The following is a 119501-nucleotide window of genomic DNA, read 5'->3' as shown; positions in this document are numbered from 1 at the left end:
GACTTGTGTGCAAATGTTTAATTCTAGAGAAGAACCTGAACTTTCTATGACCTCTGGAAAATGGTAATTATTTTTTCTGTGCTTGATTTGTTGAGCTTTGGTTTCTGCACTGTGAAGATCAAAAAGCTGTCCCAAGAAGTAAATTTAACATATGGTCTGGAGCCCGAGGTAATTGTGCAACAGTTCATCCCTCTCCTGGTCAGCTCAGAGTCCAGTCTGACAGTACTGTAACACAGTGGAGATTCAGCCCTGATTTCATTAAACTGGATCCGTTTTACAGGGAAATTGGAAAATCCAACATCGCCATCTATTGGATTTCTATTGCGCAGGAAAGTCACAAATACTCTAATCCAGCAAAAAGTTCCCTGGATTTTACGCACCACAAATCCAACTTCTTAAGCAGTAAGACTTTTCCCTAAGGTAGCAAGAGAACTTGGATCTCCTGGGATTTCTACTGTCTCTTCCAGAAGTGACGAGTCCCCAAAGCTCTGTTTGCTTTGTCAAAACATCAGTTTTTCATAGTAAAGCCAACTGGCAAGTTTACAGAAAAGCAGGTTAAGTAACTGTATTCTGCTGTTGCCTTTAAAAATCCCCTCCATAAACTTGTAAATGCTTAAAGTGGCAATTTGATTTCCACTGAAATTCATGTGTCTTGAAGTTTTGTTCTGCTTTATTTTTAAAAAAGAAGAGAGAAAATGCTGTTCAGGCAACTCAGGACTAGAATCTGTTAAAAAAAGCTCCTTCTTTGACTGAGAGCTTCCAGATATAACACATATTCTTTAAGTAGAAACTCTTTCACCTGGTCTTCATTTCTAAAATAATTCATCTCTTCTGCAAAATATGAGTTTAATAATAACAATAATAATAATAATAATAATAATAATAATAATAATAATAGAAGCTATTTTCCAGAATGCTGAGTTTTAGCAATACAAATTGTTACATGGCTCAGTCCGTGGGCCTCACGGTGGCTGTACCTCATGAATTTTCTGTTGTAAATATTTAAATGTTTTATTTTAGTATTTAAGAACATCTAAAGTGCAAAACTCAAGTGTATAACCTCCTAAGTCTCTGGCCATTTGAATCCAAGAGTTTTATTCCATCTTCTAGCAAAATTTAAGCCTCCCTTCGTGGTTTGATTTGAAACAAAGAAATTAACGTTCACGGGTTATAAGTTACACAATTCTCACAATTTAATTAATAATTTAATAATTCATCTAATTAATTTAATTGCTCCATTCTTTACTGATTATTCTGGTCCCCATTCTTTGGTTCTCTTATCATTCTTCCATAGACAGAGAGTGTCCAACTCTCAGGCTGTCAATCCCCTCTGCATCTTCTGGTTATGTCTTTGAAGAACTGTACATTTAAGATCCCAGCGGTTCAACATTCCTCTTCCTCAAACTTCGTTTACCGAAGCTCATCAGAGTCAGTCCAGAGAAATTCAAAGCTTCGGTGGCTTAAAGATCAAACTGACAAGGGAAACCCAGCCACCTGTTGCTATTAATTAAAAACACAGGCAAGTTATATCACTTCCGTCACCCCCTCCTGCGCTCCACTCACGCCCCCTCAGCCCGTTCCCGCCCTCCGCCTGAGGCAGTTGCGGGTCCCGCTCCGCCGGACTACAATTCCCGACAGCCCCCGCGCGCCACCTCCTCGCCCATTGGTTGTTCCGGCCGGAAGCGACGCCCGCGGGCGCAGGGGGCGGGGCGGATGCCGGAAGCCGGAAGCGCGGCCGGCGCAGGTGAGTGCGGGGCTGGGGGCTTGGGGGTATCGGGGGGTGTTCGGGGGGCCTGGCGGGGTCGTGGGCGATGGCTGCGGGTCCGCCCCGTGTCCCAGCGCCAGGACAGCGCTGCGGTGCGCCTGGGAGCCGCGCACGGCACCTCCCGGGGGGTGGTGGTACGGCGGAGGGGCCGTGGGGCGGGCGGCGGGCAGAGTGGGCGAGGAGCGCTGGGGGCTGTGTGTGAGCTCAGCCTCTCGGTGCTGGGCCAGGCTTGGGAGTCTGAGCTCGGGAATTCACTTACTCATGGCTGCAGTGTCCCTCCCGGACGCGTGTCGCTGCAGTGCGTAGAGTCGCGGATAAGTTGTTCTCTCCCTGAAGGGTCACAGTTTCCCTCAGGGGATGCCAAAAGTATTTTTTAAGTACTTTAGAGGCTTATAAACTTGTATAAAATAAATAATTGTGTTAAATAAGTTTATATGTGTATAAATATCTAAAGGGGAGGTGTCAGGATGGACCAGGCTCTGCGCGGGGGTGCCCAACAATGGGACAAGAGGCAACGGGCAGGAACTGATGCCCAGGAAGTTCCACCTGAACATGAGGAAGAGCTTCTTTACTGTGCAGTGACCGAGCACTGGAACAGATTGTCCAGAGAGGGTGTGGGGTCTCCCCCACTGGAGATATTCCAGAACCCTTTGGATGCAATCCCGTGCCATGTGCTCTGGGATGGCCTTGCTTGAGCAGGGAGGTGGGACCAGATGAGCCTCTGTGGTCCCTTCCAACCTGACCCACACTGTGATTTGTTTGCTGACAAGTGTTTTATATGATCCTTATTGAGGGTTATTTCTTTCTCATTTCTAAACCCCTCCCAGGAGTCCAGCATGGAAGAATTTAAAGATGCAAGTCCACCTGAAGAGTTGCTCAGTCACTTAAAGCTTTCTGACCAGAAATCTGCAGAGACTGGCCCCAGAGATGCCCAGAACCCCCAGACCACTGGGAGTGGATGTGCCCCATCCCCAGGCCAAGATCCCACAACAGATGAGTGTTTCCATGACTGTCAGGACTCCTTTGAGGCAAAGGAAGCTGTGCTGGATGATGAAGGGAATGTACAGAACGGTGGGAGTAGCTCGAGGAAGCAGACAGAACTAGATGAAGAATACTTACTAGAACTAGAGAAAGATATGCCAGAGGAAGAGAAACAGGTAATCCAAAGCACCAGTGCTGAATGTAAACAGAGAGATTTTCAGTGGAGAGTTTTCGAATGGTCTGTGACTGACACGAAAACAGACCTTTAGAGCCCTCGTGGGTTTGCTTTTACTGTTCTTAATTTCCTCTTTTAGGTAACAAATATTTCTGTAGCTTTCCTTGCTGCTCTTAATCATCACATTCCTTTGCAGATTTTTGTCTGCTTTGAGCAGTGAGTGAAGTGACTGTGACTCAGAGATTACAAGAAACAAAAATCTCCCTGTTCCATGTTACTTAGTGTGTGTGCATCCATTGTTTCCCCCGATCAGCTGCAAGGTGCTTTTCCAAAACTCACAGCAGGTTTGAGGATAGTTTTCCTGGAAGGCTGGTTTATATAATCCAGCTAACTGGGATTAAATTTGAATGTATCCCTATGGATTACTTGAGCTTTAATCAAACAAAACACATTAAATGTGTGGGTTTGTTTACTTTCAGTGCAGTTACATTGGACAAAATGTTTGGGTAATATGGATAATGTTGTGGGGAGTAAGGAATTGGGTCTTAGGAGAAGTCCAACAGCCTTTGCAATGGTGTTTGCTCTCCTGTGAGTCTGTGTGAACCAATTTTTTGACTCTCAATCAGTGGTGTCACTTGACAGCAGTTGGTTTTCAGGGTTCTAAGATATTATGGTCATCAAGTAGTTAGAAAAAAGAACTTTTTTTGTTCTGACTTTGATAAAACTCATTAAATCACTTTCAGGATTAGACTGTTCACGTGAGTAATCCAGTGAATTTCTCCTGGTTATTATTCTTGTGGCAGATGGTGGAAGGCTTTCTACTGATTTATGGATTTTTTTCTGGGTTTTTTTTCAACTTTAGTTGACAAATATTGGGAGAGTAAAGATGCTGCATTAAAACCTGCCTCCCAACATAAAACTCCCCTCTGGCTCCCTGTCCTGGTGTTTAACTACACTCATACTGGAAACATTTGTCCTGTATTTGATTAGAATTTCTTTTATTGCAGCTCCAGGGTCCTGACCATCTTGGGACCCTCTGGGAAGTCAGTGTCTTCTTGTTGTTGTTGTTGTAGGAGGGAGTTTGTTTAATTTGGGAATTTTTTTTGCACAGGGGGGACACACCAAAGCAAGGCACTCTCCACATGCAGCTCTCAGGTGCTGAACAGGGGGCAATAATCACTGTCTTTGACCTGCTCATCGCACAAAAGCATCTCCTTGCCCTTGTGTCTTTTCCAGTTTAGACTGAACAGTCCCTTTTTTCTCCTTGTATTTATTGCTCGCACAAGGAGCACTGTCATCATGAGTCATGCTGAGGCTGCTGCAGTAGCCTGGAACTTGAAGGCAACTTGAGAGTTTCAAGAAAAAATGCTAAAAACCGGAGGGAAATTATGTCATAGAATTAAACCCCAGAAATTCTAGAGCAGCAGGCCTGGAAATTGGGTGTCCTTATTTTCATGTTGCTCTTGTTTCCATTGTATTGTTGCATAATCATTTAATTTTGCACCTTGATCTTTGCCTTCTGTCAAATGAGCAAAAGAATTGGGACTGTTGAATCTTTGCATTCAGCTTTGTGGAACTCCGCTTAAAAGTGCTATGAGAGTGCAAAATAGTAACTGATGAAAGCTGGAAAGATTTCTTTAGAGAAAGTATTGAGGCAGCTGCAGCTCTCATCTTTCTGTAGGTTTATTTCCAGTGGTATTGAGCAATTCTGCCCTTCAGCTTGGCTTGTGATTATATCTGACCAAACAGAGGGATTCTGTCTCTCACTATCACCATAAGTATTAGATTGGCAATTCTTTGTTTATGTTCCATAAAGAGCTTTCTGATTATATGAACAGTCTTTCAAATGTAGCTATTTTTTACAACAAAATATTGTTGGTATCTCTTACAAGCAGAGCTTGAGAAATCCTGAATCCAGAGAAGAATTAGAAGCTTACACAGCTGTTACAATTATCTTGCCCTGCACCACCTTGCATCTCTGTAGTAAAACCATGGGGATGGGCCATCCCTGAATTGCTGCTCCAGCTCTTCTCACTGTACTTGGTATTGATGGCTCCAAATTTATTTTTAAAAGTGAAACATTCTGATTATTAAAAGAATCTGTTAAATGATGCAGCTTTTAAGAAAAAATACTGCAGTCACAGTCTGAAAACAGTGCTGTACATTCATTTATTCAGAGCTTTTAAAACTCCTTCCAAGTTACTCAAAAGATTTTTTTTTTTTGAGAAAAAGGGCAACGTGATTGTTTTCTTTAAATTGGAGCTGCAGAAAATGAGGCAGAAATATTCAGGAGTGTTTATTTGGCTGCTGAGGTTGTGAGCAGACACTCAGCAGTGCTGTGTTTGCTCCTCAGGCAGTCCTTGATGGGTTATTCTCATCCCTCCACAGCCTCCTGTGTTGTGCTGGCCCACCTCTGTGTGAATGTGCACTGAACCACTCAGGGGAGTGATTCACATGAAAAATAAAGCTGTATTTTTAGATCAAGGGCAGTGCTGGTAAAAGCAGACATCAAACAGCAGCCTCGTGTTGGCACAGGGGGAGATGGATTCCATTAGAGTGCTTGTCTAAATAAGAAAAACTCCCTATGAACTGTTGTTGCAGCCCCAGCCATAAACTGTGGGCTTTGGTCATAAGGAGAGCTGGATGTTGGCCCTGCTCTGATCAAATTTATGGAGCTACACCTTAATAGATTGTTGGGCTTTTTATAAACTAAGACCAATGCTGTGTTTCAGCAGCTTTAATAAACGAGTTCTATCGAGTGTTGTTCCCCAGTAATAGGCTGTAGAAAAAGTCTCTAATTTATGCTGGAAGTGCAAAGGCAGATTCTAGTCCTTGTTCTGTGTATTTATGTGTATCCTGGTGTGTAAACTTCCACAGCAGCAGCTCTGAGTAGAAATACTCACTTGTGCAGAAGCTGTTGCAGAGGGAAGGAACAATTGTTTGTGTATTTTCTCCAGTTATATTTCAGGAGCCCCTTACAGTGAGATTTCTAATTTTAAGCACCGAGAATTCCTCCCAGGGAAACAGTACCGATACCATAAGAGATCTTCTCTGCACAATGAAGCAAAGTAAGAGCTTGAAATGATATTAAGACACAAACCTGCAAGAAATATTCTGAAAAACAGATGCAGCATTGAGCCTGGTTAGTTGGCTGGGCTTGCAACTCTGAGCTTTTTAAGAATTAAAACTAAAATTGACTTTTATAAGGTTTTGTTGCTGTTTCCAAAGCATTCTGATTGCTGCCTCAGCAGAGGCACTGAGCAGTAAATTGCTTTTGATGCATTACAAACAGATTTTTCTGGTTAGTTGTCACTGACAGTGATGGCTTTGACGTTGGTCTGGTCTGCAGGATTAATCCAAGGACACCCAACAGCTGTTCCATGGTAATTGTTCCAGCCTGCCCCATCCTCTTCTGGAGGGACACCCATTAATTAGGAGTTTATCCATGCAACATTCTGAATCCTTCATTCTGAATCCCTCGTGCTCTTCCATCGTGACAGATGTTGTCTTGTTCTTTGGGCCTTGTCTGGCAAGGACTTATGCACCTGGCCTAGGAAGCTCTTTTTTTTGGATGTAATACACTGCAATAAATATCTAATATTCCTCCAAAGCAGTTCCCTTCTCTGGGCTGTTCCATGTCCATTGACATACAGCTGGCTGGAATCACAGTCCATGTCTGTTCTGACAGCGGGAAATGTGTCAGCAGGACAAGGAACACAGCTCTGGTAGAGGAGATTCTTCATTAGTGTTTTGTCAGCCACTGTGTTCGAATTAAGTAAAACTGATTTTGAGAAGTAGCATTTTTGAGTTAACCCTGAGATTCTTTCTGAGCTAAGCAGTAAAATCTCTTTCTTTTTTTTCCCTATTTTGTGCAGAAGCTCAAGGATATGTAAGAGAATATTGTCTTAAGAAATTTCCTTTAAGCTGCCCCCGTCCTCACCCTTCCTTTCTTCGCTGTGCCTTCAGGTTGATCCCATTGTTCTCCATAAATAAAAGCTTATCTATAGAATTGGCTTTTCCAGGGGTTGAACAACTGCCCTGGGATTTCTTCTCCAATATAGGTGTAGTCATTCATTTCAGCATTTGGTGTTTTCCTAGTTTCATCTGTCCAATATAATATGTTTGATTGTGTTAGAGTTGCTGTTTTTTTCTGTAGTGTTTACAAAATAAAAGCCAAGGTTGCAAGCAAAGCTCTGCAGTTGGAACAGTCTTTAGGTGTTGATCACCTGGAGATGGTCTCAGAGCTCTTTCCAGGAAGAATTATGTGGCTGGACCAAAAAAAACCCCAGATTATTAATACATAAAATAATCCAAGTGACTATGTAAAACTTATTACATAAATTAATGATAAATAACAATTAGGAATATATATTTTGTTAACAATTCTCATCGGCACTCACAATGATTTTGTATAGCAATAAAACTTGCAAGACAGGTTTCAAAGGTGTCACAGTGCAATCTTCTGAAATATAATAAAAGGTGATCCCCTTATTCAAATTACCTGCTTTAATAACCTGAATCCAGTAGACAGTACAGCACCTACACTAAATATTTATTGTTTTGGTCAAATTGGAAGAAAAGGTGGATTGCTGGACTAAACCTGCCTTGTCCTATGGCTTGCAAAATAGAATAAAACATCCTGTTATATTTTCTGAGTTAATCCAAGCTTGGAGAAGAACATTTGAGAAGTATATCTGTATCTGCTAGAGTAATTAATTCCAAGAGCTGGTAAGAAGAATTTTAATAAAATCTGGAAATATAATCTCCCCATATGATTTATAACTCTTTGAATTACGTTGTTAAGCAAACATAGAAGTCTTTTGCTGGATGGCAATTTAATACAAAGAGTGAAAAAGTATATAATTATCTTCCTTTGAGTGCTGCTATCTGATTTAAGTGCTATATTCAGTTTTGCATTTTCCTGTCAAATTGAGCCCTTTTCCACTTGAGGTGATGGATTCAGTGGTCAGCTCCACTTTTTCTCCCTGAGGCTGTTGCCTCTGGAGCAGGATGAGTGAACAGCACATATTGTCACTCAGGAATAGTCAGCTAGTCTGGCATGTTAACTTAAGCTGTCAGTGAGGGCTGTGACCTCCTTCCTTGTGTCTGGAAGTGCTGGTTCCAATTTTGGGAAAAGATGGTGATTTGGCAGTAGAAAGGCTGATGTGTCTTTCCCACGGATTACAGGGAGCAGGGATAGGCCAGGTCTTGTCAGGGCTCGTTGCTCTGTGACCTCTGAAGTGTCCAGGGCAGGTCTGGCTCTTTTCAAGATGTGAAAAAACGAGGTTTTTTGGGGGACTCCAACCTTAAATTGAAATTCAAATCCTTGAATGCAGGATACAGCAGTAGCTTCATAAAACTGCAGGGGGAAGCAGATGACTGCTAATGAATGACTTAGAATTGGTATTTGAAGCTGAAAAGTATATTCCTTATCTGCTTAAATTCCTTGTTTCTATGCCCCACTTGAACTCCAGTAATTTTAAATTCACTGTTTCTTGGCGACCTTCCAGAGGGGAGCGTGAGGGGCAGGTGTGCATTGTCACTGTGGAAATAGAGGAGAGAGAGCACAGTTTGCTGCTCCTGCCAGATTTGGAGCCAAGAACGGTTGCCTGGCAAAGGTGAATCAATTGATCAAACAAAATGCATAGGAACAGCCAGAGGAAGGATAGTTGGAATCGTTACAACCTGAGGGTGTTTGTCCTTCAGCTCCCACTGGCTCTGTTTAAGGATTTCACTTCCAGCACTTCTATTGTATTGGTTATTTCTCATCCAAACAGGGAAAATGTGTAGGTTGCTCTCTTCTCTCATAGCAGAATAATGCTTTAAATGCTTTTATTTTTAACCCTGTCAGAGTAGCTGAGGTGCAGGGACTGTATGGGATGGCCTTACTTTGGAATTGCACTTTATTGTCACTAGGCCAAGGTGTCCTTTGTCATGACTTCAGATCAGACCTTTCTTCAGTACCACTGACTTGCCAGGCAGGTTTGTGTTAAAATACTAATTTCTTCTGAGTCTGGGATTGTAATTCAGTATCCAAATCTAAACATTTCTAATAGTTACATGTAGTTAATTCCTTCTGGACTTAAAAAAAATATTTTTTTTTACTTTGTACTAACTGCCACTTGGAATTTGTCATCTTGGCATTAACAAAATATGAAAAAAACTCCAAACCTTAAGATTTTACTGATTTTGAATAGCAGAAAATCATAGAATGGAGTGTAAATTGGGGAAGTTGTGCCTGACCCCAGTGTTTTACATGACCAGCCTCAGGGAATGGAATAGGGAGATGGCTTTTCCTTAGGCAGAGCATTCCAGGAGTTCAGGCTGACCTACTTCCCTGCTGAGGAAAGGGCAGCCTGCCCTGCAGCTACTGAAATCTTCTCCTGAAAAATGAGTGGGTGGGGACACTGAAGTGACATTGTGCAAAATTTGTCCCAGGGACAAGTCACTTGCAATATTTTTCCCTCTGGACTGATGTGATCACAGTAAACTGATGACCAGTCACTCTGCAGTTGTCCATGGAAGCTGGAAATTTAACATCCTGAGTGAAGAGTTGTGTCTTCTCACAGTGGTTAAGTTGTTTGGGGTTTTTACCCTGAATTTAAATAGAACACAAGTTCCCCCCTGAGCAGCCCTTTCAGCTTAAATGTAAATTCAGCAGAATAATTGACTTTCTACTGTTTTATGTTAGGATTTTCTGTAAAAGAAATGTATATGTGGAGGAATAAATAATGTATTTATTTCACAATCACACAGCCTGCCTTTGAGGGCAGTGCCTTTAGGATGTGGGGGGCTGATATATGTTTTATGCTTTTACATTTTGTGGAAAAGCCAGAGAAATTTGCTTTTATATATTGCTTATTGGTCAGTCATACTTTAAACGCAAACCCAGAGTGGTGCATGAGGTACTCTAGAGACGTCACCTTTTTTAAAAATACTTTGAAAACTTAAACAGTTTGGAACTGAAACTCATAATACAGGAATATCTTGAAAATGTTGGTCAGGCTCTAACAGAAATACAGGTTTTGAGCTAGGACTGCAGTGCTGCTTTGCAGGGAGCTGAGTAGGTTGCAAAACCATACAGGGTGCTCTTAAAAATGCTGCTTTATTTCTTTGTTGTTGTTCCTTTTACTCTTCTTTTTTTATATAAAGCTTATTCTTCTGAATCTTTCTTGTTGCAAATCAGTGTTTATATTAGCATTTAATACATAACTAGGGTGAAAATTTTGTAATAATTTTGATAAAAAGAAACAAAATAATGATAATACAGGTAAAACTTTTCATCCAGTATTCCTTGGTTTTAGGCTTTCTGCCTCAGGAATAGCGTGACCATGCTGTAGTTCTGTTTATAAAAAAAATTCTTTCGTTCCTGTAGAGCTGTAACTCAACCCTGTGCAGCAGTGAATCAGCTAATGGCACTGAAAGGCCACTTCTAAATAGGTCATGAGCAATGAAGTCAGTAGGGCTTGTGTTTCAGGCATTTCTTTTCTTGAATGAGGGTTGTCTATGGAGATCTTTCCAGTAGGATCATCATCTCCAGACCTGTTCTGTGCTGGGATCTGGCTGCTTTGTTCACTGGTATGAAAATGTTGTGCCAACTTTCACTTTGTGTGCACTGAGGATGTTTTAAAAACCCCTTTCTGTGCAGGCCCAGCTGTGTGTGACAGTGACTTTGCTGGAGCTCTTCTGTCTGTTCTTTGAAAATTTAGATGTAGCAGTTCCATATTCCCTTTGCTGAACAGCAGAGTCCTGCATATATACAAAGAATTTGGGATTTTAATGCAGCCTGAGCCTGAAGTGTTGAATTTGTATGCTCATATTTAGAAAACCCATGGACATTAGTGCATTGTGGAAGGGTTTGGGTGGATTTGTCGGCCCACCCCAAGGAAAGGCATTTTCTAAATAGTGGGGCATGTTTTTGTCTGCTCTTTGTTTTGTGGTTGTTTTTTTTTTAAATGCGAGGAGCAATGAGTATTAGAAAACATATTTAGTGGGCAATAGGAACAAATCTCATGATCTGGGCACCTATGGAAAGGGTGAGATGAGATTTTGCTGTTAATTTTGTGTGTCACAACTGAGTGCTCTTCCACTGAGCCTGGTTTGCAGAGCATTGTGAACTGTTACTACCAAGGTGGTGACAATGGTCAGGTGAATTAATTCCCCAAACCAATAAAAGCTGGAGGAGAGAAGCTCTGCTTTTGCATTGTTTGTCAGCTCCTTGGCATAGCTGTGAGTGGTGCAGTGCTCCACACACAGGACTATATTTAGCTGTTTCCAAGGAGATGTTCTGTGCGATATTGATAATTGCATTAATCCTTGATTCACACAATCTGCAGGAAAGGAAACTGCTCCTTTCCCTAGTGCTGGCTTTTTAATTGCTCAGTGATCTGTAATTTACAGACACCTTGATTTAAGTCCTTTGTGTGTTGGGAGGAAAATCAGTGGTCAAATGATCAGTTTTCTACCATAGAAACGACTCACAAACTCAAGCACTGCTTTTTGATGTTCCTGAGTCTTACACTGCTTTGTTTTCACTGATGAGAGGAATGTCTGCCTGTGAAACACTTCCACTGTCAGTAGGTTGAAGGGGTGGCTCGATGACATCCTGTGTTTTCTGTGTCAAAGGCAAAGAGCCCCCATGTCAACTCCACTTGTGCCAAGATATTCATGGTTGAAAACACAGCTCTGCTCAGCATGTGCAGTTCTCACTGTACAACAGAACAATCTTCCTATCTCTGGTTCTGATGGGTCAGTTACTCTCTGCCTAAGAAATCTTTCAGGGCAGTATCAACCATGGACCTTTTCCAATGCAGTCAGCTCAACGTGCTTTGTACATCCCTGAAAGTAACTGAGGATTGCTGAGGTGGAATTATTTCAAGCAAAACTTTACATTTAAAAGATATTCTATATAGTTGACCTGCAGTGACTGAATTAAATTCAGTTGCAAAGGAGAAGCAAACAGTCAGCTAAAATGCTAACAGATTGGTTTAAACCATGTAATTCACTGTGGATGCTCTTCCTGCACACTGGTGTCCATGAACTGGAGCTTTTTAATTGCGTTGTTGTTACACTCCAGTGTAACAGTGGCTACAAGCAAGCAAGCAAGCTTGGTAGTACTTAAAATTCTTCAGGTTATGTTTTATTCTGATTTCCATTCATACTTTATTTGGAACTACAGCTGACCTACTTGTTCATTTCAATTAAATACTTTGAGACATTGTCTTTTCTTTTGTAGAGAAGAAGAAAGGAGAGCACAATGCTGAAGGAGAAAGGAAATGAGCAGTTCAAGAAAGGAGGTGGGTTGATAATCTTTTAACACCTCATGGATGTTAGAGAAGCTTAGATTAATAGTCAGCCATCATAGTGATGTTGCAGGAAACCCATAGGAAGATTTCACACCTATCCTTGTTCAATTTTATCACATAATTCATTTTTCATCCAGCTCTAGAGAAAAGAAAGAGATACCAGACCTCCTTTAGAGTTGCTTAAATCACAAAGACTTGGATTACTAAAGGAGGATTCCCATGAAAGCTGAGTGTTTAATCCAGGAACATGGTACAGAACTGCCTTCCACGTGCTAGGGTTTCTTACACTAATCAGAAAAGGCTTCCCCTGGGCTCTGAGTTCAGCTAATGCATGTGCTTGGAAATGATGCCAGACTTGGGGGTCTGTAGTTCTCTTGCACCTTTGTACATTGCTTTTTATTAAAAAACATAATGGGGGGAGTGGTTCTGACACCAGCCTTTCATTTAATGTTCCATGGGTGGAGGATTCACAAAGAAACCGGGAAATGCAGATTCCTATTTTCCTCAGTCAGCAGGGATACAACCAAGGAACTGTTGTACCCTGATAACCAGACAGTGGCCTTCCTGCTGGAGGTCTCTTATTGTGTGCTGAGAGAAAAGGATTCCTGGGGAATGATTTACCAGTTCCGGGAAGCACCGGAGCAGCAGAAGGAAACTGCCCAGCCCATGAAGGCCACAAGCCTGCACTGCTGGCTGAGTCATCTCGTGAAGGCTCATCCACAGCCTCTGCTTGATAAATTCTTTGGCAGATCTTTTCAGTGTGCCTGTGCCTGCCAAAGTGCTTCCTCATCACAAACACACAGCCTTTGAAGCACCTGTGTGGCAGTAAAATCTCTCTGCAGTTGCTTTGAACAGGTTTCAGTGCAGTGACATTTTTCAGCACACGCTTCCCTTCGGATCAAGGATACACTTAATGTAAGGAGATTCTGCCTGTAAGGCTGGTACTCAAATAGAAGGAAACAATTTCAGGGATGAGAATTACACACACATCATGCTGCACTTGTCATACTGAGCTCAGGACTATATTACTGCTTTTATAAGGGTGTGAATTTCAAAATAATTGTGTTTGATCTATGTACTACTTAGTAATGTACTTAGAGAGCTGCTGCTGATTCTGGTTTAATACTGCATCATACATGGAGAAATGTTTCCAAAGAAATCTCAGCCATGTGGTTCATGGATTTGAAATAAATGGTTTGGTTTGGGTTTTGTTTTTTTTTTCTATTGCATCTGCAGATTATGGAGAGGCAGAAGACTCTTACACAAAGGCTCTGCAGATTTGTCCAGCCTGCTTCCAGAAAGACAGGGCTGTTCTGTTTTCAAACAGAGCTGCTGCAAAAATGAAACAGGTGAGTGTTCTTTTTATTCTGTGCAACACTGTGTATTGATTCTATGACAAATGCAATAATGAAGTGATTAGGGGTGCAGAAAGGAGGGCAAAGGATAAAGCTGTTTGCAGGTTTTGCTCAGTCCGTCCTCCTCCCAGTAGAATTCCTGGTACACTTGTTTTTACTGCAGATGAATACAAACCTGGAGGTTGCACTTGAAACAGAAAAATAGCACAGTAACTCCTGTTCTCAGTTTACCCTCCTGGAAAAGGAACTTTCTTGCAGTGTTCCTCCAGGACTGAGAGATGTAGCTCTGTTTAGAAATGTACCTTGCAGCCATACTTAGGCATAAATAAATAAATTCTTACTCAGCATAAGAGTATTCCTGTTTGGCTGGAATTATCTGATTTGCTGTTGGGATACTGAGCTGTTTGAGCAGGCAAGAAAAAAATAGAATAGAATCTGCATTAAAAGATGCGGGTGTATATTTCAAACATGAAAACTGTAAACTGAAAAACTGATCCAAATGTTAACTAGTTGTATCCATGGGAAGCTAATCCAGTGGTCCCCAAAGGAGCTCAAGATGATACAAGGACTAGTGTATCTCACCAGTATAGATTGGTGGGACCCAACGGACCAACACATTACTCTGAAAACTGATTCATATTTTTAATAACTTCCCCATAAATTTGTTCTTCCATACCTGCTGCTCCCATTTTAGTTTGTGAGGCATTCTTCCCTGAGACAGCTTCTGGTCATGGAGGAGAAAATATTGAGAGTAGAAAGATTCCTACTACTCAGATCAACAGTCCAAGCTCAGAACAGCCTGATTTATTTTCTTTAAAACCTTTTAGTTTAGATGAAAACAGGATCCCTGATTACACAAATATCCCAGTTCCTTGGAATGCCACACAAACCTGTTTATTTGCAGTTGTAAATAATCTGTTTCCCAAGAATCAGAGAATCACTGAGGTTGGAAAAGACCTCCAAGATCATCGAGTCCAACCTGTGACCCATCACCAAGTTGCCAACCAGCCCAGAGCACTGAGTGCCACGTCCAGTCATTCCTTGAACACCTCCAGGGATGGGGACTCCACCACCATCATGAAGAAATATGACTTAAATCTAACAAAACTATGTTGTGTTCTTCGTAGGACAAGACAGAAGCTGCTCTGAGTGACTGCACCAAAGGTACCACTTTTTTTTCCTCTGTGTGCTGCACTTCTGCCAGATCTCTCCTGCATAAATTATGCCAGTTAGTGCTTTATTGCAGAGCTGTAATTTTGGGCACAAGGGTGTTTAAAGAATTTAATGGAAAGCTGTGATGGAACACACCTGATTTGTATTATTTCTTTTGTAAATGTCTATCAATTTTTTCCTGTCTGGAATAATTCTCTTGTACCAATAATGCTGCTCTTTGTACTTCTTTTTAAGAGGAAAGTCTTTTTACTATGGAAACTGTTTCCTTACACCTACTATTTTAAACCCACTTCCACCTGCCATTCCCTGCCAAATCTTGGTTTAATCCCAGATTCCAAAAAACTGTGAGGCCTTATAGAGTTAAAAGCATTATCAAGTCCCTTTTCTGCACAGCTTTTGCTTTGTCACAAGGGCTTGTGCTCTCCCGTTCTTGCCCTGCATAGTTTTCTCTCTGCACCTTCTGGTGGAATCATTTCAGCTGTGCTTTGCTTTATTGCTCCCACCCACTCACCCACACTCGAATATTTGTTAAACTCCCCATGACAGCTGGGGAAAAAAGCCCCAATTACCAATCAGAAAACTAATCCAGTGGCTGTGTGCCAGTACTGCTTGTACAGTAAATATGAGTTTGTACATGCTAAAAGTACTCTTGAAGGTACCAAATCCCAGCTGGCCTCTGTCACTGGGGGGTTTGACTTGCTTTGGTGGTGGTGCAGTTTGAAAAACACTTCTAATTTTGTAGTGGCTGAAGGGGAATCAATCTGCTCTGCAGCAGAGAGACTTAAAACTGCCAGTGCCTGACACTCCCCAGGGACTGACAGACTGCAGTGCAACACTTAGAGCACAGCAGAGCAATTCACACTAACCTGCACTTGCTGACTGTAGCATTGCCTTTGTCCTTCCAGAGGAAATAAGCTAGAATGTTTAGTTAGATAATCCTGGATTTAATTGTCCCTAGAACCATTTTAATGGGCAGTAATCACAAAATGGACAGACCTTTCATATTCCCTCTTTCTGTGATGAAAAATCTTTCATACGCCCTCTTTTTCATGATGAAGAATGGATTAAGCAGTTCTTGAGGAATTACCATTTGGAGGTTCCTGTTAAGTTTAGCATTCAGTCTAAACTGCTACTGGAAACAGTCATGGCTGCCAAGGGAACGAGGAGAGGAAGAGCTTAAATGCAGTTAGGATGCCCCTCTGCTGACTTGTAAAGCTAAAATAACTGTTTGTGGATTCCCAACCCAATTTTGACAGTTTGATACTAAATTCAGAACAGCACCAGTAATTCTCCCGGAGTTTGTCTCAACTTGAACTGAGATAAGCATGGAAATGCTTATTTTCCCTGCTGTGTGTATCTTTAGGTATATTTAACTTTATCTGTGATCAAATAATATACACTTGTTAAATACACAGAAGCTGAAATATCTTACAGGTCCTTAAACTTTCTGAAGCGTCACTTAGAATCTCTGCATATATAGTATTGCAAAATTAAATGTTTGTACATTATAAATCACCTCCATCTGTGATAGATTATGGACATTAAGTGAAACATGATCATTTGCATGAGACTTTCCCAGGCAGCTGTTTGCCTTTCTGAATTCTGACTTAGCTTTTAAGCTCTGCTTGATTCTAAGTTACATTATAAAGGTAACTTAAGAATTTAATACGCACTTAAGAATTCATTTAAGGGGTGTAGAAATGTCTCAAGTAAAATTCTGTGCTTTGGTTTTGTTTTCCAGCTGTGGAATTAGACCCTCACTATATTAGAGCTTTGCTGAGGAGAGCAGAACTATATGAAAAAACAGAAAAACTAGATGAAGCTCTGGAAGATTATAAGGCAATCCTAGAAAAAGACCCATCAGTTCATCAAGCCAGAGAAGCTTGCATGGTAAGCCTTTTGTACTTTGGCCTAACTTTAAATGTAATTTTGACTTCCTTTCCTATTCTAAATATTCAATGCTGTTTGTTTAAGCAGCTTCCTATGCAGTGGCATAACTGTTTTTTCAAGTCTTAACGAGTAGTGGTTTTCTCATCTGGTTTTACATAAGGAAGATTGAATGATCTGCCACAAATTCCATGACAAGTCTCTGGTCCATAAAGCAGAATCCTCCTTTTACCTTTGTAAAATGAGTGAAAGTAAATGTGTGCTCTGAGCTCTGAGCATCTGATGACCTGTTGGGCTGTTGAACAGCTCACACACACACACACTTTCCAGTTCTCTGATCAAGGCTGTTAATTGTATTTCTACATGTGCTAGAAGAGGTTGCCTGAACCTGCTGCATATTAGTGCCATCATTTCAATACAGATCTGCAATTTGGAGGTCAGAGTAGAAGTACCCTGTAATGCAGCTCTTACTGGCTGGTTCATAACTGAGTGTTTGTCTTTCAGGAGAATTATTTTCCTGACTAGTTAATTTGCATAACTTTTTTTTTGATTATTTGATTGTATAATTTTGAGAATGGAAAAAAGACAGGATTCTCTCAGTCTGTATGTTTGTACCTACTTTAAAATGTTGATATTTTGTTTCTCGATTTAGCTGTTCTCCCTTCTTGTTCTCTGCTGTGCCTTCTGTGTGGATTGGGCAGTTTGAGTTATTTTACTAATGGTGACTGAAGTCTGCCATTTATCTTCAAAACCTCAGCCTTTTCCTGCAGGGAAAGGCATTTTGTGACTAACAAACAGCCTCTTCTGATTCAGTTACTTTCTTCTAATATAAAAAATATCTGCAGCTTAGTAATTTTTCAGCGCAGTCCTGTGTTCCAGTGTCCACTTTCACCACTTTCAATCAAATTACAAATACTTCAGAATGAAACATTTCTTGCAAAATCTTGGCCATATCTTTGTACGTGTAAGGAAGTGCTTTAAAAAGCTTCCTTGGCTTTTAGGATGTGTCAGCTTGGATGAAAAAAGATAAACCCCTAGCACTTCCTGAAACCCCAGCCTAACATGTAAATAATCCCTCCTCTGTGGGGATTTGAAGTCACTGCCACAACCTGCTGATTTGAGCTTTAAGTAACTCTTTGTGCAAAGCACCGGCAGGAAGTGATTTTTCTGGTGATATTTAGTGTGTTAATGCTCAGTGTGGAAGTAGCTCTGGATTTGACAAGTTCAGAGAGGCTTTTCACAAAGGTAGCAAGAAGAGAAGTCTGTTTTCTGCAAACTCCTCTTAGAGGCTGCTGTTCTTGTTTTTGGAAAGAGGTTATGGAGGTTGTGTTGAAAGAACAAATGTGGTACAGGGGCAGCCAGACAGGTGTGGTTTTGAAGGAACATGTGCTGATGAAAGGCAGCCACTCTAAAAAATGCAGGGGTTGCCACTTTTATGCAAGTGGGAGCTGCAAGGCATGGCAGGGGAATGGTTTGTGGACACCAGAGAACCTGGGAAGAGCTGAGCACGGAAAACAACCACCAAACTATTCCTTACGTATGTAAATGTAAATGTAAAAAAAGAAAAAAAAAACCAGTAAAGATAAATGGCTGCAATTTGAAAATGTAATTCTTAGTTGGGCACCCAAATCTGTGCCAATACTTTATTTATAGCTGGTTAAATTTTCAAAAGGCACCATTATTTTAGTTCAGCTTCACATTAGTGAACCTGCAATGGATTCTACTCCAGAAAGAAAAAAAACGATATGCATCACCTACAAATTTGACTCTAAAACCCCTTTGAATGTGTTGTTACAAAAATATTTTTGAAAGGCTTAATTGTTTTAACTCTCCAATTGGGAAAATAAATCATTAGTAGTGATTCTCCCTCACCCTTTCCCCATACTGTGGTGGTGTAAGTGACAGATTAGAAACGGCCTTTATGGCATATTAGGCAAGAAATCTTGCCTGAAATTATTTCCTCTGGGACTGGATCAGTTGCACTGATGGTGGAAAAATATGCTGCTTAACTGTGTAACTCCTGTTATTGGTAAGGGTGTGATTCCACAGAGCAGCTGAGCTGACCTGCAAACCTTTGCTGCCTGCAGGGCTGTGCAGGGGCTTCCCTTGTGCCAGGGCAGGACCAGCTCAAGGCTGGACAGGCTCCCCAGGGCAGTGGGCACGGCCCCAAGGCTGCCAGAGCTCAAGGAGTGTTTGGACAACGCTCTCAGGCTCCTGGTGGGATTGCTGGGTTGTCCTGTGCCAGGCCAGGAGTTGGACTTGATCCCTGTGGATCCCTTCCAGCTCAGGATACTCTGTCTGACCCTCAGAAATGGCTGGATCTGTTTAGGCTGGTTGGAACCCCCTCAAAGTACAGACACTGCCCTTTATACCTCAAGCAAAACCATCGTTTTCTCTCAGAGACTGTGCCTCTGATAATCTCACAAAAGAGCCCTTGCTCAGTCCCTAGTGAATCATAAGTGCTGCTGTTCCTCTTGGCCATCTTCCAGGAATATTTTAGAATAATCAGTGATTTATTCTTAATTTTTGTGGTTGGAAGTGCAGAGGTTGACTGATACACGTACCTTCTGCTCCTTGACCTCATTTTTCCAGGCAGAGGCTTTGGGCTCACATGTGGTGCAGAACACTTTGTACAAAATGCCCTCAATTCACACTGCAGTGGGATTTAGGATGTTCTGCCCCGAGTTGGTCCTGCTCTTTGTCAAGTTTCAGGGGAGAATGAATCTATTGAGGCTGAAGCTTAAAACTTCTCTCTTGAAAAATCATTAGGGAAGTCCTGACAGTTTTACACTTCTTAAAGTATTCATCATAAATCTCTAAATTTCATCATAAACCAATTTCAGCTGTAATGCTGACACCACATATGTGGTTAATGTATCTGACATGTTAGAAGCTTTGCTTTATTGGAAGGTAAAAGTGCCTCTGCTTTGCAGAAATATCACAGCAGTTTTTCCCCCTCGCTGGCAATGAAAATGATGCAGCAAGAGAATCTGCAAATTTGCCCCACTCACTGTTACAGCAAATCTTCTTCCTTTCTGTAACTAGAAATGATTTCATATCCTGCTTCAGGGAGTGTCATGACCTTGTTAAATGACAGTTTTAAAATAATAAATACACAGTAGTTCTTCGCTTTGACTCCTGATTTGGTACCTGCTCTGGTATTTCAGCTCTGTTTATATTTCAGGAGTGCAGGACTGGTTTTCTGATTTAAACCCTGGTGTCGCCACTTCAGTTACTTTTGAACCTTCAATGCCAAACTAACCAGTTTGAAATGATCATGTTTCGTGGTCAAATAATCCCTATTGCTGCTTTCCTGAAAGCTCAATTATATGGAGTCGATGTTTAGGTTTTGTTTTTAACAGGTGTGTAAGTGTTATGTGAATTTTTAGCTTCCACACAGTTTTTGAGGGATTGGCAGGGCAGATAAACTGCTTTACCAGAAGCTGTACTTTGAGATAAATATCACAGGCACCAGATAAACAGGTGTCCATGAGCACATACAAATACATTTCTGGAGTGAGAAATGTATCCTGGATATGTGTATAAAAATCCCATCATCTTACCCTACAGCATTATTGAAAGCATGGGTCTGATTCCAGTTTTTCTCTCTCTCCACAGCGATTACCAAGACAAATTGAAGAGAGGAATGAAAAATTAAAGAAAGAAATGTTGGGTAAGTAGCATGTACTTATAACTTCCATAATAACCTTCATAGTCTGCTGAAAAAAAAAAAGCATGAATAGAATCTCTTGTGTAAAATTAAGAAGGTAAATCTTAAAGGAAATATTTGTGTTAAACAAAACTCCTGATTTCTTTGTAGTTCTCTGTTTCGTGGTGTCACCTACAGTAAGTGCTGGCCAAAATAATTCTCCCAGAAAGAAAATTACATTTAAAAAAAGGATACTTAAGACCTTCTAAAACAATTTAATATTGATGTATGTAAAAGCCGGGGAAAATGGTTTGAAACAGACCAACTGCTCTGCCCTTTCCCTGCAATAAACCTTCAAAGCAAACATTCCTGTGGAAGGGATAAACCAGGGGTTTCACCAAACCTTTATGTAAAAGAAGTCACCCAGCTGTAATAACTGAGGGTGTTTGATCTTGTGTCTGAAGAAATAAATTTGATTCTTTCTGTGGCACTTCCAACCTATAGACCTCCAAGTCTTCATGTTTACCTTGTTTTATACAGTATTTCATTACTGTTTGTTTGAAGACTGAATTAGACCTACCCAGGCCTTGTGTGATTACATTTCCTAATGGCACAGTTCTACAACAAAGGACTTGTTTGTAGAAAAGATAATTTAATTAATACAACTCATCTAAATGTCTGTGCCCCCGTCACCATGTTGTGTGGTATTACTTGGATAACATCTTAACTGGGTTGATGTATTTGAAAAGGATAAATACTTAGAGTGCCCAAGCAAGGTTGGTTTTCCTGTGTAACATTAAGTATAAATCAAATAAATTAAAAAATATATATATATGTATATATAACAATTATATGGTTAAACTAACACTTTTGAAGGGAACCTCTTGCCAAAAAAAGGCTGCTGTCAACATTGTCTCCTCATTAACAGGGTTAGTTAATTCTTACAGGTTCAGGCATCCTTGTGCTTTTTCAAGTGAGAGGTTTTTTTAATATAGATTTTTCATTTGCACTGTTCTTCAGAAACAGCTCTCAGGAGCTCTCTGCTCATTCTGGGTGTGACAGGCAAGAGATGAAATGCTGTTTCAAGATGAGAAGGCTTGAAGGGTTTGTGATGGGAAGGGGAAGGCAGGGGTTTGCTGTTCTGCAGAGAATCAGGTTAAATAAACTCAGCCTGTCTAACTCTGACACTGATTCTTAATATATTTAGGAAGAAGAGACTGTTTCAAGGGCTTGTGCTGAAGCTGATGTTTTTCTGTAATTTCTTTTCTTGATCTGCAGACACTGATTTGCTCTTGCTTTGTACCTGCTCTGACCTGGCAAAGTGTCAGTGAGGCTTTCTAAGGCTTTACAGGATCAGATTCTGTTTCCACCATTGTACTTAGAACAAGCCATAAATAAAGAAGGTTGATAGTGCTATAAATAAATGAGAAATGCAGAAAATCTCCAGAAGGATCAGGCCCGTCTGTAGGACATGGGATGGGTCTCAGCACAAAATAATATGAAAATTCCTGATCTTTTTTGAACTCTAAAGGGCCTCACTAACCACAAGGGATGAAACAATAAATTCAAACCTAGTTCTATACTGCTAATTTTTTGCCTAGATTTCAGACCATATGTGATCTTTTTTAGAAGAGTTAAAACTTTAAAAGTGGCAGTTAGCATTGCAGAAATGAACTGGTCGTTTGGCAACCAGTTCAAAAAATTTTAATTGGGTTCTTGAGAAATAAATTCCTTCTCAATGATGTTACAAACATACAAGGAGTTACAAACAGCCAGGAGAACCAGACTAAGAGTGGACAATACAACATATAACCTTGTGTTCATCCACAACCTTTGTGTGTGACAGGATTCCTCTAAATTGTCACATGTGTTGTTAAATTAGATGGTGTCAGTGGAGCAGGTGATATTATATTCTTAGCACTGCTTGTGGTCTCCAATGTAACACAAACTGAGGGGGTTTCTATAATTTATTCTCTGAATAGAACACTTGAAATTAAGTCAGGAACATAGGCAGCTCATTTTCTTAACTGTTGTGAGATTCCCTATATCTTGTTGGTAAGAGAGACAGTGGTGAGGTCATGGAACTACCCATGGGGGCCTGGGAATGAAATACTTCCTAAGGTTTACAAACTGCTCCTATTCTGTCTGAGGTCAGGGAAAAACCCTTACTATGAAGAAGGAGGGTTAGGTGGGAATTCTGGAAGACAACAGACTTGATATAGTGTGGTGGTTATGAGATTGCTTTGGATTGTTTTTGTTGTACAGTGTATTTGTTCTGAGCTGTTTCCGCTTGTCTTTTTCCAGACCTTTGTTAGTGGTGTTTCCCAAGGGAGTTCTGTGTCAGGATAGACAATGGCTTGTGGCAATCTGTCAGGGGATGCTCTGACTGAGGGTTCAACAGTGCCAGGTGCCTTCTTGACTTCTCACAGGGTCAGCTCAGGTATCTGGGTTGTACTCCAGATATTTCGGTTCCAGGAGAGCAAGTCAGATGCATCCTAATAGTTCCAGGCTAGGCCTGCTCCAGGAGCCCTGATACTAAATTGACATTACCAACAAAATCTCTAGAAAGAATGTCCCAGTTCATGCTTTGGCTACTTTGAAGTTTGGATATTGAGTTGATCCTTGTCTTAGTCAATGAATCAGCCAAATAAATGCTAAGCTTTTATTCTTTCACTAAAACAAATCCAGAGGTACCCAACTAACTCCCACTGTCCTGAAAACTGGAGCTGTATATAAACAAACCCAAATAAATGGAGTGCATCTTCCTCCCTCCCCAAGTGTGTTTCCTGTTTTCCAGTGCTACAGCTCATTACCACATAGTTTGTCAGAAGCTGAAACCACTTCTGAAGTGATTGTGTGTAAATAAGTCAGAGTACACATTCTTGGCTAGATTTTCCTTCCTGACTACCTAAGGAGGAATTCTTGTGTGCAAGTGGTGCTGCATGTGACTGATGAAGTCAATGTCACTAGAAAAATCCTATTTTGTGGCCAAACCAAGTCCATTTGAGCTCTGTGTGTCCTGCAAGGATCTTACTTTTCCAAAGCTGATGTTGGTATTTGTAAGTTATTTTCATGTTTTCCATTCAGCCTTTGCAGGTCAATTCTTTTGTCACTGAAGTTTGCTCAGGCTGAAGTGACCTCTGAGTTCCACATCAAAGAAAGCTTAACTTGGAGCACATTTGGGAAGTAGCTTTGAAATCCATTTGGATCTTTCCCTTTGTGCTTCCATAGAATGAGTATCCTTTGCCTCAGTGTCTGTCCAAGGATGTGAACACACAGTGACCATTTTCTCTCTTCTTTTGTATTTCTCTTCTGACCTCAAAGCCAACGATTTCCAGCTCTTGTGCAACAAGCAAGTCTTGTTTAGAGATACTATAATTATTGTGATAAGGAGGACCACTCCTTTGAGGAGAGGGTGTGAGGAGAGGGGAAGTTTGGATAGTTAGAGGAGCTTGGGGGCTGTGACAATGATACAGCTACAGGGGAGCCAAAGATATTGGATACAAAAACCTGGGATTGAACTTGCCAATGTGTGTAGCCCATCTTACACAGAGTTCATCAAATCAAATTAAAAACTGGAGTTATAAATGAGTGCCTTGCAGAAAATAGGGAACTGTACTGGATTATCAGTGTATTACTGGGAAGGCTCTCAGAGCACATCACTGGGCCTTCCTGACAAAAAGAGATTTTCCAGCTACCTGAGATCAGCAAAAATATTTATAAGGCTTCATACCTAGAGAATTATGTTTTCTGAGGTTTTTTTGGATACTGAAGGTTATATTGTATTTGCAAGTAAGCTGCTAAATCCCAATAGTGCATATAGGGAGGTCACTTTAAATAGTTAAACCAAAGCTAATATACAGTTTCCTACAGTTCAGTCCTCAGCATTTTGGGGAAAGGAGAAAGATTTGCCCTTGCTCTTTTTATTGCTTTAAAAATGTTGGTAATACAGAAAGTTACACAGAGAGGAGACCTCATCAGGAAATCTGTCTTTTATCCAAAAGAGAATCTTAACACAAACAATATGTAGCTTTTCAACTTCCAAACACCACGTTAACACTAGCAAATAAACTAGAATTATTGCCAGAAAGACTGAATAGCAATTAATTTTGGCTGTTACATCCTAATGTAAATTGTGAGGAATCTTTTCCTGCATTTGCCTTTTTCAATAGGATGTTGAATTGCAGTTTAGGTGAGTGATGAATCACAGACTTCTGAGGCCTAAATTGATTTTTACCAATGAATTTTCTTGTTAACCCCTGAATATTGCTTTGTTGAAGAAACTTAATGTGCTGGAGTTGCAGGAGAAAAGTAGACGTGGTCTCTCTAAAATAAAAAGAACAAAATCTATGAAAATAAGGTCTCAGAGAGGAGAATGTGACCCTGCCTGGGGACAAGGAGTGTGTGATGGCTGGGGACTCTTTGCAGCTGAGTTCCAGCCCCACGTGCCTTTTCCTTCCTCCAAGCACAGGCTCTGTGCTAAGAGAGCTTTTCTTAACTACAGATCCTAATTTAGGGATGAAAGGAGGTGGGGGAGGAGGAAACACTGCTTCTCTACAATGATGGGTTTATGTGTGCCAGGAGCAGCTCTGGGCTGGAGTTCCCGGAAAAGCCAAGGCTTTCTTCTGCCTCATTAACAATTTATATTCAGTGTGGCTGCCCCAGAGCCATTGCTGTCTGTGGAATGAAGTGATAGAACAGGAAGGTGACCTGTGACTGTGTTGTTTGAATTATTCAGTCGCAGTGAGATGAAGAATAAAGTACTAAATCTATCATATGGTCTCAGTTCTCCCAGAGAGCTGCCCCAGCTGCAGGATCCCGAGGCATCTGGGATGTGTTTATTGGCTCTGGATTGCCTGGAAAAGAGCATCGTGCTCCCTGCAATTAGAAAAGACCTTTCACAGTTTCCTGACACGGGCAAACCAGCTGCAGGGCCTGGGGGACTCCAGCCATGCCAGACTCTGCCAGGCTTCTCCCACCACACAAAGACACGTCTCACCCCAAACCTGAAGCTCAGCAATGACCAAATGTTTGCCCAGAAGTACAATAGCAACTATTCCTGTCACTCTCAGAGATGCTACCAAACAACTTCATGGTTTTATAACCAAAATGCTTTTAGAGTGCAGCATAAAGGTATGAGGTTAATAGTTAACTTACCTTAAACAGGGTGTATCTTAAAAAAAACCCACCACCAGTACAAAGAAGTTAATCCTACCTGAGCTGCTCCCTGGAGTGACTTTGGCCAGATCCCTGAAACACCTCCTGTCAATCCTCACATTAAAAAACAATCAAATTGAAGAAAAATTGTGTCTCACTACTCAGCTGCTTTGGTAGGGTCAGGGGTAAGGTTGGCTTTTTTTGAGACTTGGATATGTTCTGTTGTGAGCACAGTCACAGGCGAAGCACACATCTTGATCTTTCTGTAAAGAACTGACACAGGGCTTTCCTGCTCATGTTTCTGTACTTCTTTCTCCCTGTTGTGAAGTTCAGAGGAGGCCACAAAGTTGATAAGGGGATAGAGCACCTCCCCCCTGGAGACAGGCTGAGAGTTGGGGCTGTTCAGCACAGAGAAGAGAAGGTTGTGTGGAGACCTCAGAGCCCCTTCCAGTATCTGAAGGGGCTACAAGGAAGCTGGAGAGGGATCCTTCATCAGGAACTGTAGTGACAGGACAAGGGGGAATGGCTTCAAACTGACAGAGAGTAGGTTTAGATGGGATATTGGGAAGAAGTTCTTCCCTGTGAGGGTGGTGAGGCCCTGGCACAGGTTGCCCAGAGAAGCTGTGGCTGCCCCATCCCTGGAAGTGTCCAAGGCCAGGTTGGACGGGGCTTGGAGCAACCTGGGATAGTGGAAGGTGTCCCTGCCCATGGCAGGGGAGTGGAACGAAATGAACTTTAAGGTCCCTTCCAACTCAAACTATTCCATGATTCTACTGCTCCAGTCTGGCCTGGCACCAAACAGAACCCAGGTGAGGTGACCACAGTGACAGGTGTTTCCCACGACTGGAAGCACCTCAGGTAGGAATAGGTGTGGCATTTGCATGTTTTCTTACAGAACTGTGGCTGCTGCAGCTGCTCAGGTGGATTTTCCATGTCACCTATTGCTGTTGTCACATTCAACTCCCAGCAAAACTGCCCTGAGGGATCAGTGCAGGTGGAAGGCTTTGGGAAGGTGGTGTGTAGCCTGGGGATGCAAACCCAGGTTAGGCTTCAACTTGTCCAGACTTCTCTGGTTTGTTCTTTGGGAAATCAGTCTACAGTTCATCAGTGAAGCCAGGAGGAAAATAATGTTTTTCTTGGAAAACTGACAATCATCTTCCTTTGTCTTGTCATGCCAGGGGCTCAGTCACCCTGTGTTCAGCCAACAGTGAAGTTGTTACCTCTGCTTCTTTTTTCATTTAATCTATTCTATCATTTCTATATATGATTTGTTTTAAAATATGTCCTTTTGTTGTCCTTCCCCTTTTATAGGTGTAGCAAGATTAATTTTCTAGAGTGAGAAAGCCTGTATGATACATATATATTGACAGAAGTCTTTAGATTTTATTAACTGTCATACCCTGTGAATATTTAACAATGATTTCTAATTCCTGCTAAGAGCCTAAATATTAACAAAATGCAGAAATTTCCACAGCATTTACCTGAAATTAATGGGTAAATCAGTAGAGCTGGACTGTAGTTGGGCATAATTCAATGGGAGTTTTCTTTTCGCTCAGTTCTCACCGTGTTCTCTTGGATTTTCATTGCAGGCAAACTGAAGGATCTTGGGAATTTAGTTCTCCGCCCCTTTGGCCTGTCAACAGAAAACTTCCAGATAAAACAGGATTCATCAACTGGCTCATACTCCATCAATTTTGTTCAAAACCCAAACAACAACAGATAACATGGATTCAGTCTGGCTCTGCCCATGTTCTTGCACGTCCCAGCAACAGGATCCCAAACACCCTTCACCCTCCCCAGGGGAAGATGAGACTCAGTATATTAATTTTCCTGCTTGTGAAATTATTTGCAATGTGGATGTAAAGCAAGTTATTTGACTTCTCGTAGTGATAACTGTGTCCAGTGTGTGATTTATTATTTTTTTAAGTATTTTTTCCCTTCCCAAGCGGTGTTTGGCTCATCCAAAAGGGACGTTCCTTGTTTTAGCCCACTCAGCGCTGGCAGCAAAATTCTAGGAAGCAGATCAGGTGAATCCAAACACACCCACCTGAGGCCAGGAACAAAGGCTCATGGTGTCCTGGGAATTAGGGAATCCACTCAGCAGGTGGTTGTGACTGGCAGCACCATGGACACAAGCTCTGGAATCCTGGTTCTTTGTAATAAAGGCTTGGTGGTTATTTGGTTTGTGAGGTTCTTGCCTTGTTTGAGTCCTTCTCAGGGTGGTTTCGTTGTTAAAAGTGCTTCCAGCCACCCACAAATAACACACTTGCAAGACAGTAATTGGAAGCATTTGATTTTTTGGCCTTGCTTAGAGCAATATTAGTAATTTAACCCGAGGCCACCCTCACAGCATAGTTTGTGTACTTGTTATTAATTTTTCTGAAGGCAACAATGAAATTTTGTGCCTCTTTACACCTCCACACTTTGTCATGGTACCATCAAATTAAATTTGCTTGTGTGAGATTCATTCATGTTGCAGATATCCACAGTGGCAAACATGAGTTGATTGCAAAAGGTCTTCACAGTATCCTGGACCTTGAAGAGTTTGAAGTATTTATAGAACAAGATGATCTTTGAGGTCCCTTCCAACCCAAACCAGTTTGTGATATATAAATGGGTTTTGCTGAGTGTTCATTCAAATTTTGGAGAAGGTGCCTTTTGTAATTCCTGCTTTCTGGTTTTTATCAATGCTGAAGTGTTTACATTGGAGGCAGATTCTTCAGTTGTCTCCATGCAGGTTTCAATATGTGATGTAATTAAATAATTAGCAGTGGCTGCCTTGGCTATTGGGTGTCATCTTGAATTCATTTCAGGAAGTCTCTGTGTGTGTCTGAAATTAAGGAGCTCCAGCCTTTCACTAACAAACCTGAAAGGAAAAGCCTTTCCAGCCACAGTGGGTTTGGTGCTTTATTTTCATTTTTGTCTCTGCAGCTCTGGAGGTTTTTTTTCATCATTTAACTCTGTCCTGCTGCATTTTTAGTTTAGCACCTGCTTGTGAACCATCTCAAGTCTGCAGTGAGTATTAAGTCTATGGGAATTAAAATGTCATTGTCAGAAGAGGAGAGAAGCCCTAATTTGCAGCCTGTGCATCCTCCAACATCTTCTGCATAATTAAAATGTCACTTAAGTAAATAACAACCACTGGCCTCTGGGATTTCCCTGTGCTGCAACTGAGACTGAGACTTTACTGGAGTAAAGTTTCTGTGCAAGGCTGAATTTCCTGCAGTGGTGAAGTTGGGGCAAATGGTTTGGTGTGTGGATAGGAGGATGAGAGAGCTGCTGGAGAAGGGGTTGCCAGGCAGAGGCCTATGGTAGCCAGGCAGAGGCTGACCTGACCCAGGCCTGTGCAGGGCCAGGGGGGCTGATCAGCTGTAGAACCACTGCTGTGGAACCTGAGCTGAGCTCTTCAGCTTCAGGGAAGGCTTAGAGGCTTGGGATCAGTATAAATGTTAATAATCTTCCCTAAAACCTGGAACAGTACAGAGCAAAGGTGTCCAAGCTGCTGCAGTGGAGCCCTGGGCAGAGCTGGGCTGGGCTGAAACTCCTAAGCTTGGCTTGTGCCCAGACTGAGGCACTCAGGGATGTGTGAATGAGCTTCCCCCGAGCTCCTGGTACAGCAAGGCTGGGCAGGGAGGTCTGTTCCTGCTTTCCCCACAGTGGGAAAACAGCTGGCCCTGGAAACAGCTCAGTCTGTCCCTGGAGCCCGGCAGCCCACAGGGCTGGAGGGGGGCAGAGGGGTCAGCTGGGCTTTGCCAGGTACCAGCCCCAGTCCTGCATCACTGACTGAGCAGGGCAAGTCTGGGCCCTGGGTTTCACTGCCCTGCAACATCTGTACACACCTTTGGAACAAACAAAAATGGAACCACTTTGGAACTACTCTGGATGCTTCAAATTTTCTATATCTCGTTGTTATAACCCATGAATTTCTGTCTTTACCCACACTGTGTGTGCAGCTGTTACTCACCCTTTGTGGCTGCTGTGCAAAGTTACAAGCTGGCTTTTAGCAACCTCCTGCTTCTCTTACAAACGAGTTCAGTGACAGATTCTGTTCCTTCCATCTTGTTCCTCCTTCACTTCTTTAAAGGGCTGGAGGGCTGAAAATATCCCTTCTTGGCTGGAGGCTGGGTAACTTCTGTAAAATAAAAGCACAACAAAACTTTTGAAATTCCTACCTGCTATACAAACACAACCTCAATCTGCGCAACTTCCCTGTCTGACATGTCCCTGTAGTTTTGCAATGAAGCAGGATTGCAGCTAATTTGCTTCCACACTTGTGTTTGTAGTTAATTGGATTGTGTGAAAGACTCACTGGGAATTGGGCACATGGTTACTGAGGGCTCAAACCTCCAGGTCATCCCTGCTCAGTGCCACTCTCCAGCTGGACCAGAAACCTCTGACGTGTTATCTGCCACCACAGCAAGTTCTCCCCTAGGTAAAATTCCAATTAATTGCCTGAAAGTCCTCTTGCATTGTCCAAATCCGGAACAAGTGCATGTATTTTGCTTTTGCTTTTTAAGGGTTTTTTTTATGTCTAAACTAGTCCTCACAGCTGCCCCCAGTAAGGTAACTGGTACTTCCTCCTGGTGCCACTGGTCACAACTCCAGCGCAGTGCCAGGGCGTTGTGAGTCACACGTGTTGGACTTACAACCTCCAATAGGAAAAAAATGTTTTATGAAATGTAATCTTTTAAATAAGCACTCTTAAACCAACAAGTCCCTTGCTAATTTGTTCCAATAGTTACTCACCCTCATTGTAACCAGCATGTGCCTCTTTTCCACTTGGAGTTGTCCATGCTCAGCTCCCACTTTTGTTCCTTCTTCCTTTGCCTGCCAAATACAAAACCTTTCAGTACCCAGGCTCTTCCCCCTGAATGTGGTTGCATAGAAATAAAGAAACCTGTTGGTCTTGTCCATGAGCTGAAGAGACAGGGCTGGGTTAAGTCTCTCCCTATAAAAAATTTTCTCAAGGATTTCCATAATACTTGTGGCTCAGACCCTCCATTTTTGACAGCAGAATGACACTGGGATTTGTCTCCCTTCTGCCCAGAAGGTTCTTATTCCTCTGTTTGTACCCTTAGAGACTGGCTTAAGCCTTTTGGCTGCAGATGGGCTGGGTTTAGACCTCACAGAATCCCAGAATGGTTTGGCTTGGAAGGGACATTGAGATCATCCAGTCCCATGCCCTGCCATGGGCAGGGACACCTTCCACTAGACCAGGTTGCTCCAAGCCCTGTTCAATCTGGCCAAGAACAGCTAATTCTGGACTCTGAGAGTCCCAAGACCTGGCCCTCAGAGGAGCTGAACACCTGCAGTTCCCCCAATGTCACCAAAGATTTGGGGGATTTAACATCTCGTAAAGAATTAAAAAAAAGGCCTCTCTCCAGTTCACATCTTACAATCTGTCTCCCAAAACACCAGCCCCAAGTGAGGCAGCAGGAGGCCACAATCCAGGACTTGGGAAGAGGCCTGGGACTGACACAGCTGGTCCCCTCCCGCCCACCAGGATCCAAAATCCCCCTCAGCTCATCGCACTGGGATATTTAGGATTTGACAAAGCACCAAGCTCTGAAGCTGAATGCTTCCCTCCTTGATTAGCACATTTCAGCACAAAATCTCCAGGAGATCTCCCTACCTCTGATTAGCACAGACACAGCCGGGGAGAAAGGAGAAGCTGCTGGTCACCAGTTCCTAGGCTTTAATTAGCTGTGTTATTCCCAAGGGATTACTGTACCAGCCAAGCTCTGCAGCAGCCAAGAACCAATTATATCCAAGTGCCTCCTCTCTTTAACAGGGGGTAAAGATGCGTCGGGGCACATTTAATGTGCAGCATTAATACGTTGCTCTTTCACAAGCTTTCCCTGTTTGGAAGAATCCCAGCATTTTCTTGTTCAGCAACTTCATTCTTTCAAACCTGTGCAAGGCTGTAACTGCTGGGGAGTCCCTGCTGTCAGGGGGCCCTGGGCAGCCCTTGGCTGCAGAGGCACTGGGAGTTGTGGCATTAAGGCAGAGTCATCACCACCTACCCTGACAAAGATTAAAGGAACGAAATCAACTGAAAACTAAAATAAACCACCTTTTTCCTGATTCTGCATGTTCAGTAGGAATCCCCCAGGTGGAAACCATCTGCAGCTCCAGCTCCAGCCTGGAGTCCCGAGAACTGCACCTTTCTCGCCCGCCAGTTCTGAAGAGGACAATTTACAAATCCAGCATTCCCTAAGCGGACACAGCAGAAATGGATTTGCCTTTCCCAGCATGGCTGGGAGCAGTGCTCTGGTCCTGACTCCCAGGACTGCCTGCCTGGCATCCATTGGCTCCGGGCAGTGATTGAGTGGGTGCTGGTCTCTGGGAGCACAAGTGGGGCCCCCACAGCTGCCCAGGGACCTGACACCCCCCCCCAGCCACAGCACAGGAGACTGGCAGGATCCAGGCATGAGCTGTGCCTGTTCCTCTGGGATAAGCACACACAGGCCACAGGATTTTCTGTTTCTACCTCTGGTGTGTGAACTGCAGCCTGTCCCTGGCAGAGCCCTGAGTGTGGCCGGTGCTCCTGGACAACACCCTCCCTGCAGACACATCAGGGAAGAGCAAGGTCAGGAAGAGAGATGTCAGGAAGAGGGGGGAAGTGTTATCTAGTCTGGGCGGTGGCTGCTGGAATAGCTTCCTAAATGTATTCCTGAGTGCTGCTGGCAAGTGCCCAGCGATGCAGCAGGTCCCTGGAGAGGTTGGGGGGGCTGGGAGCTCAGCTCACCTAATTGCATTTGTCATATTTCCATGAGCTCGTTTGGCTGTGACCCTCCATCGTGGGGCTGTTCTCTGTCTGAGGAAGGAAGCATTGCAGTATTTGGGAACTTTGGGAAAGGAGGAGGCTAGAAGCTCACAGATTTACTGCTTATGGCTCCAGCCCTGACCTGCGCTTGAAGTGACAGTTCTTGCTGTGCCCCAATGCACATGTCCCTGCTCCAAGCTGGAATGCAACTGGAGCCAGGGAACCTGCAGCCAGCAGCAGGTTTTCTAAGCCAAGATGCAGCTGATGGCTCCTGATTTGATTTTGCAGTGTTAATGCAGAGGTGTGTGAGGTCTGGCCACCCCAGTCCTACTCTCACAGCTCATCCCAAGTATTGTCTTTTTAAAGGCAAACAGAGCAAAGAGAGTGTATCACAGAAGGATTATCTGCATCCATCTGAGCAGTATTAGTATTTCTGGGATCTTACCCTTAGCATGGTCCAGTATCACCCCTGTACACACTGGAGCCCCCAGCCCCTTCCTCTGACAGCTCAGAGTCTTCAGTGTTTGGCTGAGCCCTCCAGCAGGCACAGCCTCACTTTAATATTTAATGACCAAGACAACCACACTTGCAAATTCCATTCCCAAAGCTCAGCTGAAAATCTGGATTTCAAAATTAGAACTACCCCTCCTGGGGCATGGAATATTTACCCCAAATTCAGCACAAGCCAAAAACATCTGCAGGGGTGTCCGGTCTGCACAATGTGGAGCACCCACGGCTTGTGCTCCAAACCCAGCAAGGGAGGAAGAACAAAGACCACAGAAGAAAAGCAGAACCATGAAAACCAGGTACGGAATATGAATAAAACCCACTGTATGAACCAGCAAACAACAAGATCCTTTTCCTACTGCCAGCCTGCACTCCCTGCAGAACACGTGGCCTCCGCGTTCCCGGCACCGACAGGGAGAATGACAAATCCACTGCAACAACTTGAGCAAGGACGAGTGAGGAAAAGAAATTATGGCAGTGAGTGGTGGTTGATGCCAAGGCCACATGCACAGGGTTTGTTTCTTCCCTGGCCCCTCCCTGCGCTTGGCCCTGGCACTGCTTCACTTGGAGCAGAGGGATGAGCTCTTCCCAAAACCCTCAGGGTCTCTGAGCACCACGGGTGCTCCTCATAGTGCTCAACCACAGCTCACACGTCCAAGAACCATCCCAGGCGGGGGCATTCCCAGCTTTCCATAAAGTGCTAAAGCAGGAGAAGGGCCTCTCCATGCAAACCTCAGCAGCCCCTGACAGTTTCACCAGTCCTGGAGGACACGCGAGGCCGGAGATGATCCCAGGGAGCACAAAGGGAGTGGGGGGGGTCCCTTCTGTGATTCCCTCAACCACAGCTGAGGCCTCAGGCCCAGCAGCCTCACACATAATGCCTCAAAATAACAAGTGTGACAGTGCCTGAATTCACATCTCTGTCACTGACCCACAATTTCCTTCAGAAATGGGCCTGTTGGTCTCCCCTCAAAAGATCTAAACTCTCAGTACAGATCCCTCACACTTCAGCTGGGAATCTCTCCAAACCTCCCACGCCAGAGCCGCTCCAGGCACTTTTGCCCTCATTAAGCGTCACCCTTTTGATGCTCCGGGGCAGCAGCGAACACTATTAGCGGGGCATTGTGTGGGCTTGGCTTCACCACTGAAGGCTGGGTCACCTTTATCCTTTTGCCACCGAACCACTGGAGTGAAGATTAATCCAGGGAGTAATTGCAGAGCTCTGAAATCTGCCTGGCCAACCTCTCCTGGGCTCCCCAGCAAACCCAGCAGCCTCCACATCGCTGCTGCCAACACCAGTCACAAAGGAAAAGCCATTAGTGAGCAATTACACTGCAGCAGGATTTCCCCTCCACCACAGCCTAATGAGGATCACCAATTCAAGAGGAACTGCTGCAAGGATGAATGAATAATGAGAGAGAGGGGATGGGAGTTTCTGTAATCCCGACAGAATAAGAAACAACCTTGTGAAGGAAAAGAAAAACATATGCTGGAGCTCTGCTCCGAGCTACAGCCAGATGTGGGTGTTTTTCACAGTGACAGGAGGCACCAGTGGGTTTCAAATGCACCCCAGAGGCCCAGAGCCAAGCCAAGTCCCTACAGGCACTGTCCTCCTACACCAGCACTTCACTCCAGAAGTTAATTCGATTTGGGGGGAAACCTTCTGACTATTGACAACAGGTCACTGCAACAAAACACCTCCCAGCAGGGTCAGTGCTCTGTGTCATCCACAGCTCCTGGCAGGCTGTGCCAGAAAGAAATTGCTTCCCTGAAATAAGAACACCCTAAAAACCAAGTTTACTCGAGCAGTGTATTTTTTGTTTAACCCAGGAGCTCAACTCAAATTATATTGTCTTTCTTTACAGTAACAAAAACGCAAGTGGAACAAAATGTGTATAAATGCTGCCTTCTATTTAATGGGACAGTGGAATTCTACAAAGTCTGACATTTAATAAAATCATGGAATCATTATGACTGGAAAAGACCTTTAGGATCATCAAGTCCCGCCATCAACCCAACACTATCAGATATTTTGAAGAAATGCTGGTGTGTCCCTCCTTCGGCCACAGTGCCGAGATGGAGCTCTGGAACAGGAATTACCTGCTCCAGCACCACCTGCTCCAGGGTAGCATGGCAGAGAAACACAGCTCAGGGCAAGGTAATTCCTCCCTGGATGGAGAAATACCCTGTTACACTTACCTGAGAAGGCCAGACTTGTCTGAAACTGAGAGCAATCCGTAAAAACCAGCCCAAGGACCGCGTGTGCCAGGGCAGGAACCCCTTCTCGTGGCATCCCCCTCCTCCTCCACCTGGGATATGACCTGGGCTGCACCTCGGTCACAGCAATGGAACAGAGCCAGCAGGGCTTCTTTGGATCTGTCTTTACCACATACAATCATCTTTCCTTGCTAAGTACAATTTTTTCTATTGCTTGTGGGAATCTTCCAATTGGCTGAGCATGACTTGGGATCTTTTAGCCACTGTGGTCAAAGGAGACTCGTCCACATGATGGACTTCCAGCATGGACCAGCAACCTCAGTTTAATCATTGTTTAACCCAGAAAAACCACTTTTAACATAAATTAAAGGCTTTGGCATCAATGACTAATAAAGCAAGAAAGTTAAGACATCAAAACATTATTTCCCTTTAAAAGAGCACTGAAAAAAATCAAGGCTTTATTTGAATAAATGTTACACAACATTCTTTATCATTTACTTCTCAGCAAACCTTAAAGGGTGAATCATATTTTCCTCATTCAAGTCTACAAAATGAAAGAGGCATAGTGACCATTCAATATACAGACAAGAAGGTAGCACGGAGCAAAGCTTAAATATTAAGCAACTAAAGCAAAAAAGTGAAAAGCAATACATTACTGTAATTCTCTATCATTAGAATATCCCTGACAATTTCATTTCCAAATGAAAATCTGGTTTCAAACGCAATGGCTGCGATTCTTGCTGTGAAAACCAACACAGACACATCAGCTACCTTGTCTATTTGATGCTATTTCTATATACCCATATTCTCCAATGCAGACCTGCATCTCTCTCAAGTGAATTTCTTCTATTTCAGCTGCTGTGCCCAAGTGCTCCCGGAGGGGAGGAAACGAGAGCCCTGGTGAGATCAGGTGTCACACAGACAGGCACTACTGGCTTCCACTTACAACACCAATCACTTCTCCGTCCAATGTGCAATACCCCTGCTGGGACAGTCCTGGGCCTTTTTCCTGAGCAGAAACTGGTTTGTGCCATGTTTGGTGGCTTCTTTTCTGTTTGGTTTTTGTGGGGGTGGGTAAAAATGTAATTGATTAGGCCAAGGCCCCCTTTCCTTGTCAATCCAGTCGGGGTTGGGTCTCTGGAGGTGAAAGGCTGGCACATACCCGGCACCAAATCTCCCCTTTCCTCATGCCACGTCTTATTTTTTCAGCTGCAGCCAAATCTCAGGCCTTGAACAGGAACAGAACCTGATCCTCTTCAACTGGTGAAAAGGAAAAGCACTGTAGGAGAAACATTTACCTCAAATTAAAAAACAAATTTATGGTTTATGATGAAATTATTATGAAAAATGGTACACTTTGAACCTACTGTACAGCATTATGCAGCCAGTTTTTAAAAGGTAGGTAGTGAGTACCCAATTTCTGGATTTGTAAATAAAGAATTTACCTCTGAAAAGCAGAAACTGAACCAGCTTGAGGCAAGAGCTGACACACACTCAGTGTGTGGATGCCTGCTGGGCCTGCCGGGGATTTGGGTGCCTGTCCCAGCCTCTCACTTTCCCCTCTCCGATGGTTTAACAAGTATAAACCTGTTGCCAATGATAGAGTTATCTTAACTTCAAATTCCATGTGATTAATTCAGGCTCCAGACACAAAGAAACTGTCTTTGTGCTGACCCAGAGGCCTCTCAGAAAGGTCTCTCTGGTTTTAAACGATCAAGACAAAGACACTTTATTTTCTCCAATTGAATCAGGATATTAGTAAGGAGGAAAAGAGTTTACTACAAGTCTTTTCATCTCTATAGAAACAAAAATTTGACTTTTAGTAGATTATGTGCACATTTTCATTTCTTCAAAACAAATATTTATTTTCCCAGGTTACACAATAAACCCCCTGCTAAGAACTTTAGAGAAATGATTCTGCCGAGACAGTGTGCACACAATGGAAATAATTAGTGACAAATAAATTAATATTTAATAACTCAAGATTTCAGCAGCGTGTCCAGCATTCCCAAGCTCCACTGAAGTAAGCCTTACCAAAGACATTTGGGGGAGGGGAATAAAATGGATAAAACCCACTGGGTTTCTTTTTTTGATTTACAGCTTTTCAAAGAAGTCAACGCAACTCAGATCAACAACCATCAGAAACACTAATAAAACCTTTGCTCTCTACTAGTTACCTATCTGAAAAATATTTATGTCAAAAGGAAAAAATAACCCATGATCTGAAATAGAAATGCCATCCCATTTAATCACTCTCCATTCATGTTTCCCATCCTGTTTTAGGATTATAAGCTGCTCTCTGCCTCGTAGCCCCTCTCAACGTTATTCCACAATCCTCAATTCCCTAAGTGTTAAAATAGCATAAATAAAATGCAACCATATTCACACAGAAGGAGCTTTCCCATAAAACAGAGATCCATGGAGTTTGTGGTCACTGTCCTTTCCATCAGCTCTATGGGAAATGTTGGTCTCAAATAGCAGGACTGTTCATATTTCACAATACAACTGGGTTTGGACATGCTTTGATCACAGATCACAGCTCTGCTAACACCTGCACTAAATACTAACTAAGCCTCAGAGAATGGAAAATTGCAATGCTAAAGTCAAGAATTAAAAGAAAAAAGTTCAAAAGTTACAGTCAACTTCCCAGGCAATTGGCTCCGTCACTGGCACCTCTCAAAACATACAAACGTGACTGTCACATTACAAAAACCCCAGTTATCTGCAGTGAGTCTTCATACTAAGAATTCAAGTGGTTCCTTGCATGTAAGTGTCATATAGTCTTTAATAATTTCATGCGTCATTTATTGCAAAAAAGTTTTATAAAATATTTCCTAACATCTTTTTAAACTTTAAGGAAAATGTACATTAGGTACAGGTGCCCTAACAGGGTGTGAGGGGGAGCTTTAACATCTTTACCCCCTTTCCCCTTCAAAAAATGTTTACTACTTGGTGAAGATTTCAGAGGAAAAATAGGACAACTCAGTCTCAGATTTCTTTCAGTCCTGATGAGCTGGTGCTCTTCGTGGCAGTGTAGTGAGGTTCCATAAAAACAGCGGATGATTAGTGTCTCTGAGCTGAAAAGGGGAGAGAAAGGGAAAATGGTTAAATGTCTTCCAGTACATATTGCAAAAGTAGGTAAAGCAAAATCTGAGGTGGCCAGAAAAGTTACTGGTTCACCTGCTTTGTGCATTGTGTGCAGAAGACAAAAAAATAGATTTACATTATCACCAGACATACACAAGTGAACAAACTCCTCCGTTGGCTGGAGTTTGGGGGGGAGCGACCGTACCAATCTGTGTTAAATCTCACCCCGTTTCAGCATCCAGAGAGAATTCCAATTGTAAAGACATTTAAAGACAGCTCAGGAGGGAGGGAGATTAATTCACCAAATCTATACATTGATGTTTAGTTCACAACACAAAGCTAAACCTGACTCTGCAGTGCCCTGCCAGATCCAAGTGCGTGTGGGAGCACTGAAGTATAAACCTGATAACAGTGTTTCTTTTCCATGATTGCTTATGTTTTCCCATTTACTCTACAGAACTGGAATAAATGATGACAAAGCAGATGGGAACAGTCCAATTATCATGTATTGCATGAGACCACCACCAGTCAGCCACCACTTCTCACTGGGAGAGTGGAGAGGCCCTGGCACAGGTTACCCAGAGAAGCTGTGGCTGCCCCATCCCTGGAAGTGTCCAAGGCCAGGTTGGATGGGGCTTGGAGCAACCTGGGATAGTGGAAGGTGTCCCTGCCCATGGTTGAGGGATGGAGTAAGATGGGCTTTAAGATCCCTCCCAATCCAAACCAATCTGATTTTATGAAGATTACACTCCTCAGATATAATAACTAAAAACCAAGCTGCCTGTGTGCAGTTTCGTGTCTTGTTCTCCTGGTATTGGGGAGGGACATTTCTTACCCTGCAGATATTCCTGGTGGGAGCCACATGGAGCAGGGACTGGCGACCCAGAGACCAACAGGTGCAAAGAGCAGAATTCCCACAAAAGCTGGAGAGCCCCTGGGTCCTCACAGACTGTGCTGCTGCACTTGCAAAGCTGCTGGTGTCAGCTCAGGATCTGTCACTAAATTCCCTGACCTTTGTGAATGCAGCACATTGTCTGTTTTATCAATCAGTCCGTGGGGTCATTCACTCCATCATGTAATCCTGGGTTTGTAGGGCAGTGACAGCTAAGCCTGACTCTGTGGGCACAGCTATGCCGTGATGTACAATGAGCTCACAGCAGTCTGGACTCTGGTTTGAAGCAGTTTCATTCAATTGCTGGAGACAGAATCACAGAATCATTAAGGCTGGAAAAGACCTCCAAGATCATCGAGTCCAACCTGTGACTGATCCCCACCTTTTCAACCAGACCAGAGCACTGAGTGCCACATCCTGTCGTTCCTTGAACAACTCCAGGGATGGAGACTCCACCACCTTCCTGGGCCGCCCCTTCCAATGCCTGACAAACCTTTCAGTGAAGAAATTCTTCCTGATGTCCAACCTGAACCTGCCCTGTCACAGCTTGAGGCCATTTCCTCTTGTCCTGTTCCTTGTTCCCTGGGAGCAGAGCCCGACCCCCACCTGGCTCCACCCTCCTGTCAGGGGGTTGGAAAGAGTGAGAATGTCCCTCCTGAGCCTCCTTTTCTCCAGGCTGAGCCCCCTCAGCTGCTCCTCATAGGACTGACTCTCCAGACCCTTCCCTGTGGAATCATCATAAGAACAACCTTCAGGAATAGAGGCAAAAATATGTGTGTCAGGACAAGCCCCAACATGACTTACAGCCTTTCCCCGGCGATGTCCCACTGAACTCATTTCACAGCCACTTCCCTGGGAGCCAGCACTGGAACTGGGATTCTGATTTTTTAATATGAAAATTTTCTCAATCCTGTGTATCTACTGCTGTCCAAAGAGAAGCACTGTCTTTGAAAGTATTAGCTTTTCTCTCCAAAGGAAAAGCAGAAGGACAACAGGCAGCCCTGAAGAGGGAGAAAGGGCAGCCCAGAGGGACAAGGGAAGCAAAAATAGCAGCACGTCCCCATCACATCCTGTGAGGAAAACAGAGCTGACAGTCATGAGCCCAATTTAAATAGTTACAGTAACACCTATGTATCTTTCTATGGGACTAATGCTGTGTTTGCATCAAAACTATGGAACAGAAGAAGCACCACCTGCTATTTCAGTGCTACAGATTCCATTTGTAACCAGTGGAGAGGAGTTAAACCAGGCTTCTCTTTCAGATAACGAGCTACTAAAAGCAACCAGAACTGTTGCATTCTTTTACAGCCCCAGACAACCTTCAACAGCCTCAACTACAAGGAAAACCAAGAGCAGCAACACATTCTTTCGTGGACATGCCTAATTCCCTGAAATATAAATATATAACACAGCATCAAGAATTTCTAAAATGTGGCCAAACCCAGTTTTTTTTCATATAAATGTATCAGAAGAGATTATCCCTAAATTCCTCAGCACTTGAGAAATCTCAAGGAAAAAGGTTTGGGGTTTTTTTTCATTAACTGAACTTCTAACTAAACTAACTAAAATTCTTTGAAAAATCCAGTTTTCATGGATTTAGTTCTTTTTCACCAGAGCTACTAATTACCAAAACTGGCACCACATGCTTTAAAGTCCTGAACCACTGCAGAGGTACAATTAAAGAGGAGTGTTTCCTAAAGCCAAACAAACCCCCTACATGTTGCTAAATAAAAAATGATGCAAAATTAGCACTTAAGTAAATATTTGCTCAGAATTGTATCTCCTCACTTTGCTGACAAAGCCAGTACCCTCTTTCCCTTTTTTTGCACATGTTAAAAGAAGGCAAGGACAATTCTGTCACCTGAATTGTGCTGTGCTTTATTACAGAATCTCTTAGTACCAGTAACAAGCTCGTGAGCACCAGTTTGCCTTCCAAATCACAGATCCACAGCACATGCCTGGCATGTATGAGGATATTTCCTATTCATATGGTATATTTGACATCAAAACCATCACTAAGGGAATATGAAAACTGACTTAGATCTATTTCTTTAAAAAACAACCTAATTTAAAGTTGCTCTGTTATATAAATTCCATCATCCAAGCAGGAGTTTGCACAGAGGCCCCTGGCAGGAGGTGCAGTGCAGGTTTCCTGCATGGGGAAGCTCAGACTCCAATTTACATTACACCAAGTGTGATTCCTGCAGGACTGTGATCAGGACAGGGCACAATCCTTCATTATAGGCATAATTCTACAAAGATTCTGTTTTTCCAAAACCAGGATTGCTAATGACAGGGTCACACAGATCGCCTGTTTTCTCCCATTCTGAAATGCTGGCTGCATTTAGCCTGTTCCTGACAGAGCTTAGCCTGATCCATTGTTTTTGAAAACCTGGAATTACAGAAACAGCACTCAGGGTTTCACTACAACAAATGCAATAAATATTCTAGTGCTTAATTTTAACTCCCTGTCTTATTTTTAGTAATATTCCCCGTTCCAGCCGCGACTCACCATAAGTGTGTTTTCCCTCTGCACCGATCCCACAGGTATTTACACACCTGGAATATTCTCAGTTCCCAGCGTCCCCTCTTCCTCCTCTGGATTGAGGAATGAAATTACTGGTATAGAAACTGAATTACAGTTGTTCAAAATATGTTTGGTTCTGATTTGGGAAATAACTTGTCAAACACAGCCCAAATAAATCCCACGGATCCGTTTGTCTTCACACACTGAATGAGCAAAGCCCGAATTTAAACTCGCTCCAGGGGATCCTGATTTGTTCCCTGAGCCAACTCCTACCTGCAGACTGCTGTTAACATTATCCCCTCGGGCCATGGCAGGAAGTGAAGATCAAAGATGACACATCCCATCGGCACAAGCACAGAAGTCACAGTTCCCAGCCCTGGGTAGGTTACTCCACACACACGACCCTGAGCTATCAAAAAACATCCATTTTCCAGCTCCTGCTATTCCTACCCCACACCAAGAACACCAATTGCTTTTTCTTGGGGAAAACATCGAGCTGTGGATCCGAGTTCCCTTCAGCAATTAGTACCTGGCACTAAGGTAGCAGTGCTGCTCCAGGAGTCATCCCAAACTGCCCAATCTGGGAGCAACAACAAAGCTGTGCAGGGAAAAAGCATGACAAGCCAGTCATCAATTTACTGTCACCACAGCCGTGCCTGGGAACTGCTATTTTGCCTTGTGTTCACACTGGGGCAGTTTTGTCACAGTTAAATTTAAGGAAAAAAAACAATAAATTAATTTAAATTGCAGTCTGGATTGGTATCCATATCCCAGGTATTACAGGAGACTGAAATGTATGAGTACATCATAGGATGTGTATCCTGCTATCAGGATCTAACAATTAAAACCAAATACTTAGAGATATTTCTGACTAAGGGAGGAATTGCTTCTGTTTGGTAAAACCCATCTACATTATCATGAACAGTTCTTGCCACTGAGGTCAGAAACAGGTGAGTTCAGACTAGAACAAGTGCCTAGAAATGCCAGGAGGATGAGCAGAGAAAAGCCACTTTACAGAGGGATCTTATTTATCTAAACAGCCACACTATAAATGCACTGACAGGGTGACACTGTGGGAGGGATCTATTTAAACTAAAATACAAAGCTGTAACAGGGAACAGCAGCTGAGGGGGTTTAAATATTCACTAGGAATTTACCATCATAATTGCTAAGGACATGGATCATAACAGAGGTTCTTGCCTTTAGGGATTAGGAATAATTTGAAGGTGAATATTACATTCCCATCTCACAAGTCTGGATCTCATGGATCTTTAGGTGACTTGCAGCTACAGAAGTTCCCAGTGTTACAGGCCTGTGATCCCTGACCACTCCAGCCATTTCAGAAGCTTTGTTAGTTACGTAAAACTTTCCTTTTTCAAATGGTCATAGCCATTTTACCAAATGGATTATGACACAACACACTGCCATCCCTTCAACCATGAGCTCACTCCACTTACCTTCCAGCTCAGTCTGTACCTACAGATCAGTGTAGTGATCCCACAGCACTGACTGAATTTGATCATTCCCGTAGGCATTTACTGGAATACAATTATAATGAAAAAGATGGACTGAAATAGCCTTTCCCTGATTATCAGTCTCCTCCTTTCCAGAACTCCTCAGCCAAGGAGGCAAGCTCTATTTTTTCACTGTACTTCACAGAACAGGCATAAGGACAGATGATAATACTGAGAAGCAAGTACTGAGACTTATTTTCCAAAATGCATGTTATTATTCTACTCTGACAGCTTAGAGGACACGAATGGAAATCAGTTTCAGGATTTAAGAGAGTTAACTAGAACCAAGCCTAAGGCTAGCAATGCAAAAAAGCAACTCTTAGCTCTTCCTCACTTGTGCTATTCTTAATCCTAATCACATTTAGAAACTACTTGGAAAAAAATATTTTACAACATACTCTGAAAAAGAAAAGCCTTTTCAGCCTTGCACAGACCTAAATCACCCCCACTAAACCTCCCTCCCGGGGAGGGAGTTGGTGGTTCTGTAGGTTTCAAACTAAACATCATCAGAGATTATTATCTCATTGAAGTGTTGACATAAAATTACAACTCTAATTAGAAAAATAACAAATATTTGTTCAATTTCCTGCATGACTCCACTTCAGAGACATACAAGCATCGCCCATTGCTTCCAGCTTCACTCCTGAAGCGCTCACACCTTCAAACACTCCTGGGAAAGGAAATCTGTCTAAGTTTCAGAATAACTACTCTCTCCCAAAGCATTTTAACTGAAGCTAAAGATCTTCAGAAGAACAGAAGTCTTGTACTAGGAACTCATCACCCCCTGTCACATTTTCCCCCTAAATTGAAAGGCCATACATATTCAACAGCTCCACTGAGGAATTTCATTAAGTCAAAAAGGCATCATGTGCAATTTATTCTATTAAGCTGATAGAAAAGTAACAGTCGCCCTTTCTACTGCTGTTTGCCTTCTGAAGGCAGAATCATGGAATCATTTAGTTGGAAAAGACCTCCAAGATCATCAAGTCCAACCTGTGACTGATCCCCACCTTGTCAACCAGACCAGAGCACTGAGTGTCACGTCCAGTTGTTCCCTGAACACCTCCAGGGATGGGGACTTCACCACCTTCCTGGGCAGCCCCTTTCAATACCTGACCATCTTTTCCAGGAGGAAATTCTTCCTGATGTTCAGCCTGAACCTCCCCTGGCACAGCCTGAGGCTGTTTGTACCCATTACTTCTTCACACAGATGCCCTATCCCAGCACGGGGCAGCTCCTGGCGGGAATTATGGATAAGTTATTGATAAGTCACTTAAAGCATCACTCCAACTCAGAACTGTGTCCCAGCTCCAGGAGCAGCATTCCACAGTGGACACTGCTGTGAGCACACAGGCACATAAAAGTGGGGTTTTTTTTCACAGTTTGTAGCTAAACCAGCATGTTTTGTCTAAGCCTTCAAGGTTCCATCTCACCTGCCACAACCACAGTCACGAACTGCAACCAGGCTTTACATTAAACCCAACGCCTCATTCCCTGGAAATTCTGTTACCTCACAGGATTTGCTAATTTGGAGTGAGAGGAAAATCATGGATGAGTATGAAGAGGATATTTTCAACCTAACGTAACATGATGTTGTAAAAAAAGGTAATTATTTTCCAACAAAACAAATCTATTTGTTTTGATACCTGTTAAGTCTGAAGCAACACAGCACGTTCCCTATAAAACTTAAGAAAGACTACTTAAAACGGATCAAGTACAAATCAAAGCTGACTCATTAAATGCCTTTCATAAACAGTTCTTTTGAACACAAAACAATCTAAAGAAAGCCCTCTCATGCCTATTGCTACCCCAGTGAACACCTGAGCAAACTTTGCCTATGTAAGCTCTTAGTGCTATTCTAATTTTATATAAATTAAGAGGTAAGAGTACAAAGCTTCCAGGTCTTCTAAAGACAAAATAACAATATCAATATTGATTTCACCACTACTGGCTCAGAACAGCTAAATTAAAACCAGTTCACTTGAGCTTCTAAACCTCAAGGAACTGGTGTAGACATCTGACCCACCTTGCATGGGCTCTTGATCCAAAAAGCAGTTTGCTTTAAAAACAAAATACGGCTTCTTTACTTAAATAAACTGTTTCTGTTTGCAGGAGAGAATACATAAAAGTGAAACAGATCTTTTTTTTTCCAATTTTTTTTTGACATTATGAAATCTATTGTGTGTTTATCACATTCAAAAAGCATTGACCAGTGGGGTTTTTTGGGAACTGTTAGAATGCCAAGGTAGATTTGGAAGCTTAATTAGTACCTAATGACTGTCACCTTGAGGAAAATTTGAACAGTCATGAGTTTAACACTTTAGACTTCCAATAGTTCTGTGGGCACAACAGAATAATTAAAAAAGGTAAAAAGAAAATGAATAATTTGGGAAGACCAGACAGTATCATTAACATATGAAATTAAAAATATTTAAGGGTTTGATGATTAAATCCTAACCCCCATTTTCATGTCCGTTTAAAATCTAATTTCAGCCTAAGCTTAAATTTTTACATCTGTCATGATTGCCTACATGGGCAGTTATGGAAAAACCAGGATGAAAACTGCTTTGGGATGAAGGGTGGGAGACTCTTCAGGAGGCTGAGGCAGGAGCAGGTTGGAGGAGAGACAGGAATTCACATGGTCAGATAAGGACCAGAACTCAAAGAAAAAAAAAGTCAAGTCAGTTGCATGAAAATGCCCCAATATCGAGCAAAAAACATGCAAGAAAAGCTGAGGTGGCCATGGAGAGTGGGTCTGACTGGGCTGGAAAGATGGAAAACTGAAAACATTTCCCTACTGTACAAGTGACCTTATCCACAGTCTCTGTCCAAACAAATGGACCAAAAGCTAATTAAGGGAGAAATTTGATAAACTTTACAGAAAGCCCTCTACAGAGCTGGTTCTGAAACAAAAGGGACAGATAATTGCCCAATCTCCAAATTAAGACTGAAATATACCAATACTATTTACATCAAGCAGTTATCTTTAAGAATGCATGAAAAAGGACAATTTACTTTTTTAAGAGTGTCCTCTAAATCCGGTATACAGATAAAGTACTCTGACATCCTGGATTTGTTTCAAAGCTTTTTGAGAAACACACACAAATAATTGAGATTTAGTCAATTTTATTTACAGTTTGTTTTTTTACATTTCAGAGCATTACACAATTACATATTCTCATTTTCTGACCTGCAAACAGATACCTTAAACGGAAATATTAAAAAAAAAAAATGAAGTTAGATACATCCAAAATGCAACAATTACACATCTGACAATTCACAAAGTGTAATTTACTAGGACGTATCCTAAGAATTTAGGAACAACCAGTCAGGAGAAAATCTGACCAATTTCAGCAATTGATTATTTACACATTCAAAACAAAGCCTCTCTTAATCTAAACCTCCAGGCAAATGGCCTGAAAGATTTCTTCAGGAAGAAAGACCAGTATGATTCACACCTATGCAGCATTAACAGCCCTTGATCCCAAACACTGAGCGACTCCTCAGCTTTGTCTTAGAGCTACAGGCATCCCTCGACTTCTCAGACCCTGAAGTGATATAGTTGTGCCCCCATGTGCATAGAAAGGTTGAGTGTTTAAGTGGTCACTACGATAAAACCCCATTTAATCTGGTCTTTAAGTCACATGAATTCTTCTTCCTTAAAAATTTCAGCACATCTCTAACGCCATTTAACCCGGCCTGTGCGGATCAGGACACGCCTCCAGATGTTTAAGCAGGCTTTGAACCCATTTGGAGTGGCCAGACTAAATCCATTAGAGACTAGTTAAAATAATCTTTAAAGACCATTTAGACAAGGCTTACATTTCTACACTTCCCTGATGGGCCACCTAATAAAACAAAAAAGTCACAGCTACTACTTTCATCCCTTGTGTCAACCCTTTGCCACAAAGCAACTAGTTATATACTGGGTAGAAACTACTAAAAAATTCCCTGCAAATCAGCTGCCTTTCAGCTGAGGCTATGGCTCCTATGCATCGGGTGGTTGAGGAGGTTTTTGTTTTTTTTATTCTTTAAAAAAAATTCTCACTTGAAAAATACTGAAGTCCTCACTTTAGGCTAATTTTGATTGCATGTTCAATTTGTTTAACTGTCAAGAAACCGCTACAAATGGAACGAGTTTAGTATAAAAAGAGCAGTCAACCGAGTGCAACTTCTGACTCGCCAAGTCCTTCATGGTAGTTCTCTAACTAGGCTATGGATTTTGTGGAGCCTCCAGGTTTCTTGCCTACCTTACTTTCCATGTTCACGTTTCAAACTGCGTCAGCAGGGCCCGAACCTCGGGGGTGAGCTGCTTAGCAGCCTTGGCTGCCTCTGTGACGGCCTTGCGGTACAGACCCTTTCTCTTCTTATTAAAGCGCAACTGGAAGCTTTCTAAAAAGGGGGAGAGCTGTGCAAGAGCAAGGAAAGATGTTGTAGTGGAGCCGAACCACGAGATACGAGCCTCCTGCCGAACTAAAAGGCCGTTATCTTTCCGGCTCACAGTTATGGTAAGGATACGGGCTGGCCACCAAGGGAAGCCATAAATCTTGGCCCAAACAATGTCCCCTACACATACGGTCCTGCCATCTGGTGTGACACATTTAGAGACGTTTTTGGAAAAGACTTCCGTTTTCAAGGAATTACTGAGCTTTTTCTCTTCCTTCGAAGAGGAGGAGGAGGAGGAGGAAGGTGCATGCATGCTGCCTGGAGGAAAATCAAAGCTTTCAGTAGAGCTACACTCAGAGTTGGTGGATTTCAAATCATCTGTGCTATCACTACTACAAACTGATGCACTGGAAGAGTCAGATTTCTTTTGATTAAGGGTCATGTAAACCGTTATATTGCTTTTGCTGCCTCTCTTGCCCAGTGTCTGCTGTTCATCCTGATCAACAGTTACATGCACTTCACTCGTGTCCTGAACCTCACTGCTGGCCTCTTCGGGGCCTTCTGAGGGGCTCTGATTTTCTGAAGGGGCCTCACCTGCTGAGCGGGTGGAGGAGCAGCGAGACTGGGGCTTAGTTGCCATCTTGCCACTCCGTATTTTCTCAAGTCCTGTCTTGAGAGAAGAGTCATTTTCTTCATTCCGATACCTTTGTGGCTTTAAACGCAATCGGGGCGGGAGGGAACCTGAGCTGGTGTTCTGGAGACGCCGTGTGAAGTGGACCTTAGAATGTGCATTTTTGGAAGAGGAGGTTGCACTCTGCTTCTTTTGTGCCTTTTCTTTGGCCATTTTCAAGACTTCCCGAGCTTTTGCATGATCCATGTTTTTGCTCTGGAGAACTTTTTTTGTATTTAACTGCGCTTTTGAAGTATTTGCTTGTGCGGAAACTTTAACTACTCTGCTTCTGCCGTGGGCAATATTTGAAACCTTGACCACAGCGTTCCTTTTCTGGCTTTCATTTTGGCTTTTTCCATCCACCTTATGGTCAGTCTTAAGTTTTTTATTCACAGTAGTCACACTCTCATTTCTTCGCTTTTTACTATCCTCGTATTTTGAAGAGTCACTTGCATTGCCACCTTTTTTGATTTCCTTTTTTTCTGCGACAACACTGTTTTTGCACTTGTCACACAAGACCTGCCGGGGCCGTAGTTTGATCGCGTTCATGATCGAAGTGGGCTCCTCCCTGTACATTTTACGCTTGGGCCGCTTGATTTTCCGGGGTGGAGGTTGAGGTATTGACTGGTTATACGTGTCCCTGATAAACAAAGGAGGAGGGTACGGTGCTCCCTCGTGAAAGAGGGGAGGTGGTTTAGAAGTCCATAGGCTTTTAGCTATGCTGGGCTCTGATGGCTGTGTGAGGGGAGAGTCATCAGGGACTGCAGCGTCAGACTCACACTTCACCTGTGCCTCGTCTTGGAATGGTTTACTTTGGAGCTGCATGGCTTCAGGTTTATCCTTGTATTCCCTTTTAGGAAATATGGTCACAGGGATTCCATGGGGTCCAAACCTTAAAGAGAGGAAAAAAATAAAACTGAATGTTTTGAGGGAACTTTTGCTACATTTGCTACAAAGTATTTGAAAACCTGTCTGCATTAGGTAAGCCAGCATTTGAAAAACATGAATCCCAGGAAAATAAAAAGCTTCATATCCAGCCTTATGGGAAGCTTTGAAAAAGCAGGACACCAAAGCAAAGTCAGTAGAGAACTAGAAATACACAACTTCACTTATCATCAGTTCCTCTGGCATCAATGAGATGCCCTGAAAATGTAACAAAAATATCCCCTAGACAGTAGTAAAAGAATTAACTTTATACCTTTAGAAAACACTTACAAACATACAAACTCATCCCATCAACTCCAAATCTACCCAAGATTATTTTCCATACAAAGTCAATTTTATGTGAAGGCATCTTCAGTGACTTTTACAAAATCCTTCCATTTTTAGCATATCAGAAAAGGATGCATTTATCCTTTCAGATTTAACTGAGACAAATCTGCACTGCATAAATCCTTGCACTGAACAGAGTGCCATCACTCTTCATCCACAAAAGCTCAGCACTTGATCATCTGATGCATTACAGCTCAAAACTCACCAGCCTACCAGTTGTGAATTTTTCCCAGCAAAAGCATCCTTATTGCAACTCAGTACAAACCATTCCTCTCTGTTCTGTGAGCAAACAAGATTTTAAACCTTTCCATGTTTTTCTCCAGACTAGAATCACTCCCGATCCAGATCTCTCCTGCCCCATTTGACTAACACAGAACTTGTCTCCACCCTGATCCGAGGAGAATAAAAAATCCCAGCAGGAATTAGGTATTGGCTTAACTTTCCTCTAGTGACAAAGGCAGCACATGGCCCAACAGGTACCAACCCTTCTGCAAAGGGCTGTGCCAGGGGAGAAATTCCAGGGGAAGCCAATGCATTTTATCCATTTGCACGGCATCATGCTGGTCTGCTCCTGAGAGGAAACCAAAAATACATTCCTTTTTCAGCATTTTAACTTCCAATCCATAGAACCGGGCTGGGGGGATTATAAAAGGTTATTTCACCTCCCTTGTGTTCCACTCCACATCCCCCAGTGAGGTCCCAGCCTCACACAGAGCTGTCCCCGGGCTGTTCCGAGCACTGCCCAACTCCTACTCCCACTCACACATCGGTGTGTGGCTCCTATTAGTTGGTATTTTAATAGCTTGAGCTTAGTGCAGTAACATGGTGGACAAGGAATTGCAATTCAAATGCCAAATCTTCCATTTTAAAAATCACTAAAACACCATAATGTTTATCCCACCCCACCTGGCAGGAGAATGAAGTTATTCCCCAAGATCCGTCCTCAGGTTCACACTACTTCGTGTTGCACTGTGGCTGCTCAACTGCAACTGATTGAACTGAAGTTTATTTAAAATCTTTTCTGTCCAAGTTGCCTCCCTCAAAACTGGTTTTGAAAAAAGTCATCATATGTGTTAGAAGGTTATTTACACTGTCCCTAACCAAAGCTATCACTTGTTTGTCCTTCTGCTTATCTGTTAAGCCTCTTTTTACATCTAAAAGTTGTAACTGAAACAAACAAGTCACCCAAGGTTAAATTATCCCCCCAGTTTGCACTTCATTACAGAAGGAGAACAGAAACAGCAGAGCCCTAAGCAAAGGACACCCAAACAAAGTTGTCATCAAGAGAAAGGAGGTTCAACATGTGACAATTTACATGCCCATGCTTTTCCATGTTACATTCCCACCTTTGAACCCTGGAGACGGAGGCAGGAGTCCAGGGGATAGATAGAGCAGCTCTGTCCTGGCCCGTGGGCTGACCAGTGCTCTTTACCTCAACACTTCGTTTCTGAGGTTGGGACCCACTCCAGTTGAATTCCACACGTCTCCCAGAAAGGAGCAGCAGAACTAAACACAGTCCACTGCAGTAGTGAGGGCTACAGTGACTTATAAACATTCAGCAGTTCATACAGACATTTTTCCAGCCTTAAGTCTGGCATTAAACCACCAGGGACTCACTCATAACTAAGTTTTAAGTTCCCTAAAGTCCCCCAAGTCCATCAAGTGTAAAGAAGTTGCTTTTCCACAAACACTTTTCCTTCCACTAAGGATTGTGAGCAAGTTATTCAATTCCGAGTAGGGATTTAAAAGAAACTGTCAGCTGACAATAATTAGCTTAGCAATATTTTCAGTGTTCCTTGCACCAAGACCTTCAGCTTCCAAGAGGAAATAAGATCAGATCCAGATCCTCTCTTTCATCACCTGATAAAGATTACAGGATTTGGGAAAAAGTTAATCTATGATAAGAGTTGAAAACAAGGTAGGGAAAGATCTCTGCTGTGCCCAGACAAACACCTCAAGAGTAGAATTAGACAGGAGTGGGACATCAAATGTGCAAACCCCACACAGAGAAACATCACTTACAACTCTTCTCACTGCCTCAGGAACTGCATTTCCAAGCCCTCACAAGACATTTCCAGAGTCCAGTGCACAAGCCTTTCTCCCAGAGGACATTTATGCTGACTCTGATTTAGGAAATTAAGCATTATTAGCAGTGACTAGGAAGAAGTGGATGAGGAGGGCTGCAAGTTCTCCAGAAGGATCCCATTTAAGTACTTCATCTCTCTTTTCCCAGGTTTTTGTTCTACTGCCTCACAAGCCAAGTCAGCACGATTACCACTCCAGAGGCATAAAAAAGCCTGATGGAAAGCTCAGCATATGACTGATATTATGAAGTCAAAGATTAATACTGCACTGTAGACTCACTCTCCTTTCCTTCAAGCACCTGCACAATACACAGGCCAAAGCTGAAGAACAGGACAGCCAAAGTGGAATTTCTACCTAAGATGCAAACCTGCTTTAGTCAGACACAAAACCAATCCAGACTGAATCTCTGAAGGCGGAGTCTGCCTCACAAAAGGTACTGTTTTAACAGATGAACTAGAATCTCCTGCCTTTGTCTACCTAAAAATCAATGAACTGGGGAATTCGAGACCATTAATGGATATTGTTTAGTGCCAGTTATGCACAACCCTATTCCTGTAAATGGTGTGTCAGTACATACAGACATGACTAGTCAAGACAGTCCACCTGCAGTACCAGACAAATGTGGTAAAAGCCAAGAGACTGAGTATTATTTCCAACAGCTCAGTGTGTGGTGCCCTCTCTTTGGTCTCATCCAACAGCAGATTGCATCCACAAACATGCAGTTTTTAGATTATCTGTTTCCTTCTTGGAGGATCAAGTTCTCTCATGCAACTTGGAAGAATGACATGAAAATTAAGAAGAGAAAACAATGGCAGAAAAACTTGCAAATGAAACAGTAAATGATACAGGGGAGAATGAAGACAAAGAACAAGGCAAGAAAAGAAGAATTTGTTTTTCTTAAGAGAAACAGCAGAATGAAGACATGATCTTAAACCTATTCAAGACAAAACATGACACAGCATCTAATTACTTCAACAGTAAGCCAAAGTATTTATTGCATGTACTGGGATTTCAAGTCCTATTTTCACATGTCTAGTACGCGGACCTTGGAGACAAATGCTTCTCATACAACCACAATAATAAATTTTGCTACACCAGCTACAAGGTTGAAATAGTCAGTAGTGCCACGTGTAGGCAGGTTAGACATAAAACTGCAAAAGTATTTGCCTCATCTGCTACAGAGATGAAAAAGGACTAAAAGGCTACTGTATAAAAAAAAGTTAAAAAAAATCCAAGCAACACAACTCAGTTGTGCCATAACTTCACATCAGTCAATGACTGGGCTGTAGATCACCTCTGAAGAGAAACCATTTCAGTTACTACATCACTGAGATGACCCACATATTTTGTTTGTCACCTGTACTGTAAGGAATTGCCTTGTCTTTATTCTAAAACAATCTAATTTTTTTAATATATTGATCCCAAGTCTCATCTGTCCCAATAATATTATTTTCATCCAGGAAAGGCTACTCTTGGAAATATATACTTAATTACTGTTTGCTTAAAAAAAAAATCCCTCAGTACCCCAGTTCCAGCTGCCCCCCGAACAGCCCCACTCCTGACTAACTCACTTCTACCTCAGAGCATCACACTTGAGGGAAAGATTCATTGACAGGGGATCTAAAATTGAAGTGTTAAAAGAAAAAACAAACTAAGAAATAGGTATTTCAACCTAATTCAAGGCAGTTGTGGAAAGCAGTGCACTGCTGCCTTGTACCTGTGCAAAATCAGAACCAGTTTTCTCCGTTGCCAGTTCCTCTCCTGTAAAAGAGTCCCGGCTCTTTTTTGCTTTGAAAATGCACCTCTTAAGAGAGGATGGTGTAAAAGAAACTTATCTCTAAGAGGTTTTTCAGGTAACCAGGGCAATCAGTAGGATCTAATCATATTTCTGCTATAGATATCCCTTTAATATACATATTCATTAAAGACATAAATAGCAACAGGAATACCAGGACCTATATTTAAGTAAGAGACTAATGGGGTAGACGAGATCCATTCTGGCAGTTCAATGATATTTACAATGAAAAGAGCTTTCAACTGACCAGGATGTGCAGAGACAGAAATTTGATAAAATGAGGCTTTATTTCCACAGCTTGTCAAGTGCAAGTTAATTAACAGGTAGTCATGGCATCTAAAAGCCAGTTTGGGTACCAAAACTAGAAATCATATAGTTTTGTGTTACAGGCATTAAAACTTAAGTACTTCAAGGAAAGTAAAACTACCTTTTTCAAATCTAAATCCTACAAAATTACTACAATGAATATACATTATTATTCAATTTGTATGCAAAACAGCACAGATAAAGAGTATTTTTTAAGAAATAAACATGACATCAGGAACAAATCCCATCTAAACCTGCATGTACATAAACATCCAAACAGTACACCCTGGGGCAAAGTGTTTTTACATTACTACATGTAAGTCATTAAGTTCTCATCTTTAGCCTCCAATGTCTTTTACTTCTCTATTAAAAGAAACAGAAATGAAAAAGTACCTTGTTCTGCCAAGAAGAGCCAAAGGAGAGAACCCACTGAACCAGTTCAGAACTATTTCCCATTTGTCTGTGGACACACTGAATTAAGGCCAACAAAGCACAGTAACTTCCAGTGTTCAAGTGTTAAATGAAGTCTGTTGTAAATGACTATGATCAAAACTCATCTTCACCACCAAGTCAGAACTGCAGCAATCTCCTATTGCCTATTTCTGCATTGCTCTTGTACTCAGTATCATCCTTACTGTTCTGCAAAAGCCAAGAAAAGCAACAACTAAGGCCATTTTTATTGCATGGATCAAAGTTCTAAGACCCTGAATGCTGGGAGTATAATAATATGCTGAAATAACGTAGAGCTAAGGATATGTACTTCAGGTATCTAAACTGAGGGTTTAAATTATAATATTCAATGTAATATACAGTTAGATCGTAGCTCTTTGAACACTAAGTGTTGCAGAACTCCTCAAAGTAATCTGTATCCAAACCACAGATTATCCAACAACATATTTTTAATGAAGGATCTACTTGGTGTGACGAAGCACAACAATGGAACACATTGCTTTAAGTGGCAGTTTCCTGAAAAAACCATTCCCACAAGCCAAACAATCAACTTCACATTTTACTCACCTCCTGAGCAATGTAACACCAGATTAAATAGATTAGAAAATGTATATTTAATTTAGAGCTCTAAAAACATGGCAAAGGACTGCAGTGTGAGGGACTCTCAGAAACAGCAAAACATTAAGAAAAGATGTTGCCTCAGCACCAAGGAAAATTTGGTTTAAGATATGACAGTTCAAATTACATGATGTGTGACAATCCACATCTAAACACACCAGTGAGAAGCTCACCTATGGAAAGACAGGTGTTTTTCAAGCAGGTGCTCTGGCCTGAAATCCAAGTTCTTGTTTCTGGCACTTTTCAGGACAGAGGAAAGACAAGAGCAGGGCATGCACAGAACTTGAGTTTGAGAAGTATCCCAAGAAAGATGGTGAGAAGTATCCAAGGCAGCAGGTGACTTGAATTACTCCTGATTCCTGTAACCTGGGTCTCTGCTGCAACCCCTGCCCAAGCAGAAACCAAGTAATGACCACTAAACAATGTGCAAACAGCCCCAAGGCTGCATTAGCTCACAGTGCACCTCTCCATGGAGTTAGAAGCCCTTTGAAAGACTTCAGCTTCCAAGGAAGTGACTCCCAGAAGTCCCTGGAGTCAGGATGCTGATGCAAGCTCTGAAGAATTATCCAGTGTGGAGACAGAAGCTCTGGGTTGATAAGGCTGAAGATAACACAGGTGGTCCCCACAGAGTGGGGAGGCAACACAAACCTTTCCATCAGAAAGGATTAACGAGTGCATTCACAGAATTTCCTTCAGTTTTTTCTAACCCAGAGTTCTATCAAGGATGTAAAAGCAAACTTCAGAAGATAAAATGCTTCGAGTTTAGGCTTTCCGCTAACTACTATATTTTTACTGGTATCTCTATAAAGCTGAAGGTCTGTTTAAACTGAAAGTATCTTTTAACATCTACTGTACTTTAGAGTAGACACTTTGCTTAGAAATTTGTTGATATATTTCAAAGTGTTACACAATTGCAAAACATCATTAGTAAGAGAAAATACCTTGAATATACACTTCAATATACACCTTGAATATACACCTCACCCACATACCAGTCAGATCCAAGACACGTGGAAGAGAATGACACCAGTGATTAATGGAAGAACTTTAAGCCAATTCAGTGCCAAGATTCATCAGTCCCACAAAAGAAAATAAAAATGAAAGCAGATTGAAAATTTCATCTCTGACCTGTCTCTCAACACTTTGAGCCAAGTCAATCAAGGAACCCTTAGAAAGCCAGGATAAGCCATGCTGCTGAAATACAGAGAGGAACACTGTATTGCATCCCAGTCCAACAAAGAACAGCTGTAGACTACAGATACTTCAGAAAAGAAGTCTGAGACACAATCCAGACACCCAATTTACCAGTAAGAGCTTCCTGGTTTGAGAAAGGGAAAAGTCACACTCCTGGTACTGGCTCAAAAACAGAAGCAGATTGGCAAGTGTTTGCAGTATTAATGTGCTTTATAACTATACCAGCAAAATACTACAAGCTAGGCCAGTTTTGTCAGCTTTTCCACTTCCCAAGAGGAAACTTGAAAATGAGAAAGTCTTTCAAAAAGCATTTGATAAGACACCACAAATAACACTTAAAGTTTTGGATGTTGATAGAGACACTGTTTTCATAGAGAAGCTGAAAAGCTACATAATCATAGAAAATGATAGGATGAAAGACGTCACAAAATCTTCTGATCCAACACTTCATGGAGCCATGAAGTTGCTGAGGGGCTGGAGCTCCTCCCCTATGGAGACAGGCTGGGAAAGTTGGGGCTGTTCAGCTGGAGAGGAGAAGATTGTGCAGAGACCTCAGAGCCCCTTCCAGTGTCTGAAGGGGCTACAGGGAAGCTGGAGAGGGACTCTGCATCAGGAACTGGAGTGACAGGAGAGGGGGAAATGGCTTCAAACTGAGAGGTTTAGATGGGATATTGAGAAGAAATTCTCTACTGGGAGGGTGGTACAGAACTGGGACAGGTTGCCCAGAGAAGCTGTGGCTGCCCCATCCCTGAAAGTGTTCAAGGCCAGGCTGGACAGGGCTTGGAGCAACCTGGTCCAGTGGAAGGTGTCCTTGCCCACAGCAGGGGGTTGGAACTGGATGAGCTTTAAGATCCCTTTAACATCCCTTCCAACCCCAACCATTCCATGATTCACTCTAACCCCATCCTCTAAGTGAGGCTACATTTGACACTATGTCATTCAATAAAACCTCTGTCAGTCACAAGCAAAATACATGTAAATCACTCTGTTACCCCACACACACACTCACATCACACCTACGCTTCTGGTGCCCTGGGGATAATAAAAACAAATGTCAAAGAAGTGCTATGGATGTTCCTTAAATGCCAGAATTTCACCCAGCTCCTTTACGCTTCCGAGAAGCTACAAAAGAGAGCAGGTGGTGAGTTGTAGGAACACCTTGCAAACAGGATTCAAGAGTCATCAAGAAAGAATGCTGTAACTGAAAACTGCTTCTAGGATTTTAAGAATTGGAAGCTGCCTATAAAAGTTTATTTTCATCATACAGCTCATGCACACCTTGCTGCAGGAAATCTTTCCTTATCTTCCACAACCAAACCCCAATAAACATATAATTTCAAACACCTGCCTACTAGGAATACACTGGACATCTTTTAGATATCTAAGACTTTTAGGTCACAAAACAACTTTTTGCTCTTTCTTTCTCTCTCAAGAGCTATTATGAACACACAAAAGTCAGATGGGAACTTGCTTAAAGAAAAAGACAAGAAACTTGTCGATCACCTCTTTAGGATTAGAAGGAATATTTTAGTCAAATGATAAAGCAATAAAAAGTCCAAATCCTGACTGTTGCCAAAGCAACAGAATATAAATTTAATCCCCCTCCTCCCCTAATCTTTGGAAAGGGAAAAAAAAACATGCAGAAACAATTATCTTCTCTCCAGAAAAACAAACAAAACCAAAACTAAATCCTATATTTTAAGATTTACAAATGCTACGCTCATCAGGTATTTTCATACCACCTACTTCCTCCAGGTGCAGAGCAGGATTTGCACTAATTCCGAGCCAGCAGGTGGGATGAACATCTCCTGTCCCCTAAGCAAACAGTGTCAGGCAAATGCCAGATACAGGCAGGTTACAAGGACTTTTAAATCCCATAAAAACATGGAACGATTTGGGTTGGAAGGGACTTTAAAGTTCATTTCGTTCCAGTCCCTTGCCGTGGGCAGGGACACCTTCCACTATCCCAGGTCGCTCCAAGCCCTGTCCAACCTGGCCTTGGACACTTCCAGGGATGGGGCAGCCACAGCTTCTCTGGGCAACCTGTGCCAGGGCCTCACCACCCTCACAGGGAAGAATTTCCTCCCAATATCCCATCTAAACCCATCCTTTCAGTTTGAAGCCATTCTCCCTTGTCCTGTCACTGCAGTTCCTGATGAAGGATCCCTCTTCAGCTTCCTCATAGGCCCCTTCAGATACTGGAAGGGGCTGTGAGGTCTCCACTCAACCTTCTCTTCTCTTCCTTTCTGCTGATTTTCAAAACTTCCTGTGCAGCAGGTTCACAAGACTGCCATTAGTACAGGTAGAGAAAATACCTCCTTAATTCAAATAAATGTAGGAATAAAGTCCACTGAACACCGAGGTGCTTGTGTTATAAACTCCTAAATGGACATCCTATTTATAGGGGGTAGGAGGGAAATCAGGCCTTTGATACAAATATCACTGACTTCATTTCAAAGTCCACAAGAATAAAATGCAAAGTCAGTGCATCATCTCAACAATGGAAAAGGAATTAAGGAGAAAAAAACCAACAAAACCCACAAACAGCCAAAAAACTTTAAAACCAGAAATATATGGGGATAATTTTGCTTTCCTTTCACTGTGAAGTTCAAGTAATTCAGAACATGACCAGAAAACACTAAAAAGAGTCCAGTGAAGAGGTTTTCAAAACAGTCATTAAACTCGCTCTTCTTAGTACTGTATGGAAGTAGCACCTTCACTGCTCTGGAGGGGAAGGAGAAAGTAAGATCCAAAAAGGAGTAGGAATTATTTTCTTCTGAGCATACAAACATTATTAGCATGTGCAGTGAACACATCAGCCACTTTTTCAAGCTACTGAATGAGTAAATTCTAATACAAATTTTCATTTTTACTTAATAAGAGCTGTCAATCTTAAAATATCGATCTCTTTGATATTAGGAAAGTTTGTAAGATCATTCCCAAGCATTTGAATGAGATGGATTTCAGGAACCACCCGTCTTCCCTGCTGGAACTCCCAGTGCTGTCATGTAAATGCATGCTGGAATTTAGGTGGTTTTCATTTAACCCTGGCCTTCTTTTTAGTTTTTGGTCCAGGGGAAAAAAAACTTGTTACAAGACTTCCAGGACCTGCCACAGATACAGAAGGATGTTTCTGGGATATGTTCATGTTCTACAAGTCCAGGTGCTGCTGCACAAACCAAAACTAAACAGATATAATAAAAAGCTGACCTAAACAGTAATACCCTTTAGTCACCACTGAAGTGGTAAGACTGAAATTTGGGCATTCATGTAACACCTTTGTTTTTCATGTTTCAACTTATTACAGGCAGCAAGTTCTTGGACTATAGAAACAGTCCAGTAGAAACAGAGCTCATTTTCCACTGCATTTCCTGCTCTGAGGCATCTGAACAGAGACTCCTGTTATCTACCAATATTTATTTGTCACTGGCCAAACATTACAGACCTTACGTCCTAAAACTCAGTTCTTCTTGTCCAGTCCCTCTGCAGAGCTTGGCCTTTAGAGTTTATGTTTCACCTCCTGGATTCCCATGTAACAAGCATCTCTGTTACATGGGAAGATCATATCAATGGAGAGGAAGGAATAAGTGATTCCACTGCAAAGAGAATCTGGGAGGAATAGCCCAAGCCTTTCCCATGGCTTTTACACAGTTCCCACTGCAAAGGTTTGTTCCCGGGGCTGCATTTGGCACCAGGGAGAACGGAGATGCTTTCACCAAGGCACAAGAGCAGCAGCCACCCTGCAAACTGACTTTTGCTGCAAAGGGCTGCAGATCTACTGCATGACAGAAGGACCCTCAGTGCACAAGAACCTCAGAAAAACAAGGGATGTTTGTGGTCAACGTGTGTTTAGGAAGGTCCAATCCCTCTCAGGAGTAAGGGAGAAGCTGGTATTTTCCTTCACCCCTGGAAGCACAGAACCAAGTGCCTCACCCTCCTGACCAAGGCAACAATGTCATTTTGCTGGTACAACTTCAAACCTACAAAAGAATCAATGTTACCCAGGATTACAATTTAATTTTCATCACGTTCTGCCCCACCTTGACACGCTATTTCACGTTCCAAGTGAGTGCAGTTCGCAGACCACATTTTAGTACTTGGCTTCAAAAGACAAATTGGTAGCTTAGCATTTCATACCTCAACAACTCACAAATTTAAAACTTAATTCCACGGTATTATCCAAAAGCTGGGTTTCAGAAAAGGCCTTGTGTGACAAGACCCAACCACATAGCAAGGTACAGGCCAAAACTGCTGGTCTCGAATACTTTCCTTCTAAGAAGAATTGATAATTTTGATATTACAGGAAGTTATTAAACATGTAAAAGGAGTGTAAAAATACATATGCCCACACATGCAGGTTAAATTTGGGGGAGAAAAGCGCGGCATGTTTTGCATACCGATTATTTTAAATAATAACCTTGGTCAAATTTCACTCTTCTCTCATGTATTTGCATAGTTCTTATAAGTCTACAAAACAAACACTAAGATGAAGAGGTATTTTCACCTGTAAACAGTAGTTAAATTGTTTATAAGATACAATGATTTCTGGTCTCCCAAGAACCCCCTGCTATAGGAAGGCAATGAAAAGAAGCAAACCCCAAAGCTCACAGTCTGATAAGTTATTTGGTGATACATAACTATCTCCCCCATCCAAAAGGATATTTAAGAACCAATAAACCTCAACTCACTCCTTGCATACAAAGAGCAATTAGTACTAATTAATAACTGCACTGATAACTGCAACAGTCTGGCTTGAAAACCATTATTCTGAAAAAAGTAAGTACTAAAAAATAAGGTTACCTAGGCAATGCCAGCCAGAACGAACAGGGAAAAGAGATCTCTGGGTCTGTTTCGTACATCTGTAGCTCGAGTCCTTTTCCCAGGCACACAGGGATGATGCTGCAGGCGCCGTGGAAACCCAGCCAAGCCCAGAGGCTGTGCCCATGTGCTCGCGCCTCACCCATCTTCCCATTCCCATTCCCCGGGCCCTTCCCACCCTCGGCTGGAAGGGTCGAGGAGGAAGAGGAAGATGCCCGGGAGCTGATGCTCCGCTCTCCGGGGGATAGCAGCCACTCGGTCCCAGGCGGACCAGGGCCAAGGAGGGAATGGGATGGGAGGGAAGGGAGTGCAGTGCAGGGGGGGCTGCAGTCGCCGTGCCCCTCCGCCCCTGCCCGGGCAGCGCCCCCGAGGATCCCGGGGGCCGCCCCCCATCCCGCCCCGGGGGGCTCCGGGCGGGCTCCCGGCCCCGGCGCTGGGTGGGGGGCTCAGCCGGCTCCCCCCCGAGCTCTCACCTTTTCGAGAGGTCCATGAGGACCCCGGAAAAAAGCTTCTCTCCCAGCCGGAACGAGACCACCAGGGCGTCCTCGATGATGTGGTCCAGGGTGACCCGCACCTCGGAGCCGGGCAGCAGCGCCGGCGCCTCCGCCTCCCCCGCGCCTGGGGTCGCGGGCACCGGCGGATCGGGCTCCACGGCGGCGGCAGCATCCGGCTCCTCCTCCTCCGGCCGGGACGGCTCCTCCCCGGGCCCCGCGGAGCCCCCGGCAGCCGGCGGGCAGGGCTGCGGCGGCTCCCGGGCGGGCTCGGGCGGCGGGCAGGGCTGCGGCGGCTCCGAGCACCCCGGGCTGGGCGCCGCCCGGGGCTCGGACCGCGGCGATTCCACTGCGGGGCTGCGGGGCGACGGCGGCGGCTCCTCCGTCCTCCCCGCGTCCGGCTCCCGCGTCCCGCCGGGGCTCCGGGCGCGCTGCACCGGCGGCGGCTCCTCGGCCTTGCCGCCGTCGGCCTCCTCGCCATCCGGCACCGCCGACTCCACAGCCTCGCTGACGGCGGGCGGAGGGTCCGCGCCGGCCTCGCTGCCCGGGATCGGCTCCATCTCGGGCTCGGCCTCGCCAGCCCCGCCGTCCCCCGGCACCGCCGCAGTCGCCGCCGCCTCCGCAGCCATGGCCGCCATTTTCTCCGCCGCCTCCCTCCAGCCGCGGGAGCGACGGCCACGGCCCGCGGGGAGGGAGGGCCCGCCCCTCGCGCCCGCAGGCGGCGTCCGATTGGCGGGCGCGCCGCAATGCTGCTCTCCTACTGGATGGCGCAGCGGTCCGTCAAACCCCGCGGGAACTTCCCGTTGGCCAGCGGGGGCTTCATTCAGCGCGGAGTCGGGAAGGGGAAGAGGGGGCGTGGCTTAGCCTTTATAGGCCGCCGCTGAGTGAGGGGGCGGGGCTTGTGGAGCTGCTGCGACATCTCATTGGCGGAGGGAGGCGCCGCTCCCGAGGGAGGGCGGTGATTGGCGGCACCAGGTGTCTGTCGCGGGGCGGGAACTGGGGAGCGCGCGGGGGAAGATGGCGAGGGCGGCGGGGCGGGCGGCCATGAGGGGTGGAGCGCGCCCCTCAGGAGGGTCGGAGCGCCCCTTTCGGGCGTCACTTCGCCCCTGAAGGGGGTGAACTCGCCCCTCGGGGTGTCCAATTTGCCGTTCAAAGGGGTTAGTTCGCCCCTCAGGGGGATCCGGTCTGGTGCCTTTTGAGGGATAAATCAGCACTTTAAGGTGCTGCATGATTTAGGAATGTCGGGTAAAGTGGAAAACGCAGTCTTGAAAAGGGGAGGAAAGGAGTTAGTGTTTTCCCTTAAGGTCATGGAATGGTTTGGATGGGAAAGGACCTTAAAGCCCATCTCGTTCCAACCCCCTGCCATGAGCAGGGACACCTCCCACCATCCCAGGTCGCTCCAAGCCCCGTCCAACCTGGCCTTGGACACTTCCAGGGATGGGGCAGCCACAGCTGCTCTCTGATTCTATTTCAAAAGATTGCAAACACTCGCACTCAGAAGTTCGCAGAAACAAAGTTGCCAGACACCTTTTAGGCAGGGGAGGCCAGAAGGGCCACGGTCCTCGCTACAAACCACAAAGGTTTTATCTCTTGTGGGTATTCTGTACCTTTGGCGTTTAACTGCAGACAGCTGGGGCTGCTGAGCCCGCCAGAGAACAGGGGCAATAAATCCTGAGCCTACAAGAAATTACCAACTAACACAAAGAAACTACTCAGCCCTTGAGCTGATTGGACTTTCAGATCCAACAGCTCAGCCCAGCAGGCTCTTTGTTATGTTAAGCTCAGATTTATGTAAAGGATGGGCATAAAATGGAAGATTTCCTCTTGCAAGTCCTACTGGATTCCACCTTTTCAGCAGGTGTTGCTTGTGGCAGACACTGGCCATTAAAATGCAAACTGATGTCTTTTTACACCCACTGGAGTCCCCAGCAACCCCCATGCTCCACATAGGAAACAAATGTGGGTGTACGGCTTGTTCACGCTGCTCCATTGCAGTAACAGAGGAGATTATGTGCTCGACCCTACTGTGGGGTCTTAAAATACAGCACGAACAGCTCGTTTGAACGTTGGAAGGTACTATATGTGCTTTTCAAAAGAGGTAAATAAGGGCATTTATGTACCAGTCTAATGGCCCACAGAAATATGATACCATAGGCAACCCTTAAATCCAAGCATGCTAACAGTAGTCATGTGGATGTAGGATGAAACTTGTAAATTTAACAAAAAAGCCCTCACTATATAATTTTTTTTCATCCCAAATTCCTTTGACCACCATTTGATTTCTATTTATTTTAAATCTAACCTGTAATCTCCTTAGCATGGGATTTGTCTTACAGTGGCTGGTCTGCATAGTGATTGGCATAGCTGGAGTCTTGTTTCTATCCTGGAACCTTTAGAAACTGCCAAAATACAACGAATTAAGTTAATGAAACAGATTGCACTAACACACTCTCTGTAAATTAAAACAAATCTGTGTTCAGCAAGTGGCAGGAAGGACAGAAGTGGAAAGAAGAAACTATAAATTAGAGAGGGGAACTGAGAAAATTGGACGGAATAAAACAAAATGAATGCAGGAAAAATGTAAAGCTCTACGAAGATGTGTTCCAGCAAATTGGCAGGATGGGAAGCTGAGGAAGGTGTAATTTTGGGTGGAGAGAGTGAAGGGATGTGATGTGGTTACAGGCATGAGGTCTGTAAGCAGCAGGTCTGAGTGGATCTCTGCACGGGAAAGAATTGTTTGTGTGGGCAAGATGGGATGTGATGAGGATCTGGGACATAAGAATCTTTAAACTCGACTGTTTAAAGACCTGTGTGCTCGGTATTAGTGATATTGATTTGTTGTGTCTTGAAACTCAGATCTGGAGGTCTGTGAACAGTCACAGCATGTCTGTTAATAAGTGCAATGGGTGGGGTGTGTGTAGTTTTAAGATTCTGCATAGATTCAGATGCCCATCATTCTCTGAGCATCATGTTCCCTGGACATGCTCTACCAGGAAAAAGCCAACACAAAATGCAAGGTTTTAAGGAACAAAATTCATAAATGAGGAATAATCAGGGTTACAGTGAAGCCAAAATGCAGCTTCCCTCAGCTTCCTTGGAGCTGATTTAGTTGCCACAGCAGTAAAGCTGTGTTAGTCTCCAGAAGGAGCTGCACCCTGGAATTTGTGGTGTTACTGGTATCCAAGGTAGCTGGATATGTATAAATTCCTTATGCCTGTTCTTGCTGCAGCTGATCTCAGTGTGAGCACACAACAGCTCTAAAGGTGTGTGTGGATGTATAGGGAGCGTTTATAGCAGGCAGGACAGGAGATACCTCTCCTAATATCTAGGTTGGGATGTAAGAATTTTAGAGAGGAGGTTTTCAAACAAGAGCCTTGCTGAGACCTTGGGACTGCACACGTTCAAGAGGTTGTGGTTTATGTAAGTGCGGTAGCTGCAGCCTTTGCTGGCTCTTTGCAAACACAGAAACACTGTGCCACAGGAAGCATCGTGCTTTGCTCCCCTGCTCAGTCTGAATTACAGTGACAATGGCTTCCTGTGGCTGTGACAGTGACAGCAATTTCCTGTGACCCTGGGGAAGGCCTGAGGCTCTCACAAAAAGCTTCACCGATTTTAGTGTTCATAGTTTTATGCAGTGTTAATAAATCCATTATTCAGCGTTTGCAAGGCACGATCTGCTGTTGTGAAATTTTCAAGGCTTTCCTACTTAAAAACAAGGAAAGCCAATATGTGTAAGCACTGCAGAGGAATACAGGCAAATAAATTGAAAGTAAAGACTGGGTCTTGATTGTATGCAGCAAACTTACTGCTTCTATAACGTCTTAAGAAAGAAATGCTCTTAAAAGAATTGTTAAGTATAATTACGCAGGTTTGAAACTTTGTTAGTGACTTATTACAGAAAATTGATATGGGGTGAAAAAAAATCAGTCGTTCCTGTAATGTTTGACAACTGATTTCTGTAGCCATAGGAACATAAAGCTCACTCTGCTGGGCTTATGAATGACCATTAAAGGATTTGTGAAATCTCACATGACCCAGAAGTCTACCTTGCAATTTGAAAAGTTAATTATATGCTAAATTTCTTGTGAACAAGAGATAAAGTCAAAGACTGGGGCTTTACCTGATGTCCAAATGGAGACTTGATTTAAATGCATTTCCATAGCTTGGGTGCTCTAAGTGAGCCTTTGGGGTGAAGTGCTGGCATTGGCTCATTGCTGGCATGTTTCAGACTATAATTTTAAATGTGAGTCTGAAGCTACTTCCTGTCTTACCTTATAGTCTGACTGGTTTCTGCTTTCTTCTGCAGTCTGAGCAGCCTCAGGTACTGGTGGTATCCAATTGTATCTCCATGGATTTTTCCATTAAATAAAACAATTTTGAAGATGCAAAATTCCTAATACTGCTACTGTTTCATATTTTGAAACAGTATCACCTTATATCTAGTTTTGCATGCATACAGTGTAACTGCCTTTTACTGAAATAATGAAATATCTTTCATTTAAAAACCTAATTTGGGAAGTTATTTCTTGATTAATTCAAGTCAAGAAATATCCTGGTTACTGCAGCATCTTTATAAGAAGTAACTTACTTCTGTGGTGTTTCAAAAGTTGAAAGGATAAAAAATACGCCTAAGGTAGGACTGGAATTTGAAGTAAAAGAGCCTTTTGGGGTTTCTGAGTATTTCCCAACTTTGTTTGTTTTTTTTCTGGCCTGTTTCCTCATCCCATTATTTCTAGGCACATGCTAGTTAATATCACCAATGACTGAAGGAGAAGAAACTTGTGCACCAGCCTTTGTTTTATCTGTAAACTTGTTCCTAAGTGTTTTCTGCAGTATTTTCTATGTACTTGTGTAGGAATTACATGATGGAAATGCTTTTTTGGGCAATCCAGGTTGGAGTTTTTGTGGTTTGGGTTTTTTTGTTGTTGTTGTCATTTATTTTATTTTTTCATTTTTCTTCTGATTAAAGTTCTTTCAAAATGCAGATTTCAAGTGACATGGAGGTCTCTGTGTGTTTGTATAGAGCACAAAACAATTGGGTAAAACATCCACCACCACCAGCTCAAAACAATTGGGTCCAACCCTGGCTGTAATTTTTACCTGCCACTCCAATATAAATAACTCTGCAGCTTTTCCTGCAGTACCACGAGGACTATTTGTATCCCATTTAAGTGTGTTGCATTTATTCCCAGCCCATATTATAACTGCTGTGTTGTTCCTGTCCTGATCCCTGTCTGCCTGCTGTGAAAATACTCATCTCAAATTCCTGGCTATTTTGTTCAAGAACTACTTGGTTTGGCATTATCACTGAAACCAGAATAAACTGGGGACCTAACTCAACTGTAGGTAAGGCAGCGTGGTGATTAATTTACAATTTCTCACAGAACTCCTCTGAGCAAATTACAGAAGTCTCTCTAGCCATAAATAATATGTCAAAGCAACTTTTTTGTTCTTTGTAGTGTTTCTGGGGTTATTCTACATCTGCAGACAAGCTCTGTTCACATCAAGAGAACGTACAACTGTGGAGCTGTGGCTTTTCCTTACCTGTGGTCCCTGCAGATAAATCTTATGTCGAATAGGAAAAACAGGGACTGTAAAATACTGAGCTTAGTTACTTACAGAAGTGGGAATCCTATATAGTCTGTTTTCATTTAGGTTTTGTGCTGACAGAGCCCAAGGAGATGGGACAATAGAGGAAACGGAATTGACTGGTAATCATTTGGATCCATTGTACTTCCCGAGCTGGAGCAGCTGCCAGCGTGTCTGTGACACTGTGTCCTTCTCTTTGTCACTTATTTGTAGCCTCAGCATTGCTGGCTGTGAAAAATGAACAATAACTTTTCACTCACAGAAGTCTAATGTGGTTTAATTATAGTGAATGTTTAAAAACAACTTGAGGATGAAGTGTTGTGTGAGTGCTAAATGTCATCCTTGACAATGACACAGCAACCAGATCATTAGTATTTCAGATGCGTCTAGTTATTCCATAAATTACAAATTAATTTATCTCCTTCAATGAAGAGTTACTGATACATTCAGCTTTCTTGCTAATTGTTTTACTTAACCAGTTGGATGTATTTCAGTAAAGTGTCTGGTGGAGACAAATGTGTTTCCCATCTAGACATTGTCTTACATGCAACAATTATATATCAATTGGCTGCAAATCAGATCTAGGCACTGCAGTGTGGTCACCGAAATAGAACAAATATTGGGATTTTCTGGGTAGATTTCCAAAGTGCTTGTAATATGCTGTGCCTCCTGAAGCCAACTTGCCTTCCTGGTTTACCTGAATAAGACCAAGTAACTCTTGTCTCACATCCTTGCAGGAATTTCCACACATCATTCATAGCTGGTATGTTTTGTAACTGGATCTTCCTTGGAGTTCACTCTCTCCCCAGTGTTTTGAAAGTCATAAAACAGAGACACTTTGGAGCCTGGGATTCCACACTAACGTGGTTCCTTCTGCCTCTCTTGTGATAGTTTTGAAATGTTCAAAAGGGAGGGGTGGGGCATAAATGACAATGCATTCAAGTTTTTCAAGCCTTTCCCCGTGCTTAAAAAGGCCAAACAAAGGTATTGAAAGCTTAGCCTTGCCATGCAGTTGAGTTCTCAGTTAAAAAACAAACAAAACAAACCTAACCAAACCCAAAAATAAATCCCAGCTTGCCCTGAGCTCTGCAACTCTCCTGTCAGGGGTGGGAGGAAAGCCACACTGAGCTGGGAAGTTCCCACACCATATAATCACATCAATATAAAGATATTTGGGGTAATAATAATTTCTGATGTAATTCCACTGACTTTTTAATCCAATTACACTGAGGATTAATTTGTCCCTCCTGATGGCTGCAAACACACACACACAAAGGCACTAACAACAATTGGAGAGGTCATGGCCCATTTGTGTATGTTAATGTCTCTGTGCCTGACGAGCACATTTCATCTCTGTATCAGATGCTCTGTTCTCTGACAAAATTAGAATAAAAACTTGCAGTTAGCAATTTTCAATGCCAGACTTTTTTTTCTTTCCCTGACAATTTTTGGTAACATTTTGCTGGATGGTTGGTTCCCATTCCTGCTTTGTCTATCTGTTTCATTTTTCTTTCTGTCTTTCCACAGGGTTCCCTTTTATCCACCCTCTTACTTCCTCAGGCCTCATCTGACGTGCTCAGTTTACCAACTCAAGAGCTGCTGTCATCACAGACAAGTATTTTCAGCTCTTCTGATTTTGAAAGTAAATCTTGGACTGTGTCTGTCCCTGTCTGCTTTGTGTATTTTTCCATTCTTGATAAAAATAATGAATGGACCCTTATGTGTAACAAAAATGGAAAGTTTATTATTAATTTTAAAATATCACAGGTATTGAGGAGGAATATATAAGGAAATAAACTGCAGAGGTTGCCCTCAATCAGCCTCTTTTTTTGGCAGGGCGGGAGGGGGAGAGGGAGGAGTGATTGTGTCCTTTTGTCCCTACTTTAAAAGACAGTACAAATTTTTAGCTCTTTAAGGTCCTTCCACCACACCTCTTACAGATTTTTGTTCTTCTCAGTGTCTCATGTTGTGCTTTCTTGTGGACTTTCAGTTGTGGAACCTGTTGTCCCAAGTGTATTTCAAAACAAGGAAAAGTGTATCCCTGTGTTCTATGCATATCTGTCAGGCATGTTTTCTTACCCTTACCTAATCTAATTCCAGGTAGGATCAATTTATGGAGTCATCAGGCTCAGGTTATATTCCTCTCAGAGCTCATCAGCAATACCCAGCATGGTCCTTTGCAATACAATTCATTTGACAGAGTTAGGTCACTTCTTAATCACTCTTACCATGTAATCTTGTAACTTCTGGCTCTGGGGAAACACTGTTTGGAATGGGTTTGCACATTAAGAGAAATAATCCATCACACTAAGAACTTGCCCTTGTGCCTTTCAAGTGTGTGCTTGGTTGGCAATGGTTGGGAAATTGTGTTGCCTTCATTCAGAGACTCTTTAACTCAAGGCTTACAGCCATGTAAAAAAACATTCCACCATCTCCAGAACAAAACAGGTTGTGGCCCTGATACTGTAATCAATAAACCCCTCTGTATGTTTTGCAAGGGTTGGTCATCAGCAGCTGGTTCACAAAACCATATTAGAGATGGTTGACATGAGAGATTTGATGAGGACACGTGGGGATCTGTGGAAAAAGTTGGTAAATGTTGCTTGTCCAAAAGTTTTGGGGAGTGTAGAGTTGGAGTGATGCAGTCAGAATGCTAAGAAATCCTTTTCCTTGTTCCTGTCACAGACAAGTCCATAAAGTGACAAGTGCCAAGGTACAATAACAGCTCTGTCACGGTGTCACTCAGCCTGTGACTTCTGCATATCTGTCTGTTAGCAACTGTAAAGGCAGAAGACTAATGTAATTAAAACTAATCTTGATAATTTGAAAAACATTGTGCCTTTTAACTGCATTCCCTGGGATCAGAGGGGCTGGATCTTGCCTTTTTGCTCCTGCATTTTTTGTTTGTCACGATCATTGTCTGTGACCCACCTGCCAGTTGAAGTCCATGTAAGTTTTGCCACAGCACAATGTGGAGCACTGGATGCTTGTTTATATTCAGAGCATTGTTTTGTTGCCAGGAAGCCATGAAGAGCTTTAACAGGCGATTTTGAGACATGGAGCAGGGGTTTAGAGCATTTCAATGCAATTTGAACTGTTGTGTTGCAGGGGTGGACAGTTCAAAGCCCTAAGCAGGAAGGCAGTGTTGTCTCACAGAATGTTTTTACCCACGTCACAACTGCACAGCCCGTGGAGTCTGGCTGAACCCAGGACTTTGTGAATGTGCCTCTGTCAGAAAGCTGGAATGGGGTGGTTCAGATTTTTGCAATTCTTCCATTTGTCAAGTGACTTCTGAAGCTGCAAAAGCCCAGTTTTTATATCACTGAGGTTAGCAGGAATGCTTGCAGATTTGTCATGTACCAGGGTCCGGACTTTTTCTATCTGGTTAGTATCAACAGTTATATCAGTTTTGGGTCCCACAATGTAAGAAAGATCTAAAGCTCTCAGAGAGTGTCCAAAGGAGTGAGCTGGGGATGGTGAAGGGTCTGGAGGGGAAGTTGTAGGAGGAGCAGCTGAGGGCACTTGGCTTGTTGTGTTGGAGGAGACTGAGGTCAGACCTCACTGGGATTTGCAGCTTCCTCACGAGGGGCAGTGGAGGGGCAGCTCTGATCTCTGCTCTGTGTGACCAGTGACAGGACCCGTGGAAATGGCTGGAGCTGTGTCAGGGGAGGGTTAGGTTGGATCTCAGAAAAAGGTTCTTCCCCCAGAGGATGATCGGGCACTGACCAGGCTCCCCAGGGCAGTGGTCACAGCCCCAAGGCTGACAGAGCTCAAGGAGCATTTGGACAATGCTCTCAGGTACATAGTGGGAGTGTTGGGGTGTCTATGCAGGGTCAGCAGTTGGACTGGATGATCCCTGTTGATCCCTTCCAGCTCAGGATATTCTATGATTCTATGATACTGTTGAACCTACTGAGGCTGTACAGTATTTTCTACAAATCATCTTGTGTTATCTGTAGGCCAGGAGTTTCAATGCTGTAATTAAAACATAGAATGTATTTTCTAGGCAAATGCTCAATGTCACCACACACTTTATTTGTTTTGCTAGCAACTAATTTAAATACTAGAGAATAGGTTGTGAAGTAAAGTAATATGTCTGCCTCAGGGAAGGGAACTTGAATAGTGGTGCTCAGCAGGTACTGCAGATTCTTAAAAGGTAAAATGCATGAAAATAGTTCAGAATGTTTAAACACTGTTATTTCACTGGTGTAACAGCAGTAATGTCTGATCTTGAACTGCATACGAAGGACGATGCAGTATCAGTGTCTTTCATAACACAAATTCTGTTCTTTCTAGAGCTGTCCAACTGAAACTCTCCCCACTCACCCCTCAGCAAATAATAAAAAGAAAAATGCCAGCCTTCAACGACTGTTTCACCAGCCTTTTGAGGAAATATGTTGGTGTACCTACACTGCATTTCTCTATAGCTCTACTAATCTAATTCCCCATATGGGGCTTATCACAGAACAAGGGCCAAGCCTGCAGCACCAAGGATATGCTGATGTAGCTGGACAGCACTTTATTTTTTAACAGATGGAGTTCCTTCCCCACTACAGCTGAAACCACCATGCTGAGCAGCACAAACTCTACTGGGAAAAGATAACTTTGCCAGTTTAAATATATTTCTGTTCACTGGAACAATTGGTTAGAAGTGTGTGGTTGTTTCTCTTTGGGCTTGTAGCAGGCATTTTTAGGCTTCTAAAAAAATCAAGAAATGCTTTAAAAATGCATTTTCCAGGCATAGTTCATACTAGTTTAAAAATACAGAAATTAAACCACAACAGAAGTGCTTCATGCTGAAAAGGAAGGACCCAGTAATGACTGCTTTGTTGCAAGATTATAGGGTTCCTCTATTAGGTTCAGCCTAAGTTCTGGAATAAAAAGAGATGGAAAACTGTTAGAAAAACAAATGAACTGTACCATGTTATTGTATTTATTATGGGGAAAAGATTGAGAATGATTTAAAACTGCTTCCAAGCAATCTGCCCATCATACAGGATTCGTTCCTTGTGGTTTTGAGGTCTGCACTCTGGATAATTCATGTCAGAGCACCACTGGCACTTGGAATTGTTTTCACCCCCTTGTCATTGATTACAGTGTCAGTTGGATGTTTACTGAATGTTCCATCACCAGTTCTGTACTTTGGTCTAGTACATATCTGAGGGTGGTCAGTTTGTTCCGTTTTGGCATCCATTGGAATGACAAAAATGTTCTGAAATCTGGAATTTCATGATGTGCCTGTCAAGTGACACATTTCTGTAGTAAATGAGTATGGTGAATCGTACAATGTAAGGGTCTGGGTCCCAAAAGAATTAACAGAATCACACAGAATTCAATCATGTTATCTCTTAATGAGAATGCAGTTGGGATTCTGCATAAAAGCTGAAGCAGCCAAACATCTCCCTAGTGCAGGAGAAGGAACAGAAGGAGAAAGGAGAAAATGTCTTATCCTCTCTGAGATAAAGAATGAAAGATGTAAAAGTCAGTATTGTTTAAAATTTGATAAATGTAATGTAATCAGTCATCACAAAGCATCCTCTATACCTCATCTCTGCTTGCAGGAACAGAACAGACTTTGCAGCTGCCTCCTGTATGAAATTTGAAAGGCTTAAATGCTTGTGTAAACCACTCAAAACAAAGTGTATTTTAGAGTTCAAAACACTGTTCTCTAATACATTGTAATTGTGGAAATGTGATATTATTTCTCTGGTTTTTCATCATGGTTTCATATATATGTATGAGTGGATTTTTTGTAATTGTAAGGGGGTTTTCTTCTATGGCATAAATTTAATATAAAAGGGATTCATAGTACTCATGATGTTTTTCCCTCAGAATAAAATCAAATTGGCTGGTTGGTGCAGACTTGGACCAGTGATAGAGCAGATAAATCCTGCTTCTGCCTGCAGACTGGAGGCCAGGAATTCCTTGTCACATCAGCAGAGAGGCTGTAGTTACAATTTGACTATAATTGTGTTTTTTCTACACCAATGTCAATTTGATTCTAATTCCTGAAATTGCCCAGAATGAGTCAGATCTGGTCAGGCCAAAGGAAGTTCTTGAATCATTCCCAAATGGTGGAAAACATGAGTCAGTTCAGAGGGTTAAGCACATAGAGACAGTCTTTATAGGCATAAAGCACCCACAGAGCTTTACATGGTGGGAGAGGGGGTCCCCCACAGTGAGCCAAGGCTGGATATTCTGGATTTCAGGGCCCTTGTATCAGCAGAGCTGCTGAATGGCTGGAGGAGAGGAACGACAGCAATGGATGGGGAGGGAAAATGGACCAATATTTCAGTTACACAACTGGTTTTGGATTAATGCAAAACAATATGCCCAGAAGGCAATGTGTTTGAGCCATGGCTTGGACTTGTACCTTCTTTTGAGGGGAAACCAGGAAAATTAACAACATGGAAATAGGCAGAGGACTGAGAACTGTGAAGGCAGGAGATGAGGCTGTGACATGTTTTACACAGTGAGGACACAGTTCCTTGCATTCATTAGCATTTCTGTCACCAGCTGTATCAGCCTGGGTGCACATATTGCAATTAATAACTGTGCTTCCTCAATAGTTCTGGGGAAATCTGTGCTCCTGTCATGGACCACAGGGAATAGCTGCTATTTAGCACCAACGTCTGTTAAGCTGTGGGAAAACCTCTCATGCAGAGACCCAGGAAACAGGAGAACTTGATACAACAAAGTGACACATAAAAAGTCATGTTCAAATATGCTTTAGTTTTGGATGGTGGTGCTTCCTGGCTGTTCATCATCACAGGCAAAACCCAGCGCATGTGCTGAGTCAAGAGTCAAGAGGAGCTGTTATCATACAGAGTGGGGTTACAAAATTTGGTGAAAATTCCCTATATAAAGGCAGGACCTCAATGATAATTTACAGTCAGATAGGTACCATAAAGAAAATCCTTTTCTTTTAGCTCTTTTCTCCTTATTTGTAGCCTCTTGCATCTACCTCATTACTACGCTTCTCTTTGTTAGTGCTGTAAATCTGGAGACCTAATGGTGCACAAGCCCCTTGGAGGACAGCACTGGCTTTTAAAATATTCATTTCTATGCGGATCAGGGATATCCCAGTCTGGCTGTAATCAGAGGAAGCAGGAAGGAGACAAATAATCACTGAACATGACTGTTTAGGGAGCAATTCCTGTCAAAAAAACAATCAGCAGCAAAGGTGATACAGGCTGGCCTTGCACCCCCAAGCACAAGTAAGAGTGATGTGGGCTTGTTTGATACCCATAAGAATATAATTGCTTCTCTCTTTTCCTTCATCCCCTCACCAGCTGCTTCTCCTTCTCTGTGCTGAAATGCCTGTTGTTCTCTCAAACTGCTGAGCAATGTGGGGCTCCTGGAAGGGGAAGGTGCCAGACTGTGGGAGCTGCATTTCTTTGTGCAGGTATTTCAGAGCCCTGAGCTGCAGGGACAAGCCACAAAGCAGAGGATCCTTCAGGACACTTCAGTCCTTAGTTATTTTTTTTGTTTGTCCAAATGGTACAACTCTGCTTGCAGCCAGACATCAATCCAGAGCCTGGATTATTCCAAATGGAACATTTGTTATGAAGTCAGTTTGCAGCAAGTTTCCAGCCACGGGAGTTGAACTGATACCAAATTTATCTTATCCAGGCTTAACAAGTAGTCGTCAGGCAGTCATGGTCCCACCAATCTTGATTTAAATGTAACTTATAGCAGGGGTTGGATTTCATATGCCCAGAGTAATTTCTTGTGACATCCAAACCTCATTGAAGTGTCTTGGTGAAAATTATTTAAACTCACCTGTTCTGTGTTGGCACAGGAAGCTGTGTCTCAGTCACTGGGGCTCAGTGGGAACATGTTAACTCCCAGGACCTTCACTTTGTGCTCAGACCTGTGTTTTATTAAGAGACATAACTCCAGACTTTTTTTTCTTTATAGGATCAAGATAACAGAACTAGCAAGGGTGAGTCCATCACTGCCACCTTCAGCGGGTAAACTCTATGTTTTTCTTGAAGACAGATATTTAAACATTTATGTGGTAATGAAGAAAACAAAACAGCCAAACAAAATTTGTATAAACTCTTTAATGACCCTGTGTGATAAAATAATACAGAGGCCACAGCAGCTCCAGGGCTGGCTCAGCCAAGCAATGTCACATAGAGCTCTCTTTCTCTTTAATTTTTTATTTGGATCATGTCTGTATGTAGGTCACAAAGACTTAAACATGAAGGCACTGACCAGACAAAACCAAACCTCTCAAAAAAATACCATTGTTGTAGGAGAAGGATTCTTTCTCAAACAAGACCATAAATTAGTACTGAAGGATTTCAGTGTTCCCTGTGTTTTGGTTCACTACGATTCCCATCCCCAGCATGGCAGAGGCAGAGCTGCAGCGTGTGTGCTCAGCTGGGCTGTAACTGCACAGCCTGAGAGGCCACAGACCTGCTTCAGGCCATTTCCCTTCCTGGCCTTTTGTGCTGTGATGACCCCATACAGATCAATCCCAGTTTGATCATCCTTCTTCAGGAATAAAGAAGGGATTTGAAACCTCTTGTTGCAGTTCCCCATCCAGTACCTTTCTGCTTTCCTCCAGTCCTTAATCACAGGGTCTGGACAAACATCTCTCCTGCTGCCTCCACCCTTTTGAGCATCCCTCCGTGGCCAGTTGCCACCGTAGGGATTCTCTGCTTCTCTGCAGGGATTCCTCCTTCATGCAGGGACATCCTGCTCCACACGTCTGCCCTGAGCAATCCACTCTCCAGCTTTGAGGAGCCCGAGGAGGGGAGGGAGGGCAGGCCTTTGGTTCATCCCTCTGGTCAGCCTTGTGCAAGCACAAGAACAGCAGCATGGAACAACCACCTCACAGGCTTTTCTTCTGGGAGAGGAAGGGGGAGGCTGTGGAGAGTTGGGGCACAGAAAGTCTCGGTGCTTCTGAACAAAAAGCTCTTGGTGATACTCGGGTTGCAAATAGCAATTCTGGGTGGCAACAGTGCAGATAAAAAGCCCTACAAAAACCAAGGTATAAACTGGGCCCGAGAGTACAAATTGGTAGAAAAGCTCTGTAGAAATGCAGGTTGATGGTTTTAAGATCAAAGAATGGTGATCAGAGAAACCATTAGATCCCCCTTGGCTTTAAAATCCACATTATGCACCCAGACTTTGCATCACAGTCTGTGCATGTGTGATGGACTAGTGGAAGGTGTCCCTGCCCACAGCAGGGTGTTGGAAATAAATCATCTTTAAGGTCCCTCCCAACCCAAACCAGTCTCTGATTCTGTCATTCTGTGATTCTGTGATCTTGAATTTTGTAAGTACAACAAAAATTCCACTCTGATGCAGGAAGAGCTGAACTATTTTGGTTTCTTTACACCTCCTGTCTTTTAGGATATGAGCTGCAGCTGTGGATTTATAAACCACAGATTTTGGCCCCAGCTCAGAGGCAGCACAAAGCTCTGTCGCTGGATGGTGCTGTGGGCCAGGCACAGGTGAGCTCACCTGGATGGCAGACAGAGCCTGGATGGGGAAACACTCACAGGAATCCTGGCTGCTTCTGGAATCACCAGGGGAGTCACAGCGATAATCCTGGCCACTGGAATCCTGCATTAACGATGGATGCAACTGCTTTTTAAACTGCAGATTTTGTCAGAGCCTTTTCTGCCTGAGGAACCAGAATATTGTAAAGTTGGTTCTCCAGTGACTGAACTAAGCATTTTAAGCACCTTGAGAATAAGTGATCTGTGTATGTTACCAATCTGAGTCATTCAAAAATGGCTTAGATTAAAAATCAAGTTTTAAAAAATAAACAAATTTGTCACTGTTTAGGTTTTCTTCCCCCTGATGCTTTCCTGCTATTTAGGGTGGAAACAGCTGTTGTTTGGTACTACAGAGTAAAGAAACTTCAAGTGGAATTTCAGATTTTGAAGTGTTTTCCAGATTTTTCTTCTGATTCTGGAAGGAATCTTGAAGAAAAGCATGGCTTATTCCAGGGTTTGAGAAAATCACAGCTGTTATCAACATAGTCTCATTTTCCCACTTTTACATCAATGTTGTTTGATTAATAACAGCCAATTTATCACTGAGCAATTCAAGAATAAATAAAACCACTGAAGACAGACACTAGAGGTAATAAAAGCAGTTAGTGACTAGAACATGCAGTTGCAAAGATCTGCTTGTTTTGGAGATGGGGAAGAAATGGCACGTGAAATGTATGTGTTTCTCTGCCACAAAAGTATATTTATTTCTCCTTTTACATGTATCTAAGGCAATATAAACAATTTCAAATACTTGTAAAATATGCAGTGAGATGTTACCGTGAATCACACACATCAAAGCATAGCTGAAGCTCAAAAAGTTCTTTTGTGCAAAGAAAACTGGCTTTTCTTGTATTTCAAGAAAAGAAGTGGATCCTTCTGCGCTTCTCACATTTTCAAACCCTCTCTGTTCCTGCATGGTTGAATTGCATCAGTATTTTCAATGGGGCACTTTGTAAACACTGCACTAACATAAGAAAAATTCACTCAAACACTGGTTTCTCTTGTCTGCCTTTGAGATTCTTTTAAGACAAAATCCTTCTTTGGGTGGTTTCCTGCTGTAGAAATATATACTCCCCATCACCAGGCAGGTGTCTGTCCCACAGTAGTATCTGAATGTAATGTTTCCTTTGACAGAGCTTCAGGAACTGCAGCTGAAGGAATGCCCTGGAATAGCAGGATTTCACTGTGTGGGGTTGATGTGCACAAATAAAACATCAGGTTTTACAAGTGCAACAGATGGAGCAATATTTTTGTACCAGCCAAAGCGTGGCAGCAGGACCAGGGCAGGGATTGTCCCTCTGTGCTGGGCACTGCTGAGGCCCCTCTAGTGCTGTTCCAATTCTGGGCCCCTCAATTCAAGGACATTGAGGGGCTGGAGCGTTTCCAGAGAAGGGAACAGAGCTGGGGAAGGGTCTGGAGCACCAGGAGCAGCTGAGGGAGCTGGTGGGACTCAGCGTGGAGAAAAGGAGGCTCAGGGAGGACCTTCTCACTCTCTCCAACTCCCTGACAGGAGGGTGGAGCCAGGCAGGGGTCAAGCTCTTCTCCCAGGGAACAAGGGACAGGACAATGGTCTCAAGCTGTGCCAGGGGAGGTTCATGCTGGACATCAGGAAGAATTTCTTCATGGAAGGGGTTGTCAGGCATTGGAAGGGGCTGCCCAGGGAGGTGGTGGAGTCCCCATCCCTGGAGGTGTTCAGGGAATGACTGGATGTGGCACTCAGTGCTTTGGTCTGGGTGACAAAGTGGGGATCAGTCACAGGTTGGACTCGATGACCTTGGAGGTCTTTTCCAAACTGAATGATTCCAGGATTCTGGGGAGGTCCTGATTTCACTTCAGGAAAACTGATAAAGATACAGGGCCATGTTCTGGAGAAACCATTGTGTCTGAAAGGTGGGGAGGTGTCTATTGATATTTTAACAGGCAGCCTTGAGTCAGGATTTCTGGCTGTTCACCCCATCTCTCATGAGCTGGGACAAACTATTTATTATGTATTTAAAGTACAGCACTGGTGCTGTATTGAGTGAGGCTGGGGAGCAGCATGATAATGTGTGTGTTTATTCCATCCATTCTGAACTCTGACTAACCCTCACAGTGAAAGATGTTCCTCTGGCAGCCAAGTGGGAGATCTGGCCTTTCTTTAGCTCTGCAGCTTTGTGTATTCACTTCAATAACCATTGATAGTCCAGACACAGAGATGGTGACATTACATAAGTAAACATGCATGAAAATAAAGAAGTTGTGGAATAGCAATATCTTTAAATTATTTTTTTTTAATACCTTCCACGTTGGGAATAAGAAAACCTTGTGTTGACATTTGCAGTAGAAAGAGACTGGTTCAAAATCAAAAGATGTATTTCCATGTATTGAATGACCTAGAAAGTTTTCTTTGGAGACATACAAAATGCATATCTGTGTTTTTAAATGGGGATTTGTGTTATTGAAGCTGAAAGGTAACCCTTTGCTTGCCTGAATTTCTCATCGTAGGTATCATGGAGTAAACTGTGCAATATATTAAAGAAAATGCTCTTGAGTATCCCAAACCAGAGGGAAAGGGTGAAGGGAGCATGACTGTTATCAAGGTATGGTTACAAAGTGGATGTGAAAACAGATATTTCAGATGCTTTAAAATGTGTTAAAGAAATGAAAAAAACAAATTTTGGGGTTTTCTCTAGTATTAACTGTGATTAAAATAAAAACCATTGGCTGAGTGGTGTGCAAAAATATTATTCAAATTTTAAAAACCCAAATGTTTTTATATTTAACCTCTGTATTAGCTTGGGTGTTGAACAGAGAAAATGGAATTCAGTATTTACTCTGCAAGGTAGAAATATTTCCTTTATTAACTTCAAGATTTTTAGTTATACATTTGATGGAACTTGGTTGGCCATGGATAAGGGAGCATGTCCTAGATATAGTGCTGAGGGTACTGAGGACCCTTACATGTGTCTCTGGATTGCTGTCACTCTCTCAGCACATTTACTCCTTAAAAGAAAGACAAGCAAAGACAGAAGCTCTTCATGTCTTTGTTCTTCCCTGAAACAGTGCTTAAAACAAACAAGCTTTTCTTTAAACAGTGTAAGGCAGAAACAGAGACAAGTGGAAAAATTGTCACTCCCTGGGCTCGAAAATGTCATTTTTTTAAACAACTCCTGACCAACATGAAGAAAGGGTTTGTGTTAAATAAATACAAGTGTTCTGCAAAATCCTGAACACCTTCAATTCCTGTTAGATCCTCAATTAATATAACAAAATGCATTGTCTTGCAAGAATAAATAGTAGTATTTTATTAAGTAGATAATGTTTGTTGTTAAAAGTCCATCATTCCTTTCTTATTACCCATAAGCTACACACCAGTAGCCTATGCTTGAGAAGTCAATAAAGTGAGTAAAATTGATAAAGGCCAATAATTTATTACTTTCTGTTCTAAATTAGCCGTATGTTATATCTGTAGATTTTGAAAAGCCCTCTCTTCTGTAAAGCACTTAAAACACACACAATCACAGAATCACTGAGGTTGGAAAAGATCTCCAAAACCATCGAGTCCAACCTGTGACCCATCACCAACTTGTCACCCAGAGCAGAGCACTGAGTGCCACTCCAGTCCAGGGATGGGGACTCCACCACCTCCCTGGGCAGCCCCTTCCAATGCCTGACAACGCTTTCCATGAAGAAATTCTTCCTGATGTCCAGCACTCCTGTGCCATACACATTCATTTTGTGTTGGAACATAGATTTTCTCCCCTTTTGGTGGTGGCTGAGGATGGTTAGGAGGCCACAGCCATGTGAGAGAAGACTCCAAATGAGATTACCTTGAAGATAAGCCCCCATTTGAAGCTGTGTTGCCCTGGTGTGTCAGCAAGTACAATCATACAGATGTTATCAAGTAATAAAATCTTTACAACACATCGCATGAACTGTGTAGATAAAGGGGAGATGGTTATTGGGGTTTGAACAGAAAAGTCCAGAAGAGTAGTTGTAATGATTCATATCTTTAGGGTTGTCAGTTATTAACTTTATTAGAACTATAGGTACTTTCTGAATAAGACATCTATAGAGGGTGTATCTTTATCTCAGTTTTTTAGTCAGGAGACTCTGCAGATAAGGTTGAATTATGTCTTCCATTTTAGCAACCTTTTAAATGTTGTCTGTATCAGACTAAAACCATTGAGCTTCAAAATATTCCGTAGTGGCTCTTAATCCAAAGATGACATTTCAAAGAAACCAGGCCAGTTTTGTGGGAACCAAATTGAGAGTAGCCAAAATTAGTTTTACTGTGCATTTTCAGGTTACCTGAGCAGAAACTGGTATAAAAAAATTCAAGTCTTCTGTTGTAGTTGTTGTTAAGCTTAAAAATCAATAGAGCCTCCAATTTCTGCTATCTGTCCCCATTCCATGTCATTGGATACAACTGATAACATTTGGTATGAGATAACTAATTAAAGGAAAGAATCCTAAAGAAAGACAAGAAGACTTAAATCCACAAGAAGTTGCTGGTATCAGGTATGTTTTTCCTTAGGTTTAGTTCTCTGTTTTCAGTTACCCAGCCCAGACCTCAACATTCCCACCGAGGTACCACTCAGAGACCAGGAACACCAGTCAGAACTGAACACTTCCTACAGGAGCTCTGCCAGCTTGTACAGCTTGAATGAATCACTTGGTTGGGTTCCTTTCTGGAAAATCCCTTTCTGGAGATCCAAACAGACAGAAGGTTTTCCCGATAGACTGTTTCGGCAGGAAATAATTGAATTTTCTTTTAGGGAGTCCCTCAAAAATCCAGTATTTTTGGCAGATCTGTATCTTCCTCCCCTGTAAATATTTCTCTCTCTAGCAGGATCCTTTTTCTCCTATTTTATTAGGCAGATCCATGTCCCACCTGGGACAAGGACAGAGTCTGGGCTGTGTCACCTGTAGAGCTGGCAGGTGGATTTCTGTTAAATATTTGAACTCTGTACAAGCTGTTCAGTAATTCAGCCACATGTTGTTGGTAATTACTTCTCTCTGCTTATGGCTTAAGAATAGTAACACCTCGGACTAGACTGAATGGGCACTTAATAAGGCAGCAGTGTAACAGGACTCCCCTGGAATTACACATTATATTAGCACCAAAAGAGTTCATTCTGAATTCATTATGAATGATTGCTCTGAGTACCAGAGGAATTAATAATCATTAGTCATTTACTACAGAGGGTTGCTGAATAATGGCCAGATACAGCTGGTTTAAGCCTTTACAAGCTTTCCTGAGCAAGTTTCATTCTGAAAGAATCATTAAATGTAACTTTCTGTTCACTGGAGAGTTCCTACTTATATTTTGAATGTGTACTCCCAGTTCAGTTGCATTCCAGCTCTAAAAGCACTTCAAAGACGCACAGCCCAGTTCATTCACTGATGGAATTACTTCCCTTATCTCCACACTGTCTCCCAGTGTATCTCACTGGCTTTATGCAGCACATCTGAGAGGTTAATAAACTTTAAAGGATGCTGGGAGGCATTCAAGGACAGGGCGATTCTGACAGACAAAAGGAATGTAAAAGCATTATATTTATGACTTTGTGGCAACTAAATTCTCAAAGTAAAGATATTCAAGGCCTTTGATTTGGTTCCTTAAAGCTCCCTCTGTTCCCAGCAGCATTTGAAGACTCAACTGTTTTGCATATCAGAGGTGGATGACTTGGGAGACACAGGGAATTAACTGCTCACTTTAGACGACCTTTTCCTTCAGGAATGAGCTTTCACACAAGTTTTACTTCTTTGACAACTTATTCATGTTAACTGTCTACAACAGCAGCACATTTGGAATTCACATCATCCTGATAAATTCAAATACAATGTCAAGGTTTTCTGCAGAACCTCTCATTGTAATCAGTGAATCATATCATAGAATCACAGAATATCCTGAGCTGGAAGGGATCCACAGGAATCATCCAGTCCAACTCCTGTCCCTGCATAGGACACCCCAACAACCCCACCCTGTCCCTGAGAGTGTTGTCCAAACACTCCTTGAGCTCTGTCAGCCTTGGGGTCGTGGTCACTGCCCTGGGGAGCCTGTTCAGTGCCCAGCCACTCTCTGGGGGAAGAACCTTTTCCTGATATCCAACCTAACCCTCCCCTGACACAGCTCCAGCCATTCCCTGGGGTCCTGTCACTGGTCTCAGAGAGCTGCCCCTCATGAGGAAGCTGCACGTCCCAGTGAGGTCTGACCTCAGTCTCCTCTCCTCTTCTCTAGGATGAACAAGTGTGGGACACATTCCCTGCCCCACAGGCACTGGCAGGTGCCCACCAGACGGACCAGGATGCTATGGAATAAGGAGTTTTGGCTTGCCCTACACAAAGCACCTCTGGGAATGAAATGGATGGGTAGTGCCCAATGTTCTGAAGACAATGGCCCATTTCTGAAAGCTCTTTTCAGCTTTTATACCTGAAGCTTTTTATTCCTTTGCCTTTCTCTGTTACTCACCTTGTGCCAGGGAAATATCCTTATTTTTTCACTGGACTCAATTACAGCTGTTAATTCAGTAGGATTTGAACTGAGTTCTGTAAAGCAGAAGTAGAACATAACCAGGGTTGTTTGCAGCATGCATGCAGGCTCTACACTGTAGTAGCTGGAATGGGTTTAATGCACATACTGTATTTAAAATGCCTGTATACCTAAATAATTCTGTTTTAATTATTTTTAAGTGATAATTCTGGAGTTCTTTGCACCAGTCAGCTCATTGCCCAGCCCACCTCCTGTACAGGTGTGTAAAAGCCACATCACATGCTCACAGCTCTGAAGAGGCAAGAAAATCAGGAATATTGTAAATACAAAGTGGAAGATCATTAAATGGATACTGGTTTTAGCTGAAACTGAAGAGATAGAGGCGTAGGTGAGTAACCTGATCAATTGTGCAAGTGACTGTAACTTTAGTAAAGTCAGAGGGACTCAATTTCATTTATTCTTGGAGTAAACATTGTCCTGACTCAGTATTTGTAGACTGCTTAATGACACTCTTCATTCTGCAATATTAAAAAATGAAAATAAGAAAAAAAAGCTGCCCAGTTTTCGAAGTAATTCTGGTAGGACATGCGCAGTGACAAGATTCTGGGTTTGAGATTTGAATAGGAAAACATTTCCTGCCTCGGGAAAATTTTTGCAGTTTCTAAACTTATTCACTATTGAATTCCATTACATTTTGTAGCAAAAAAGCAGGAATGAAAATACGGATTTATTTCAGAATGAGTGAGAAGAAACATGGGTGCAAATTCACAATGCACATTAAAAACGCCCCTGCACAGACAGGAAGAGGTGATGGCATCGTTACCAAAACCTGCTCTAGACTGATGCTGCCCCTGGGCAGCCTGGCAGAGCAGCACATTTATTAACACTTTACCTTTTTGGTTTGGATGGATGTTTGTAACCTGCTCTGGAACTCCCATGCACAGTGCAGTGTGCAGCTCCTTGGAGGTGAATAAACTCATACTCAGTGTGTGGCAAGAGCGACCCACCCAGTCAAATAGTTATTCATTGATCATTTCCTGTACTCCAGACATGCACAGTGGCTCTGTGCCCACCACGCTCCCACAACTCTCGGTGTCGTGGAGTTGTGTAGATGTCAGCACTTTTATATCACAGCACAAGACAGTTTATCAATAACATCTGATCTTTATAGAGAGAGAATATAAAAGCTCAAGTACTGTTCATACAATCTGATTATCTCTTTCCTTTTACACAGAACTGGCTCATTTTCCTTATCCAGTCTGATCTGTCTCCCAAGGTCCCTGTGGTGTTACTACCTCAGTGGCATTGTCCCCTGGGACGTTTTATGTGAACGGAAGACTTTATGACTTGAGTTCATGGACCTTCTTCCCAGGGTTGTGCAGGACCCTTTGGGACACTCAGAGTGCAGTGCAAGAGGGTTTTGGTGCTCACCTGAGGACAGTCTCCCCAGTCACCCTCTCTCCAGCTGGGGCTGGACACTGGGGAGCTTTGGTGAGCTTTTGGTACACACAGGGGAAGTTCAGGAATCTTAACTACAGACTTGCTCAGCCAGTTGTGCTGAGCTACTGGAAAGTCCCATTAGAAGTTCCCTTCTTGCTGGATTCAGGCTCTTCACTCATCAGTCAGTGCATTAGTCTTGAAATTGTCTCATTTTTCCCCTGTAAGAATAAGTTTAGAAACTGCAAAAATTTTCCTGAGGCAGGAAATGTTTTCCTATTCAAATCTCAAACCCAGAATCTTGTCATTGCCCATATCCTACCAGAATTACTTTGAAAATTGGGCAGCTTGTTTCTTATTTTCATATTTCAATTAAATATGGTATGCTTCCAAACAGAACAAGGCTATGATCCCCGGACACTGCTTTGAAGCCATTTTCTCCCTGTTTCATTATAACTTATTTTGCCTTTATTCCATCCTGAACGCAAAACCAGTGGAATCTTGAAAGTAAAATCGTATCGCTTTGTTTAAATATGCACTAAAATGAAAACTGAGCTTTTGGCCTTGATTTCTGCTGATCTCCAGATTATTCTCAAGGATATTTCATTGCATGATAACCTTGATTTTCACACAAGTAAATGGCATTGATGCCAGTGACTCACATGGGTCATAAAAGTATATTTCCAAGGGGTGTGGGCACAGGTGGGCTGAGCAGCTTGAGCTGGTTTATAAAACCCAGAGCCTCAGCTCATCTGCACTGATCCATTCCGGTCATTCCAGCTGCTATTTCGCTCTCCCAGCCACTTCCCAAGGGAAACATGGCATTTGCAGGCAAATACGAGTTTGAAGGTGATGAGAACTATGATGAATTTGTGAAGAAGATTGGTAAGTCTGGCTTGGGGTGTCAGCCACAGGTCATATATTAGTTGAAGTATCTTTTTTTTTTAAAGAAGAGGGGTTTTAACTAAAATTATTAGAAGGGTGGAGCACATCTCCTATGAGGAAAGGCTGAGAGAATTGGGATTGTTCAGCCTGGAAAAGAGAAGCTTCAGGGTGAACTAATTGTGGCCTTTAAGTACCTGAAGGGAACTGACAAGAAAGGCAGAGAGAGACTATTTCCAAGGGTCTGGAGAGACAGGACAAGGGAGAATGGCTTCAAACTGACAGAGGGCAGGGTTAGCTTGGATATTGGGAAGAAATTGTTCCCTGTGAGGGTGGTCAGGCCTTGGCACAAGTTGCCCAGGAAGCTGTGGCTGCCCCATCCCTAGAAGTGTTCAATGCCAGGTTGGATGGGGCTTGGAGCAACCTGGGATAGTGGAAGGTGTCCCTGCCCATGGCAGGGGGTGGAACTGGATGATCTTTAAGATCTCTTCCAACCCAAACCATTCCACGACTCTATCATTCATGTCCTGCTCTTCCACAGCTCTAAGCCTGCTCTTCCACAAGGAGATGCAGTTTTTGTTGTTATCACTGTCAGCTGCAGGAAATAGTCCTGTTCCACAGAAGGAATATTCCTTTTCAGTGGCAGCAGAATGAAGATGTTTGAAATATGATGATTGTGAAGGTCACTTTTTCTGTCCCTAATATTAATTGATGGGGGTATCAATTTAGTATGACTATACTTGTCAGAATCTTACATGGGAACAGGTCTTGGTGCTTTCAGAGCCTGTTCCAGAGGTTGCCCTGAAAAAGTTCTTTGGGACACTGTGAGCTGTGCAAACAAGCTCAGTGCTTCTGTTCATTTATTTAAAGAGCAATAGCAAATATAAAAATAGGTACGTGCAGCTAATTAGCAAAGGCACAAAGGTCACACATATTAAATTCCATCTTTATGTGTAGATTAAGTAGAAGGGATTATTTATATGTACCTTTTATCCATACATTTATCCTGTGTATTTTTTCTCAGGGAAAAGAATGCAAGGTTATTATTTTAAAAAATGCATTGATGTCCCAGTATCTTCCTTTATACCAATTTCAACTCAGAGCTTTGATATTGTAAAAAAATAAAAAAGAAAAAGAATTCAAGAGCAAATCAGATGCTCAGACATCAGTGTCTGAGAACAAACACACCTCTACCATGCTTCAGTTCAAATTCAGCTGGTAGGCTATTAGGTTTGATAAACTAGTTGTTTTTATTGCTTAAGGTCTTCCCAGTGACAAGATTGAAATGGGAAGGAATTGCAAAATAGTGACTGAGGTGGTGCAGAATGGAAATGACTTCAGCTGGACACAGCACTTCCCAGGAGGCCGCACCACGACCAACACGTTCACCGTTGGCAAGGAAGCAGACATGGAGACCTTTGGTGGTAAAAAATTCAAGGTAAATTCATTTGGCTCTTAAGTCCTACAGCCTCAGTTGTTTTTGAATTTAGGATGAAAAGCAAATCTGTCTCAGGACTAATGGAAGGTGTCCCTGCCCATGGCAGGGGGGGGAACAAGATGGGCTTTAAGGTCCCTTCCAACCTAAACCATTCTGGGATTCCCTGATTTTGTGATCACCCATCCACACTCATTTCTGGGCTGTTTGCTGGGAAGTTATTGCTATCTGAGATTGCCACTTCAGAATTAACTCCTACAATCCTGCCTTTTACTTCACTGTCAAAGCACCACATAAATCTCTGAGGATGGAATGAGAAGCACAGCCTGCAGTTCAATTGTTTTCAGAGCTGTTAATGAATAGTGTGTAGATTTGGAACCTGCAGGTATTGTTAGAGAAACGTTTTTCTATTTAAATTGTGAACGTTTAAGAATGAAAGCACAAGGATTCCAGTCCTGTTCATGAGGCTGAACGTGCAACACACAACTTCTACCTTTTTAAAAGTAAAAACTTTCAGCATCAGGGGTACAGATGTTTACAGAGTATCTGATAATAGAAATTCCAGCAATCCCAGGAACATTAACCCTTTCTCTATCACAGGCAACTGTTAAAATGGAAGATGGAAAGCTGGTAGCTGATTTTCCCAACTACCGTCACACTGCAGAGATCTGTGGAGGAAAACTGGTAGAGGTGAGTGCTCAAATATCCAGGATAGTTTATAAGAAACAAAAACCTCAACAGCACCAGGCCTAAAATTTTAAGCTTAGAAAAAATCTTTAGAAAGTAAAGCAAAACTATTAAAGAACTTTCTCCTTCTCTCTAGATAACCTTCTACAACTTTGTCCAGGTTTAATCCAAAAATTAAATGAACAAACTTTTCATCTTATATTTTTGATCAACTTGAAATGTAGATCTTGCATCTAAGGCACAGTTTTATAGCTGGAAGAGTGGAATGTTCAGACTGAAATATTCCCAAGCCACCATGACTTTGATTGTATTCACTGTGCCTATGCCTCAAGAATAGCAAATATAACATACAAAACTGTGCACCTACATATTTCTATGAAGTTATTGACTTTGCTTCATTCTTAGAAAACTATCTACCTGCAACTCCTCGCAGAATTTCTGTAGAACCCTATTTTCTTAGTCTTATCAAAGGAAAAAACAAACTCCCAAACAAAACAACAAAGAGGTTGTATTTCAAGTATTATCTTATTTTGGAAACAAAATGGCAGTGTGGCTTTGGAAGATTACTGAAACCTCAATACTAATAGTAAAGCTGGTTAGACAGATTGGATTGCCAAACATCATGATTTCTGATTCTCATGAATTATCCTGAAGGGACTTGTGTCTGTGCCGGTTACAAATGTCTGAGTGTGCCTTCAACAGGGGTGAGTCATTCTGGGAAACAGGAAAGGACACTCACCCTCCCCGAGAGTGATTGTGTCGGTCATTTACTGCTTTTGGAGAACAATTATCTCACTTGTCTAAACCCTGACAACTTGGAGTTGTGAAGCCACATCCAACCCGGGAGACGTTGAAGTTATCCCTAAACCCCTGTTTAGAAGTTGTGCCTTTTGTGTAAGGATATTTTTGCACTGTGTATCTCAGACCTGACAAGGATGTTCAGCTTATTTTCTAGCTGTGTCTCATACCCAAGGGTAAATGATGTGTCAGTAAAGGGCAGGCTCTGAGCCCGTCCCCAGGGCTGCTAACCTGTCCCACTGAAACTCTAATTACACTGTTCAATTTGACTTTTGATTTGTTCTTTGTTCCAGATTTCTACTTCTTCTGGTGTGGTCTACAAAAGAACCAGCAAAAAGATTGCATAAGCCAGCAAAGCCTGTCTCTTCCAGTGCACTGAAAATCAACAATAAAATCAATAAAATAAAGTAGTGATTGTCTTTCTTGCTTTCTGTGCATTACAAGCATGAAGAATTTTCAGAGTGATGTTATCCTCGTGTTAACACTCATTCATTCCTAAATATCTGACAATTACTCAGAAAATCAGAACACAAAAATTAGAAGATGCAGCAAAGCACTTAATGATGTTGTCCAGGTATTTCAGGATATGATACAGACTTGGCATATTCCAGTATTTCCCACCTATCAGCTACCTAACAGAAGCTCTATTCAGCTTCTGCCTAGAGAATGGGACAATCCTCTGCATGACCTGTACGTCAAAATGCAAGACTTGATGAAAATATTTTGCCTCACTGCTGTTTGGAGGGCAGAAGTTTAGGGGCTTAAAAGCAAGAGAAAGTCAGTTTATCGCTCATTAGAAGACAAGTTTCATAGTGCCAGCATGGTTTTCTCATTCTGTCGGTATCTGCTCTTCACCCAAACTCTTAGAAGACATTTAAGGTTTCATGGACAGACTCCTGTGGGAAGACTTGGAGCTGTGTTTTCTCATTGCAAACCTGGTGTTTACCTGGGGTGCCTGTTTCTGAAGGGAATGTTTGTGCTACAGCACTTGAGTCTCATTTGTGAGGCTCATTCCCCCCTGTGGCTCAGAGGCCCATGGGTGTTTGTTTAAGCCCAGACAAGCCCCTCACAGCTGCTCGCTCGCTCCCCCACCAGCGGGATCAGGGAGGCAATTGGAAGGGTAAAAGTAAGAAAACTTGTGGGTTGAGATAGAAACAGTTTAATAGGTAAAGCAAAAGCCATGCACACAAGCAAAGCAAAACAAAGAATTAATTCAGCCCTTCCCACGCAGGTGTTCAGCCATCACCAGGAAAGCTGCATTCCATCACACATAACAGTGATTTGAGAAGACAAATCAACCCAAACATCTCCCTTTTCCTCCTTCTTCCCTCCACTTTATACACTGAGCATGATCTCATATGGTCTGGAATATCCCTTTGGTCAGCTGGGATCACCTGTCCCGGGTGTGTCCCCTCCCAACATCCCATTCACACCCAGCCCCCTCCCCAGCATGGCCTTACGAGGGGCAGGAAAGGCCTTGGCTCTGTGTAAGCTCAGCAATAACAGAAACATCTCTGTATTATCATCACTGTGTTCATCCCAAACCCAAACCACAGCCCCATTCCAGCCACTGGGAAGAAAACTAATGCTACCTCTGCCCAAACCAGCAGACTTGCACAGTCCAGCTTAGGCTTTGGTTTTGTTGGTTTTCACACTTTATTGTAATAAATTTAATAATCAAAGTATTCTGCACCAGTATTTGAGTTACATGTCAAAGGCATGTTGGAATAATCATGGAAAACATAATGGATGGCTTTGAGATGGAGAGATTCATCATGAGGCTGCTTAAAGAAGTCCTGGTGCCCTGTGGAGTTGTTGATGACATCAAGTAAATATCTCAATAGCCAATACAGGCTGTTAGAGCCAAAGTTGTGGCATTCTCTGGTAATCCCAGGCATGTCCATGTCCAGGCCACACTTTGCTGGATTGAGGCCTCACACATTTCCTACTTTTTACCTCAGACCGTTTTCTCATCCTATATTTCATTGAGATAATCTTGATCGGGATATATCAGGAATCCAGTAAATAAACTGTCTGTCCAGTAGGGATCATAAAAGAGCCCGTTCTGTTCTGAGTAAAAGATTTGCAGCCATACCTCATCCTCCTGCTTCAGAGAAAGGATAGTTGATCCAGAGGCAACATCGTGGTTCCCAGTGTTGGCATCAAAAGTCTTGATCCGGTACTGCCCGTTGTGGACCAAGCCAATGGCCAAGTGTTTGTTGGCCAAAGTGATGTCATAGGTGAAGTAGTAAATACCTGGGATGCTGCATACGAATTTCCCACTGGAAGCATTGTAATGTCCTCCTTCATTCATCAGGATCCTGTCAAATTTGATGGGCAGCCTTTCCCTTGGGTAGCTCTTGGAGACTGCCACAGAGAAGGCAGATTTGGCTTTGTTGGCATTACAGGTGCAGGGTCCCGGCATTCCAGCCTCGCCCTTGTTCCCTTTGGGTCCTTTCTTTCCTGGTGCCCCGTTTTTCCCAGGATTACCCTTTAAACCCTTGGGCCCTCGTGGGCCTGCCTTGCCAATAGCTCCTGCTTTCCCCTTCGGTCCTGGCTTGCCAGGGTTTCCTGTTCTGCCTTGTGGACCTAGAAGACAAATAACCTCAATTTTTCAGTGAAAGAGTTGACATGGCAGGTGGAAATGCATCATATCATTGCAGCAGAGTAATTCATTAAGGAGGAAAACCTTGCTGGCGTGAGAGTCCTGATTAAATACTACCTGGAGTTGGACATCTGCCTGGACTCACTATCCAGGGTTGTTGGTGTGATAACAGTGGAACTCAGGAGCAGAACAGTCTGCCCCTTTAAGGACCAAAAGGCTGGTTCTGTTATCTGGTTCTCTTGAGAAAAAGGAGGAACTAAAGAAGAAGCTTTAAATGTTTGGGTTTTACAGGAGTGAAGCAGGTTTGGAAGCTTTTGGAACCTCACTTTGAGCAGGTAGAGTACTTTTAATCACCTGTCTCTTTTTTTTTCTTTTCTTTTTTTTGCATTTAACATGAAAGTGTTAAAAAAAAATTAAAAATAAATATAGGTGTAGTAAAAGATCAGCCCAGCCCAGCTGGGGGATGAACCAGCAAACACCCAGGGCTGGGACTGGCTTGAGATGGGAAATGGGAAGTGAGTTGGGCTGTCGCAGTGATTCTGATGTAGTAGTGTCTGATATAAGCAGATTCATGAGGATTTATGCACTGTCTCTTAACCTGCTGTAGCAAGACTGGATTTAAGTGCAGCTGTGGTTGGAAATCTGTTTTCCAGATTCCCGGTTTTAGGGGTGGGAGAGGGGAGTAAGACGCATGTTGGGCTCGCTGGTGTTGGCTGAAGCAGGAGTGCACTCTAGTGTGGCAACGGGAAATCACTGGCTCTCCACCACAGCTGATCCCAGCGCCTCCTGACTCCAAGGCTGGATCCAAAGGGCAGCCCCACCTCAGGATTAAAGAAGGGCTGTTGTTTGCTTTGATTTAGGTCCAGCATGGCCAGAGCAGGGCCTGTCTGCCGGTGCTACGGGCAGTAAGTACTTCATTTTTTTCCACTGGTTCTGTTTTGCCTGAGAGCAGGAGTCAGAGACCAGCACTTTGTCTCTATCAGAACAAAGCAAACCTCACTTTGTAACAAAATGAAGCCAACAGGAATTGCACACAGTGGGACATGATGTGTGTCTGGAACCCGTCTGACAAGTGGGACAAGTTGGAGAGGGGAGAGTGGAAATTTCTGGAAGAGTTTCCTCTGAGATGTTGCCTGTCCTTGGGCTCAGTTTTGGGTGACAGGTTGCTGTCAACTGGACTATTGCACCACGGCTTTTACACGTTCCCCTTGCTGTGCTGAGCACTTTTCCCTTACCTTCATCGCCGTGCTCGCCTTTATCCCCGTCCTTGCCATCCTTGCCATCTTTTCCTGGGAAGCCCATCCTGCCAACTGTCCCTGGAGTGCCGGGCATGCCGGGGGGGCCGGGAGGCCCAGGGGGTCCTGGCAGGCTGCAGGCCAGCTGGGGACCTTCCTGCAGCTCTCTCTTGGCAAAGCCCCCGAGGATGTGGTTTGCCACACAGGGCACAGTCCAGAGGAGGAGCACAGCAGAGATCATGGCACAGCCTGTGAGGAGGAGACGGGATGTGGTGGCAGCATGTGGGGTATGGTACCAGTGGGATGGGTGAGAGACTTGCATGAAATTGGGAGGGAATTGGGCTTTTTTTGGCAGGATGGGGGAGCTGTTTGCTTTGGTGTGACATGAATTCAAGGACTGGCTCATGGAGTTTTCTAGGTCAGACAATATTTTTTTTCAAGCTTACTCTTCTCTAAGTCTGTGTCTGTGGCCACTGCTCATTTTGTTTTGCTACCTGGGCCTCTTTTCCCCAAAAACCCAAGGAGCAATGGCAGAGGGGTGCAGAAATCAGCTGCCTGGGATGAGGGGAGTGGATGAAGGGGTTTGGTATGGCTGTGCCCAGTATGACCTGCCCTGCAGTTGTGTCACTGGGGTTTCTTCCCAAGCACAAACCCATCGTGTGATGCAGGGCAGGATTCAGGAGACAGGCTGGGGAGGCTTTGGCCAGTCCTTACTGCCATTTGCCTGTCAGAACAAGCTAAGCCTCATAGCTAACATCCCATTCCCCATTGGAGCTTGGCTGATCAGGAGGCTTTAGCAACTCCCCAGTAGTGTTATGTTTAACTCCTGCACTGGAAAGAAGATGTTTAAAGTGCTGGATAAATTCCATGTTGGCATTAGTGTTCTCATCCTGGTATTGGCTCCTGAAGGGGTGGAAATGCATATTTAGATGCTCCAAATCCAGCGAGCTGATGCTACATACTTATGCTCAGTGGGAGCCCCCAGTTCTGCAATATTATAATTAAGAACATGCAGAGGAGTGGGAAATGCAAACCAGATCTCCAGGCTGGTTTTGGCTGCTAAACCATTTTGTTCTTCAGCTCTCTCTTGCTATTCTTATACCTAAATTTATTTGCTGCTGGTGAAAGGTGTCAGTTTAACGGACTTGTGAGATGGAAAACACCAACCAGTATTCATGTGGAGAGTTGAACAAAGGCTTCTCAGCTCATGGAAAGGGAAACAAAATGTTAAAATGCCTGTGAAGTGGGGAGATCACAAGGAAAGCTATATCCCTGCTTCCCAAGAACCACCTCAAACAGGGCAGAAGAGAAGCAGGAGGCATCTGGAGGTGGATGACACTAACAAGTTGTGGCAAGAAAAAATGTCATTGTGGAGCATAACCTGGAAAAAAGCTGGGAATATTTCATGTAGAGAAGAAATGTGTGAGAGGGAGCACAGGGTGGGAGGGCAGCTCCTTCTCTGAAAGTTTCTTATCATAAGTACTTTTATTACCTTGAGACAACCCAGGTCTTGACCTGATGGGATGAAAAGTGGCAAACAAAATACCCTGAGGCTGCGAGGTCAGTAGTATCAGTACTTGGATAGATGGAGAGTATCCAACTACCTGGTGCCGTGCTCTGGCACAGCTCCTGAGTTGGTGTTAAGTAAGGACTACAGAAGAACGTTTCATCCCATATCACAGCAACGTGTGTGGGATGCAAAGCACAATCACATTCACAAAGAGGATCTATAAATAACCTCTTAAAGAAATCTTTTTGAAAGAGAACAAACCTCATTCTGTTCCACCTTAAAAGGAGAATTGTTCCTCGATGTAGAACGTACTATGAGCTCCAAAAAGCAAATTGGAAACAGATCAGCATCTTTTCCCTGCACAGTATGGGCAGCTGGCCCGGCAATGGGGGCCATGCAGCATGAGGACTTATTTTTCCAATGACATTTTAATTAATGTTTTTGTTAATGGGGTTAGAGACCCTTTGGCCATGACCAATGCCTCTTGTGCATAAAAGAGGCGTTTCTGTAAGAAAAGATTTTGCCTGTAAGAGTGAGGACCAGTTGTACTTTCTGCTGCTTCTGGCTGAAATCCCAGAGGGAAAGCCCCTGAGGGTTGCCAGATGTGGGGTGGTTTGGTGGCACGTGCACTGGCTGGATGGTGATTTTTGGCCAGGGAAGCCACCCTGTGCCATGTGGTGATGAGGAGAGTATGCGGGAATTGCTGCTCGGAGGGAGAGAGGAAGGAGCAGGATGCTCTGAGTGGGGAGCCAGCAGCCAACAAACACCATAATTTTCTACTCTGTTTGCTTTCAATACTTGAGGCTTTCTCAAACAGAACAACCACCTTTCTGCTTCACAACTTCCTAGTGCACCTCAAGGTGTCTTAATTAGTCTTTAAAATAATCAATCACCACGAGCCCAGTTCTCAGCTCTGGTGGTTGCACTGCAGCATCCCCAGGGTGGAATCAAAAGGAGCCCATGGGTGTGCAGGGCTAATTTAGGTAAAATAAGGTGTGTCACCAGTGACAGACAGCAGCTGAAATGCGTGGATTTAACTTCTGATATAAGCCAGTGAAGCAGTTATACCAACAGGAGCTTGATCTGTTCTCCGCTGCTGCACAAAGCAATGTCAAAGCAGGGTGATGCACCTTCTGTCCTGAACCTGTACTGCCGTCTTGGCTTTAGGCAGCCAGGGATTCCTGTGGCAAACCTTTCCTAGCTTCGAGCTAAAACCCCCTCACAGAAGCTGCCGAGGTGGGTGCTCTCAGCAAAAGGCTAAGGAGTGTTTCCCTCATGGTGTAGTTCTTTAATTGGCAACTGTTGCCTTCAGGGATTTCTGTGCAGGCTTTGGAAACCTGAGTGCTCAGTGACTTAGACCTTTTTTGGGAAGTTTTCAAAGTTAAGGTTAAGGGGAGGGAGAGGAAAAAAAAGGAAAAGTAGATCTACTCACCACGACTAATCTTCTCAGTGAGATCTTGACGGGCGCTGGCAACCAACACCTCAGGCAGATGTTTTGCTGCAAATCCCTTTCACACACAGAGCCCCGGCCCCGTCCTGCTGCAGCAGCGTCCCGAGGGCTGGGCAGGATTGACTTTTGTCCTTCTTTTAATTATTGTTTTACTCCTTTTTGTGCGTATTTTTAGCTTCCTGCAGCAGCTCTACTTTGGCTCCACGTTGCCAAAGGCATATTTTTATTATTGTGTAATGGATCTGCGCCTCTTCCTCGGTCACGTGGCACAGGAAGAAATTTTTACACACATATGGCTGGAAAGCTCTTGAGGCTGGGGGAGCTTTTCCCTCTCTCTCTCCCTTGTAGTCTTGTAGGAAAGGCTCAGGAGTTGACTGGAGCATTTCTGACTGATGCTGCCCCTCTCTGATGTGGTTGCTGCCCAGGAAAGCAGGGGATGGGTAATGCAGATCCAGCTAGGGAACAACTTTGACACTTTATCCTGGAGCATTAGCAAGGGAAGAAAATCTTGTCCTAAGGGTGGAAAATCATTTCTAGTTGCTCCAGGTTTGAATTAAAGACAGTCATGAAGCAGCAGCTTTGCAAATGCAAATTTTGAGAGGAAACTGCTTGTACTTCAGCATTGCTTCAGGTGGATGTGCAAGACAAATCATGACTTTGTCATAGAGATGGCATGGTGGGAATGCTTCTGTCTTGGGAAAGGGTTAGGATTTTGTTTTAAGCTTGCAAAGTTATTACAACCCCCCAACTACTGCTTCAGGTAAAGCAGGAACACTAGAAGCAGTGGCTGAAGCCTAAGCAGGATGCTCTGGGATGCTGCCAGGGTTGGTATCGACCAGACTGATCTTTTTATCGTGGATTCCTGGTCTGGCCCAGCCAGGATCCTGCACAGAGCCTGGGACAGACGTGTGCTTGATGGCAGGGCTCCAGATCCTGCCCTGCAGCTCTCCAGCCAGTGAATAATTTCTGCTCAGTGCAGACTATTAGCTGATTAGGAGCACACCGGAATTGTCATTACTTACTCTGCCTGAATTCATCCTTCTCAGAGCTGTTGTGGTTTATTTTTAAGCTTTCCCCTGTGCTTGCTTTTGGAACATGATGGGAACGGATATAACGTAAAAATGAAGTAGGTACACAGTTTGCTTTGTGAGGTGGGACCAGTTCAGATGCTCATGGGAGGAGTGGGAATGTTTGGCTGAGGAAGCACAGGGCTGTTTTTGCGCTATGCCAATACTCCTGCAGAGCTCCTGCTGAGCCAGTGCCTCAGCTCCCTGACACTCTGTGATGTTCCCTGCCATTGAACAACCTCCAGGAGAGCAACCCCCCTTCCCAAACCCACAGAGTCATCACCTGAAATTTCGCTGGGAAAAGGGCTGTTTTTAGAAAAGCTGCCATAGGTAGGGACAGATCCAGACACTGCTCCAATGGCTGCTTTTCCCTGGGGCAGCTCTTGTGATGAGTCAAATAAGAATCATCACTTTTTGCCTGTTTTGATAAGGTTTGGAGGAACCCAGCTCTTGTGGAGGGGCCTCTCCTGCCTGGGTGTGGACTAAAAGGCTCCAGGCACTGCAGGTGCAGAGGTCTTGCCTCAGATTTCTTATGAAATCAGATAAAACTTCCTGTGGGCTTTGCCATGGTGCCAGTCAGATTGGCCTGCGAAGCTGCGCTGTTTTACTCAGACACCAATAGAATACCATTATCTTCTGCTTATCCTGCCCCATGGCAGCTGTGCTGGGGCACCAGGGCTTCAGGATGGGTGTGAAACAGGCCAGGGATGACATGATTTTTGAACACACAGCAGTCCTGCCAGGAAACTCCAAGTGTGACCAGGAAATTCACAGTTATGGGTGATTCTGAGCCCAGATCTGCAGCATGTTGAAGGCAGCAAGAGCCTGACCTAGTTCGTCAGCGTGGGGAGAGGCAGTGCTGGGAAACTCCTGCCAGGCAGATGGAAAATATGTCTGTGCTGCACGGCCAAGCCAAGCTGCTCTGGGGTCCCAGAGAGCTCTGCTGGAGAACATGCTTGGCAGCACACTGTGTTAGACAAATAAACTGCCCATGCACAGGGAATCAGAGCAGCCCTGAGACTTGTTTCTCAGTGCATTTTGTTTCAGAGACACATTGCAGGAAAGCACTAGGAGAGATCATGTCCAATCTGTGCTGCTCCTTAGCAGAAGCCTCCCTGCCATGGGTCTCTCCAGGGTCCCAGAGAAGACTCGTTGCTGCAGTACAGGGAGCTGGCTCAGGCTGACAGCCCTACTTGCACAGCTCTCAGTGGGGAAGAGAAGGGGTTGAACAATGCTGAAACCAGCCTTACTCATCAATCCCAAAGTCGAACATTCTGAGAGTGAGGTGAAGATGTGGCAGATGGTAAAGTATCTGATAAAGGAACAAAAAAGTTGAAGTACTGACAACTGATCCAAAGCTGCAGAGCTCTCACAGCTGGCCTGGACACATCTGACTGACAGTCCAGCACTTTGTACTATGAAAGCTCAGTCCCACTTTTTAACAGAGGATCACATCCCTTCTTGGAGTGCATGTGGAGAGTCCTCCCTGGAGTGGGGACACCCCTCAAGGTCACTCCTCAAGGCTGAGCCTTAGTATAATTGATTCAATATAATTGCTTCAATTTCACTTCAAAAATAGTGCACTATACTATATAGTAGTTATAGCTACCTATACTATATAGTAAACAATTCTGATTAAGATCTTTTAGTCTAAACATTATCTTAATAAATCACTTATTTTCATAGGAGTATATATATGGTTTACCATCCCTAATCCTGTGGGACAAAGTGGTATAGGGGTTCAATTACAGCTGTATAATCCTTTAGGTACAAACAATAGACCAAGTCCAGAGCTCAGATTGGATCCAGCTGCACCCAGGCTCCTCTCTGAGGGGGAGATTAGGAAGACAGGGGGCCCTTTCTGCACATCATGGCTCATCAGGGTCCTCCCTAATAAACTTTGTGCCCATTGTGGATGGGCTGCCTAAAAGGTGGGTGACTGCCCCAGGACAGCAGGTCTATGTCCAGTGAGGGACATAGACTTGTTCACTTTCTGAGCACTAACACATTTCATTGTTAGGTACTCATCTTGTAGCAACGACTTTGTAACCAAATAATTCAGCAAATGCCAAAACAGCTGCAGTTCACCCAGAGGCTGCAGGCAGCCCAAAATCCAGCCTTCCCATGGCATTGGGCAATAGCAATAGAAATGTGCTCCTCATCAAAGATGAGTGTCAGTGCTTTGGGGATTTTTTGGGAGATACTAATTGGAGGGAAGAAGTGTTTTTTCTACCCAACAGGCCTCCAGTCGTAGTGTGGATGGTGATTTGAGCAGTTTTTATTGCCCTGCCTAAAAGGAGTTTGGAAGTCTGTAATCAGTCTACAGAGAATGATTGTCCCTCTCCAAAAGCCCCCATAAAAATGAGTCAAATTTCTGTTTAAACTTAAAGGATGCCCTTGAGACCATTAGCTCTGCTCAGGATCTGCAGCCCTAACCCATTAAGATAAAAATAAATAGAGCTTATTTTAGGAAGATGGAAGTGGGAACCAACCCAAGCACCAGTGAGCCACAGGCAGCACAGAGCAGATGATGTGTAAAAGTGGGGTTTTTTTCTTCTGTTCTAAGCACCTTCTAATTCAAAGTGAAATTTAGTAACCCTTTTGACTTGCCATAAATGGCACCTGTCCAGGTGTCGAGTAACGGAGTTAAACAAGAAAAGACTTCTGAAAATGCCTTGTATTTCCCAAAAATACAGAAAACTCCAGACCTTCTGCGCTGGAGTCTGTAGCATCAGCAGCAGCAATCCTAATCCATGGGGACATGAGCAGCACTTGCCCAAGCCAGGAAAGCCAGTGACAAATGTCTGAGAAAATAACTCACATCTGGTGTACAGCAGGTCACCTGCCCTATTTGCTGCTTGAGGTAACAGCAGCAGGCTCTCCATTTTTCTCAGGTCTTATTCTTCAGGGCTTTCTTTGCTCTCCAGCTCATAAACAAGAGCTTGCCACACAGGAAAATACACCAGGAAAGCTGAAAGAGATAATAACAAGCTTGGCAAACTCATTTTTCCACACCAGCACACCAAGGCAAGAGGAAGAACATCCAGTATGGGATTCCAGTTTCCTAGTTTTTAAAATAGTTTACTCCAAATATTTTCTTCCTCCCTTCTGAAAAAAAGGGAAGGGAGAACTGCAATCCTGCCTCCATGTTTCTGAAGAGGAGGGGGAAAAAAACCCCAACAAAACAAACAAAAATCACAACTAAGTTCTACCTACTCATCTACATTTTTTTCACTGAATCTTTCTAGACATCTACAGTATCTAAAACATATTTGACTATACTATTGTATAACTTCAAATTATACCTAAATTAAGCTAACTATAAGATGTTCTCAAAGCACCAGGTCACTGCCTTCAGCCTTCTTTGTAAATAAAAAGCATATTCAAGGCTTCACCACAACTTCATATCAAGTGAGCAGCTGGAGAATGGGTCCTTCAGCTCAGAGCAGGCGAAAGCTATTCCACCAGCACATGAAGAGAGGCCAAAGGTCAAGAGCAGGAATATTTAGCTTTATATATTCCTGCAAATAAACAAGGATTAATTAGACCAGGCAACACTAAGGCCTCTCTGACTCCCTCTGTGGGCTGGTACTCACTCCCGTCCTGTAATTTCCCATGTGAAAAAGGTTAACTCAGAATTAGAGTCTCGTTTATAATAAGCTTTCAGGGGCCAAGGCTCATGCTCAAACTGCAAAGGAGCTTGTGGTTTCGGGAGCCAGCTGCAGATCTTTGCTTTCTAATCAGAAAGAAACCTCCCTCCCATTCCACACCTGCAACATATATAAGGGATCAGGCTCAGGCACTCTTGTTTTTCCTTGGATATTTTAGGGGAGGTATATTTTTGGCTGCAGCCCTAAAGAGCATGGAGAGCACTTGGAGAATTTGTGTTTGTTTCTACTGCTGCCTGCCCTGGCTCTCTGCTGGTACCCAGTGCTCCCCTCACTTCAGGGGCTGGGGGGGTTCAGACAAGGCCCCTGCCTTTTTGGAAGCTCCTGAGGGTGCTGCCAGTGAACTCAATCCAGTGTTGCAGCTGCCCCAAGGTGCAAGGCGAGGCTATGCCCCCCTGCCTCCCCTCCTCAAGGTGCTGTCTGACCAGGGCCCCCAGAGCTGGGCTAGTGAGGTCCCCAGGCTGCAGCCAGACTCCAGGGCCCTCCGGTACATGAAGAGGCTCTATAAGATGTCAGCCACTAAGGAGGGGATCCCCAAGGCCCACAAAGGCCACCTCTATAACACTGTCCGACTATTCACTCCGTGTTTGGAATGCAGGCACCGCCACAGGGACCTGGTGAAAGGTAGGTGCGCAGTGACCTGGGTTGTAAAGGTTAAATGGGGTTTTTCTGTGTGTTCAGTGCTTGCAGCATTATATAAAAATAGCTTTCTTCTTTAGAGCTGTTGCTATTTTAATCCTTAGGGCTGTTCTCCTAAACTGTAGGAGTTTTTCATAACCTACTTCTCCTTGAATGGCATTAGGTACAGACTTCACAGTTTGGGAAACACCACACAAATGGTATGTGCAAGACGATACTGGTGTTTTGGGCTGACTCATCTCATCATGAGTCAGAGAAAGCCACAATCAGGTTTAAGTAAAGTAAGAAAAATGGAAAAAATGCCTAGGCGTAGTGGGCAGCACACTTCCTTCTACTGCCTGTCTTGGTATTGCTTTTTTTTCAAAAAACCCACAGCACTGGAATAAGACTTGTATCAAACTGCCAGAACCCATTGCCAGAGGATTCTTCTCCATGTCTTGTATATTTGCTAGGGAAGAATCACAACCAAAATCTGTGAATAACCTGAAGGAAAGAGTAGAATTACTTGTAAATCAGGCTCAGGACTGAAACTAGGATGGCTAGGCATCCTGTAACTTATGCTTTCATGATTTTCTTAAATGAGGGCTGGTGGCAAGAACAGCACCTAGAAGTCAATGGCCATTAATTCTACTTAAGTGACTGCTGATAGGTGATCTGAGTTCTGCTGACTTGAAATTTTCAGTAAGAAGACAGATAACCACAGAAAGACAGATAAACACAAACATCGTACGTACTCATTGTACTTCTGCACAGGAAACAGCACTTTCAGATGGAGTTTGTGATTTGTATCTTCTGGAATGCCTTGCTCCTGTTTCCCCTTACCAGCACTAAATAGACAACTGCTGAATTATTCCTGTACTGCTTCTTTTAATGAAAGGAACCATAATAGCTCTTAAAACCATGTGTTTTCTTGGGTCTGTTGAAATTTCTTGACTTTTATGTCCCTGTCCAAAGCAGATATTCCAAGTAATAAATGTAAGGGAGGGCATCTAAATTGGTTTCTTTTGCTGCCGAATAATTTCTACTTATCCACTAGTATAGTATTTATGTCTAATGGAAAATTAAGACGCTCTTAACTCTACAGCATTCTGTTTCCCTTCCCAGGAGATGTTCACTCAGTGGATTTACTCTTCAACCTGGATCGTGTTACTGCTCTGGAGCACTTACTCAAGTCTGTCTTGCTTTATTCCTTTGACACATCTGTTCCCATTTCCTCTTCCATCACTTTCATATGCCATTTATCCATTAAGGAACATGATTCTGCCAGCCAAGTTTGTCCCAGCATTTCCCACTCTCTAGCTTTTAGCCTGCACTTTGAAGTTAGAAAACGCAAGTGGGTGGAGATTGATGTGACTTCTTTCCTCCAGCCTCTAATTGCTACAAACAGGAGGAATATCCATATGGCTGTGAACTTCACTTGCCTGATGGGTGACCCACAAAGGAGCACAAAACTGGAAAACCCTGTTAATGTGACACTGGTTCCCCCTTCCCTTCTTCTGTATCTGAATGACACCAGTGAACAAGCTTATCACGGGTGGAACTCACCTAGGCACGGGAGGAATAGCCCAGTGCGGGCCAGGCAAAGGAACAGCCCACTTGTGGATCCTATGGGTGACAAAGGAAAAGGGAATTCCCAGGGCAAAAGGGCCTCTCGACAGCGAAGGAATGAGAATCTGAAAGCAGCACCAGCAACTTCACCTTATAACTTGAGTGAATATTTCAAACAGTTTGTGTTCCCTCAAAATGAATGTGAGCTTCATAACTTCCGCCTAAGCTTTAGCCAGCTAAAGTGGGACAAATGGATCATCGCCCCGCACAGGTACAGCCCCCAGTACTGCCAGGGGGACTGTCCCCGGGCCGTGGGGCACAGGTACGGCTCTCCCGTGCACACCATGGTGCAGAACCTCATCTACGAGAAGCTGGACCCCTCTGTCCCCAAGCCCTCCTGTGTCCCAGCCGAGTACAGCCCGCTCAGCGTCCTCACCATTGAGCCTGATGGCTCCATTGTCTACAAGGAGTACGAGGACATGATCGCCACCAAGTGCACCTGTCGGTAGTGGTGTGCTCTGCTTTCACTCCAGTTTTGGGTATTTATGCATTCTCAAAGTATCTGTAGCTATAATCCACTGAAGAATGTTGGTGTAACCTGATTGGGATTTAGCATGGAGTTAGCAGAAGGTGTTTACACCATAGCACTTATTTTTGTAGTCACTCAGCCTTTCTAGAATGTGCAATTAAATGTAAATAGTATCTTTTTATTGGAATAATTATGCATTTAAAATGTGGAAAAGGTTTCAACTATTAAATGTATATTTTAAACTGCTTTCTTGTAGATTTAAAAGAAGAAATAAATGCCTGTCACCCATCCCTTGACATCCAGTGCCTTCTAGTCTGCCTCTCTACAGAAATCTTGTGTGTGTCATCTCCAACATATGTCTAGGAAGAAAAGAAACTCTTTAATGTTGAAATTACTTCCTAAGTTTTATATTCTTTTTCCCTACCACATTCCAGCTCTTCCAAGCAAGAAGACAAATTTTCCTCACAGTTCTGTAGAGTTACCAAGTGGTTTCTTGCTTTTCTTTTGTTGCACTCTTTAGGCTTTCTCAACAAAAAGGAGGGCAAGAATTTAAGGACAGCTGTGAGGTGACTTGTGAACACTTAAATCACTGAACTATATCAGTAAGAACTGGCACCAGCTGACAGGTGAGCTGCTAAAAGCCTTCCTGCTTCATCTGGTTCGAGAACAAGAAACAGCTGTTCATGGGGTGAGGGCACAGGATTGTTCAGGAGGAACCACACCACCACTGGCTTCTCAACTATGAAGAAATGTTTAAAAAGCTTAAAAAATACCCCCAAGGCTTCTAAAAGCCCTAAATGAGTTTCTGTAAATGCTGTTCAATTGGTTTAGTGTTCTGAAATGTGGGGCCACAGTCTCATTTCCTCTGGCAATGAAAATGTAGGTAACAGTGCCTCGATTATAGATGCTTTCACATCAAATTTTTGCTGTGATTGTTTTTTTTTCTCCTCCTAGGCTTCTTCTAGTTTTAAGAATTGCATCAAAAAAGCTGGTTTCATGCAGGGAACCCAAGCTAGGAGATATTTAGTTGGGGTTCACACACAAGCACCCCCAGCTTTGGTTTGGTGGTAGTTTTGTTTGTTTGTTGGGGTTTTTTTTGGGTTGTGGAGTGTTGTGGGGTTTTTTTTTTGTTTTGTTTTTTTTTTTTAAAGGCTGTGGAGCAGAACTGTCCTGTAAAATTTGTTCAGAACAGCCTTTAAATTTGACTTGCTAAAACATTGATACATAAATGCTGCAATTTTCTCTGCTAAGCCATCCAAACAGCCCCTAGCCTTAGATCCTGAGCTGTACAATTCCAGAGGGCTGGGAATTCAGCCTGACAGGGAAGGAATGTCCCTGAGGGGACAGTGTGTGGTGTTACATTGCTGTGACAGTTCACCCTGTCACTGTGATCTGATCGATGTTGGAGTGCTGGAGCGTTCTGGGGAGGTGCAACAGGCATAAATCTGCTGGAAAAGTGAGGTTCCTGCTGCAGGTTTCAGCCTGTAACTGCTGAAATCAAAGTTGGGTTAAATAGGAAAAGCTCAAAGCAAATATCTTGATGTCACACAAAAGACATCCTGGCCCCAAACAGCACTGTGGGTGGTTGGGTGAATTCAGGTTGTGTCATTCCCCCTGATCCCTTCAAACTCTGGGAATTCAGCTTTGCCAGCCTGCCAGGGTGGTAAATAAATTATTTCCTGACACAAATGGAAAAGGCTATTTCAGATGGAGAAACCCTGGGTTTGAGTTAGCGACAGGCAGCTGCAGAAAAGTAGGACCTCAACAACAGGTCAAGAGGTGAAGATCTACTCCCTAGAGAGGATTTAGGGAGATGCAGCGCTTCTAGTTTTCAGGGATACACATGCTGATAATTCCACTGTCTAATATATTCCAATAATCCCAATAAATTATAATAATTCCATTAACGTGGAAGATGTTTAACGTATTCAAATAATAAGCATGTATAATATATTCTAATAAATATAATATCTTCCAATAATGTTGAAGATGTCTAAAATATTCTGTGATATATCTTCTAACCATTTTAAAATATTCTAATATTAGTTCAAATAATGTTAAATATGTCTAATAGAGGCTAATAATTCTAATATATTCCAATAATAAATTTAGTGATGTGGAAGATGTTTAATATATTCTAATAATTCTTCCAATAATGGAAGAGGATGGAGGATGACTAATATATTGTAATAATCCTAATATATTATAATAATCACTCTAATAATGTTGAATATATGTATTATATTCTAATAATAATTTCTATATTATAGAAGATTTCTAATATATTTTAATGATTCTAATAATATCTATAATTATGATGTCTAATATACTCTATTAATAATTCAAATATTAAAGATATCTAATATAGTCTAATAATTCTAATATATTGTAATAATAAGTTCAGTTATGTGGAGGATGCTTAATGTATTCTAATAATTCTAATAATTAGTCCACTAATGTGGAAGCTAATATGTTCTTATAATTCTAATATATTCTTGTAATAATTTCAGTAAGGTTGATATCCAATCTATTCTATTAATAATTCTAATAATAATATTAAATAAGTCTAATATAGTCTAATAATTCTAATACATTCGATTAATAATTCCAATAGTGTTGAAGATGTCTCATATAGTTTAATAGTAATTTCAGTGATGTAGAAGATGTCTCAAATATTCTAATAATAATTCCAATAGTGTTTATGATGTTCATTGGGGTGGGGTGGTGGTGGGGGAATATTTAACCTTTAAAAGCCTTTTCCACTCCAAACTATTCCATGATTTTACGATGTCACGCCTCAAACCCTCTCGCTGTAGCACTAGACCACCACAATCCCCACACAAAAGTGGCTTTTTCTCCGACATTTACTTATTTTTGGTACTTCGGTGAATTTTCACGCCCTGAGGCGCCGCCGCCCCCCACCCCCCTCACAGCGCTGGTGCCGCGTTTGACCCCCTCCCTCAGGGCAGGACCCATTTATTACGCACAGAATTCATTGCAAACATCGCTTACTACACACATAATTCATTGCAAACACCACTTATCACAAACATACTTTATTACAAATATCATTTGTTACAAATATAACGCGTAACTCGTGGTTCCGCAGCGGCGCCAGGGGGCGGTGCAGCGCTGAGGGAGCGCCATGGCCGCTGCCCGCCCCGGAAGGCGAAGCGGCGCCGAGGCCGTTCCGGGTCGGGCGGCGGCCATTGCCGGGTGACCGCGGTGACACTGCGGCCATGGGGAAGCACTTCGGGAACCTGGCCCGGGTGCGACATGTCATCACCTACAGCCTCTCGCCCTTCGAGCAGCGCGCCATCCCCAACATCTTCTCGCATGGCGTCCCCAACGTGATGCGCCGCTTCACCTCCCAGGTGTTGAAGGTGGTGCCCCGTGAGTACAGCGGGGGATTCCCCCCTTTTTGTGCCCCCTCGGCAGCGTAGATTTGGGGAGGGGGGATGTGGGGTTGGCGGGGAAGATGGCGGGTTTGTGGGACGCTGTGTTTTGTCGCAGGAGGTCGGTGCAGTGAGCAGTGCAGTGTCCCCTCACTGCAGTGGTCCCATATTGTGAATATCCCCTTATTCCAGTGTCCCCTTACTGCAATGTCCCTATGTGGTGAATATCCCTTTATTCCAATGCTCCCATATAGCAATGTCCCGTTACAGAAGTGTCCCCTCATTGCATCGAATGTCCCCTTGTTGTGAATGTCCCCCTATTGCAGTGTCCTCTCATTCCTGTGTCCCCTCATTGCAGTCTCCCCAATATTGCAGTGTCCTGTTATTGCAGTGACCCCTCATTTTAGTGTCCCCTTATTTCAGTGTCCTTTCATTGCAGTGTCCCTATATTTGAAAGTGTCTTCTTATTCCAGTGTCCCTTTATTGTGATTGCCCCGTTATAGCAGTGTCCCCTCATTTCCATGTCCTCTGATTGTCCCTGCCCTCTCTCCCTCCCAGCCTTTGCAGTTGGATACCTCATTTATTCCTGGGGGACGGAGGAGTTTGAGCGGCTGAAGAGGAAGAACCCGGCTGACTACGAGCACGACCAGTGACCACATGGCCCCGGAGCTCATTCCCGCACTGTTACGGACCTGCTGTGCTTGTTCCCATGGCCAGAGGGGATTAACAGGGAGATAAGTCTTGTCTAATAAATTGTAACTTTGCCCCATGACTTTGTGTGAAATCTGTGTCTTAAGCTGTTTAAGGTGAGGAGCATCAAATCCCTTGTCTGGTTCTCTCTGTACAGGCAGATAATCAGGCTTAAGTTCCATGTGCTCGGATGTTTTTATTGTACAGCACTTCCAGCTTTCGTGATTCCCGTTTCTTTGAAATATTCCTCAATATAAAGTGCAGCAAGGGCTGGTTTGAAATGACAGTTCCTTGTTCTATTTATTTTCCCATCACTGGCTGCTGTTTTTCCTCCAGCCTTGAGATCTGTGAAAAACAAACATTGCCTGATTTGGCATTGATTAAAGCTGGATGAGCTAGACAGTGGCTTGGGATTGGGGATGGACTCTGACCTCTCCCTTCACTGGAGCCCTGGCCAGAAGATGAGAGGGAACAGGAACAAGCTGCACCAGGAGAGGTTTCATCTCCACGTAACAAAGGGATTTTTTCCAGTGAGAACAGTCAGTGCCTGGAACACCCTGCCCAGGATGAGGGGGAGGCCCAGGGAAAGATTTCAGGAGGTGACTGGATGGGGTGCCAGGTAACCTCACATGGACTCCCTTCCCACAAAATGCTGGACTAGCTGATCTTTCAAGGTCCCTTCCAACCTGGGCTGTTCTCTGATCCTGTGATTCTAATTACCTAGTTATATTAATGTTAATTGGGTGATTAACTACACTCTGATATCTGATCATTGTTAATGGGCTGCATTAGAACCTTCTTAAACACTACAGGGAGAAACATAACTGATAAATGCCCGAAGATGATTAAAAACCAGCTGCAAGTAGTGAAGTCACTTAAATAGGTGACAAATTGACCCTGTGGCTCTGAGGATAGAAACAAGCTCCACTGTTTGAAGTCCAGAACACTTGGCCGGTTCCTTTGTCGGAATTTTTTCCTTCCAGTGTTCCGCTGACTGCCTCAAGCTCCCGCCCTACACAGAGCAACACGTTGGTCTCCCTGCTGTGCTATTCCTGTACCTGTACTGGGAATTTATCTTATCTGCAGGGCAGCAGTGACGTTTACCTGGGTGAGTTTCTCCACGTGCTCAGGGCTGGGAGACAAAGATGCTCAGGCTCTCACTTCAGGAAGTTGGGGGGGATGCAATTTTAAGAGGTCAGTGCTTGAGTATTTTGGGGCTCATAACGTATACTTAAAAAGCACGAGACTAAGCTCAGTCTCTTGTGTGTCCTCCAAGCACAGCCTGAGGTTGGCATAAACTGCAGGAAAACCAGTTGGCCAGCACTGCAAGTGTTGGCAAAAATATTCTGTGCTTAAATGTACCTGCATTTTGGTTCACTGGTATTTTCTAGGCTGCTTAAGCAAGCAGGGAGCAACATCTGGCTGTGAGAGCTGGCAGAAGTGTCTAGAGGCAGATTTATAGGATCATAGAATTGCCTGGGTTGGAAAGGACCTTAAAGCTCATCTCATTCCAACACCCTGCCATGGGCAGGAACACCTTGCACTAGACCAGGTTGCTCCAAGCCCCATCCAGCCTTGTCTTGAACACTTCCCGGGATGGGGCAGCCACAGCTTCTCTAGGAAACCTGTGCCAGGGCCTCACCACCCTCACAGAGAAGCATTTCTTCCTAACATCCAATCTAACCGTGCCCTCTATCAGTGTGAAGCCATTTCCCCTTGTCCTGTCACTGTCTGCCTGTGTAAAATATCTCTCCCCCTCGTTTTTATAAGCCCCCTTAAAGCACTGGAAGGAGACACATAATTCAGAACTTTCTGTCCTGCCCATTGAGCCTCCAAGAGCCCCGGAGCAGCTGCTGGGTGGTCTCAGTGACAGCCCCTGTGAAGTTCTGCTCTGTAAACACTTGGTTTTCACTGTTGTCTCACAGCTCTGCTGAAGGCCAGCACTCCCTGGGGCTCTCACGAGGTCCCTGCCCCTGCTGAACTGTGCCTGGACCAGGTGCCAGACAAATGTAAACGGGGGCACCGGCACGGCGGCCACGTGCTGACCCCGGGGTGGCTCAGCCCCGTGCCAGGGTCAGCCCTGAGCTGCGGGGTCAGCCCACAGCTCCAGTCCAGGCCTCTGCACCTGCTGCTCCTCCACCTGTTGCTACCCTGTCCAGCCATCCTCTGACCCCTCCAAGCCAACCTCCCCCTCGGACACAGGCCCTGTTCCCTGTGGGGATGGTTCCCCCTGGACCCGCAGCATTGGCAGTTCTGTCCTTGGCATTTCAGAATCTGAACAAGGCACTCAAAAATTTTTCAGTTGTTGGTTTATTTTCGTCCTCCCTTTGGTAACTATTAGAAGTGGCAACAGAGCAACATCTCTTTTCTCACATCTCTGCTGTGGGTTCTTACCAGCCTCCAGGACTTGTGGGCATGGAAACAACTGACTCAGTTTTGTCCTTTTGTTGCCAGTTTCTTGCACAGTTTGCTGCCTGACAGGCATATGTTGATGCTATGAGTGACCCAGAAGGACACACAACAATTTTGATGTATCATCACAAAGTACCAGCCTTACCCAGCCAAAAATGCTGAGAGATGATGACTTACAGAGGGCTCTGCTGTCATTCCAAATCCTGTGCTTCCATGGATGAACTCAGGGCTACTGCTGCTGTCTTGTTCTCCTTTCTCTGTTCTACACTAGTGCCTAGTGGAAATAGCAGAAATTAGAACTCAGATGCATGTAAAGGAAGGATTTAATGGGAAAAATAATTGAGAAATTCCCAGCCAAATGTAAAAGGAACTTTTAAATTCAGCTACTTGACATGCTATGATTTACTGTCCCATTTCCTTCTCGTCATAAAATCCAGGAAGGAGAAATAATGAAAAATTTTGCTTCCTCCTCCCAGAGAAGCAAGACAAACAGGGCAGAGGAAGGAGTGTAAGAAGCACCTTAGGAAAGGAAGAGATAATCCAATATTGGTTGTAGACAGTATACTGGTTTTAAATAAAAAAGGGGGGGTTATTATTTATTTATTTATTCGTAAAAAACTGGGAAGGTTTTTTATTTAATCCCAGTGAAATTTGGGCTAAGGGGTAATCATCTGACAGCATGGCATTATCTTAATCTAAGTCACTTGCCTTCCACGCTGGCACTTGTGCCTTGATATTAAGCAATCACAGAAATAGAGCCTGTGACATCCAGATCTGTATTTACAATTTAGCTAAAGGATAGTTCACTATTTTATACAATATCTTACACCTTGAAGTAATTTAAAACATAATGTGTTCCAAAAATCCCACACACCAACACAATTAAGTTGGAATTCTTTTTATGTCACCCTGCAATCTCAAATGTCTTGACCTGATGAATTTGGGGCACACGGGACAGATGTGAGAGCCAGACAGAACCACAGATTGGTTTGGGTTGGAAGGGACCTTAAAGCTCATCCAGTTCCTCTCCCTGCCATGAGCAGGGACACCTTCCACTAGACGAGGTTGCTCCGAGCCCAATCCAACAAGATACACAAAATCTCACAGATGAGGAGACACAAACACTGGGACAAGTGGGAGAATTGTGTAAGCGGAGGATGACAGAAGAGATGAGAGGTAACAGCTCTGCTCAAACACTCTTTTCTCTGCTGCTGCAATCTCAGTCCACAATGGAAAAAAATGAAATTCCTCTTAATGACAAACAGCCCATCCACATCCATGGGAGCTGCTGGCACCATTTGGAAGCCCGATGGTGAGTGACAGGCACAGAGACAGACAGCTCATCTAAGGAACTGCAGTCCTGCCACATGGAGCACCTCAGCTCCAGACAGCCCTTGAGCAGCCTCCAAATAGATACTGGAAGAGATGATGATCTTTAACACACCTTAGGACTCCAGGGAGAAGAGCTCTATGAGTTACTGCACATTTTACATTCCCAGACCCATCTGAGAAGTGTTACACCTGCTTTTTGAGCACCATATGCCTGGAAAGGAAGGTTAAGCAATTTTCTTACGGTTCTTTCCTCTACCAAGAGTGAGAAGCAGAATCAAAAGCACAATCCTCTGCTCCAAATAAGCTTGGCAAGACAACACTTGCCCCTGGCTGGCAAACTCAGAGCAGCACACACTGTGAGTGGCACAGATGTTAAATAAGGTTATGGCTTTCAATTTTGACCATAATAATTTGGGCCAACCCCCCCCCTTTGGGATGCAAATAGACCATGGAGTTCTGGTAACATGTTAGGTGGGCTTTGAAAAAAGGAACAGTTGGCACAATGGGTAAGGTGACCAGACAAAGTACAAGTGGAAGGGGAGTAAATTATTAGCTCAAGAGACAGGCCTTGAACCAGATCACTTCAGCAGATGTAGACTTAGCAATTCCCTCTTGCTCCAAACCGAACTTTGTTCCTGTAATAACTGGCAGCTGATGTAACGATAAGAGAATGAAGTCTATAAAAATCTAGCTGAAAGCCTGGGAAGTTCTCACTAGAGTTCTTCCTGCCTCCTCCGCCCACAGCTGGTTGAAGTGACAACTCACGCTGGGAAGATGGACTGGTGGAAAATGATGGCAGTCCTTTTGCTCTGCTCACTGCTGCTCAGCCAGGTAAAGAGAGACAACTATTGAAATATAGCTACTGAAATAAACAATTAGAAATACACTATTTAAAGAGCTAATTCAAATGGACAGGTAGTTAACGAAAGCTGCTATGATTTGGATTGAGAACTGGCTGGAGTTAGAGGTGACAGTAGAGCTTTTTTAGAGGATTCAATGTCATAAAAATGAAGAGTAACTGCCTAGTGAATATTGGGCTACTCTGAGCCATAACTTAGCAAGCGATTCTGCCTTCCCTCCCAAGATTAAAAAACATTGTTAATTTTGGTACTTAGTTCTTTGGGGTCAGGCTACAAGCAATACTTTTAACAGAGTGTGCTATGATCTGAAAACCAGAAACATTTCAAGTGCTTCACTTAATTTTAAGACAATTGACCTCAGCATCAGAGCAACCACCTGCAGGCGTCTCATGTGCTGACAGTCACCCCTGGCTCTGTTTCAGGCCCACGGTGCATCCCTGCCCCAGTCCCGGGTGCCGCGGCAGCGACGGATGACGCCCTTCTGGAGAGGAGTGGCCCTGAGACCCATCGGAGCCTCCTGCAGGGACAACAGCGAGTGCATCACCATGCTCTGCAGGTAACTCGGCCTGGCCACGGCAACCCTTAATACTGTGTGATGTAAAGGAAGTTCACACTTAGTCTCATCCAAATGGGATCCAGAGTTCACAAAAAAAGATACCAGGAACAGGGATGGGGCAACAGACTCAGACTCTTTTGTAAGCAGTGCAAACAGAGCAGAGTCCAAGTTCCTTGACTGCCAGTCTTAGTCCTTTCACTGCAACCCCAAATAACCTGGCTTTGCAAAAAGGAACAGAGGACTCCAGACAGCTTTTAGGTAACCACAGACCTTAAAATTAATCCTTCCTAAAGCCAATGCTGTTCACTTTAAAGCATGTATTAATTAAAAGTAAAAAAACATGTATTACATCTTACCTTAAATTAACCACTTTAAGGTGCTTACTGAGCTCATAGTTTAAAAGACAACTACGATATCAAACACCATTGAGTTCTCATGAACACTAGATGTGAGCAAATTGTCCAACTACATATAGTTGAATATATAAATTGAATAGTTAAAATTTCTACTTAGTGACTGAAAGGTGATTTTGTGTGGCACCTGCTGTACATATAAACCAGAAATCACAATGTAGAACATAACCACTTTCTACTATATGTAAATAGGAGAAATGGATAAATATACCCTATTATTAATAAATATGATTATAAATAAGATTATTTCATATTCTATTATAAATAGGATAAAAAATTAATAGTACAGGGTGGTTGGGCTGTATGCTGTGTTTGAAATGAATCATTCTGCTGATTCCCAGAACTGAGCTGGACCAGCAACTACAGGAAGGTACAGACAGAACAGGACCCTGTGGACAGGACTGCAGTTCTGTACTATTTCTACACTGCACCTGATCCTACAGCCCTGGGCAACACACATTTTGGAGTTATGATGTAAAGCTAAGAACAGAAAATTAATCAAGACAAACTGAGTAGAGTTAGAGGTGAATACAGTGTGCAGGGCTACCTGAGCTGGACCACTGCTGGAACACCTGGGCATGGGGAGCACTGCCAAGGATGTACCTGGAATACCTGTCTGAGCCCAGCTCAGTGGCAGTCCCAGCTTTCAGCGCCTCATGATGGTTTTTTTCCAGGAAGAACCGCTGCCTCCTCACCACGGCCTCGGCATGAGCTCATGATGACAACACCCCTCACTGTTACTGCTGACGATGCTCCACACACTTGGGACATATTTATTGACTGCTCAGGAGCTGGACAGTGACTCAAGCAATCAAATATAAACCATATTTAATATTTCTGTCACATGTGCTGATAAAAGGACTTCAAGAGCTCAAGACCATCTCCTGCCGTGGCTGCACTCTGTGCCTCAGGATGCCTCTGGCCAAGCTCAATAAAAGGGCTCTGCCTCTCCTGCTCGTTTGGGTTTTTTGTAACGGTTCATATTATTTATTTGAAGGTGTGAATTAAATTATATATTCAGCAAACCACCTTGGTTTTCCTTGTATCCTGTGAGCAGAGTGGATGGTGAGTGCAGAGCTGGTGCTCAAATCCAGCTGGACCTTTATCCTTCCACCTGGCAGGAGCATAAAGTAGATCAGGCTCCATCTCCTCTGACAGATGAACTCTTATCAGTGCTCAGATAAAGGCCTGTTAGAAAGAGGGAGCCAAACTGATCATACTGATACCAAGTTCAATATCCCAAATATATCCAGTGATAACTGGAAGGAAAACTATTTACTTTTAATTACTTCTAATCAAATTTCCTTAAATACATGTCCTAGACTGACTTTTGCCACTGACCTTACCTCCTATTTTAAAATAAATTGATCAAAATGCTGTTTTGAGCTGCTGGATGTTAATTCAGACGGCTGAAACACAAAGCAAAGCACTTTGGATTAAATAAGAACACACTGGATGCTGCTCTCCTTTTGTTACACAGAGCACTAGGATCAGAAAAAGAGAGAAGTCTGCCTAAAAATGCACTTCCAGGGAAAACACCCAGAAAACAGATACAAGCACAGGGGATTGGAAGTTTAATACAGAAAATCTATTTGATATTTATTAAACTTAGTTTCTCCAGTTACAGTTTTGCATTGTACAAAGCATTTTAATGACACAGTAGTTAAAAAGATCTTTACAAATTGAAATGTGATACCCTTTTCTCCAAATATTTTAATTGCCATAAATTTGTTTAAAAATACACATTAAACGCATGTTTCAGACACTAAACTTTCTATAATCTCAATACCACAAAATACATAGAATATACTATACAGATGTGGAAAAAATCTAGTTAGTATATAATACTTTGCTCACCATTAACAGCTTTATTACGTGAAATGCACATACTGACTTAGAAATCCTAATTTTGAGCCCCAAAGTACCCTTTGAAATTTCAAATGTATTGCAACAAATAAAATCACAGTTTGTTTATTTTTTCAGGTTTTGGTTGAAGACAGATGCCCAAATCTTTTGATAGAAAACAAAATGTAACACATGGACTTGTCATGTACAAAGCATAAAACAGAGACATCCCATTAGTTACTAACAGTACCTTTCTGTAGGATTAATCAGGGCTTCATTTATAAGTGACAGGTTAAAAGTTACCTCCCTCCCCCCCGGCCCTCCCCCAAAAGAAAAACCCCTTCTTCACCAAATAATAATTTCAAATAAGATAAAGGATTTTTAATAAATATATAAGCACTTTATCCTCCATATACAAAATTTTTTTAAAACAATTTAAAAGGGGGACCAGATACAAATGTCAGGAACTGTGCTTGAAGAGTCATTCCTGGTCCTTAGAGTTGAGTTTGGGATGTGGAATGCCAAGGCAGCCCCAAGGAGCTGCTGCAGCAGCACTGTGCCCCCAGCTCCACCACAGGAGGGTTGCATATAAAACTGAAGACAGGGAACACTGCATTGCCATTTTCCTACATTGGCTGGAGTTACACCAGGAATGGGCACATTTCCATGAAGTTTCCAGGTGAAATAAAACAGGTGAAGCATGGACACACAGACAGCCCAGCTCACTCCATGCTGCAGCACAGCAGCTGGAATTGCTCAGTGGACTGAGGGACACTCGGCTGAGCCGGCGGCTCTGGAGGGTCCAAGGGGAACCCAGCTCTGCCACACTCCCCCTGAGAGCAATTCCTGATGGCACAGGTGCCCCTTCCTTCCCTGCCTTCCCCTCCCAAATGGCACCACAGACCGAGTCCTCAAACAGCATCAGAGCTGGACACACCACGATTCCCCACTGACAACCTTCCTACTTGGGAAACCCTCTCCTGGAATAGCTCTGGCTCTGTGTGAGTTGGCGAGCAAAAGCTCTGGCTCCTCTCTGTACTTTAAGATGTCTGGCACTAACTTTGTTGCTTGGAAACACGGGGTTTTCCGTAACACTGACACATCAGATGGAGAAATTTAAACCCTGACTGAAGGACTTGTCGGAAAGGTAAGAATTTGGAAGTTGTTTACTCCCCAATGGATAATTCAAACTTGACTTGCTCAGGCCCTTGTGGATCTGCCTCAATACAAACACTGCAGTGACAGCAAAGATCTGTTCAGAAAATTACATTAAATACAACAAAGGTAGTTTCTCTCTCTTTCCAGCAGTTTGCCATTTGGGCAAACTCCATAATTCTCTGCCTACGGCTTTATTTTACTTGCCCCAGGCAAGTGCTACATCATTCCCATAAATTCTGACTCTCTGTGTGTAGGGGCCATTCATAAATACATTTCAGGGCATTTTTTGTTACCACAGCAATCAAGCCTCAGCAATCTAAAGGAATATACATTGCACTCCTGGATAATATGCAATATTTATCACCAATAAGATGGTGACTCAGCACTCAATAAATAATATATCAATATAGTCAGTTGCACCATAATCTAAAAACAAGTATAACATATACTTTGGACAGACTGAGTCATATATATATACATATATATTAAAAGACACATACAATACAAATTGCATACTGCCATCGAAAGCCAAGGAGAGCCATCCGCCTGCTCTGCTTTATGGCTACGAGATTCAAATCAAAACAAAACTCTCGGGCTGGTTTACTCTGGTGTCCTGAAGATTTGTTTGGAATTATAAATGGTTGCACCTTATCACCTGGAACCTGCAAGTCTGAGAGCAAAGTCAAACAGCTGAGCAAGCCTAGTCTGATTGAGCCATTCTTAAGATTCACCAACTGGGACCACGATCAGCGAGGGAATTAAGATTACGGTGTTGATATGTATTAATACACACTTGTCCAGGGAATGATTTGGGAAGCCAGGAGCTGGGGAGTCCCTCCTTAGTCACCACTGAGATGGGTGTTGGTGCTGCAGTGACCTGCACTCCCACTGTGGTGCTGGAGGTGCGGAAGGACAGGAACAGACCCTCCCCTCACTTGGGCAGAGGGATGGAAACCTAGGACATACTTGCTTATTTTTTTTGGCTATGAGATCTGACTAAGTTCATAACTTTCCTCTTGGAAACAACAGTAAATCCCAAATTAACATATGCTTTTGGAATTGTGAAGGTTAAACTGATCTGTTTGCAACAGCCCCAGATGCACACGGCATTTCTGATCCATTACCAAGCCCACTGCAGATCTCCTGCACCAACAGGACACGTGGGACAGCACTCCAGAGGATATTCCACCAACGGAGCACCCTGTTCAGCTGGGACACTTCCAACCAGCTCAGGTCCACATTTTGACATGATGCAAAAAGCCTCCTGTTCATTTGAAGACAATTTCTAAGATCCAATGATCTGGGGATAAGCGATGCATTTTTAGGAGACCAATTCAGCGTGACACCAAAAGGTATTTGTGGGACTCTAGTTAAGGAAAAAAAATTCCCAGAGATGAGACCATTCCTGCTGAGAGCAATGGTGACTGTGCACAAAGGAGCAAGCCAAGAACAGCCATGCTGGCTAGTGCAGCACTACACACAAAACCAACCATGAATGCAACTTCTACAAAGGTATTTCTACAGCGTCAGAGGTGTGCGAGGCACTTCAGAGTAGGAAAGGAAACACAGCTGACAGTGTCCCATGCCCACGACAGGGAGTTTGAGGGTACAGAGTTCTGTCTCCAACAGCAAAGACTAACAGAAACGTGACCTTGCACAGTGATTCCATAAAAAGGATGCTCCAACAGACCTGAAGAGTCAATTCAGCGACCAGGGAAAACCACAGGTCTGTTACTCAATGTATCAATCCGGACGTAGCAAAGCTTTTCTGGAAGTACAAAACACGCTGGGACGCAAAGGAAGCTCTACGAATATGCAGCTACCTTGTAGTAGGTTACTAATTTGCAAAACTTCTAAACTCTTAAAGCCCATAGGACATACTGCAGTACTAAGGAGCGTAGAATTCTATTCCTTCTCTCGAGGTTGCCGTGATTTTGGCACTTAACTACACCTACACAAAAAATTTAGTGCAATAATTTTCCTGAACATGCACGTTCATATCTGGTACAGAATAAAGGGTTCAATGGGAGAGAAAACAAAGCAGCATTCCACAATCTCACTCCAAAGGATTCAGAGTTGGACTCTTGGAAAGGAGACCACCGCGATGAGTCAGTTTGTGTGACAGACACTGGGACTTGGAAAAAGGAAATGGAATTTTACCCAAGTACTGCAGAAGACCACTGCATATAGTATACCTGGTCCTGCTGTAAAACATCTTGTAAACAGTTCATAAAATCTTCATCTAAAAGTAAGGCATAAGGCACACCAGACATGTTGGGGGCACTAAGCAATACTGAAAGCAGTAGCATTTGAAACCTTTTACTCAGACAAGCACCTCACGTGAAAGGTACTTTGGTTTGCACTCTGAGAGCAGCCAACTGCAACTCCAGAACCATTTGTGTTGCACCGAGTGAATGTTATGCTCCATCAAATGTTAACAGGACCTTCATTACCACGGGGTAAAGCCAAGTGTTAGATCCACTCTGCACCAGAACAGTTGTTTCCCTGCAGGAGCAGGTGAGCTCCCACCCCACGGTGGCTGCAGCACTGCCAGCCTGTAGTGTCCATCACCCAGCAGACCCCAAGAAGACGAAATGGACCTTGAGTTCTACTAAAGATTCCTGGTTTCTCAGTCAATGGAAAAGATGCAAATGACAGTTCTGGTGGGAATTTAACTACTGTTGGGTTTTAACCACAAAGTTCACCCATTTTGTAAGTGTCAAAAAGTGACAAGCACGGAAACAAAAGGTATTTTAAATGAAGAGATGCAAAAAAAGCACAAGATTGTCCTTTTCCAAAGCCTTTCCTGTTTGCATCGCACCCATCGGACTGAAGGTCATTCCTACACCATTACTTGGATGTTACATTAAATGCAAATTACTGTAATGTTTTGTGATTGTTATAGTGTTAATCGATGGCTTGAAACTGCCTTGAAAACAATCCAAGTCAGATCCAGCTAAATATTTCTCCATATAAATTTCTTTATAATTCATTTAAATGAAGTATCTCAATACGTAGAAGAATATCTGGAACTTTTCTATTTAGTACAAATTCTGCAATAATAAATCTGTAGTTGTCATTTATTAGTCGACTCATAGGCATTAGGCATGAGAAGTATGGTGTCCCTACACGTTAGAACCTATCAACCCTAGTTCCTTTTACAGGCTCTATCACCACAAGACATTACAGAGTAACAAAGCTCACAAATTACTTAAATAAAGTGTCTAGGTTTAATTTCTAAGTACTCAAAAGGGAAAATTTAGGGAAGAAGAAATAGCTAAAACCAGCCCCAAATGGGGCTTTTCAAAATTAAAATTACAAAAATTAAAATAAATAGAATTTAAACTGACTATTTGCGTATTGTGACTGGAATTCCAATGATCTATCCATGACAGATCAGCAAAACTACAATTTTCATGTAGCAAATTTTAAAATATTTAAATAACTTAAACCGGGAATACTGAAGAAGTCCATGAACCAGCTGATTTGGGGTTAAACACAAAACACAAATGAGGATGGGAGACATGGGAAAGCATTCCTTGCTCTTAGTGTCAACTAAGCAATGTGTTATGGCAGTCTTCCTTATTGACATGACACAGTGTTGTGGAGAGAAATCAGAGGCAGCGAGAAAAATGGGTTTGATTTTGGGTTCCTTCAGTTCCAGCCTCACTTGGCATCGAGGCGCAGCCAGTGCAGGCCCTGCCGGGTGTAACGCACCAGCTCGGTCATGATGCTCGTGTTAAAAACCAGAGGGCCCATAACTTTATCCAGTTCAGCAAAGAACTCTAAAACAACAGAAACACGAGTTAAATAAGCACATTTTGGAACATGGGAAATACGACACCCAACCGCCCTGTATTTTCAGCGTGAAGCTTTCGGATTAAGAGAAACAGGAGTGATGAGAGATGGCTGAGTGGTGGAAGAGTAAAGGAAAAAAGGTTTTCCCTAATAAATTTCTTTACCCTTTTGCTGAAGACTGGCTGGAAATGATAAGACTATTAAACTATTGCCAAACTTCCTTGGCTTTCCCCCTCAAACGTGTATTTCACTTTAGAATTTCAGAACAGGAAATACACCAAGTTCCTCTTCCTACACTGAACAAATTACAGGAAATGCAACTAAGATTTTTACATCTCCAACACCACCTTGACAACCAGCTCAGGTAATCCCTTCAATCCAAGGTGTAACTTTCCACCTTATTTTGCAGAGGACCTGGTTCAGCATCCCGGGCACCACTAATTGCCTCTCCAAAATCAAAAGCCCATGAGTGTTTGCACCCTCTGGAACTCCTGAGGTTATAAAGCACCTGTGCCAGCCCTTACCTTTCTGTTCTCTTGCCAGCTGTTCAGCTTGTTCCCAAATTTCAGTGGCATAGAGGAAGTTGGACGTGACCTGGACGTAGCTGGCAGCCATCTGATGGATCCTCTGTGGGATCGTCACCGAGGACCCGCTCCCTGAAGGATTGGCTGCCCCAGAAGAGTAATTTCCTGAATTCCCTGGAGACAGCTTTGGAGAGACTGGAGACGGCATCCCGACAGGTTTGCTGCTCACCCAAAGAGAAAGATTAAATTGGAAATGCATGAATACATGAACTTTCAACACCCCATGCTGTGAGACACCCTCCAAGACCTCTCTGCCCACACTGAGGGTGTGGGATGATCAAACACTCCCACTTTACCCATAAAAAATCAGGATTTGCCCTACAACAAATTAAATGCTCGAGGCAGTA

At 43.2% G+C, this 119501-nt stretch overlaps 8 protein-coding genes across 17 annotated transcripts in view; 5 read left to right on the top strand and 3 right to left on the bottom strand.

The window, feature by feature from the left end:
- The first annotated feature begins 1688 nt into the window (after nt 1–1688).
- Nucleotides 1689–28231, top strand: TTC1 (tetratricopeptide repeat domain 1). Its single transcript, XM_027682310.1, has 8 exons — nt 1689–1744; nt 2593–2922; nt 12157–12217; nt 13463–13575; nt 14709–14745; nt 16496–16644; nt 20260–20314; nt 27037–28231. The coding sequence occupies exons 2-8, from the start codon at nt 2602–2604 to the stop codon at nt 27168–27170; spliced, it is 870 nt and encodes a 289-aa protein (XP_027538111.1). The 5' UTR covers nt 1689–1744; nt 2593–2601; the 3' UTR covers nt 27171–28231.
- A 1184-nt stretch (nt 28232–29415) lies between these two features.
- Nucleotides 29416–61680, bottom strand: PWWP2A (PWWP domain containing 2A). 5 transcript variants are annotated; one of them, XM_027682308.1, is made up of 4 exons: nt 61025–61202; nt 47938–48905; nt 30194–30274; nt 29416–29579 (listed from the first exon to the last, which is right to left on the bottom strand). In XM_027682308.1, exons 1-3 carry the CDS (start codon nt 61039–61041, stop codon nt 30243–30245), a joined length of 1017 nt encoding a protein of 338 aa, XP_027538109.1. In that variant the 5' UTR covers nt 61042–61202; the 3' UTR covers nt 29416–29579; nt 30194–30242. The 5 variants fall into 5 exon arrangements, with proteins under 5 accessions (XP_027538109.1, XP_027538108.1, XP_027538106.1 ...); XM_027682307.1 differs by lacking the exon at nt 29416–29579 and having other exon boundaries at nt 30255–30274; nt 47208–48905; nt 61025–61680; XM_027682305.1 differs by lacking the exons at nt 29416–29579; nt 30194–30274 and adding an exon at nt 35360–38014 and having other exon boundaries at nt 47208–48905; nt 61025–61680.
- A 23156-nt stretch (nt 61681–84836) lies between these two features.
- On the top strand, nt 84837–88228 carry FABP6 (fatty acid binding protein 6). Its single transcript, XM_027683009.1, has 4 exons — nt 84837–84943; nt 86203–86378; nt 86976–87065; nt 88154–88228. Exons 1-4 carry the CDS (start codon nt 84877–84879, stop codon nt 88205–88207), a joined length of 387 nt encoding a protein of 128 aa, XP_027538810.1. The 5' UTR covers nt 84837–84876; the 3' UTR covers nt 88208–88228.
- Nucleotides 88229–89507: 1279 nt separating this feature from the next.
- On the bottom strand, nt 89508–95165 carry C1QTNF2 (C1q and TNF related 2). The gene is made up of 3 exons (XM_027683008.1): nt 94643–95165; nt 91701–91949; nt 89508–90449 (listed from the first exon to the last, which is right to left on the bottom strand). The coding sequence occupies exons 2-3, from the start codon at nt 91939–91941 to the stop codon at nt 89836–89838; spliced, it is 855 nt and encodes a 284-aa protein (XP_027538809.1). The 5' UTR covers nt 91942–91949; nt 94643–95165; the 3' UTR covers nt 89508–89835.
- A 4424-nt stretch (nt 95166–99589) lies between these two features.
- On the top strand, nt 99590–102091 carry GDF9 (growth differentiation factor 9). The gene is made up of 2 exons (XM_027683007.1): nt 99590–100019; nt 101139–102091. Exons 1-2 carry the CDS (start codon nt 99590–99592, stop codon nt 102089–102091), a joined length of 1383 nt encoding a protein of 460 aa, XP_027538808.1.
- A 3191-nt stretch (nt 102092–105282) lies between these two features.
- LOC113967432 (cytochrome b-c1 complex subunit 8) lies at nt 105283–106278 on the top strand. Its single transcript, XM_027683010.1, has 2 exons — nt 105283–105504; nt 106065–106278. The coding sequence occupies exons 1-2, from the start codon at nt 105351–105353 to the stop codon at nt 106157–106159; spliced, it is 249 nt and encodes an 82-aa protein (XP_027538811.1). The 5' UTR covers nt 105283–105350; the 3' UTR covers nt 106160–106278.
- A 2210-nt stretch (nt 106279–108488) lies between these two features.
- The window catches only part of AFF4 (AF4/FMR2 family member 4), a 55083-nt gene continuing 44070 nt past the window's right edge, over nt 108489–119501 (bottom strand). The window contains exons 21-23 of one of the 6 annotated variants that reach the window (XM_027683004.1): nt 119095–119315; nt 108786–108882; nt 108489–108690 (exon numbers count right to left, since the gene is read on the bottom strand). In XM_027683004.1, coding sequence (XP_027538805.1) covers nt 108800–108882; nt 119095–119315 — 304 coding nt within the window. In that variant the 3' untranslated portion in view covers nt 108489–108690; nt 108786–108799. Of the gene's footprint in view, nt 108883–112799; nt 112958–113114; nt 113179–113335; nt 118558–119094; nt 119316–119501 lie in introns of those variants that run through there. The other 5 variants (XM_027683003.1, XM_027683002.1, XM_027683005.1 and 2 more) reach the window with 5 other exon arrangements.
- On the top strand, nt 110538–112723 carry LEAP2 (liver enriched antimicrobial peptide 2). Its single transcript, XM_027683011.1, has 3 exons — nt 110538–110771; nt 111223–111356; nt 112444–112723. The coding sequence occupies exons 1-3, from the start codon at nt 110715–110717 to the stop codon at nt 112478–112480; spliced, it is 228 nt and encodes a 75-aa protein (XP_027538812.1). The 5' UTR covers nt 110538–110714; the 3' UTR covers nt 112481–112723.

The sequence above is a fragment of the Neopelma chrysocephalum genome, unplaced genomic scaffold, assembly GCF_003984885.1.
Source record: "Neopelma chrysocephalum unplaced genomic scaffold, ASM398488v2 Primary Assembly neopelma1_63, whole genome shotgun sequence".
Lineage (NCBI taxonomy): Eukaryota > Metazoa > Chordata > Aves > Passeriformes > Pipridae > Neopelma > Neopelma chrysocephalum.
This window is presented reverse-complemented; position numbering and strand designations above follow the sequence as displayed.

Excerpts from the sequence above, each read along its gene's own strand:
- TTC1 (XM_027682310.1), top strand. The coding sequence starts at position 2,602 with ATGGAAGAATTTAAAGATGCAAGTCCACCTGAAGAGTTGCTCAGTCAC. Across the intron at positions 12,218-13,462 it reads TGAGCAGTTCAAGAAAGGAG|ATTATGGAGAGGCAGAAGAC; the intron begins GTGGGTTGATAA and ends TTGCATCTGCAG. Across the intron at positions 14,746-16,495 it reads TCTGAGTGACTGCACCAAAG|CTGTGGAATTAGACCCTCAC; the intron begins GTACCACTTTTT and ends TTTGTTTTCCAG.
- PWWP2A (XM_027682307.1), bottom strand. The coding sequence starts at position 61,680 with ATGGCGGCCATGGCTGCGGAGGCGGCGGCGACTGCGGCGGTGCCGGGG. Across the intron at positions 48,906-61,024 it reads CTCATGGACCTCTCGAAAAG|GTTTGGACCCCATGGAATCC; the intron begins GTGAGAGCTCGG and ends CCTCTCTTTAAG.
- FABP6 (XM_027683009.1), top strand. The coding sequence starts at position 84,877 with ATGGCATTTGCAGGCAAATACGAGTTTGAAGGTGATGAGAACTATGAT. Across the intron at positions 84,944-86,202 it reads TGAATTTGTGAAGAAGATTG|GTCTTCCCAGTGACAAGATT; the intron begins GTAAGTCTGGCT and ends TTATTGCTTAAG. Across the intron at positions 86,379-86,975 it reads TTGGTGGTAAAAAATTCAAG|GCAACTGTTAAAATGGAAGA; the intron begins GTAAATTCATTT and ends TCTCTATCACAG.
- C1QTNF2 (XM_027683008.1), bottom strand. The coding sequence starts at position 91,941 with ATGATCTCTGCTGTGCTCCTCCTCTGGACTGTGCCCTGTGTGGCAAAC. Across the intron at positions 90,450-91,700 it reads AGGCGAGCACGGCGATGAAG|GTCCACAAGGCAGAACAGGA; the intron begins GTAAGGGAAAAG and ends TTTGTCTTCTAG.
- GDF9 (XM_027683007.1), top strand. The coding sequence starts at position 99,590 with ATGGAGAGCACTTGGAGAATTTGTGTTTGTTTCTACTGCTGCCTGCCC. Across the intron at positions 100,020-101,138 it reads CCACAGGGACCTGGTGAAAG|GAGATGTTCACTCAGTGGAT; the intron begins GTAGGTGCGCAG and ends TTCCCTTCCCAG.
- LOC113967432 (XM_027683010.1), top strand. The coding sequence starts at position 105,351 with ATGGGGAAGCACTTCGGGAACCTGGCCCGGGTGCGACATGTCATCACC. Across the intron at positions 105,505-106,064 it reads GGTGTTGAAGGTGGTGCCCC|CCTTTGCAGTTGGATACCTC; the intron begins GTGAGTACAGCG and ends TCTCCCTCCCAG.
- LEAP2 (XM_027683011.1), top strand. The coding sequence starts at position 110,715 with ATGGACTGGTGGAAAATGATGGCAGTCCTTTTGCTCTGCTCACTGCTG. Across the intron at positions 110,772-111,222 it reads GCTCACTGCTGCTCAGCCAG|GCCCACGGTGCATCCCTGCC; the intron begins GTAAAGAGAGAC and ends GCTCTGTTTCAG. Across the intron at positions 111,357-112,443 it reads TGCATCACCATGCTCTGCAG|GAAGAACCGCTGCCTCCTCA; the intron begins GTAACTCGGCCT and ends GTTTTTTTCCAG.